The sequence below is a fragment of the Myodes glareolus genome, chromosome 7, assembly GCF_982192425.1.
Source record: "Myodes glareolus chromosome 7, mMyoGla1.1, whole genome shotgun sequence".
Taxonomy (NCBI): Eukaryota; Metazoa; Chordata; class Mammalia; order Rodentia; family Cricetidae; genus Myodes; species Myodes glareolus.
Window position 1 is genome coordinate 103,918,950 of NC_142032.1, and position 105,268 is coordinate 104,024,217.

At 41.4% G+C, this 105,268-nt stretch overlaps 3 protein-coding genes and 2 pseudogenes across 9 annotated transcripts; 2 read left to right on the forward strand and 3 right to left on the reverse strand.

Moving 5' to 3' along the window:
• Positions 1-19,033: 19,033 nt before the first annotated feature.
• On the forward strand, positions 19,034-40,550 carry Plekhb1 (pleckstrin homology domain containing B1). 5 transcript variants are annotated; one of them, XM_048429760.3, is made up of 9 exons: positions 19,034-19,228; positions 21,244-21,355; positions 25,295-25,370; positions 26,681-26,833; positions 30,254-30,356; positions 31,459-31,498; positions 34,513-34,617; positions 38,861-38,960; positions 39,506-40,550. In XM_048429760.3, exons 2-9 carry the CDS (start codon positions 21,338-21,340, stop codon positions 39,640-39,642), a joined length of 732 nt encoding a protein of 243 aa, XP_048285717.1. In that variant the 5' UTR covers positions 19,034-19,228; positions 21,244-21,337; the 3' UTR covers positions 39,643-40,550. The 5 variants fall into 5 exon arrangements, with proteins under 5 accessions (XP_048285717.1, XP_048285716.1, XP_048285721.1 ...); XM_048429759.3 differs by lacking the exon at positions 19,034-19,228 and adding an exon at positions 20,254-20,386; XM_048429764.3 differs by lacking the exons at positions 19,034-19,228; positions 34,513-34,617 and adding an exon at positions 20,262-20,386.
• On the reverse strand, positions 28,432-28,621 carry LOC148121574 (Nuclear RNase P; annotated as a pseudogene).
• Rab6a (RAB6A, member RAS oncogene family) lies at positions 29,973-86,481 on the reverse strand. Of its 3 annotated transcripts, none has more exons than XR_007231047.3 (8): positions 86,110-86,481; positions 62,046-62,104; positions 60,452-60,505; positions 58,992-59,097; positions 56,842-56,953; positions 51,498-51,591; positions 48,179-48,335; positions 29,973-30,402 (listed from the first exon to the last, which is right to left on the reverse strand). XR_007231047.3 is itself a non-coding variant. In XM_048429766.3 (8 exons), exons 1-8 carry the CDS (start codon positions 86,177-86,179, stop codon positions 46,320-46,322), a joined length of 627 nt encoding a protein of 208 aa, XP_048285723.1. In that variant the 5' UTR covers positions 86,180-86,388; the 3' UTR covers positions 44,221-46,319. The 3 variants fall into 3 exon arrangements, 2 of the variants coding, with proteins under 2 accessions (XP_048285723.1, XP_048285722.1); XM_048429766.3 differs by lacking the exons at positions 29,973-30,402; positions 58,992-59,097 and adding exons at positions 44,221-46,384; positions 59,163-59,268 and having other exon boundaries at positions 48,269-48,335; positions 86,110-86,388; XM_048429765.3 differs by lacking the exon at positions 29,973-30,402 and adding an exon at positions 44,221-46,384 and having other exon boundaries at positions 48,269-48,335; positions 86,110-86,385.
• Positions 71,722-72,422, reverse strand: LOC148121575 (cytochrome c oxidase subunit 4 isoform 1, mitochondrial pseudogene; annotated as a pseudogene).
• LOC125397277 (uncharacterized) lies at positions 86,181-103,048 on the forward strand. The gene is made up of 5 exons (XM_087908718.1): positions 86,181-86,240; positions 86,385-86,840; positions 96,314-96,683; positions 101,052-101,111; positions 102,486-103,048. Exons 1-3 carry the CDS (start codon positions 86,181-86,183, stop codon positions 96,458-96,460), a joined length of 663 nt encoding a protein of 220 aa, XP_087764844.1. The 3' UTR covers positions 96,461-96,683; positions 101,052-101,111; positions 102,486-103,048.
• The last annotated feature ends 2,220 nt before the right edge of the window (positions 103,049-105,268 follow it).

The following is a 105,268-nucleotide window of genomic DNA, read 5'->3' on the forward strand; positions in this document are numbered from 1 at the left end:
AAAATTAGCACAACTCTTTGCCAACATTGTCTTCCCATAATTTTTTGTTTGTTTTCTTTTGCTTTTTCAAAACAGACTTTCTCTGTGTTGCCCTGGCTATCCTGGAACTCACTCTGTACACTAGGCTGCCCTCAAACTAGAGATCCATTTGCTTCTGCCTCCCTAGTGTTGGGATCAAAGGTGTGTGCCACCACTGCCCAGCTAGACACTTCTTATATATCCTTCCAGGAATATAATTTTTTTTACATATTTCGACACACATATACACCTGGTTCCACATCAAGACAGAAACCTGAGAGTCCCTAATAGGAGCTTAATAAATATTCAGGAACCCAATTCAGAAGATTTAAGAGCACACACAGAGACACTATTCTGTGGCTAGTACAGGGAGGCCCTTGACTTTGGGACACTGGAGCAAATTCACAGTTCAGTCTATGGTTTTAGGGAGGACTCTCTTAGGGTGGCAGCTCTTAAACTGTGTGATACCTCTGAGCATATGTGTCGTGGGCAGTTAGGATGCCCAACAACTCAGAGGCCAGTTCAGGATCATTTTTTGTTTGTTTGTTTGTTTTTGGTACTCGTTCTGTAGAACAGGCTGACCTCAGACTCACAGAGATCTGCCTGCCACCACCTCCCAAGTGCTGGGATTAAAGGTGTGTGCCATCACCACCTGGCTAGCCCAGGGCCATTTTAACAAGTGGAACAGAGGCCATGGTCCTTAGTGGCACTAACACTAGAAAAGGATCTTCTGATCTGGGACCCACAAACCGTGTCATTTATGAGGGTAGGAGGGACATTAGACAGGAGATTGAAGGGTTGTTAACGAGAGGATGATCTGCAATGACTGCCTCATTTATTAGGTGGAGGTCTTGAACTAGGCGGTAAGCACCAGAGGACTTCCACAGGAAAAATTGGAGTGTTGCAAGGTGAGTTGATAGGTATTAAAAGTCTTGAGACAGGAGACTGGAGATGATAGGCTTAAGGCCTCGGTAGTGGGTTTCAGAAACAGGAAACTGGGGTCTGGAAGGGAAGGATGAAGGGTCCTTAAGGTGAACTAGCACTGGCTGGTGACGAGTAGCAATCACAGGAGTAGAAGTGTCCCATACTTGGGGACCTACTGGATAAGGGAGTGTAGGGACAGAACAGTCTGGGGCAGGAACCTGAGAGGCTATTAAGGTGAGAAGAAAGTGTAACTCAGGAGAGTGTGTGGGGCCTAAAGTGAATGTGCCCCTGAATCGGCTAAAGATATCTTGACCCAGTAAAGGTGCTGGGCAAACAGGTATCACTAAGAAAGAATGAGAGAAAAATTGTCCTGCAAGAATGCAGGACATTGGCAAAGTTTTAAGTGGGGAGGAACAGGTCCCATCTACCCCCATAACTGAAATTTGTGAGGGAAACATAAGGCCTAAGTAAGATGTTAGAACAGAGTTGGTAGCCCCAGTGTCCAAAATAAAAGTAATGGACTTACCCGCTACCTGCAGCTTTATCCTAGGCTCGGATAGGGTTATAGGGTAAACCAAGTCTGGGCAGTGTCAATCCTCTGCAAGGCTGAGAAGTTTGAAGGCTGGCACAGTTTCACTTGACAATGTGGTTGAGACTGGACCTCCATAGCATGGCATAGAGGACAAGCCTGCACAGGGTGATTGTGATTTCCAGTGTCCAGGTTGCTGGCAGATAGGGCATAACCTCGGAGGAGGCGTAGGCAACATCGTGCCACATGACCTTTTAGGCCACACTTGAAACAGCTTACTTGTGAGATTGACTTAGGCTGGGCTCTATCAGGGTAGAGCCTTGTGGTTGGCTTCCCTTGTTCTCTTCCTGAGACCTTAGGACAGCTGCTAAAGCTACCTGGGCTGTAGGTTAGCTGCCTGTTGTAGCCTTGTCTGTCGGGCATTAAAAACTTTAAAGGCCATTTTCACCAATTCCTGTATAGAGGTTAGGGGACCCTCCTCAGCTCTTCTTAACTTTTTCCTAATATCTGGTGCTGACTAAGAAATAAAATGAGTGACCAAGACCGTAGTTCCTGCTGGGGAGGATGGATCTAGCCTGGTATATTGGACCATGGTAACCGATTTTAAAAAATGGCTGGATTTTCATCTGCTAGCCGTGTCTCAGAGTTTGTCAAAATTAACTACTTTTTTCTGAGACCATTCCATACCTTAAAAGAGACAACGGACCATGATGTCCCACCTCTTTTTGCCACTTTGGCCAGGTTGGTAGTCCCAGTGTGGTTCTGTGGCCGGCACAGCCCCTTCTCCCCCGGGGATTGTACTGTCTATCAAATGAGTCTGGTCTGCATACTGCCTAGCTGCTACCTGAATTCTACTTCACTCCTCAGGAGAATAGAAGCTTGGATGACATAATAGTCATGCCAGGTAAGATCATAGGTCTAGGACAAATAACAAAACTCTTTGATATAAGCAGAAGGACTAGTAGAAAAGGAACCTAACTGCTTTTCTATCTGAGAGAAATCTGGAAGAGAAAAGAGAACATGAACTTTCATAATGCCATCAACTTCTGCCACCTCCCTAAGAGGACAGAGAAGGGTGGAGCTATGGTGGGATCTGGTATGGGAGGAGATTGGGAAGGATTGGGAGGGGCTAGCCCAGTGGCCGGGTGGGGGGGGGAGAGGGAGGGGGGGTCCAAGGGTGGGGAGGTGAGGTGGGGGGGGGGGAAAGATGAGTAATGAGGAAGTTGACCTTGAACCTGTGGATTGGAAAGGGAGGGGTAGGCAAGGATAGGGAAGGAGAGGAACGTGGAGAAAGTTGCTCTGCAGGAGGGGGTTGGGTAGTATGGACTTGACGGAGGGGGAAGGGGCCAGTGCCTCTGGCTGCATGGTCCAGCTGGAATTGTGAGGGTCCCAATTCCCAGATGACTGGGGATTTGGAGGCACTGCGGCCTTAGTGACCAAGACTAGTGCTGCGAGACACTGGCTACTAAGGGAAGGGTGAGAATGCAGAGCCCAAAAACCATGGACATATGTAAGCTCTGCCCATTTGTCTTTACAGCAACAAAAATTTTCAAGGTCCCGGAGGACAGTAAACTCAAGACAATGGCCAAAGTGTTCCATTGTCAAGATTGTATTGAGGCCAAATCTTGATGCATAGAGAAATTAGTCGTTTGTGACATAGTATCAGACAGGCCCAATTTATAAAGATTTTGTAAGAGGCAACCCAGGGGTAACAGTGGATCTGGCTTTGAACTGTAAGTGCCCATTTTAAAATCTATGTCCAACCACATGGCCTACGTCTATTACAGCACATCTGCTAAAATAGCTCTAAGGCCTAACGGGGTCATGGAAATTGCATGCTAGGTGTCCCTAAAACAAAGTCCACCTCAGCTAGACCCAGTCTTGCTGGTCTAGATGCTGCTGAGATCAAACTCTTTTTTTTAAAAGTAATTTTATTAAATTATAAAAGTTTCCATTTACGCCCCTCTTCTCAACACCCTCCCACTCCTCCCACTCCCTCTCCTCCTCCCTACTCGTCCCTAAGGGCAGTCAGGGTTTCCTGTCCTGTGGGAAGTTCAAGTTCCTCCCCCCTCCCTCCAGGTCCAGGAAGGTGAGTATCCAAACAGATTGGATCCCCAAAATCCAGTATATGCAGAGGAAACAAGTCCCAGTGTCATTGTCAATGGCTTTTCAGAAAGACTCCGGGCCAGCCACATTCAGAGAATCCGGCCACATTCAGAGAATCTGGTTGGATCACGTGCTCGTACAGTCGCAGTCCAACTGCCCTTGGTAAACTCTCATTAGATCCGTTCCCTTGTATCAGTGGGTGATAGCATCCCTCGCAGTCCTTATTTCCTTTTTCATTTTCTTCCTCCTTCTGCTCCTCATTTGGACCATGGGGGGCTCAGTCCGGTGCTCCAATGTGGGTCTCCGTCTGTATTGCCATCCATCGTCGGATGAAGGATCTATGGTGATAAACAAAATATTCATCAGTATGGTTATGGGCCAAGGCCGGTTCAGGCACCCTCTCCTCTGTCCAGAGAACCATCTGGGGATCTCTCCTTGGACCGGGGATCCCCTTTATAATCAAGTCTCTTGTAAACCCTAAAATGATTCCCTTAGTTGAGGTATATACTTGCCTGATCCCATATCCATCCTTCCTCCCTCCCCCCCATCCCAGTCCCCCGATCTTTCCCCAATCTTCCCCTACTCCCTTCTCTCTAACCCTCTCCTTTTCCGACAACCCTCCCACCCCCCATGCACCCGAGGTTACCTGGGACTCTTGTCTATTTCCTACCTCCTGGCGGATAGCTAAATAATCTTCATCAGGTTCATCTTCTTATTTAGCTTCTCTAGGATCACGAATAATAGGCTCAAAGACCTTTAATTATGGTTAGAATCCACTTATGAGTGAATACATACCGTGTTCCTCTTTTTGGGTCTGGCTTACCTCACTCAGTAAAGCGTTTTCTATTTCCATCCATTTGCATGCAAAATTCAAGATGTCATTGTTTTTAACCGCTGAGTAAAACTCTAATGTGTATATGTTCCACACCTTTTTTAACCATTCTTCTATTGAGGGGCACCTAGGCTGTTTCCAGGTTCTGGCTATTATAAATAGTGCTGCTATGAACATAGTAGAACAAATGCTTTTGTAGTATGTTAAGGAATCTCTAGGGTATATTCCCAAGAGTGGAATTGCTGGGTCCTGAGGGAGGTTGACTCCCAGTTTCCTGAGAAACCGCCACACTGATTTCCACAGTAGCTGCACAAGTTTGCATTCCCACCAACAATGGATGAGAGTTCCCCTCTCTCCACATCCTCTCCAGCATAGGCTATCATTGGTGTTTTTGACTTTAGCTATTCTGACAGGTGAAAGATGATATCTCAAAGTGGTTTTGATTTGCATTTCCCTGATCGCTAAAGAGGTTGAGCATGACCTTAAGTGTCTTTTGGCCATTCGAAGTTCATCTGTTGTGAATTCTCTGTTCAGTTCAGTACCCCATTTTTTAATTGGGTTAATTAGAGTTTTAGTGTCTAGTTTCTTGAATTCTTTGTATATTTTGGAGATCAGACCTTTGTCTGATGAGGGGTTGGTGAAGATCTTCTCCCAGTCAGAAGGCAGCCTTTTTGTCTTACTGACAGTGTCCTTTGCTTTACAGAAGCTTCTCAGTTTCAGTAGATCCCATTTATTTATTGTTTCTCTTATTGTCTGTGCTACTGGGGTCCTACTTAGGAAGAGGCCTCCTGTGCCTATATCTTGTAGATTACTTCCCACTTTCTCTTCTATCAGGTTCAAAGTGGATGGATTAATGTTGAGGTCTTTAATCCATTTGGACCTGAGTTTTGTGCATGGTGATAGATATGGATCTACTTTCATCCTTCTACAGGTTGACATCCAGTTATGCCAGCCCCATTTGTTAAAATGGAAGAAGCTTTCCTTCTTCCATTGTATACCTTTAGCTCCCTTGTCAAAAATTAGGTGCTCATAGGTTTGTGGGTTAATATCCGGGTCTTCTATTCGATTCCAAAGGTCGATTTCTCTGTTCTTTTACCAATACCAAGCTGTTTTCAAAACTGTAGCTCTGTAATAGAGTTTGAAGTCAGGGATGGTAATGCCTCCTGAGGTTCCTTTATTCTATAAGATTGTTTTGGCTATCCTGGGCTTTTTGTTTTGCCATATAAACTTGATTATTGTTTTCTCAAGGTCTGTGAAGAAGTTTGATGGGATTTTGATGGGGATTGCATTGAATCTATAGATTGCTTTTGGTAGAATTGCCATTTTTACTATGTTGATTCTCCCAATCCAAGAGCAGGGGAGGTCTTTCCATTTTCTGGTATCCTCCTCAGTTTCTTTCTTCAAAGACTTAAAGTTCTTGTCAAATAGGTCTTTCACTTCTTTGGTTAGAGTAACCCCAAGATATTTTATGCTATTTGTGGCTATCGTGAAAGGTGATGTTTCTCTGATTTCCCTCTCCGCTTCTTTATCCTTTGTGTATAGGAGGGCCACTGATTTTTTGGAGTTGATCTTGTATCCTGCCACGTTACTAAAGGTGTTTATCAGCTGTAGGAGTTCTTTGGTAGAGTTTTTGGGGTCGCTGATGTACACTATCATATCGTCTGCAAATAACGAAAGTTTAACTTCATCCTTTCCAATTCGAATCCCCTTGTTCTCCTTATGTTGTCTTATTGCTATTGCTAGAACTTCAAGCACTATATTGAAGATGTATGGAGAGAGTGGACAGCCTTGTCGTGTTCCTGATTTTAGTGGAAAGGCTTTGAGTTTCTCTCCATTCAATTTGATGTTAGCTGTCGGCTTGCTGTATATTGCTTTTATTATATTTAGGTATGACCCTTGTATCCCCAGTCTCTCCAACACCTTTATCATAAATGGGTGTTGAATTTTGTCAAATGCTTTTTCAGCATCCAATGAAATGATCATATGGTTTTTTCTTTCAGTTTATTTATATGATGGATTACATTGATCGATTTGCGTATGTTGAACCAGCCCTGCATCTCTGGGATGAAGCCTACTTGATCATAATGGATAATTTTTCTAATGTGTTCCTGGATTCGGTTTGCCAGGATTTTATTGAGAATTTTCGCATCGATGTTCATGAGTGAGATTGGCCTATAATTCTCTTTCTTGGTTGTGTCTTTGTGTGGTTTTGGTATTAGGGTAACTGTAGCTTCATAAAAGGAGCTTGGCAATGACTCTTCTGTTTCTATATTGTGAAATACATTAAGGAGTATAGGTATTAGCTCTTCCTGGAAGTTCTGGTAGAATTCTGCATTGAAACCATCTGGTTCTGGGCTTTTTTTGGTAGGGAGATTTCTGATAACAGCTTCTAATTCTTCACGACTAACAGGTCTATTTAGATTGTTCACCTGTTCTTGGTTCAACTTTGGTATATGGTACTTATCTAAAAAAAATGTCCATTTCTTTTACATTTTCCAACTTTGTGGCATATAAACTTTTGTAGTAAGATCTAATGATTCTCTGAATTTCCTCTGTGTCTGTGGTTATGTCCCCCTTTTCATTTCTGATCCTATTAATTTGCATGTTCTCTCTCTGCCGTTTGATTAATTTGGATAGGGGTTTGTCAATCTTGTTGATTTTCTCCAAGAACCAGCTTTTTGATTCATTGATTCTTTGGATTGTTTTCTGTGTTTCTATTTTGTTGATTTCAGCCCTCAGTTTGATTATTTCCAGTCTTCTACTCCTCCTGGGTGAATCAGCTTCTTTTTTTTCGAGAGCTTTCAAGAGTGCTGTTAAGTCTCCAATGTGTGCTTTCTCCATTTTCTTTAATTGGGCACATAGTGCTATGAACTTTCCTCTTAGCACTGCTTTCATAGTGTCCCATAGGTTTGAGTATGTTGTGTCTTTATTTTCATTAAATTCAAGGAAGACTTTAATTTCTTTCTTTATTTCTTCCTTTACCCAGGGGTGATTCAGTAGTTGACTGTTCAACTTCCATGAATTTGATGGCTTCCTGGGGGTAGCACTGTTCTTGAATTCTAATTTTAATCCATGGTGGTCTGACAAGACACAGGTGGTTACTAATATTTTTTTGTATCTGTGGAAGTTTGCTTTGTTGCCCAGTATGTGGTCAATTTTTGAGAAGGTTCCATGAGCTGCAGAGAAGAAGGTATATTCTTTCCTATTTGGGTGGAATGTTCTATAGATGTCTGTTAAGTCCATTTGATTCAATACCTCCAATAATTCTCTTATTTCTCTGTTAGGTTTCTGTCTGATTGACCTGTCCATTGGTGAGAGAGGAGTGTTGAAGTCTCCTACTATTAGTGTGTGTGGTTTGATGACTGCTTTGAGTTCTAGAAGTGTTTCTTTTACATAAGTAGGAGGCTTTATATTAGGGGCGTAGATATTCAGGATTGAGACTTCCTCCTGATGAATTGTTCCTGTTATGAGTATAAAATGTCCATCTCCATCTCTTCTGATTGATTTTAGTTTGAAGTCAATTTTGTTGGAGATTAGAATGGCCACACCTGCTTGTTTCTTAGGTCCGTTTGCTTGAAAAACCTTTTCCCAACCCTTTACTCTGAGTAGGTGTCTGTCTTTGTGGTTGAGGTGTGTTTCTTGTAAACAGCAGAATGTTGGATCCTGTTTTCGTATCCAGTCTCTTAGTCTGTGCCTTTTTATAGGTGAATTGAGTCCATTAATATTAAGTGATATTAATGACCAGTGGTTGTTGACTCCGGTTATTATGATTTTTTGTTTGCTTGATTAATAGAGTTTGTATGTGTCCCTTCTTTGAGTTAAGCTCGTGAAGGGTCCCTAGATGTCTGAGTTATTGTAAGCAGTGCTGGCAATGTTGGACTCCTTGGTTTGCGATTTTCCTTCTATTACTTTCTGTAAGGCTGGGTTTGTGGCTGCGAATTGTTTAAATTTGTTCTTATCCTGGAATATTTTGTTTTCTCCATTGATAGTGAATGATAGCTTGGCTGGGTATATTAGTCTGGGCTTGCATCCATGGTCTCTTAGTTTCTGCAGTACCTCTATCCAGGACCTTCTGGCTTTCATGGTTTCCATAGAGAAGTCCGGTGTAAGTCTGATAGGTTTACCTTTATAAGTTACTTGCCCTTTTTCCTTTGCAGCTCTTAATATTCTTTCTTTAATCTGTATGTTTTGTGTTTTGATTATTATATGGCGAGGGGATGTTTTTTTTTGATCAAGCCTATTCGGTGTTCTGTATGCTTCTTGAACCTTCATAGGGATATCATTCTTTAGATTGGGAAAGTTTTCTTCTATAATTTTGTTGAATATATTTTCTGGTCCTTTGAGCTGCAGTTCTTCTCCTTCTTCAATCCCTATTATTCTTAGATTTGGTTTTTTTATTGTGTCCCAGATTTCTTGAATGTTTTGTGATGAGAATTTGTTGGATTTGCTGTTTTCTTTGATCAGAGCATTTATTTTCTCTATGGTATCTTCAGACTCTGAGATTCGTTCTTCCATCTCTTGTATCCTGTTGGTTATGCTTGATTCTGTAGTCTCTGTTCGTTTACCTAGATTTTCCATATCCAGCCGGCCCTCGTTTTGTGTTTTCTTCATTGCCTCCATTTCAGTTTTCAATTCTTGAACTGTTTCCATTACCTGTTTGATTGTTTTTTCTTGGTTTCCCAGTATATCATTCATGGATTTACTCATTTCTTCGATTTTTTTTATATTTTTCATCCATTTCTTTACTCATTTCTTCCATCTTTTTGTTATACTTCTCATCCAGTTCTTTAAGGGAGTTATTCATACCCTGTTTAAGGGACTCTATTGCTTTCATAATGGCATTTTTTCCCGCTTCTTCTGAATTAAGAGGTTCAAGTCCTTTTATTGTAGGGTCATTGGGTTCTGGTGTTTTCATGTTGCTTTTTAGATTGTTGGAGGAGTTCTTGCCTTGGCATCTGCCCATCTCTTCCTTCAAATGTTCTCTACTTGATCTTCTAGTACCAGGTCAGGTTCCCTTGTTGGGCAGGGAATTCACTGACAGAAGGCCTACCTTTCCTCAGGCAGTCTATTGAAACACAGGCACTCCCTACTACCGGGTTGCACTCACAACCCAGGCCCAGCGAGCAAGGGGGTTGCTCTGGGGAGATCTTGTGGCCCCAGAGGGAAGGGGGGAAGAGAGGAAGGTGTACCTGGATAAAGGCTGGGACGGGATTCGGGAGAGCTCTGCAGGGAGGAGTCGCCTCTGCCCGGTGACCAGATTGTTGAGGGGGGCGGGGAAAGGCTGAATTCCTCCTAGAGGAAGCCCTCTGGCCAGGAGAAAACTTACCCCTCCTCCAATGGAAGTCTGCTAGAAGTTCACTCTCTCTTGCTGGCCAGGAATGTGATTGAGCTGAAACAGGGCTTGCCTGTCCTCAGGCAGACTCTCAAAGCACCGGAGCTGCCCCTGCTGGACTGAGCCCACAGTCCAGGCCCAGCGTGCAAGGGAGCAGCTCTGGGGAGATCTTGTGTCTCCAGCGGGGAGGGGGGGAAGAGAGGAAGGTGTACCTGGATAAAGGCTGGGACAGGATTCAGGAGAGTTCTGCAGGGAGGAGTCGCCTCTGCCTGGTGACCCGATTGCCGAGAGGGGCGGGGAAAGGCTGAATTCCTCCTAGCAGAAGCCCTCTGGCCAGGAGAAAACTCACCACTCCTCCAATGGAAGTCTGCTAGAAGTTCACTCTCTCTTGCTGGCCAGGAATGTGATTCCAGGGGTAATATTTCTGAGTTCAGTGCAGTCTTTTTAGCCATCTCATTGGCCATCCAGTTTCCCTTGGCAATGGGATCATCACCCTTCTGATGTCCTGGGCAATGAATAATGCTCACCTTCTTTGGTAGGAAGAGGGCCCTTAATAATGCCAGGATTTCAGTCTTATTTTTAATCTCTTTTCCAGCTGAGGTTAGCAATCCCTGCCTTTTATTAAATTTCCCCGTGGACGTGGGCTGTTGCAAATGCATAACGGCTGTCTGTATAGATGTTTACTTTTTGTCCTTTTGCTAGCTCTAGGGCCTTGGTAAGGGCTATTAACTCTGCCTTTTGAGTGGAGGTCCCTGGTGGCAGTACCTGGGCCCATATGGTGTTCTGTCCATCTACCACCGCTGCCCCGCCTTGCAGGCTCACCTTCTTTGAGGAAACTACTGCCATCTGTGAACCAGGTATGCTTTGCATCAGGAGGCCGGCAATCAGTCAAATCTCCCCTGGTCACATGGAATTCAGCCGATATTTGATGGCAGTCATGAGGTACCCAAACAGTGGGTTCTGGATTGGGGAGCAGGGTGCCATGTTTCAGCGACATTGTATTCCCGAAGGTGATACATTTGGGGTTGAGCAAAAGTGACTGGTAGTAGGTTATGCAGGCATTCGAGAACCATCTAACAGGTCTATAACTCTCTCTAAGGCATGGGGTGCTATTATAGTCAGTGGTTGGCCCAGGGTCAATTTATCTGCATCTTTGACCAGGGTGGCTACTGCAGCTACCATGTGGAGGCAAAGGGGCCATCCTGTCACCACATTGTCCATCTTTTTGCAGATGCAGGCCACTGGCTTCTTCCAGGGTCCCAGTCTCTGAGTCAGCACCCCTTTGCTATCCCCTTGCTCTCATCCACATATAAAGTGAATGGTTTGGTGACATCAGGGAGACTCAAGGCGGAGGCCGAAAGGAGGGCCCTCTTTATTTTGTCAAAAGCCTGTTGTTGGTCCTCTCCCCAAGAGAAAGGGATGTTGGCCTTGATAAGTGGATACAGTGGAGCGGCCAGCTCAGTGAAACCCAGTGTTCATAGCCTACAGAAACCGGCAGTCCCCAGGATCTCTCAGACTTCTTGTGCCCCCGTGGATGGGGGAATTTGCACCATGGCCTGTTTCCAACTGTCTGTTAACCATCTCTGTACACCTTCCAAGAGGTACCCCAGATTGGTTACTTGCGTCTTACAGATTTGTGCCTTTTTGGCAGATGCCCTGTAGCTTTGTTCACCTAATCGGGTAAGCAAGGCCTGAGTACCCTTGAGTCATTCTTGCTCAGTCTCTGAGGCCAGCAGGAGGTCATCCTACCTCTGGATTGGTGGTGTGAAAACTGGCCAAGTCCTGGTGCAGGGCCTGATCAAATAGGGTTGGTGAGTTCTTGAATCCCTGGGGTAGTGCCACGGACTGCCTCTTGCTGTGGGAGCTCCTTCCGCTCCTTCAGCCAATCGCTGCTGAGTTACCAGCCCATTGGGATGTGGTCTCTTTCTCTTTAAAAAAAGCAGCGGTTGTCCTCCTCTCCCTCTCTGGCTTCCGGCTCCGCTTCCGGCTCCTAGACTCCTTTCTTGTTCGTGCGGAGGGGCTGTTGTCTGGGACGGTAATCTGTAAGTTTTTTCCCCTTTGAATAAATAACCACTCTATTAATCATAATTCCAAACTGGTGTGGGATTGTCTGTGACTTATGCCTTCATCTGGCGCCCCACGTTTGGTTGTAGAACCCCCCCCCCCCTCAACTGCTTGCTGCCAGCTAGGCTAGTCACGAGACCTCCCTCAGCTGCACCTGTGCCCTGTGTGTGGAGCCAGCAGTTCAATTAAACCCCACGCCTCCCAAGCTCCAAGCTCCCAAGCTCGGGACAATCTCTGCAAGCCTGGTTTGCTCTTTTCTGAGTTGTTTTTAAATTCCCCTTGTAAGTACGGTGCTTTAGTGGCATGAATCAGAACTACTCGGTCACGTGGAAGCATACGCGGCTTCCAGGTTGCTCTTTTCTACCCCTAGATTCTGGATTTCTGGTTCCGTGTACGGAATTGATTTAATTACATTTTCTTTGTTGAGCAACTTATATTTCCTAGTTTTTAACAAATACTAAGGCAGACACTGAAACAGGACCCGTTTCCGTCACCTTTGCAGTGGTTCTAGTCGCGACTTGGCAACAGCGCCGCCAACTAGACAAGAGGTAATATGGCAGTTTTTGTTTCCAATGCCAATTTTACTGTTTTCTTTATTAATACAATGGATTATGTCATGCAAGGTTTATATGACTATGGGGATATATTAATTTACTTGTTACTAGGTTTCAGTTTTCTTTTCAATATTTTATCATTAAGAAAGATACGATTTTTACGGACTAATATTGAACAACTAGTTGAAAGGATTAAAATTATTGAAAATCAGGGGTTATCTGAACAAGTGGATACTATGATAGACAAAATTGACTCCATGTCCAAGGGTACTAGGAAGTTACCTGAAAGGGTTCAGGCTGTTGAATTTGATGTTCAGACGTTACCACAAAGTTTTGATAAGGTAACAGATAGAATGTACCTCCAGAATGGGAACCAAAAAACTGATACCTTAGTGAAATGCCTAGAAACACGGGTAGGTCAGGAGATTCAAGATTTAAGGGAGACAATGATAAAAAGATTAGAAATGATTGAAGAAATTATTGGAGCTGGTGAATAGAGTAAGAAGGCACAAGGACAGGATACAATGCCACCACCAGCTGTTAGAACTGACTTACCCAGGGTTCTAACAACATACCCTGTAATTTATTCTGACAAAGGGTCAACTTCTAAAGGCTCAAAGGGAATTAAAGAAGCTCGATGGACACCAATAGCAATGAATGATTTAAAAGAAATTAAGCAAGCTGTCGTTAATTATGGCTTGCACTCTGCATTTGTTAAGGAAATGATAAGGACTTGGGCTTCTAATGTCAGAGCTACCCCCCATGATTTCCCTCAGCTAGTGTCTGCAATTTTAGATGATGGACCTTCCTTGATGTTTGGAATTTATTTCAGAGAAGAATCCAAACATATGGAACAGCAAGGAAGAGCAAAAGGTGTGGAGGTTTCCCAAGATCAAATTCTTGGTGTAGGAGCTTATGCTGATCCACAGGTCCAAGCTCTTTATGACGAAGAAATGCTGTCCTTATGTCACAAAGCAGCTTTGAATGCTTTGAATAGAATACAAGATCCAGCACAAAGGGTCGAATCATATACCAGGGTTAGGCAGGGACAGAGAGAACCCTTTACTGACTTTGTGCAAAGATTAATTAAGGCTCTGGACATAGGGATAACAGACCCAGAAGCTAGACGAATACTTCTTGAATCTCTAGCTTTTGAAAATGCAAATACTGAAGGTAAAAAGATAATTGGGCCTTTAAGATCTAGATCAGCACCTATGGAAGAATGGATACAGCATACAATGAATGTTGAGATGTTTAGCTATAATGATGAAACCTGGGTAGGAGAAGCGATTTCCAAAGCTATGAGGAGACATCAAACTACCAGGTATTTTAATTGTGGTAAATTAGGACATCTGAAAAGGGATTGCAGGCAAAGAAATTCTAGGAATAATATGTCCTCTGGGAATGGCAAAAGTAGGAGACCTCAGCCTTCAGGTATATGCAGGAGATGCGGTAAAGGCTGACATTGGTCCAACGAATGCAGGTCAACAACAGACAGACAAGGCAACCCGATACCATCTGGAAACTCCTTGAGGGGCCTCTCGCAGGCCCCCAAGCCAAAAGTGGCCCAGTCATCCCCAGTTACAGTCGAAAATGTGTCTCACCAAGAAAATTAAAAACTCCAATGTCTGCCGTAAAAAGTAATCCTGGTCTAAATGATGAATTACATGTGGAGAATGAGTCAAAAAATTTAGTAAGACAGAGAAACGTGTATTTTGGCAAACGTATATTAACGACCAAAGACCAAAGCTAAGAGTCTGTATAAATGGCATTTTTATTGAAGGCTCATTAGACACAGGTGCAGATGTAAGTATAATTACTCCAGAATCTTGGCATCTGAATTGGCCTCTTCAAGAGGTAGATGTTCAGTTCCTGGGAATTGGAACCCTATCTCATGTAAAACAAAGCACAAGATGGGTGGAATGCATAGGGCCTGAAGGGCAAATAGGAAGACTAAGGCCATATATAGCCAACATTGCAATAAATTTATGGGGCCATGACCTGCTACAGCAATGGAATATCCAGATTAACATTCCTGTAGTTCCAGGAACTCATAATTCTGGGAAGGATATAATGAGGTATTGTGGAAAAAGGTCACCAACCATTCAGGCTGTATAAGAACATACAGCCAGTAGCAAACCTTTAGAGGTACCAACAGCCCTACCTTTAAAATGGCTAACTGAGAAGCCAATATGGATCAAGCAGTGGCCTCTAGCTGAAGATAAATTACAGGCTTTGGAATAGCTGGTACAAGAGCAACTAGATGCTAACCATATTGAAGGATCAACCAGCCCTTGAAATTCTCCTGTGTTTGTTGTAAAAAAGAAATCTGGTAAATGGAGAATGGTGACAGATCTAAGAGCTGTCAACAAGGTAATTCAGCCTATGGGTCCACTCCAGTCTGGAATTCCTTTGCCTTCTCTATTACCAAGAGGAAGGCCTCTTATAGTTATTGATTTGAAAGATTGTTTTTTCACTATACCTTTGCAAGAAAAGGATAGAGAAAAATTTGCCTTTACAGTGCCTACTTATAATAATTCTCAGCCTACTAGGAGATATCAATGGACTATCCTCCCACAGGGGATGCTCAATAGTCCCACATTGTGTCACTATTTTGTTAATAAGGCACTGGAAATAATTCGTAAGCAATTTCCCAAGTCCATAATTTATCATTACATGGATGACATTTTATTATCTGTTTCAAATAAAAATATTTTGGAAAGTATGTTTGAAGAAGTAAAGAAAGTCTTGCCTAGGTGGGGATTGCAAATGGCCCCTGAAAAGATTCAAAGAGGAGATTCTATTAATTACCTAGGTTACAGAATAGGGTTAGAGAAAATTCGAACGCAAAAGGCACAAATTAGGAGAGACCGGTTACGGACTCTTAATGACTTCCAAAGATTTTTAGGTGACATTTCCAGTCTATGACCAGCTGTTGGGATAACACCTGATCTAATAGTTCATTTAAACAAAATCTTAGATGGTGATAAAGATTTGAATAGTCCCAGAAAATTGACAGTTGAAGCAGAAAAGGAACTGACAATGATTGAGGAAAAATTACAGGAGGCACATGTGGATAGGGTCAACCCGAATCTTAGTTCCATCCTAGTCATACTGCCTTGCAGAATTTCTCCTACTGGGATTTTAATGCAGAGGGAAGATATTATTTTAGAGTGGATATTTATACCTCATAAACCAAGTAAAAAATTAAAAACTTATGTAGAAAAGGTCTCTGAATTAATTATAAAAGGTAAACTGAGACTTCGTCAACTAGCAGGAATAGACCCAGCAGAAATTATAGTACCTTTTACTACTGAGGAAATAAGAAAATTATGGGAAGACAATGAACCATGGCAAAGAGCTTGTACTAATTTTTTGGAAGAAATTAACAGCAATTATCCCAAAAGTGATAGACTTAACCTCATAAAGAGAACTTCTTGGATTCTTCCTAGAATTGTACATGATGCTCCAATAACTGGAGCCCGGACATTTTATACCGATGCAAATAATTCAGGGAAAACAGGTTATAAATTTGAAGAATTGAGTAAGGTGGAACAAAGCCCTTATAATTCTGTCCAGAAGACAGAATTATTTGCCATTCTTATGGTGCTAAGGGATTTTAAAGAACCTCTTAATATAGTTACTGATTCACAATATGCAGAAAGAGTTATCTTGCATATTGAAACTGTTGAATTTATACCAGATTATATTTATACTAATTTATACCAGAATTGACTTCATTGCTTATCCAGGTACAAGACATAATCAGGAATAGACTTTGTCCGATGTACATAACACAGATCCGATCCCATAGGGGTCTGCTAGGTCCTCTAGCACAAGGTAATACAGAAATTGATCAATTATTGATTGAAAGCATGTTGCAGGCCTCAGAATTTCATAAAAATTACATCAATAGCAAAGGTTTAAATGTAGCAACAAGCTAAGGATATTATAAAGAGATGCCCTACTTGTTCTTTATATAACCAAACACTGCTACCTGCTGGGACTAACTCGAAGGGTAATCAAAGGAATGAAATCTAGCAGATGGATATGTTCCACTTTGCAGAATTTGGAAAATTAAAATATGTACATCACACCATTGACACTTATTCAGGCTTTCAGTTGGCAACAGCTTTAAGCTGAGAAAAAACTGATTCAGTAATCACACATTTATTAGAAGTTATGGCCATCATGGGTATACCTGCACAAATAAAAACAGATAATGGTCCAGCTTAAGTCTCTAGAAAAATGAAACTTTTTTGCTTATTATAATATTAGACATGTTACAGGTATACCATACAATTCTACATGTCAAGCAGTCATAGAAAGATCAAATTGAACTATACAGGATATGTTAAATAAACAGAAAGGGGTGGAAAGTGCCCCTAAAAATAGATTACATAATGCTTTATTAACCTTGAATTTTCTGAACGCTAATGAGAAAGGGATGACGGCCGCAGAAAGACACTGGATAATGGAAAAGTCTGTTGAACTAAATCAACTGGTTTATTTCAAAGATGTGTTGACCTCGCAGTGGAAGTCAGGAGAAGTGCTGCGTTGGGGATGGGGTTTTGCTCTTGTTTCCACAGGAGAAGAAAAATTGTGGATACCATCAAAATTAATAAAGGTTCGGTTTGAAGAGGAGAAACCTCTTGGAAAGGAGTCATGACAGCTCATCCACAATGATGATAATCATACAGGTGGTAAGAAAAACATATAGGGTGGGGCAGGGTTCTGCTCTTGTCTTTGCAGGAAAACACTCATCTTCAAAAAATAGTAATGGAAAAAATTACTACCCAATATGGATCACTAAGATAATCGAATAGGTTCTGTAAGATATGCATATATATACATATATATATGTATATATAACGGTTTAATATAACAGTTATAATAGTTTATATAAATTATATATATAATTTATTTATATCCACAAATATATACAGCTGGTTTTGGAGTTGGAGTCAGGCTCAGTCCCTCTCTAATTCCAAGTCTGTTGTTAAGAGAACAACCCAGAGTTTCTGTCTCATGTCAAGAGCCATGATATGGGACAGAAGGAAAAAAGGACTTTAGAAAACATCTTTGCTTTTCTTCATATCTATCATACCTTTCGTTGAATATATATGTCTTTATATGTCTATATAATTAATGTTTAAGTTTTCCACAATGAACAATAAATTTTCCTGCAGTAACCTTTGAAATTTCCAGGACGTTGTTCCATAACAACTCCACCTGGTTGATATGATGTCATGATATTGATAGCGCTACTACAAGACCTATTTTGGGTACCAGCTTCATAAGATGGCTCCAACTTGGTTAGCTGAAATGGTGCACATCTTTTACAACACTCTGGCCAGACCTCGGAGACTATTTTCAATCTCACCAGACATTTTGAAATTTAACCATCATTTTACTTTCACAGAATCCCCTAGAAAGAATGTCACCCCAATGACAGCTGGAAGTAATTTTAGAGAACGACGTCCCCTCTCCCAGCTAAGTTTGTCCTTGGGTTTAGGGACATCATTTAGGGGTTGATTATAATTAGTATACGGTTGAGGGTTGGGGGAGGAATTTTATAAGCTCAGGGATCTTTTTGGAAAAAAAAGAAAGAGGGAAAATTGGATGATGGGATAATAGATTGGAATTTGTGAGTTATTGTTTATAGACAATTACATTGGCATAGATTCTTGTATATGGATACAAAGTTAAATTATATTGACCATTGCATGCATGCATGCTTCTACCTCTGTTTAAAACATTTTTTATGTATTGATATATATATATACTTACCATATTGCAATATACATTTCTACCTCTGATTAAGATACTTATATATTGTTTATGTATTGATAAATATATTTACCATATTGCAGTATATACTTGTATGTTGTTTACATTTGGAGGTCATTGTCCTCATTTATTGCATAGTTGTTTATTGTCTTTAAGTTAGATAGGTATTAAGAATTATAGATTAATAGTCATCTATGTTTGTCATATTTATAGTTAGACTAATCGGGTTTTTTAGATGCATAAAGATTATATTCTTTATAAATAGATAATCTTCAACCTCTTCAAAGAGCTGTAGAAAATGGCATTTAATTTAATCTTAGAGTTCTGTGGTAGTGAGACACAATCGCTCCTGGCACCACCGATCTATTCCCGAGAGATTGTTGAGCACCAAAGACATTTCACTTGGAGCTTGTCTTCTTCTTGGCAAAACCGGCCTCTGGGCAAGGAACTGCCCATACCTCAACTACTGACAAAATACATAGTATCCGGAAATGGATAAGCATAACTGTCAAATCTTGCCAAGGCAGGGTAAAATGGTTTTGAAACATTTCTTGCCTTTAAAAATAATCTGTCAGTTATTCTAGGCCTTGACCAAAGTAGGTTGCTTCAACGCTGCAAATGTGACTTTGGGTGATTGCCCAGGTAGCCAGTTGTCTCTGTGATTTGTTGCATGTTTTGGAAGTTGTTTGATTGCACTTCCTAATTACTCAGGTAAAATTATTTCCTTTCTTCGATGGGGTTGAAGACTAGATAAATATAGTTACTTTCCTCTCATGACTTGGCCAAGTTATTTATTATACAAGACTTAAGCTAGTTAGAATAGGAGATTTGTTCTTATTGTATATAATTTTGTAGTAGGTTTAGAACTCTCTTACTTAAACAAAAGGGGGAGGTGCTGCAGGAGCTCCTTCCGTTCCTTCAACCAATAGCCTTTAAGATATCAGCCCACTAGGGCGTGGTCTCCCTGACTTGAAAAAGCAGTGGTAGCCGCATGCTCCCTCTCTTGCTTTGGACTCTGCTTCTGGCTACCAGACACTTTTCCTGGTCGTGCAGGAGGCTGTTGTCTAGGACGGTGATCTGTAAGTTTTTCCCTTTAAATAAATAACCCTTTTACTAATCATAATTCCAAACTGGTGTGGTATTGTTTTGTGACTTACTCCTTTAAGGGTCATTCTTTCCCCTCCTGACTCTCCCTGGCTTTTTTTGTTTCTTCCCCAATCAACTTACAGGGTCCTTTTGTTCCACTAAGATAGAAATCATAGGGTAGACAAGGAGACACCTTCAAATGTTGATGTCTGGCAGCTCTGTATTTCCCTAAAGTTTGCCTGGAGGTAGGTAGGTGGGGGCAGCAGCAGGTGGCACCCTGTAGTGTCACAGTCTTCCTGAATGCCTCTGGTACTGGGACATGTAGCCCCACAAGTCTTACAGATTTTGTGAAGACTTAGGAAGCTGGGATTCCTCAGTCTCTGGCTGTGGCTGGCATTTCAGCTTTGAGGCAGGCCTATTCACTAGGAATCCTCAGCCCTTGAAAGCAGTCAGTGTTACAGCTGACCTGAGGTGTCTTAGATCCTCAGCCCTGAAGACTTCACAGCTCTCTGGAACTCCTCCATGAACAGGGCCATTCACAGCCTTTGCTCCTGCCCAGTCTCAGCTCTCCTTGCCATCTCTCTGTTTCTGTCACCCTTCTTCCTACCCTGGCCACTCTAGAAATGTTCAGCTGCTCTTCTTCAGCTGCCAAATAGCTGACTGCCTTGTCACTTTCGTGGCCTGGCAGTTTCTTCCTTTATGTTATTAGCTGACATGTACTGCTGACAGTAGCTAAGAAACTGGGAGAAGATTTCTATCAGGCTTCATGTGCAACACCAGAGAAGGGATGGGCCTTTAGGTAACTAGAGGAGCCTGAGTGACCCCCTTATACAGCCAGAGTCCTCATGTTTGGATCCATCATCACCTGGTCTGCTTAGTACCAGTCACTGCCATGGAGGTTTACTTTTGGACCAATCACACCTTTGCCTCTGGAGGACAGTCACAGCAGTCCCTCCATATGGCCACCAGGTGGCGCGTTTCCTTCTTGCATGGGTGGACACAGACAGTCGCAGCCGGTTCAAGTCTTGTAATCCAAACCACTGGAAGCAGTCTGAGCTGAATCCGCTTTCTGGACTTGGCGTCATCAGCTGTTATCCTGCACACTTTTTTTCAAGCCAACTATGGAGATTTCAAGACCAGCTTGCAGTGGCGTAAGGGTTCTCCTCCTGGTTGTTGACTCGGTTTTTGTTTGTTTGTTTATTTTATTTTGTTTTCTCCTGGCAGCCAGAGCAGCAAGGGAGCTACTAATGGGGGAGTCAGATCACCCTACTCCCAAACCTTTGTTTATGTCCAGGAAAGCGAACTTCAAAAGGAGCATCTAAATGAGAACAAAATTCATTATCAAAAACAGTACTAGCAATTATCACAGTGTTTTAGCAATTTAACCAGCCAAAGCTTCGAGATAGCTCTTTGTCTCCCTTCCTCCCCATATCTGTCTATTCTTTCCTCCTTCCCTCCACCTCCTGTCTCCCCTTTTTTTCCATTCCTCTCTTTCCCTCCCTCTTTCCATCCTGGCTATAGGGAACAGAAAAGTTAGAACTGGGTAGGGTGGGACTTTCCAGAGACTAGAGAATGAGTTGAAGGCATTAGATGAAAAGCAGGGAGGTTTGGAAGGTGTGGTTCCTAGGACTGCCAAGGGGGATAAGCAGCTGGCTAAGAGGATCTATTGTGGTAAATCCCCCAGAGAGGCACACACTGCACGGAAGGGCTGGAGCTCTGGGGTGGAAAGAAGGCTTACAGAGCCTGGCTGTACAGTCAAGGCTGGGGTGATGGGCACAGTCTTCTAGGCCTCAGAAAGCTCGCCCTGACCCTCATTCCCCGTCGTCTCCCTCCCACTCTCCTCCCAAGTCTATTTTGGAGACCTAGGTCAACACCACCTTGGAATCACCAGGTGACTTACCCAGGAACTGAAGGGCAGAGGAGATCCCAGTCAGGAAAGTCGGGGAGTGAACTGGACCCGAGGGCTAGTCTTTAGGGCTAGTGTGGCCCTCCCTGCCTCTCCCTTCAGGTAGCTCTTTCCTGATCTCCTTATCGCTGAGGCTGAAGACCAGAGCCCTACTGTTGGAACCTTCTTGGGAATGCTGCTCTGACCAACAGAAACTATGAGCCCTGCAACTCCGGTAAGGAGGAGTTCTCTGGGACAGAAGGGAGTTGGGGTGGTGGCCTTTTCCAAACAGGTGAAACTCTGGTCTCTGGCATTCTCTGTCTAATTCCACATAGGTGGGGATTTTGGACTGAGCTAGTCAAAGTAGTGACCCTAGAAGGGCAGATCCAGGCGATAAAATATTTCTCTTCCTCAAATCCAACCCCTGATCCAAAACCACTGTGCCCTGGGACCTTACAACCATGTGATATAGCATCCTGTCTTGAATGTATCTCACCCAGGTAGTCACAATACCACAATGTTTAGGCTGCCACCCAATCCTTGTTATATCCTGGCAACTCTGTAGCTTTGTCCCTTCCAATTCACATTTCCCCATCCCCCATTCATCTTCTAAACATACTGAAGACCCCTGAATTTTCTACCAGCACTTATGTAGGGTTCTTAGATCCACACAGGGGAAATGCTACTGGCCTTCAAGACTCCTCAGCCTCCTCTGGGAAGCCTTTATGAACATCTAGGGCCAAGAGGGAAACTTTCTCCTGGTTAAGACACCCTTTGCATTGATTCCTTTTCCTCCAGTCTCTTCCAGTAGACTGGGAATCAGGGATAGACTGAGAAGGTAGGCTCCTGCTGCCCAAGAACCCTCCAAAAAACCAACCAGGACAAAGCCTGACTTCTTTCTGCTAAATACATGTGTGTGTGTGTGTGTGTGTGTGTGTGTGTGTGTGTGTGTGTGTGTGTGTATAATTTGTTCACAGATTTTGTGAGGTGGTGGTGAGAAATCTAATTTGTAGCCCAGGGTAGCTTTACTATGTAGTTTACTGTGTAGTCAAAGCTAGTCTGGGATTCCCAATCCTACTATGTCAGCCTCCCAAATGTCGACCATGACACACAGACTTTGTTTGATTTAAGTATAATTTCCAATTAATTTTGTTCCAGAGGGTATTGTTTTCTTCAGTCTGTAAAGGAGTTGGAGTCTTTCCATGGGACACACGGCCAAGGGTCTAAACTGGGACAAGGGTGTTCAATCTTCAGGTTTCAGGAGGGTGTTTGTTTTCTAGAACAACACAGTTCTCTCACTGAGAAAGTTGCCCAGACTGGTCTTGAACTCATTCTGTAGCTCAGGCTGGCCTCGAACTTGTGATCCTCCTGCTTCTCAGCCTCCCAGGTATCTGGGGATTATAGATCTGTACAATCAGGCCCAGCTTCTGCTGAACTTAATGTCTTGTCCTTGAGTATCATGGAGGCAGTTTGTCCAGCAGCAATCATACTTGGCTGGAGCCCTTTGAGACATGTCTCTCTCTCTTTTTTTTTAAAAGATTTATTTATTTATTTATTATGTATACAGTATCCTCAGTGCTCTGCCTGCAGGTCAGAAGAGGGCACCAGATCTCATTACAGATGGTTGTGAGCCACCATGTGGGTGCTGGGAATTGAACTCAGGACCTTTGGAATAGCAGGTGGTGCTCTTAACCACTGAGCCATCTCTCCAACCCCCGAGACATATCTCTTCATCCTCTCTATCTTTCTGACTCTCTTCTCAAAATGAGACTTTAAGCTGAACATTCTTTTCGTTTTCATTTAAAATTTCTTGGTTTTGAGACAAGGTCTTATTATGTAGTCCGGGAACTCTCTCTTAGATCAGACTGGTCTTGACCTTTGAAAATCCTCCTGCCTCTAGCACTTGCCTCTTCCTCTTAAAGATTACAGGCCAGACTTCAAGCTACACATTTCTCTCTCCCTCTTTTTTAATGATCTTATTATTTTTACGTGGAGGTGGGGTGAATGAGTATACATGTGCGTGTGGAGGTAGTCACCCACCTTTCTTGAGACAACGTGGCTTAATATTTATGATCAGGTGAGGCTGGAAGGTTAGTAAGTCCAGGGATCCACCCATCCCTTTCTCATTGGGACTGCCATACCAACTTTTAAAATGTGGTTCTGGGGATCTGAACTCAGTTCCGTGTCATGTTTGCAAGTGCTTTACTAACAACAGGGTTTCTCTGTGTATATCCGTGGTTGTCCTGGAACTTGCTCTGTAGACCAGGCAGGCTGGCCTCAAAGATCCACATGCCTCTGCCTCCTGAGTGCTGGATTAAAGGCTGCGCCACCACTGCTCGGCCACCCACACATTTTTAAGAGAAAGTACTTTATGTCAAGGACGGAGTGTAGATCAGTACTTAGCAGGTCCTGGAATCTAGTACCAAATGAGAAAAAGAATTTTATGAAAAGTAAGCAAACAAATAAATGTGTTAATAGAAAATTAAGTTGGGTGTGGTGGTACACACTTGTAGTCCCAGCTGCCCAGGCAGACCATTTGAAGGGCAGGCCTAGAAATACAAGCAGATCCTTGTTTCAAAACAAAAAAGAAAAACAGAAAGGAAGAAAATAAAAGTATATGTGTAGCCTCTTACCCCTTCTGGGGTTAGCACAGGACTGATACTCTAGACTGTTCTGCTCTGCGGACTACAAATAAGTAGTCTGCTCTGCAGACTACAAATCCCAGCTTGTCTCGGTCATTGACTTTTTCCATGCCACGCCCCCTCCCTGGGATTGAGTTGGAACTAGAGGGCGGGGCCTGAGGGTAGCTGGGTCCCAGGCATAGCCTGGGGAGTGCAAAGCCTCACGCCCTCTGAGGTACGCAAAGCATAGGTGCAACTGGCTAGGGGAGCAGCTTCCTCCAGTAGCGGGCTTTTGTGGCAGCAGTTTCGGCAACAGGTGTGCACAGGTGGGTGCATCCAGGGGAATTTGAGAGGGAGTGTGCTTCTGACTGTAAGATCTGTGTCAGACCTTGGAGAGGAGAATGAGCTAGAGGAGAAACACAAGACGCTAAGGCTTCCACTCTCGGTGTGCCAGCCCTAGTTGAGCAGGTGGGGGAAGGGCAGAGGCGCCTTCTCGTAGTAAATAAGTCGTCCTCTATAAAAGGCACCTGGACTCCATCTAATCTAAGCTCCACCACATACAAGGGTGTGCCACTTGCCCCTCTCACCTCTGTTCGACCACCTGTAAAGTAAAATAAAGGTCTCCATTTAACAGGGCTGGTCTGGGGAGGTTTGCAGTGGCTGGCAAACGCTGCCTTTTGGAGCGAGGGCGGGGTTTGTCTTTAAAGACTAGACGTGCTTGTCCCACACATACACTTATGATTCTGCGTAGGCCTGATCCTGCATACCGTGTGGTGGTTTTTTTTATTTGGTTGGTTTTGGCTTTTTGAGACAGAGTAACTCTGGCTGGCCTGGAACTCATTATGTAGACCAAGTTAGCCTATAATTCACAGAACTCTGCCTCCCTTTGTCTCCCAATTGATAGGATTAAAGGCTATGCCACTACACCTTATTGGCACTGCATCTTTTAAAAGCTCTTGAAGAGAAGCTGAAATGACTGGGTGTGGATACTGGCTCCATTGCTTCGTAATCAAGGAGGTCTATGTAGGTTGGACCTCTGCAAGCCCCAGTTTCTCTGTTTTTAAAATAGGAATGAAGGCACGAATAATTGGGAAGCTGAAGTAAGATAATGGGTGAAGGCAGAGAAGTGTATCAAGCACACAGCCCCTGTGGGGTTCCAATGTGAAGGAGGCTCTTCTATCATGGAAATTCATTGCCCTAACTCTGACACTTTGTGCTGGTCCCATTTTCTAACACTTGATGAGCTTTAAGAATTCCTCACTCAATCCTTACCTGTGCCATTCATAGAGCAGGGACTTAGCAAGGTCTGGAACTGAGCCTAGTCTGGCTCTCATCCCCACCCTGTCCTATTGGATGGCTGCCTGCTGACCCCAGTGGGACAGTGTGCCCATTCTCTGCAGGAGCAGAGCCTTGTGGGGTGGGGAGGAAGGTGCCTGGCCTATGTTTGTTGACTAAGGCAACTTTGCATGGTTCTAGGGAGGGTAGGGCTGGGAGCTTCATTCTCAGGAGCTGCATTGAATTGTGAGGTTTGTGTGTTCTGGCTTTTCTGACAGGTCCCACCGGACTCCACCCTGGAAAGTCCTCTTGAAGAAATGGCCCTGGTGAGGGGTGGCTGGCTGTGGAGACAGAGTGAGTGTTGCTGGGTCAAGTCCTTGTATGCCTTGTGCCTGATTCTGGGGCGGGATGGGAAGGAGGGACACTAGTTTACACATCATGGCAGACCTTTCTCCCTACACCAGAACCTTCTGGTCTACTCTTTGTTCACGCTCTTCCCATTTCTGGCTGTTTAGCAAAACTGTACTCTTCTAGGCAGACTAGATTTCCTTCGTTTGAGGAACCCCCTCTGCCCCTGCAGCATTAAGCTGAGTCAGAGGCTCCCTGCTCAGTGCCCACACTAACTGATAATACCGCTGTTTTCACCTGTCATTATTCCCACCTCCCTTCCCCATCCCAGGCTGGCCCTAGACTCTGAACTGTGCATTCCTTGGGGTACAAACTAAGCCTTGTGTGTCCATAGCATCCCAACCCAGGTGGGACACAGATCAAGGCCCAGACAAAGTTAGACACACCTCGTTTTCAGAGCCATAGCTCTAAGAAGCCCTCTTTTGGGGGTGTTGTGAGGCACTGAGGGAATATAAAGTTTCATATAGCCCTAGTTGACCTCAAACTCACTATGTGGTCAAATATAACCTTGAACTCCTGTCTCCACTACCTGAGTGCTGGGATTACAGGCATGTACCACCATGCCTAATTCTATTTATTTTCTCTGAGATGGGTCTTACTCAGTAGTTCAGACTAGCCTTGAATTCCCTTCAGTTATCGAGTGCTGGAACTATAGGTGTGAGCCTCCACACCTGGCTAAGAAGCCCTCTAATGTTTTGTACATCCTATTACCATTTCCATCGTAAAATGTCACAGTAGTCCCTCCCAGTCACCCCCAATGCTGTAAACTGAAGAATTGTCTTGGAGATCTTTGGGATAGGAACCCCCATGGTCCTTTTTCTTGTCCATTTTTAGTTCATTTGGTTTGACAGACACCAGTCCTTTTGGGTTTTAGAACCTGTGGGGAGATGTAGGTCCCCCATGTGGTCCAAGAGGCAGAGACAAATGACTAACTCAAACCAGAGATAAGAAACAAAATAGAGGCTTCCAGTAGGGAGAGAATTTTCCTTTGAAGAGACTTGGGCTTTTCTTGGAAGCTTTCACAAGTTGGTATGAGTGGCCCGTCACAGTTGAGCCTCTACTGTGTGTCAGGGCAGTGGCTGGCAGGGATGAGAAATACAGAAGAGGCCTTGTCCTCAATTTTAGAGGGTAGACAGACAAGAAAGAAGTGATGGTGATGGAAGCAGAACTGAGGGGATTTGGGAAGCCTATCTGGGAATCTTGCCCCTAGCAAGGTCAGAGTTCAGCTTCCCCAGTGGGCCTGGAATATCCTGCAGGCTCCATCCTCCGCCGCTGGAAGTGGAATTGGTTTGCTCTGTGGTTGGACGGCACGCTGGGTTACTACCATGATGAGACGGCACAGGACGAGGAGGACCGTGTGCTTATCCACTTCAATGTCCGAGACATAAAGGTCGGCCAAGAGTGTCATGGTGAGCAGAAACACTTCTCTGGTGGAACTCTGTCCATGGTCATGGTTTTTCCTGTATCTGAGGTCTACAATTGGGAGGTTTTTGGTTGCTTCTGGACAGCTCCCACAAGCACTACTTCTGGGCCTTTGCCAACTGCAGGTCAGTTAGCTATGAGTTAAGAAACTGGTCCTTGGTTGAGTTCCTACCTGTGCTGTACTCCAGAGGTTAGTCCAGATAAAATACCTGCAGGTACTTGCGGGGCGCCATCCTGTCCAGCAGGAATGAACCCCACCAAAAACGAGAATTCCTTCTCTGGTCACATCTTTATTTGGAGCATTCCCTTGAGGAAAATTGGGGGAAGGGACGATAGAACAGGGACGAGAGAAAGCTTAGAGAGAGAGCGTTGGGCCCCGAGGCAGCTGCTTTTAAACGGTGGAGCGGCTTGAACGCTGTCCTGATTGGTTAATGCCATTCTGCTGGTCTGAGCATGTGCAGGCAAGGGTGCAGGCAGGGGTGCTCAGCCCCACATGGCTACCTCCAAACTGCAGGACCACCTGTGCCTCCAGGTGGCTCCCAACATCTCCCCCTAATTATTGTCTTTAAGAGCAATAAGGCAAAACTATTTTCCAATCTGGTCCCCACCTAGACGCAGCATGCCAAGGATATCTCTGCTCCCACCCATCTCCAAGGAGGGAGAAAGGCAGAATAGAGTCAGTCAGAAAATTGTTAAGAGATGCACAGGGTGTTGCTCAAGGCGATAACGTGAAACAGCTGCTCTTGACACCGCCCAGAAGGTCATCTCTGCTGTCTCCGCATGAATCTTCCACAGCAGGACACTCAGCATCCACTGGGTCATCTTCTTTATCTCTCTGGTCGGTCTCGCTGGCATCCAGATGTATGTCAGCATTCCTAGAAAAACATAAACAAAACTCTCCTCCCAAATTAACATTTAAGAGTATTAAAAACTCTCAGTGTAAAAATTCAGCACAATCAGTACTGGAAGTAGGCTGGTTTTGAACTTAGAGATCTGCAGGTCTCTGTTTCAAAAAGCAAATCTTGTTTGCCTGTACCAGCAAAATTTTGAATTAAAAATTAAGTGTATAGAATGCAAGAGAAATCCTTTCTCTGGGGGAAGCTGTCACTGGTAGTGTAGTCCCCCTCTATTGTTTAAAAACCAAAGCAGTTGTCATTGGGAATTGAACTCATAACCTTTGGAAGAGCAGGCAATGCCCTTAACCGCTGAGCCATCTCTCCAGCTCCCCTATTTAGATGGAAAAACCTCTAGGTAACATTGTTTATTTCATCCGTTGCCAGGGGCAATAGGTAATGATAACCAGGTTGACGCGCCTTTATTATGATAATTAGGACCAGTTCTTTGAGGGAGAATGGACGTCGATCATCTGGCTACTTCCTGCTGACAAAGGGGCGATGTTTGGGGGGATAAATGTTTTTATCTGACTGAATTTTTGGCGACAAATGTTTTTATCTGACTAAATTCTTGGCGACCTTGGCTGAGGGCGGCGGCAGCAGCGGACAGCGGCGGCTGCCACAGCTCCGCCTCTGAAGCCCATTATGGCGCGCTCCGCATGGCCCCGCCCCGGGCCGTGCGCGGGCTCGCCGTTTCACCTCAGGCAATGAACTCGCACCGCCGGCTGTGAGTCTTTTTCAAGCTCCGGCGAGGGGGGGCATCCGCCCACCCGTGGAGGGGCTTCTCCTGCCCGGTCCGCCCGCGCGCAGAGCCCCGTTCTCTGGGAACTCACCTCCCCGCTCGCCCATGTTGCTATGGAAACACAGTTTTTCCGCAGAGCCGATTCAGCTCCTCTTTGCCTTCTATGGCGCCGCTGCTCACCACGCAGCTTCCGCCTCAGTCAGGCGAGTCCGCTCAGGTGCTGAAAAAGTCCTCCAAAAACCATAGCCCCGCCAGAAGGCCTCTGATGTCACACGGACTTTAGCCCGCCCGCGACCTGGCTATTCGCAGGCCTCTGCGGACTCCAGCAAATTTCCCGCCAGCAACTGGTTAGCATGGCCACGCCTCCCGAACGAGCTAGCACTGGAGAGTGCAATTTTGCGTCTCCCTCCTGAGTAGCTGGGATTACAGGTGTGCACCACCGTGCCTGGCCCACTTCCGTGTTTCTAATCAGGCATTACCGCTCAAAGGCGGGCCGGCTGCCGCCAGCACTCTCAGCATGATCAAGCAGCTTGTCTTTCTCAGTCAAAAATTAAAGTTTTTTGTACGTGAGAGCCAGAGACTGAGCTCTCTTATCAAAATTAGGCGAAAATCACCTCCAAAAGCTCTGTGGCTCTTTAAGAACAGGGAAGGCAGTGATCAAGTTCGCCTCCCTACGAGACTGTTGCCTCCAAGTCTCTTATCAGCGAGTACGCAGGTGGACGGAGAGGGAGCGGAAGCCGCGGTCTCCCGTACCCCATCGTCCTCAAAGTCCCGCCTTAGTTACCTCGCCTTTTTTGCTGCTGTTTACATTCCTCCTGCACTGAACTTAAGGGATTTTTCTTCCCCGTTGCTTTCTGTACCTTCTTTCAGATACCTTAACTTTGATTTTTTTTTGTATTTTCTTTTCTATTTTAGGCCTATCCTTTGAAATTCCTTTTTACATTTCTTTTCCTCCCCTTTCTGGGGATTTCAACCGACGTCACTCACCGCTCCATGTTCTCAGAGTTCTGAAATTCAAGGCTCTCTGTGCTGGTGTCTGATCTTGGCTTTTTCTCCCGGGCTTTCTCAGGGTCCCCCGGCGTAGTTGTCAGGGTCCCTCAGCGTCCGGGGTTTCGAGCACCAGTTGCGGGGCGCCATCCTGTCCAGCAGGAATGAACCCCACCAAAAACGAGAATTCCTTCTCTGGTCACATCTTTATTTGGAGCATTCCCTTGAGGAAAATTGGGGGAAGGGACGATAGAACAGGGACGAGAGAAAGCTTAGAGAGAGAGCGTTGGGCCCCGAGGCAGCTGCTTTTAAACGGTGGAGCGGCTTGAACGCTGTCCTGATTGGTTAATGCCATTCTGCTGGTCTGAGCATGTGCAGGCAAGGGTGCAGGCAGGGGTGCTCAGCCCCACATGGCTACCTCCAAACTGCAGGACCACCTGTGCCTCCAGGTGGCTCCCAACAGGTACTAGAGAGTGGACGAAGATGAATTAAGAAAGCTCAGAGAAGTGATGTAACTGACCTAGAGTTACACAGTGAATTTAATGCTTTAACCAAGACTGAAGCCATAGCATAATACAGTAACTGAGAGACGCTATAGGAAGCCAGTAATATGAAAAGGTTGGAAGTGTTTGGAGGGTATAGCAGACTCACAAAAAAGTATGCGGGATCAGAAGTTAGCAAATAGGACCCCAAGAAGTAAGCCCCTATCATTGGGTGTGGTTTCCTGGAGTAGGAATAGCTAGGACCTATTTCTGGAATCTTCATGTATATGTGTCTTCTTTCAGATGTGCAGCCCCCAGAGGGCAGGAGCCGAGACGGTCTGCTGACAGTGAACCTACGGGAGGGTTCACGCCTACACCTGTGTGCAGAGACCCGGGATGATGCCATGTGAGTGGATTCACGGGATATGTGGAGTGGGATCTTTGGATGCAACCTGAAAGGGAATTAAGACCAGTTAGCAAGGTTTTATCATATGGGCTGAGCAGAGGACAGCGATATAACTCCTGGTAATTGGCACATACACAGAGAACTCAGAAATTGAGGCACGCCTGCTTCGAGTGCTGGGCCCCTGACATTAGGCAGTCTGTGAAGTGATCCCTTACCTGGGCTAACTGAAAGGAGCAGGCATACCCAGTGGCATCTCAAAAGAGCCTCTTCGAAGAGATGCCATGGTCCTGCTGTCAGAAAGCAACTGGCAGTGTGCAAGCAAGGCAGCCCATCTTGGGAGTCTGAGGGCGATCTCCTCAGTGCCATCTATCCCCTTACATTCTTTCTCTTCCCACCCTCAGCCTGAACAGCGGGGCCTCTGCCTAGAGAAGAAGGAAAGAGATGGGTGTGTGTTTGTGGGGACAATCAAGATCTGGGCAGATAGCATAGAGCTGCCTTGTCCACCCTAGCCAGATGCCATGACAATCAACAAAGGCCCAATTGTCCTGTATTCACTGGGCATTCTGGAGGCTTGGGTCATGGTTTGGGAAACTGTGCAAGTTGAAATGTGGAGATGGGCTGCAGGCAGAGCATTACTCAGACATGCAAGACTCAGAAGGCCCCTAAGATGCCCCCACAACTCAACTGGGATAAATGAGGGGAAGAGGCTGGACTAAGAGTTATTAGCTCGCCAGGTAGTTATGGCATACACCTGTAATCCTAACCACTCGGGAAGCAGAGGCAGGCAGATCTATGCATTTGAGTTCAGCATGGTCTACAGAGAGAGTTCCAGGATAGTCAAAGCTACACAGAGAAACCCTGTCTCATAAAAACAAAAACAACAAAAAACAAACCAAAAACCAAACTCAACCAATAACAGTTATTAGCTTACCTCAGGGCCCATCCATGTGACTAGAGCAGTAGAGCAATTGCTTTTGTCTACCTGAGAGTTGGGAGAGGTGGGGGTTAGGGGCCGGGTTGGGGATGAACATCTACAAGGTGGGAGCCCCATATGTCTACCCTGCAAATCTTTCCTCATGATTCGGTGGGTTTTGCTTTGCAGAGCATGGAAGACAGCATTGTTGGAAGCGAATTCTACCCCGGTGAGCCCCTACTCTCTTCTCTCTGTCTTACATGCCATGGAATCATGGGTCACTCAGACTCGGTCTCTGCCTATTAGTTCAGTCTAGAACAGAGAGATTCATGCAGACTCAGCCCCCTGGAGTCCCCTGTGGAGAAGGGAGGAGTCAGCAGGTACTCCCAGGAGGGAGGAAGAGAAGCCTCCAGGAGGACTCACTGGAGGGTTGCATAGAAGATAGAAAAGAGGGATGCATGTGTTATCATGATGCTTCTCAGAACAGTCCTGTGAAGAGAGAGGAGTTAGTGTTCCCTCTCTGCAGATGGTTAAGGTTGAGGCTCATTCATTCACACAACAGATATACATCTTACTGTGTATTGGGCACCATGCCAGGGGTCAGGGACCGGAAGTAAACCAAGGGATGTAGGCTCTACCCTCCTGCACTCAGTCTAGAAGGAGCCAGATATAAAACAACTAATTAATTAATGATTCCATTTTGATATTAGCCACCACTGAATGAATGAATACTGAATGAATACTGAATGCAGAGGCATTCAGTATGTGATCCTTTTGGTTGTCTGATCCAGATGTGAGTTCATTTGAAGATGAAACTTGAAGGATAAACATAAATCGGGTGAAAGGTGGGACTATGGTGAAGGAGACAGCTTTCCAAGTAAGAGGGACCAGTATGAGCAAAGGCCTGAAAGAGTTCATTGTCAGATTGGCTGAAGTCCAGGTAATGGTGTGAGGGGTGGTGGAGAAGGACAGCTGGGGATTCAGGTCTGTGCCTTGTGTTAAGAATATTGGTTATTTATTTATTTATTTATTTTACTTAGAGTATCACTTTGAGTCTCAGTAAGCCATTGACAGTCTTTAAGCAAAAGGAAAGAATGGGCTGACCAGACCACATCTGTCTTTTAAAGCCTTTGTGCTAATCTACTTATATGTGTGGCGTGCCCATGTATTTGTGGGTGTGTGCACAGATGTGTAGAGGTCAGAGGGCAACCTTCCTCAACGCCATCACTTTATTTTTTTGGTTTTTCATTTTTGGAGACGGGGTTTCTTTGTGTAACAGTCCTAGCTGTCCTGAGACTCCCTCTGTAGACCAGACTGGCCTTGAACTACAGAGATTCGCCTGCCTCTGCCTCCCTCAGCCATCACCTTATTTTGTGACAGGGCTTGCTGGGACCTGGGGTTCACCAGTTTGCTTAGGCTGGCTAGTCAACAAGCCCCAGGGATCCTCCTGTGTTTGCTATCACATGCCACCATGCCTGCTTTTTACATGGATTCTAGAGGTGAAAGTCAGGTTCTTATGCTTAAGCACTTTACTAACTTAGCCTTCTCTGCAGTGTCAGATTTGTATTTTCAAAAAGCCACCCTGGAGCTGGTGGAACAGTGTGTGCTTGTGATCCCAGCACTTGGGAGGCAGAGACAAGACAACTCCAAACTTGGGGTCAGCCTGGACCAGAGAGCCAGACTGTCTCAAAAACAAGCAGAAAAAGGCAGGGAGTGGACAGTAGGAGGTGAGAGTGAATACCCAGGGACCAGTTAGCTGGAGCCAGTCTCCCTGCAACAGGCTGAAGATCTGGGTTAAGTCTTGCAGGCTGACAGGCTGAGGAGCACAGATATTTAGGAGATGCAGGTGAGAGTGCTTAGTGATTGGTGGAAGTGAGAGTTTGAAGCATTGCCCGAGGCTCACTGTGGGCTCTCTCACCTGCCAGACTCTACAATCTATGTTTGCTGTTTTTGCCTGACACAGCTGAGACTTCTCTCACCTGGAGAGTGTCCACTGGGAAGTAGCAGAGGAGACAGATAGTTAGAAACCCTCTTGAGTATATCCACCTGCTGAAGCCCAGACACTATGCTAATTACCTGGCAGGGCTATGTCATTTCATCCTCCAACAAGGACTGAGGTTGGTAGCAGTTGGTATATTAACCCACTTTACAGACAGGGAAGCCAAGGTTTAGAAAGGGGAAAAGGACTCTTTCAGAGTCTCACAATCTTAAGTCATTGGAGGAGCCTTCACTGGAGACTTGGTTAGTAAACTTAGTGAGGAAGCTGACATTGGTAGGAGATGTGTGAACAAAGGCAGGGAAGACGGATGCACGTGTGCATGTTTGCACACTCTAAGGGCTGGAGTCTAGCCTGGTTGGAAGGTTTACCATGGAGGGAGTGGCATTGGTGAGATGACCTCTGAGCCCATCAGGGTCAGGTCGTGAAGGGTTTCAAAGTCTAGTTAGAGGAATAGCCTTTTCCTGAGGCTGCGGTCAGACATTGGGGGCTGCCTTGGGTTTTCAGGTGGGAGGTGGTTGTGAGAAGCTAGAAGGAAGACCAAGAATCATCAGAGGGAAGGAGCCAGGTTGTCTAACCACCCTCTGAGCTCCAAAGTTCCCCTCCCTCCGGCAGGGCCAGTCAGTGATACTGAAAAGACAGCAGGAGGGAGATGAGGGCTGACCGTTCTGCACTTTGTGATTCTATGACGCTGTCTTGCTCCTCCTCTGCCTGTCCACCTGCTTGCTGTACTGACCCCTCACCTCACGTCTGCCTGGTCTTCCATGTCCCCTCTCTTTGCTTCCCAGATACACATCCCTCTGGGCTCTGGCTTTATTAGAGTTGGTGCTTGTGTTTGTTTTTGTATTTGTGTCTGTCTGTATGTTCACATCTGTGTCTGTGGGCTTCTCTGTCCCTGAGCCTATGCAGGAGTAGCCTGTGTTTTGTGCCTCCATGTGCCCCCCAATTCTGGGAAGAGGCTTATGAGGATATAGTCACAGATGAAGCTGGAATTGTGGGGTAAAGAGACTTGGATCCCATGTGCTTGAAACCAGGTGGCGGGGGAGGGGAGAGCTAGAAGGAGGCCATTGTTCCTTTTTTCCTGAGTAATTGACACCCCTTACTCCATCTCTGACCTACTCCCAGCACATGAACAGCTGGCTCAGGACTCCCGTAGGGGCCTGGTAACACCTCCTAGTCTCTTAAGATGTAAAGGGCATCTGACATCTCCCTCCCTCTCCCTTCTTGGGTTTTTGTGACTGGAGCAGGCCCCAACTGGAGCCACCGTCCCACCCAGGAGCCGTCGAGTTTGCCCTAAGGTCAGGTGTACGACCCTCTCTTGGAACCCCTGTAAGGTTGAGAGGCGGATCTGGGTAAGTGCAAGCTCAGCCATTCTGCCTCCTTTCTGGCCATCAGGATGAGCCTCCAAAGTCACCTGTCCCATCCCTTTCCTGTTCATGGACATCAATGGCTCCCCTTTCGAGGCCCAGGGTATCCTCCCAGCTTTGCTTGCCACACTTCCTCTCCACTGTGCTTGCTCTGCCCTCTGCTGCAGCTGCTGTAATTCTCACCTCCTACTGATACTCTGTCCTCTGTTGCCCAAACCCTTAGCTTCTGTTCACATGACCAGCTGACTCTCATCCTTAAAGAACTACCTCAAAGGCTGCCACCTACTCAGTGAGGACTTCCCAGAGCTCCAGGCACTCAGGGCATAGTCCACTGTCACTGGTTCTTAGCACTGGCTTCATTTTACCTGGCCTCAGAGTCATTTTATTCCTGTTTGCTTCGACTCTCTGAAATGGGAACTTCCTCCAAGGAAAGGACTCAATGGTTCTGCCCAGTGAAACTCAGCACAGGGCTGGGTGTACAGTCAGTGGTCAGTGATGGGGGCAGTCTTACGAAGGGAGTGGATCTGTTCTTGGCCTGGATGTTTCTTGGAATCAGGACATAGTAGTTTTCTTCTTCCTCCTGCTCCTCTTCCCTCTCTCCCCCTCCTCAAGATTTTATTATGTATGCAGTGTTCTACCTGCATGTCTGCCTGCAGGCCAAAAGAGGGCACTAGATCTCATTACAGATGGTTGTGAGCCACCATGTGGTTGCTGGGAATTGAACTCAAGACCTTTGGAAGAGCAGCCAGTGGTCTTAACAGCTGAGCCATCTCTCCAGTCTGTAATTCTAACTGCTGAGTCATCTCTCCAGCCTATATTTACTTTTCTTATCATGACCAAACATCTCCCAAGAAGCAATTTAAGGAGCGAGAGATTTATGCTGGTTCATAGTTTGAGATTACACTCCTCCACATGTGAATATGAGGCTGCTTGCTCACATTCAGCCAGAGAAAGGGAAATACTAGTGTCCAGCTGGCTCTTTCATTTCCCTTCTGTTTAGCCTGGAATTCAAACCCATCTCTAATGGGGGTGGGGGTCCTCTCCTCCTTAGTTAAGTCTCTGGAAATAGCACAGATATGCCCAGAGGTGTGTCTCCCGAGTTCAGTCAGGCCAGCAATGAAGAACAGCTCACAGGTTCTGGGCCTCAACTCTTTCTCTGTCCCCAGGGCTTAGCAGAGCACCTGGTCTAGTGCTATGTGACATGGGAGCTTGTGGCAGTATATGGTCAGTTGCACTCTCTTTTCTTGCTCATTGATGCTGTGTTTTAGAATTGCTTAGGGACTTATATGACAGCAACGAATGTTGGTATCCTGTATGTGCTGGAGCCTCCTAAGTCTGGGGTGGGGCCTAGGAACTGTAATATAAATATAAATGCATATAAATATTCTGTGGTGCCAGGAATTGAACTTGGAGCTTCACATATGCTAGGCAAACACTGCTTTTTTTTGTTTTTTGTTTTTCAAGACAGTTTCTCTGTAGCTTTGGAGCCTGTCCTAGAACTTGCTCTTTAGACCAGGCTGGTCTCGAACTCACAGAGATCCACCTGTCTCTGCCTCCCAAGTGCTGGAATTAAAGGTGTGCGCCACCACCATTCAGTGTAAACACTGTTTGTAACACTGAACTATATATACTCCTAACCCAGAAATCTGCATGTTTAAGACTAACTTCTGGGGTCAGGTTTGTGTCTCAATGGCAGAGTACATGCTTAGCATGTGTGAGGCACTGGGTTCATCCCCAATTCTGGGGACTGGGTGAGGCTTCTGGTGATTGTGGTGTACAGAACAACTGAGCCCTGGAGTACTTGACCAATAGATGTAGTTTTTCTGGAGTTTCCCAGGATTAATGAGAAACATGCTCTGAGAGGTTACTTAGATTGATCAATGTTGCTCAGTTTAACAGAGAGGCCTGGGACTGCAAGTACAAGGCCTAAAAATTGGATTCAAAGACCATAAACCTAAGAATACAACAGTTTTAGATGAGGCCAGGAGGTTATTTACATGTAGCTCACTGATTGGGCAGCACTGTCTCTGCCCACAAGAGGGGCTGAGTCACAGGAGAAGTCCTTAGGCTTCTTTCTGTTCAGGTTGTTTCTGGGGTGACCTGCCTGTTGCCAGGTGCTCTGAGTTTTCTTTTGGGCATCCCAAGAGCTGGAGGGTAGGGACAGGGGCCCTGGAGAGGCATGAGGTTGTATTTTCCACCCACTCTAGATCCTCAGAGGCCAGCTTACTGAAGCTTCAGGGCAGGCACATGTAATAATGATTTCCCGTCCGCCTTAAGAATTCTTCAGTCTTCTTGAGTCTGACTTTTCTTCCCAACAATTCCTTTGAAAAATACCCCTCCCCACCAAGATCATCTAGTGTACAAGTTGTTAAAGTCAATGGCTTACTCTCTCGGCATTGGCCAGTAGGTTGTCAAAGAGCATATTGAGAAGGTAAAACTCTGAGACCTGGTGTGAAAGGCTAGTATGAAACATCCCAAGAAAGAAAATCCTGTGTTTGGTGGTATACGCCTATAATCCCAACACCCAGGAACCAAAGCAGGAAGATTGTGAGTTCAAAGGTAGCTTGGGCTGTGTATCAAACACCCATTCTCCCCAAAGAGCAAAGGTTCTAGAGACAGGCTTAGTGGTGTCTTCCTGTAACCCGAGTACTTGGGAAGTAGAAGCAGGAAGATCAGAAGGTCATTGTCATCCTCATCTATACGGTGAGTTCAAGGCCAAGCTAGGTTGCATTCAAAATCCTGTTTCAAAAATGGAGTGACGGCTCAGGCAGGAAAGTTGTTGCCATGAAAACATGAGAACCTGAGTTAGATCCCAGCACCCATGTGGAAATAGCAACAGCAATGCTATCTACAATCTCAGTGCCAGGGAGGTTGAGATAGAATGTTGGCCTGGCAGTTCGGGTTAACCACCAAGTTCCAAGTTCCTATCTCAACAATAAAGTGGAAAGTAATTAAGAAAGGCATCTTGCATCAACCTCTGACTTATACAAGCATACATGCATTCCCATACATAAAAGGGTAAAAATGAGAAGGAACCCCTTAATCAAGGTGCCCACATGATTTCTTGGCTTGAGTGCACAGTGTTGGCATTTAGACAAGAACATTTCCACCAAGAACAGGGCTGTGAGATGGGGAAATAGCACAGTCCGTATGTGTTAGTAAAGTTGGACACATACAAACCTTTTTTTCTGTTTTTGTTTGTTGAGAGAGAGTTTCTTTGGGTAGCCTTGGCTATCCTCTGGCCTCAACTCACCTGTTTCTACCTCCTGTGTGCTGGAATTAAAGGCGTGCACCACCACCACAGGCTAGAACTTCTAAAGAGAGTTGCCATTCTGATGTAAAGCCTTCTTGTGTAACACAAGAAGGGGGCTAAAAGGGAAGGTCCCAGGAGACAAGGTGGCTGTGATCCCCTTCAGGTCTGCTACCCCATGAGTAAAGGGGCAGGTTTGGCTTGGCAGTTACTGTTAATCATGCATTTATTTACTGACTCCTGTCATGCACTATTCCCTGCTGGTGACACAAACTGAGGGCTTTGTCCTTAAGTGGTACACATCTGGGGAGCAGGCTGGAAAGATGAAGACAAAGGATAAGGAGGGAACTATCTAAGACATAGAGAACCCAGGAAGAAATACTTCTGAGACCAGGAGGGCTTCCTGGAGAGGGTGACTTTTGAGCTAGGCTATGGAAGATTGGTAGAAACCTGAAGGAGCAGACAGCACTCCCAGCTTCTCTGTGCCTCAGCCCACAGCGTTGGGTACTATGCAGACAGCAATGCAGGACAACATCTCCCTTGGGACCCACTCTGTAGTAGGAACTGGATGATAGTTACTTCAATTCCTTCTTTTCCCTACTCTTCCTTTCCTTTGCCCCAGTCCTCTTTTAATTCATGCCTATGGCTTGGCCATAGTTCTCTCTTCCTGTGACTAAGAGAGTAATCAGGTTTCTCCAAGTGAGAGGAACTGTTGAGTTGTTAGACCTATAAAGGGGATCTGGGAGCCATGGAAAATTTGAGCAATGTAGGAAGCCAAGGTAGGTGAAAAGGCATCACTGGGAGCTAGATGTGAAGGCTGAAGTTTTAGAGAAGGGTTATGGATTTTATGGGGGAGGTAGTGCCTTTTCCCTTAGCTTCCTGGTGCCTGGGAGAAGGGTGGCTACAGGAGAATGAAGGGGTCAGGACCAAACCCAGACCAGGAAGTTCCTGGGCATTTGACCTGATTGGACTTCCCAGGTACGTGTCTACAGCCCGTATCAGGACTACTATGAGGTGGTGCCCCCCAACGCGCATGAGGCAACATATGTCCGCAGCTACTATGGGCCTTCTTATGCAGGTAAGTGCCCCTGACAAGCCTACCCATCTGCCCATCACAATCCTGCACCAAACCTTGTCCATGACGTACCAGTGAAGACTAAGCTTCACTAAGCTCTTTTAGGGCACACGTATGTTCCAAATCCCACCACCAGCACTCTCCGGATCTTGAGATTCAAAACAGCCATCCCTATTTCCTCTCTGATCTCCCAGCCTCCTAGGGCCTGCCCCACTCAGCCAGACTGCTCAGCAATGACATTCCTGTGCTGCTGGCGACCTCAGGTGGCCATTGCAGGAACAGCAATAACCTCCTTCCTATTCCCAAGGTCTTAGTTACTAGTGTCCATCCCCAGATATTGCATATAACCCCAAGCGCCTAGGGATCCTGAGGTTTCCTACAGCATAGTCCCCAGTCCCATGGTCTTTAAACATCAGTGGCAAGTGCACTCAAAGTCTCAGTTCCTCTGACTGGAGAGCAGAATGAGTTCAAAGTTTCATACCTTAATGAGGGATTGGATTAGGGTAACAGGGGTTAAATCTAACTAACCCCCTTGGCTCTTCTTATAGGCCCTGGTGTGACACACGTGATAGTGAGAGAGGATCCTTGCTACAGCGCGGGCGCCCCTTTGGCCATGGGCATGCTTGCTGGGGCTGCCACAGGTGCTGCTCTTGGTTCTCTCATGTGGTCGCCTTGCTGGTTCTGAGCCCTGGGGATCCAACTTCTGGACCTGAACATAGAACACAAGACCCTTTTCTTCGTGGACTACCTGTTCAAACCCTGTCTCATTTTGATCTTTCCCTCTCTACTAAGCTCTCTATGCCTAGCCCTACCACTCATCCTCCTTCCCTCTCAGAGGAAGCTAACATCTCAGGCAGACTTGGCCAAAATCCTCTCCCCTATTGCCAGACACCCCCATAAATCACAAACAGATCTATTTCTTCTAGATACAGCAAACATGATTTCATTTAGCTGTAAGTGTCTGAGGGATGGCTATCATAAGAAAAAACAACAAAGCTACAGTTATCAGTCTGACTAGGACACATGCAAGGAGCAAGGCTGGGTGCTGTTCACAGGAAGAAAGGGCAGAGAACATCCTTACATGCCCAAAGAATCAACACAGTTGTCTTGGTACTGAGGCAGAGTTTGGACTGTAGTGTCCTCCAGGCTAAGGAGCTTGCTTGATAAAGATGATGGGAGCTCTTTATGGAGGAAAGTTTTATGATTTCAACTATAATGAATATCTTGTCTGTTTTGTTAGTACTAGCACATATCCTTACTCCATACACAGGTTGTTTCCATTAGAAAATGTCTTTCTGATCCCATGAGCTCAGTTCTATTGCTGTGACTGTTACCATCTGCAGCTTTTTCTCTTCCTTTACTGACCCACCTTGGCACCTACCTGGGGAACTCATGTGCCTACCTGTAGGTGGCAAGCAATCTCTCCATTTGCTCCTGGTTCCAGACTCTTCCACTACCCTGTCCCAGTTGCCAATAGAAAAGCTAAAATCCCTGGCCCCAGTGGCCAGAGTATCCACTAAAGTTCTCTGTAGATGAGATAGGGCTCCATTGGCGCTGCTGCATATACTAATAAAGACATGACTGGTCCTAGAACTGGCTCTGCTTGTTTTGTTTCTTCAGGGGAGGTTTCATCAGGACATCTCTGTGACCACCCATTTACTGATAGAATTACGAAGTTCTAGATGGAATTGGTAACAACATGTGAGCTGAACAATTTCGGATAACTCATTTCTAGACCTTGCTTTCCCTACTCATAACATGGCAGATGGAAGTTGGCCTTATCTGAAGACTCAAAAGGAGAGGCTATGCCAGGGTCTCTGTTCTATGCTCTGAGCTGATGGATAATCCAGAGATGGCACTGAGACCACTGGTGTTAGAATATTTGTGTGTGTGCACACACCAGGTCAGAGGTCAACAGCCAGAGTGTCTCTATCAATCTTCATCTTATTTTTGAGATTTCTCATGGGTTTGGCTAAACTGACTGGCCCATAATCCCCAGGGATCCTCTTGCCTCTGCCTTCCCATGGCTGAGAGTAAAGGTTCATGCTGTGGCACTCAACTTTTTACTTGAGTGCTGGATCCTGATGTTTGTGTGACAAGGACTCTGCTGACTGGGATATCTCCTTAGTTATCAAGCTATCAAGTTATCAAGTTCTAATGAACTGTTTCTACAGTAGCTTCCCCTGTAAGAATTAAGAAGATTAATTCTTCTCATAGAAACCTGGTGGCCACAGACAAATAGAACCTCCATCAGGCTTCTGGAAGCTGACAAATAGCAGAAATAGTTGCAAGAACTGATTTAAGCCACAGAAAGGAAAACACAGGGCAGCCAGGGCTGGATGCTAGATTAAAGAATTGAGAATGAGACACCTCTACACTGAGGAAGCTGTCACCTGTCTCAAGCATAGGCACTGAGAATGAGTGTATGTTGTTGGATATTTGTATACTGTGTGAAAGTGTATTGCTGTGACCATTGTAAGAAAAACCTGAATGGCTAAAAGCTAGGCTTCAGGGCAGAGAGAGAACTCTGGAAAAAAGGCAGAGTTGTCAGTCAAGGACTAAGAGGAGACACGGAAGCAGGATGGGTGGTATAAGACAGAACTAGGTTAACAGAAGTGGGTTAATTTAAGTTGTAAGAGCTAGTGGGACAAGCCTAAGCCAAGGCCAAGCTTTCATAAGTCTTTGTGTTGTTATCTGGGAGCTGGTGGCCCAAAGAAAAATCCAACTACAACTATATATCAAGCTGAGCAGAGGGGGCAAATCTTACACTGAAGAGTTCCATAAACCCACAGAACCAGTCCTCTAAGCCACTTTTCATTGCAGTATCTTACCTGTTTTCATCAACTCCTCTTTTTCATGGCAACTGTAGTGTACTAATGCTAGCTTTGAAGACAGCTGCACTAAGTTCTCTGGCCCGTGGCTTCTATATTTTTGTAATGGGGCAGGAGAGTTAGATGTGGCTGGCCATCGGCAAGAATTTCCTTTGTTCTGTAAATGGCCAGAGAGTAAATACTTCAGACTTTGAGGTCCTAAGAACTGTTTTAGTGTTGTCTGCCAGGCAGTGGTGGAGTTGGGAGGTAGAGGCAGGCAGATTCTCTGTGATTTAAAGGCCAGCCTGGTCTACAGAGTGAGTTCCAGGACTGGTTTCATAGCTACGGGGAAACCATGTCTTGGAAAAAAAAAAAAAGAATTATTTTAAGTGTTCAATAGTATCTGAATGGTTTGAAAGTATTCCTGAGTTCCAGGAAAGCTTATTTATTTTTGGCCTTTTGAGACAGGGTTTCTATGTGTGACTCTAGCTGTGCTGAACTCTGTAGACCAGGCTGTCCCTTGAACTCAGGATCAATTTGCTTCTGCCTCCTGAATGCTGAGATTAAAGGCATGTGCCACCACACCTGACTAAAGTTTAAGTTTAAAACTAGCAGTGAGCAGGACAGTGGTGGTACATGCCTTTAATCCCAGCACTTGGGAAGCAGAGACAGGAGAATCTGTGAATTCAAGGCCAGGTTGGTCTAGAGAGCAAGTTCCAGGAAAGGCTCCAAAGCTACGGAGAAACCCTGTCTTAAACAAAACAAAAGAACAACAACAACAACAAAAAACAATGGGCTAGACGCAGTTAGAAGTCCTGCTTGCAAGGTCGTGTGCCACCCCTGCCCCCAACTTAAGACAAAAGTTTTGCTTTGTAGCCCATGCCAAACTGGAATTCACAATTCTACTGCCTCAGGCTCTCGAGTACTACATTTTAGATGTATGCATTTTGTCAGCTAAAACTACCTTAAAAAAAAAAAGTTATTCCTTGCCTAGCAGCAATAATAATCTCTTCACCACCTCAACATTATAAAGTATAAATGACATCACACAAAGCAAAGCTATAAAGTCTGTGTGTGATACAGTATTCTCCTTGCTGGTAACAGAACACCACAAGCTTAAACACAAAAGAATATTATGGACATAGTAACCACATGTATAAGGGTCTGGCTGGTGTAATATTTTGTAAACTTTTTTTAAAAAATTTATTTATTTATTTATTATGTATACAGTGTTCAGCCTCCATGTATGCCTGCAGGCCAGCAGAGGGCACCAGATCTCATTACAGATGGTTGTGAGCCACCATGTGGTTGCTGGGATTGAACTCAGGACCTCCAGAAAAGCAGTCAGTGCTCTTAACCACTGAGCCATCTCTCCAGCCCTGTAAACCTTTTTGGTAAGTAGAACTACACTTAAAAATAACAGTTAAGTAAAACAGCAATATAGGCATTTATTACTGCCATCATGAGTTATACACAATTGTATGTACTCTACTTTTATGAACTGAAAATACAACATATTATACTAACATTACCACAGAAAAGAGATGTTTTCTGCTATCACCTGACATTTTTTTGCTCAGTTGTAACTGTATCAGACCTTGTTTGATATATGGTCCATCAGTAAGGGCTGTCTCTCAAATTGCAACCCCTCTTTTACACTTTTGAAAAGATTTCCAACTCCCTGTTTCCAACCAACCCATCTGTTCTTGCTCTTCACTTACATACTTATTTTACTTCAAGTGCATTTTTGTAGCTCTAGGAGGGAAGAAGCATATGAATATTCATCACACTGGCAGGAATGGGAAACCAAGTCAATAACTGTTTTCTTTTGTGTTTTATTTATATATATTTTGCAGCAAAATTGCATTTAAAAAAAATCTAGAGGATAAACACACTTGACTGCTTCAGCTCAAGAACCCCAAGCCAAATAAAAAACAGCAATATGAAAAACATTATACTGGTTACTTTCAAAGATAACATAAAAAAAAAATCAAATGTAACAGTGTAGGAAGACAATCACACCCTGTTGGGCCAAAATTATCTCAGGGCCTGTATCTTAAGGCCTATAGGACAGAAAAACGTCTGGCTCAAGTTTGAGTGAGGATGAGACAGCAAAATTTAGGTAGATGCCCCTCCAGTCAGAGGGAGGGTTTAGCTGTCTCTCATTGGCTGGAGATACCCCCAACATCACACGATGTCACTTGAGCTATATAAACTGATGCTCACAGTAATAAACTGAGTTTCTGCTTGACTCCCTATCACGTCTGATTGTCTTGCATCATGGGGCTGTAGAAGGGGAGGTTAGCGCACTCACCTTTCCCTGGGGAATAAGGAGGCCTAGCAACTCCTAGGAGAATATGGAGGCTCAAGAAGCCTGGCAACTGGAGGCTCAAGAAGCCAGCACCCTCCTTTTCAGGAATCACAATTCCTTCAAATAAAGAATGTGAACCATCTGTCATATTGAATTGATATTTATTTCAGGACATGCCATGTCAAAATAAAACAAAAGAGTCAATCCTTGCTTTTAACAATAACATGTATTATAAAAGCACTTTACAACTCCATCCCATATTTGAGTATATGTTACAGGGTATGTGGGCTAATGATTATCTCAAAGTATTTCTCTATTCAGATCCATAATCCAAGTGCTCTCCAAGTATTACAAGGTGGCAGTAATTGAGAGAAAGAGGAGGAAAAGGAAGAGAGGGAGTCAGGTTTTCCCAGTTAAGGATTTTGTTGCAATGAGGAGGTGAGGAAGTGTGAAGTTATTTTTGTTGTCTTTCATCTTTATACTGTGTTAAGTAATGCTTACAACATAAACTCAGTAAGCTTCTTCTGAGCTAGAACTCAAAATGTTTTCCCTGCAAACAATGTATTTACAATGTGTTTTATTAACTTACACAGCAATCTCACAATAACTAGTAAAGATTAAAAGGGTGCACTCCTAGTAGTATTTGTTTGCAACATTTCAAGGGAAATACATATTGGCCATGGTGATGAAGCTCTAAATACTCAACACCTACAAATTCAAAGTTTAAAAAAAGGCAAAGAAATAAATATCACCAAAGAAAAAAAAGATTAATTGTAGCTTAAATACAAAACTAAACTGCTAGTTAACTTATTTATAAAGATCTAACAAAAAGCAAAACAGCTCTAAAGACTCAACATTTTAAAAATCCTAAAAAATAAGGCATAAATTTGCATTATAGTGACTTTTATTTTCAGTCTCTCCTTTACCTCTCAATGCATGCTTTCTCTGATCTGCCTCTAGAGGCTTGCAAGAAAACTACTTTATATTCAAATTTGACCTCAAAATGTCCAGAGCAGAGGGGTATTTGCTATTCTGTGAAGGTTCTTTTATTGGTAAACTTTCTACTAGATACAGCAATTTTCCTCATGTTGTCAATTTATATTTTTCTGCAGGTTCTTAAAGGAAACTGGTTTTTACAATGGCTTGTCTTCATAGCATTTTTATGAAAAGAAACCCAAGTGCTTTAAAAGTTTACCAACAAAAGAACCCTCACAGAATAGCAAATACCCCTCTGCTCTGGATATTTGAGATCAAATTTGAATATGGAAGTAGTTTTGCAAACCTCTACAGACAGATCAGAGAAAGCATGCATTGACAGGGAAAGGAGAGACTGAAAATAAGTCACTATAATGCAAATTTATGCCCCCCCCCTTTAAGCATTTTTAAAATGTTGGGTTTTTAGAGCTGTTATTGCTTTAAAAGGTGTTGATTTTTTAAGACAATATTTTGACAATTAAAAAATCTGGGGAGAACTGTTCAAACTTTCTCCATGATGAAATAAATATTGAAAAACAGTTCTAAAGTACTTGGCTACTTTTCTCTCCCAGAGTCTAGTAAAGTTCACGGGAAAGGGTCACCTGCTCTGGTCAGAAATATGTTTTATGCTCCTTTACCTGTAAACACTCAGTAAATTCATTAGGACTCATTTTGAAGACACAACAGAACTCTTCCCTCACTCAAGCACTTCTCATCGTGATAGCAATAGCTGAGTTCTGACCTCAGTGCTCAAGAATAATTTTGTACATTGTGGCTCATGGCCTGGAGCTAATGGTATCTGTAAAACTAAGGGTAATTCCAAAGGACTTGGTTGGACTGCTGTTTGCCACCTCTCTTGTTTGTTTGGGGAGGGTATGAACAGGGGGTAGGCGAAGGAAGAGACAAATTCTGCTGTGAACACACTGTTTCTTCACAAGCCTCACTCACACTGCTGAGTCTCATCATTTTAAAGTACATTATCATAACATTAAAAAGGGAAAAAAAGTTAAGAAAATGTATCTAACCCTCAAAGTTATCACGAATATGCTGAATTGTTTGGCTTTTAAAAAATATAAATAATGAAGACACTTTTTTTGTGCTTGTGAAGCTAATAGATCATCTCCATGAAACAGGCAGCAATGATGAATTGCAATGTTATTACTGAAGGGAAAAGGTTCAAGCCAATATTCACACTGCAGTCAATGAAAGAATATGGGGGCCAAAGCAGTGAACTTCTGCAGAAGGGTTGAAGATGCCAGGGGAAGATTAGCAGGAACAGCCTCCTTCACTAACTGGTTGCTCCTGAGGCTTTTCCAGTTTAATGTCAATCACTAAAGCAAAAGTTAAGGAGTCATATACAGGAAAGTACAATTCTAACTCTGCTGAACACTGACATCCCTGGCAAGCCCCTCATACATCTATTTAACTTCAAAACCTAGTCAATCATTTTCTAGATATATGCATCTCTTCTACATAGCAAGACTTAATGAAACATGAGCCTTATTCAGGGGAATCTACTCTAAGAAAATTATTCTATATGAATGAGAAAACTATTATAGTAAGTGTCTGACCATATCCTACAAAATAACTCAAATAAGGAGAAAATATGTTATTCCAACTCGGTAGAATTTATTAATTACTAAAAGTAAATAAAGACTTAAAAAATAGTAAACATTTAGAAATGAGAATCACTGAATACAAAGTCATGAAGTCTTCAGCTTAATAAACTTATCTTCATGTAAAGACAATCAAAACTCTTAGAAATAACTGATCATTAGATGTATTTTGTTATGTCCTGTACCTAAAATAAGAGGGTACAATACAGTTCCACTCTGAGTTATTTCTTGTGCCAACTCTGGAAAAACCCAAAGTCAGAAGACTGGGAGTGTTCAGGTTTTTTGCTTATAAAAAGCAAGTGAGGAAGTCTGAAGATATGTTTTAGCAGTTAGGGGTGCTTGATACTCTGAGTTCAATTCTGAGCACTCACATAACTATATGTAACTCCAGCTCCAGGGGAATCTGTAGACTTCTTTCGGTTTTTATGGTCATGCAAGCAATCTTTAAAAAAAAAAAAAATAGAGCAGGAGGGATGGAGCTGCAGCTCAGTTTGGCAGAGTGCCTGCTCTCTGAGGCAAGAAGCCCTGGTAAAACCCCCAGGACCACATAAAGATATACTTAGCCAGTGCATGCCTATAAACTTTATACTCAAGGGGCTGGAGAGATGGCTCAGAGGTTAAGAATACTGACTATTCTTCCAGAGGTCCTGCTTTCAATTCCCAGCAAGCACAGCTCATAACCTGTGCCGTCTCCTGGCAAATGTATATATAATAAATAAATAAATTTTAAAAAATATTACCTCCCTCCCCCAAACTTTATACTCAAAGGTGAAGGGTCAGATGTTTAGGGCTGGCCTGAAATCAAGACTGTCTTAAGACAAAACAAACAAACAAAACCCAAAAACCAAACTAACAAAAAAACCATAAACAAACAACACTAAACCCACTCCATCCCATCCCCACAGACCAGAAAAAAAGAGCAAGTGAGCAAGCAACAAAATCTGAATTACAGTAAGAAGCCAGGCCCATTTGGATAACCAGGCCTAATTTGCAAAAGAAATCCTCTGAGTTTCTGTGCACCTAAGAAACCAATATCTAAAACTCAAGGTAATAGCCAACTGTGACAGTTAATCTTGATTGGCAACCTGACCAAATCCAGAAGATAAACGTCTGAGTGTCTGAGAGAGGTCTGAGGTAGAAGGATCCTATTGGCTATGGATGATATCATTTCACAGGCTGAGGTCCTGGACTAAATAAAAAGGAGAAAGAACAGAATACCAGCTCTCCCCTCTGCTTCCTGACTGCCTCCCAATCTTGAGGGACTCTGCTGCTGTATCTTCCCCACAACAATGGGCTGTATCCTAACAGCGAGGAAAACAAGCCCTCTATTACCCTTCCTACTTTTGTCAGGTGGCTTGTCCCAGCAACAAGTAAATAATAAACCACCCAAGTGTGGCTCCAAAGAGTACAGTAGAATTTGTTTTTTGAGAAAGAGTATCTCTATATAAACCTGGTTGTCTTGGAATTCACTGTACAGACCAGGCTGACCTCAAACTCACAGAGACCTACCTGCCTCTGCTTCCCAAGTGCTGGGGTTAAAGGCATGAGGCACCATGCTTGGTTAGACAGTAGACTTTCCTTAAGAAACAAAAAGGATACTGTCTTCTCTGCTTCTGTCCTGTGTGCTTTCCATTCCAGGCAAAGCTGCAGCAACGCGTCGGAAAAGCTGTAGAAGAGAAGCAAGATGGCAAGTAGAGCACACAGCTTTGGGTTACTCCTTAGATGACAGCATTAAGAAGGCAAATTAAGACCTTGAGGATAATTACTGTCATATTACAGCCACTATACAGTGATAAAAAGTCAATTCATCAAAAAAAAAAAGATTTATAAATACATACACACTCAACATGTTAAACGTTGAATAGATCTGAAACAATGTATACTAACACAGTAATAGAACAAGGGAAACCATGCTCTTGAGACACACCAGATTTGTAGGACCAGAAGAGGTCATAGTTAATGCAAGGATGTGAGGGAACTATTTTATTCCCACCTCATTTTTTTTTTGTTTGTTTGTTTTGCTTTTTCAAGATAGGGTTTCTTTGTGTAACAGCTCTGGCTATCCTTGAACTCACAAAGACCCGTCTGCCTCTGCCTCCCAGGTGCTGGGATTAAAGGCATGAGCCACTACGGACCTGGCCCATCTCAATTTTTACCCCCAACCCCAAATTGATCTAATATGTAATCCTTATCATTACCTACCCCATGTCTCTCCCAATCTTACTAACTAATCTCCCAATCTTACTAACTAAAATCAAAGTCTACTCCATACTACTGTTAATCCTCAATGGTTATTGAAATCAATAATATAAACCATGAACTGGATAGTGAGACTTCTGCAGAATGCTGTAATCAAACAGCTACAGTTTCTTTCTAAGTCAAACTCCTACTCAGGGAACAATAGAGTTTTTACACCAGGCACCCCGAGCTTCTGAATTACACACTCAATTCTAGCATATCCAAGTCCATAGGAATAGGGGACTTTAACTGAAAGGATATAGAAAACAAAGCCAAGAAACAAAATAACACTATTTGTAAAACCCCTAATGAGGTTAAGACTACAAAACCCTGACAATAGAACTCCTCCAAAAATTATTAACCCTATAAAAATGGCATCTAGTGAAATTAGATGGAATCCCAGTGAACTCAGTGTAAGACATACGTTCAACATGAAAACAGTCAAACAAAATAGGTAAGGCGATGAATGATATAAAGGAGGGTTTCAACAGAAAGAAACACTGAAGAAAAATCAATCTGAAATGTTAGAAAAATATAGTAAAAGTCAAATAAAAAGCTTTGTGGAAAGTTTCAGTAACAGAATGGATTAAGAAGGGGACAGAATACCCGAGCTTGAAGAAAAGAGCAACAGAAACCATAGAATACACATAAACTCATGGAGATCAAACAACACAACTGAACAATGAAGAATTCAAACAATAAATAAAAAACATTCCAAGAATCAAATGAAAATGAAAACACAATATACCAAACCCTTGAGATACAATAAACGAAGTTCTAAGAAGAAAGTTTATAGCTCTAAGTGCCTACATTAAGAAATCAGAGAGATTCAAATAACTTAATGATGCACCCTATGGCTCCAGAAAAAGAACAAGAAAGCCAAACTCTAAATCAGTAGAGGAAAAGAAATCATTAAGATCAGGGAAGAAATTAATGAAATGGGACCAACAACAAACAATATAAAGAATCAACAAAACAAAAAGTTGGTTTTTTGAAAAGACACAACAAATGTGTAAGCAACTCTGAATCGACTCAGCAAACTTTATTTATATATTTAGTTGTTTATATGGTGATGGTTTGAATGAGAATGCCCCCATAGGCTCATATATTTGGATGCTTGGTCTGCAGTTGGCAGAACAGTTTGGGAAGGATTAAGGATTATGGCCTTATCCCTTGGGGTGGGCTGTGAGGTTTCAAAAGTCCAGCCATTCCCAATTAGCTATCTCTTTCTCTGCCTCCTGCTCAAGGATCAGATATAAGTAAACTCTCAGCTTCTGCTCCGGCACCATACCTGCGTGGCTGCTGCCATCGTGATGGTTATGTGGTGTGGGAGAATTGTCTGTATTCTGTCAATCATATTTTAATAAAACGCTGATTGGCCAGGCAGGCAGTATAGGCGGGAAAGCCAGACAAGAAGTAGAGGTGGAGAAAAGAGACTGGGAGTATTCTGGAAAGCAGGAAGCTCCCTCCGCAGTTCTGCCCAGACCACTGGAGAGGAAAGATGTAAGCTGCCCTGCTGGAAAAGGTACTGAGCCATGTGCTAACGTAGATAAGGATAATGGGGTAACATAAGTTATAAGAGCTAATAAGTAGCCTGACCTAATGGGCTAATCAGCTTTATAATCTTATGGAGTCCTGTGTGTGATTTTCATTGGGAGTTGCCAGCTGTGGGGTACCGGGCAGGACAGAAACCCCAACAAGCCGGCCCTCATGTTACAGTTATGGGATTAAGGGTGTGTACCACCATGCCCAGCCTAAATAGTTATATTTAGGTTTATATCCATAGGTTATTTATGCTGCTCTGAGTTTGATTCACAAAATCTTTTCTGCAATGGCTGATAATACAGAGACTAATAACTGGTCAAACTGCTGAGAATAACTGTGTGAGTGCTCACTAACTCACCTCCAGCCTGAAGGCCTGGTGAACACCTCAGAAAAGGAACTGAAGGAATGGAGTGCTGGAAAATGGGAGGAGTGCTGTGAAATGCTGTCTTCTTGGTGTGGTATAGCCTTTGCATTCATGAACTAGCACCAGCTGTGTTACCTAGACTTGCATAATCTCAGCTCCCACTGAGAGTTGTAGGAACAGAGAACCCCCAGTTCCCCTGCACCCCGTGCTTTGGGGATGTCACCACTGATACATTGTTAGGCCTCTGCCTCCAGAGTGCTTGGATTAAAGGCATGCACCACCACTACCCAGTTTCCTTTTGTAACATATAAATACCAGAAATTTATAAAGAATAAAGTAATCAGAATGTACTTTTATAGCAAGTAAATACTAGTTTTCAAATTCTTAAATAAGGAAAGTTTGTATTTAAGACAATGACACAGGGATGTACTGAGACTATGGGAAGTTCAAAACTTTATATTCAGAAATATTGCAATCACAATGAATTATCCTGTGTATAATCTCAACAGTTTGGTATTTTCTCATTTTACAAAAACTATGTCAGTTATTTTTTTCTTACTTTCTGAATTCTAGTTGCTGTTGCTAAGTGAAATAAAACCTTATTTTAAAGATTAACATAATCACAATTATTTCACACTTTCTTGATTTAGGAACAAATATTCATACTCAGAGAAAACTTACCTGTTTCACATTGTATCCTGCTTTTGCACTGGTTTCAATAAACATAACGTTCAACTCTTTGGCTTTCCTCTCTCCCTCCTCAATTGACACTTGCCTATAGAAAAAAAATTAAAAGACAAATTATTTATTTGTTTTTTTGAGATAGGGCTTCTCTTTGTAGTCCTGGAACTCCCTCAACTCGAACACAAACTCACAGAGATTTGCCTGCCTCTGCCTCCCAAGTGCTAGGATCAAAGGTGTGCATCACCACACACGGCAACAAATTCTTATTTTTGAAAGACGAAATCATAAGATTATAAACAAAGTTCTATTGATGTTGGGTCATTAGTTTGAAAACTTAACTGTCTGTAGCACTTAAGAGCTGTATGCGTTTGTGTTTGTATATCTCACCCTGATGTAGGATTCCCCCCTCTGTATGCTGTGAATACCATTGGTTAATAAAGAAACTGGCTTGGCCTGATAATGTAGAACAGCTATGGGGTGGGTGTGTGTGTGTGGGAAAGAACTAAACTGAATGCTGGGAGAAAGAAGGACGGAGTCAGGGAGAAATCATGTAGCCCTGCTGGAGACAGATGCCAGAACTTATCAGGTAAGCCACAGCCTTGTGGAGATACACGGATTACTAGAAATGAGTTAAATTAAGATGTAAGAGTTAGCCAATAACAAGCTAGAGCTAATGGGCCAAGCAGTGATTTAAATAATATAGTTTCTGTGTGGTTATTTTGGGGCTAGGCAGCAGAAACAAACAAGCGGCCTTCTACAACATCACTCCCATACTGGGAACCGAGTATTAAACATGTTAGGCAAGAGCCCTACCAATGAGTATATACAGCTTAATGAATTTTTTTTAAATTGTGTTTCATGTGTTTAGGTGTTCTGCCTGTATGTCTATCTATTTACCACATGCACGATCAGTACCTATGAAGGTGTTCAGAGGAGAGCAATGGAGCCCTTGGTACTATAGCTAAAGATGTCATGGGAGTCCTGGGAATTGAACCCAGGTCATCTGGAAAGAACAGCCAGTACTCTCAACCTCAGCCATCTCTTCAGCCTCTTAATGACTTAAACAAAACAAAACAAAAAATAAAAACAAAAACAAAACCAAAGACAGAGTTACAGACCAGGTGTGGTGGCATATGCCTTTAATTCCAGAACTTTTTGTTTTTTTGGCTTTTTGAGACAGGGTTTCTCTGTAGCTTTGGAGCCTGTCCTGGAACTAGCTCTTGTAGCCCAGGCTGGCCTTGAACTCACTGAGATCCACTCTGCCTCCTGAGTGCTGGGATCAAAGGTGTGCGGCACCACCACCAGGCTTCTTCTTCTTCTTCTTCTTCTTTTTTTTAAAGTACAGCACTTAGGAAGGAATCAAAAGTAGGCGGTTATCTGAGATTTGGACCAGCCTGGTCTACAGAGTGAGTTCCAGGACACCCAAGGCTACAAGGAGAAACCCTGTCTCAAAAACAAACAAACAAAAAACCAAAACAAGACATGGGCTCCTGCAGCCCAGGATGACCTTGGGCTTCTGATCCTGTTGCCTCAATCCCCCAGATACTGGAAAAAAGACATTATATGGACATGCTGCCATGACATTCATTATACACTGCCTTTGACAGAATCCAGAGTTTTGTGCATGTTCTAGGTAAGTCTCCAATTTAACCCCAATTTAACAATCTGTGTGTGCAGGTGCTGGTGACTACGTAGGTGAACGTGTGACAAGATGAGAAAAGAACAAGGTATGCATCCCTATAGTTCTCTGCCATAGTCCCTTAAACAGGTTCTCTCACTATGAGGCTGGCAATCCCAGAAATCCTTTTGTCTTTGTGTGCCCAGCTCTGGAATTAATGAGAAGGTATGGCCACATACGACTTTTTAAGAGCTAGGAACTGAATTCAGGTCTTCATGCTTGCATAGCATGTGTTCTTTTAAAAAATATTAATTTTATATCCTGACTACAGTCTCCCCTCCTCTGTATTTGCTCAGAAAGGGGCAAGACTCCCATGGCATATCAAGCTGCCATAAGACAAAGCACCTCCTCTGATGTAGAAAGTCCTTCTGTATATGTGTTGCCTTTATTGGTTAACGAATAAAAAATCTGCATTGGCCTGTGATAGGGCATAGTAGAGCTAGGCAGGGAAAACTAAACTGAATGCTGGGAGAAAGAAGGCAGAGTGAGATGTCATGTAGCTGCTAGAGGGGAAAGATGCGAGCTGTCAGGTGGAACCTTGCCAGTAGGCCACAAACCTCATGGTAAAATATAAACTAAGAGAAATGGGTTAATGGTGCGGGAAAATTGTCTGTATTCTGTCAATCATATTTTAATAAAACGCTGATTGGCCAGGCAGGCAATATAGGCGGGAAAGCCAGACAAAAAGTAAAAGTGGAGTAAAGAGACTGGGAGTATTCTGGGACACAGGAAGCCCTCAGCCATTCCTGGGCAGACCACCAAAGAGACAACATGTAAGCTGTCACACTGAGAAAGGTACTGAGCCCATATGGCTAACATAGATAAGGATAATGGGGTAACATAAGTTATAAGAGTTAACAAAAAGCCTGACCTAATGAGCCATTCAGTTTATAACCTTATGGAGTCCTGTGTGTAATTTCTCTTTGGGATTTGCCGGCTGTTGGGGTACCGGGCGGGACGGAAACCCCAACAAGCTGGCCCTCATGTTACATATGGCGCCCCATGTTACAGGTTAATTTAAGATATGTTAGCCATAAATACACTTAAGCTATTGGTCAAACAGTATTGCAAATAATACAGTTTCTGTGTGGTTATTTCAGTTCTGGGCAAGTGGGAATGAACAAGTGGCCTAATACAACACCCCCCTTGTATTGAGGGTGGGCAAGGTAATCCAGCATGAGGAAGATGTTTCTAAGAGCCAAAGCACCAGGGGCAGCCCCTGCTCCCATGGTTAGGAATCCCACAAATAGACCAAGCTACACAACTGTCACATATATGCAGAGGGCCCAAGTTGGTCCCATGTAGGTTCCCTGGTTGATGGTTCAGACACTTCAGTTCCTGTGAACCAGGCTAGCCGTTTCTATGGGTCTTCCTCTGATGTTCCTGATCCTCTCTGGCTCCTACAATCCTTCTTCCCCCTCTTCAGCAGGACTCCCCGAGCTTGGGCCAATGTTCGACTGTGGGTCTCTGAACCTGACTCCATCAGTCAATGAATGAAGGCTCTCTGCTGACAACCAGGGTAGTCACCAATCCAATCATAGCCCGTTCAGGCTATGCATCCACTGCTGCCAGGAGACTTAGATGGGGCCATCAGTGTAGGCTAGTGGAAGTTTCCCTATAACAAGTGCTACAGAATCATCTCCCTAGCTCTATAAAACTAAGATTTATTTTACTAATTTGTTTTTATATGGCTGAACTCATTGGATGCTTTTGTTTGGAGGTAGAATCTCATGTATCCTTCCTTGGCTGGCCTAGAATTTTAATGGCCCAAGATATTTTAAATTTCTGATATTCCTGACTTCACCTTCCAAATTCTGGGATTATAGACATACTTCATCACACCTGGCTATAAACAGTGTTGGGGACTCACACGCAGGGCCTTGCGCATGTTAGACAAGTACTCTATCAACTGATACCTTCAGCCCCAATCTTTTCATTTAAAAAATATTTGTCTGTGTACACGTGTGGGCACACATGTGGAAGTCAGTTTTCTTCTTTCCCCACATGGACCACAGGGACCAAACTCAGGTCATCCAGTTTCACGCCAAGTACCTTTATCTACTAAGCCATCACTAGCCTGCCCTTCTTTTTACTTTTAAAAAGTTAGCGATTGGGCTGCACGTGGTGGCTTAAACCTATAACCCCAATTCTCAGGAAGGAGGCAGGAGGATCCTGAGTTCAAGGTCAGCCTGGTCTATGTAGTTCTAGGTCTGAGCTTAAGAGTAAGACCCTATCACAAATACACACCCAAAACAAAGCAAATCTTAAGAAGCTGGGATATGGCTCAGTGGTAGAATACTTGTTTAGCATGTGCACTGTCCTATATTCAGTACTGCCAACAACAAAAACCACCTACAAAACAAAACCTAAAAATGGCCTGCTTTCCCCCCTTAATACCAAATCACAAGGGGAATGGAGAGATGCTCGGTGGTTAAAAGAATTTGATGCTCTTGCCAATGACCCAGGTTTGGTTCCCAATACCCATATCTGGCAGCTGACAACTGTCTCTAACTCCAATGAATTAGTCTGATGCCATCTTTTGGTCTGAGTGGGCACCTGAACACATGCAGTGCATATACAGACAAGCAGGCACACACATGATACATATATACACATAAATAAAAATAAAAAACACTAAAAATATTAAACCATATGCATTTAGCCTCGTGACTCTAAATTTTATGTAAAAACTTTCATGCTAATTTGCTACTATAATTTTTGTAATGATTTACCAATTGTTAAAAATGTAAACCAACCAGGTGGTAGTGGCTCATGTCTTTAATCACAGCACTCAGGAGGCAGAAGCAAGCAGATATTTCTAAGTTTGAAGCTAGCCTGGTGGTCTACAAGAGTAAGTTCTAAGATAGCCAAAGCTACACAGAGAAACCCTATCTCAAAAACAATTTTTTTTTCCAATTATACTACCAATTCTATTTCTGCTACTGGATAGGAGTAGGCTTAACATCAAAATTCTCTATACATAGATTACACTGCAATGTTTTAGTTTAATAGCACAAGTTCATCACCTGAATTTCAATATCCAACTCATGAATGAATAAGTAATAAATAGTAAAAGTTCCACTAATTAAAAAGTGTGGTTAAGACTAAAGCAGAAAGAAAATACAATGGAGTACTTAACAATGCTGAAAGCCATTCACATGTATTCTATAGCCAATGTTAATACACTTGGCATCTTGTGACTTGAATGAGCTTTGTTCATTTGGCTAAGGTGTTACAATCAAGCTATTCATACTCAGTTAGCTAAGCCTGGTACAACCATACAATGAGAACCCCACAAACACATACAGACTACAACACTGAATTATAATAAAATTATATGAATGTTTATAAGAAGACAAGTATATGTGTGTCTAATTATTATGAATACTTTTTAAAGATAAGAAGTTACTTTTTAACAAATCACTGCTCCACTTATTAAACCTTAAAAAATAGAAAATATTTGCTGTCTTCACGTTTAACAATTCTGTAAAAGTGTTGTTTATGGGTTTAGACAAAACAAATGTAATTTAATCTTTAGACTTATACTTCAGATTATCTCCCTAAAAGGGAGTACAAAGTGAAATGTCTCCTTTTCTGAAAACAATTTTTTAGTAAGCAAACATGGTGATTAACATAGAAACCAAGCATTCAGTTATTTCATACCTTTTATCAGCAAGATCTGTCTTATTTCCTACTAGCATGATGATGACATCACTTCCTCTTTCTGTTCTGACATCATCAATCCATTTTGTTGTTTGCTGGAATGAGTTAACATCTAGCATTGAGAGTAGACAGAAGGATTAGTGTTACTGAAAATGCCACCCCCAGTGAAGGACAACACTTCCCACAAACACCCTGAAAGAGGGAAGAGGGATAGCACATTAAGACCCCATCTTTAATGTGCCTACAATGTAACTCCATTTTATCTGATTACAACTGTCAGTGATGTAAATGAGTCGAAGAATAAAGCATAAAGATTCATTTTAGAGAAAAGCTCTTTTGACAATAACCAAACTCCTGTAAAGCACTATATAATTATAAAAACCAATGTTTTCTGACATCTAAAGACAGCTGCAGCAGATGATGGTATGGTGTTACACTGCCACAATGCTTTTTTGGATCACTTATTCTAATACATACCAAACATGACAAAGAAAGCATTTCAAAAGTATGTGAGTCAAAAGTCCCAACACATCCCAGAAAACTCATAAAGGCTTTCAATACCACTGTGCTTGCATTGCTTACTCAGTTTGTGATCACTTTAACCATATTTTTTAAAAAAAAATCATTTCCTTTGCCTCTATCTCCCTCTTCCTGTAATTAAAAGTGTGAGACATGGAGCCTGGCTCTTGCATTTGTTTTGTATTAGAGTCTATGTGAAGTGACCTTAAGTTAATTAGTTTGATGTATCAGGCTCACTTCTAAATGAATTCATTCTTTAAGTATTGGATTCTAGCCAGAATACTGCAATATGTTTTTTAGCAGCTAAAGTAACAAATTTACTACTATTTTAAACACATTCGTGGAATTTTAGAAGAAAAGTATGACAAGCTTTGGTTAAAGTAAACACAAATACTTTAAAGCTACAAAACCGGCAAATGCATTATGATGAACATTAACGGCTTTTTAAAAAAACAAGTTGCAATCTAAAGTAAAACTATATACAGCACATATCCAAAAGTTAAAAAAAAAGAAGAAAGAAAAATACATTGTGGAATATAGTCTTTTTAACTTTGCCACTGTAGTTACTGTTTAGTAACTATGACTTCTGAGTGAATACACAGAAATTTCTAGTAATATGTATGACTAGCTCAAATCAGCTCTTAGACATATTTTTACCTAAGTCCAAGATGCTGTAAATAATCTTTTTTTCCCTATAAATTATGGACGAGTCTATGGAATGATGTAAATATTGCCTTACATGTATAATAAAACACTTTACAAAGATAATTTCAACCAGACAGCTGTCACCAATGCTCCATGGAAAATTTATAGTCACTTAAAGACCAAAACACTTCAGGTTTTGAAGAAAAAAAAATACTAAGGGGCTGGAGAGATGGTTCAGCAGTTAAGAACAGTGGCTTCTCTTCTAGAGGTCCTGAGTTCAATTCCCAGAACCCACATGGTGGCTCACAACCGCCTATAATGAGATCTGGTGCCCTCTTCTGGAGTGCAGAATGTTGTATTCATAATAAATAAATAGATCTTTAAAAAATACTGTTTCATTTCCTATTTAATTTTTTCTTGGAGAGAAACGAAAGTGTAATTTGTTAGCAACCAAGAAAACCAGTCACAGAATCCACATATTCAAACAAAAATGACTAACAGAAAAATATACATTATGCTTCTCTGTTTTTCACTATGTAAGAGACTGACTGCAAGGGGGAAGCAGAGAAAGCACTAGCAGGCAGACTCTTTTAAAAGCCTCAAAAGAAGCCATATAGAATCTAGAATATTTGGCAAGAGGCTTAAATATAGATTATCTTTGAAATCTGAGATAAATTAATGAGTAATATCTTTAAACTACAATTATGGGATAGTTTATGGATAGGAGGATACTACAGAAACCTTGAAGAAGATTTATAAATAGAGTCAAAAGACAATTTCTAAAGGTGGAAATGCTGGCACAGAGACATAAAGCATATTGGTACAAACATGGAGGCAAGTATTTCTGACTTCGCTAGTCTGTGATACAGTTTGCTATGATAAAACACTTTACATGCCAGTAAGGAAAACAAGCACAAGACAAAACATGCATGCAGCTAAGCTAAAGGTTGAAAGAAGATTAGAAATGCGTAATTCCCCCCACTCACTTGTGATATCATAAACAACAACTGCCACAGTGGAGTCACGAATGTAGCTAGGAATCAAGCTCCTGAACCGCTCTTGACCTGCTGTGTCCCATAATTGCAATCGCACCTAACAACAAAATCAGTCAAACAAGCAAGAAAAGTAAGAAAGGTCAACCACTGCAGTATACCTACTTGTGATATCGTAAACTACTACGGCTGCAGCAGAGTCACGGATGTAACTGGGAATGAGGCTACGGAAACGTTCCTGACCCGCAGTATCCCACAGCTGCAGCCTGATCTGTGGGATGGGGAAAAAACAAAAACAAAAACAAAACAAAACAAAACTAAAAAACTGATACTTAAAAAAAAAAAGGAATGATTTTTGAAACACGAGTGGTAGACAACTCATGTAGAGGTTTAATGCAGAGGAATGAAAACAACATAAAACTCATTTCTGAAAAGTGAGCAGTTGCTAGTTCTGAAGGTACAAATACTGAAAATACTTTGTGAAAGATTTTACAGAATCAGAAATAGGGCTCCTACTCCATAAAGTTTTGAATCCCAGTATCTTCTAAATGATAAAAAGTAAACTATTGATGTTCGAATACTGAGAATAAAAGAGAGACTGAAGGAACCTCAAGCTACCAGATGACAGAGTAAAGAAAGCAATGCTTCTCTGATAGCTTCTCCAAAGCTATGAAATGTTTCCTGGGTCTGTGACTACTATGTGTGTTTCTTCTATACATTTCTGCCCAGAACATCGTGGATAATATGGGAAGAAAAAAAAAAAGAATACATTTCTGCAATCTACATAAAAAATAGGTTTTCTTACCCATACAAAGCAGTTTAAGCTCTCAAGTTTTAAGAAAAGTTATATTATATATGAAAACATCCAAAAGAAAAAAACCATAAACTTCAGAAATAAGAAAAAATATCAGAGATAATGTAACATTTTGGGAACATTAAGTTATTCAATGTTTAAATGATGATAAGAATCTCTTCAAGGAGTAGGTCAAAACAAAAATTTTTAAAAGAACATTCAACAATAAGGAAGATAAAAAAATCTTACAGATAAATACATATTTTCCTCTATTTAACCACTGTTACATGTTCTAGTCTGACAGTCTTTAAGTTCACAAATTATGAAACCTTCCTGAATGACCTGAGGGGTGCTCAGAGTCTTTAGTAGCTCTAATTTCTCATGAAAATTCTTTTAATTCTCATAAATCAATGTGTTGTTCTTTTTTTCTAAATCAAGATAGCAAAGTAAGTCTAAGGACACCAGAATTTTACAAACAAATTTTGGCTTTGGATGTGAAATGGAAATAAGAAATCAGAGTGCCAAAAACAACTTTGTAATAAATTTTTCTCAAGATCCAATTTTGATGATTTTGTTAAACACTTCTGATGGTGACCACAGCTGTGATCCTGGTTTCCAGCCTGCAATGTGCAGAAAATTGCACACTGAAAATATTACTTACTGTTCGATCCTCCAAGTACATTGTTTTTGATAAGAAGTCAATGCCAATTGTTGCCTATAAAACAAAACAAAAGAGTAAGGAATAGTAGTTTAGTGGTAGTCAACAGTTTAGGATACAAACAGGATTTATGAATTTAAAAGAATAATGAATATATACATAACCACACTTTATTCAAGTGGTTAACAAACATGTCCAATGTTAACTTGCTTCCATGTACTAAGCACGTGCTCTGTGTTGGAGACTAATTCAGGCCCTTTATGTGAACAACTCTCATCCTCATTCATGAAAGATAACTCATTCTCATACTAATTTTTCTCATTTTAGAGAATAAGGCAATAGGGATTTTTTTCTATGTATATTTTTACCAGAATATTCAAATATCCAAAATACAAAGTTTTGTCTGAATATCTTAATGTTCCCAATCAGGATGACTATTATCTGTCCCAAAGACAATTTTATGAAATACTGCTGATGTAAAGATAACCATGCCTGAACTTCTTATATAATGGCTTGTTCTTATGCCACAGAGACTCAGAAGTATGATTTTCAAAGGGACAAGACTCTTCCAATATGTAAGTAATGTATTTAAGTAAGGGAAATAAAATTTTCTCTTTATCATTCAATGCTAAGTATCTCATGTGATTCAAATACAGTACATTGTGTGCCTGGTTAAATAATAAAGAATTTTAAAAGGCGAAAACTAGAAAAAAGTGAACAAGAAGTCTAAAATTAAATAGGAAGATAAATTAAAAATAATTGGGACATGGGGTTGAAGTGACAGCTCAGCAGTTAAGCAGCTTGCAGGAAAGCAAGCTCAATTCCCAGCACTCACATAGTGGTTCACGACCATCCATAATGCCAGTTCCAGGGGATCCAGTGCTCTCTTCTGATCCCACGGGCACAAAGTATGCACATGGTATGCATACATACATGCAGGCAAAACATTCACACATAAAATAAAATGAGTAAATCTAATTAAAAAAAAAACAAGAGGAAAAAGGCATCTGTATGCTGGCATGTCCCTCCCTGCTTCTGACCACCGACAAGTGAACTGATTAATCCACTGTAACTTTCCTATCATGATGGCCTGAATCCTCTGACATCATAAACTGAATTCAATTCCTAAAAAGGAAATCTCAGACTTTGATGATTTCTCTAAAAAAAAAAAAAAAAAAAGTATCACTTCTAATTCCCTCCAAGATGATAGTAAAGATAATTTTTCAATAGACTGTGAAAGAAGTAAACTGAGTAAGACTAGGACTATGAACAAGATCATTAATACTTTGTGTTGTTTATATAATAATTTACACATTGTGTTGTTTATATAATTTACATATTATTCAAAGCATTTTTTCCTTTTTTTTATTTTTCAAGACAGGGTTTCTCTGTGTAGCCTTTGGCTGTGCTGTAATGGAACTCGAGATCCACCTGCCTCTGCCTCTTAACTGCTGTGATTAAAGTCGTGAACCACCACTGCCCATGGAAAGCACTTTTATATCTATGACTGCATGTAAATAAAATAACTTTAAAAAAATACCACAACCATTCCTCTTAATATTGAGATAAATTTAATAATTTGGAAAAACCAAAATACCTGATAGGTGTTGTCAAAACTGTCATACATGAATCTGGTGATTAAGGATGTCTTTCCAACTGAAATAAAAAAAGATAGAGATTTCCTTAGTAAGTAATATATTAAATACACTAGGTTCCCAGGCATTGCTCAAAGAATTGTAATCAAATTAAATGAAAAATATATTCAAAGGTTTTATCAAAAGTTTGCTGACAGGGCTTTCTCAATAAAGATTCCATGACAAAACCAGATTTAAACAATGCCTATCTACAAATCCAGCCCTACAGACAGTATTAGAAGCAAAATCCTAACCCAAGGAAGTTAACTGCACCCACAGGAACACAGGCAACAGATAACCTCACACCAACAAAACCCCAAGAGAAGCATACTCACTACCACTGAAAAAATAACAGGAATTAACAATCACTAGCCATTAATATCTCTTAATATCAATGGACTCAATTCACCCATAAAAAGACATAGGTTAAAAGAATGGATATGAAAGCAGGATCCAGCCTTCTGCTGTATACAAGAATACACCTCAACCTCAAAGACATTACCTCAGATTAAAGTGTCGGGAAAAGATTTTCCAATCAAATGGATGAAGTAAGAAACAAGCGGGTGTAGCTGTCTCAATATCTAAAATAGACTTCAAACTAAAATCAATCAAAAGAGATGGAGAAAAACACTTTACACTCACAGCAGGAACAATCAGGATGCAGTCTCAATCCTGAACATCTATGCCTCAAATACAAGAGCACCCACATATGTAAAAGAAACATTACTAAAGCTTAAATCATACATCAAACCCTACACACTAATAGCAGGAGACTTCAACACCCCACTTTCCTCAATGGACAGGTCAACCAGACAGAAAACTAACAGAGAAATAAGAGAACTGACAGATATAAGGACTCAAATGGAATTAACAGACATCTACAGAACATTCCACCCAAACACAAAAGAATATACCTTCTTCTCAGTACCTCATGGAACCTTCTCTAAAATTGACCACATACTCGGTAACAAAACAAACTTCAACAAATACAAAAAAGAATTGAAGTAATCCCCTGTATTTCATCGGATTACCATGGTTTAAAATTAGAATTCAACAGCAACACTAATTTCAGAAAACCCACGAACACATGGAAATTAAACAGTGCTCTATTGAACCACCCCTTGGTCAAAGAAGAAATAAAGAAATAAAAAAAGCAAAAAAAAAAAAAAGAATTAAAAAAAAAAAAGAAATAAAAAAGCACACCTGAAAGCTCTAGAACAAAAAGAAGCAGAATCACCCAGGAGGAGTAGAAGATAGGAAATAATCAAATTGAGGGCAGAAACCAACAAAATAGAAATAAAGAAAACAATATAAAGAATCAATGAAACAGAGCTGGTTCTTTGAGAAAAAAAAAATCAACAAGACAGACAAACCCTTATCCAAACTAATCAAAAGACACAGAGAGAAAATATTTAAATTAACAAAATAAGAAATAAAAAGGGGGACATAACAACAGATACTGAGGAAATCCAGAGAATCATTAGGTCATACTACAAAAACCTGTACTCCATAAAATTGGAAAATTGAAAATAAATGGACAATTTTCTGGATAGGCACCACATACCAAAATTAAATGAAGACCAGGTGAGCAATTTAAATAGACCATAACCTGCAGGGAAATAGAAGCTATCATCAAAAGCATCCCAAACAAAAAACAAAGCCCAGGGCCAGATGGTTTTAGTGGCGAATTCTACCAGAACTTCAAAGAGCTAATACCTATACTCAAAGTGTTCCACAAACTAGAAAGAGAAGGAACATTGCCAAACTCTTTTTATAAGGCTACAGTTACCGTGATACCAAAACCACACAAAGACTTAACCAAGAAAGAGAATTACAGACCAATCTCACTCATGAACAAGGAAGCAAAAATAATAAGATACTGGCAAACCAAATCCAAGAACACATTAAAAAAAATCATCCACCATGATCAAGTCGGCTTCTTCCCAGAGATGCAGGGATAGTTCAACATCTGAAAATCTATCAATGTAATTCATCATATAAATAAACCGAAACAAACAATAAAAACAAACCCATAAGATCATCTCATTAGATGCTGAAAAGCATTTGACAAAAATCCAACAACCCTTTATGATAAAGGCCTTGAAGAAATCAGGGACACAAGGAACGTATCATCTACACATAATAAAAGCAATAAACAGCAAGCCAACAGCCAACATTCAAATTAAATGGCGAGAAACCCAAAGTGCTCCCACTAAAATCAGGAACAAGAGAAGGCTGTCCACTTTCTCCACATCTATTCAACGTAGTTCTTGAATTTCTGGCTAGAGCAATAAGAGAACAAAAGGAGGTCAAGGGGCTTCAAATTGGAAAGGAAGAAGTCAAACTTTCGTTATTTGCAGATGATATGATAATATATATAAGTGACCCCAAAACCTCTACTAGGGAACTCCTACAGATGGTAAATACATTCAGTAATGTGGCAGGATACAAGAGCAACTAAGAAAAAAAAAATCAGCAGCACTCCTATATACAAAGGAAAAGAAGCTGAGAAGGAAATTGGAGAAATATCACCCTTCACAATAGCCACAAATAACATAAAATATCTTGGGGTAACCCTAACCAAAGAAGTGAAAGACCTGTTCAACAAAAACTTTAAAGTTTTTGAAGAAAAAAATTGAAGATACCAGAAAATGAAAAGATCTCTTATGCTCTTGGATAGATAGGATCAACATAATGAAAATGGCAATCCTACGAAAAACAATCTATAGATCCAATGCAATCCCCAGCAAAATCCCAACACAATTCTTCACAAACCTTGAAAGAACAATACTCAACTTCACATGGAAAAACAAAAAACCCAGGACAGTCAAAACATTCCTGTACAATGAAGGAACTTCCGGAGGCATCACCATTCCTGACTGAGTTCTATTATAGAGCTACAGTAATGAAAACAGCTTGGTATTGGCATAAAAACAGAGAGGTCAACCAATCGAATTGAATTGAAAACCCGGATATTAATCCACACATCTATAAACACCTGATTTTTGATAAAGAAGCTAAAATTATACAATAAAAAGAAAGCATCTTCAACAAATGGTGCTGGCATAACTGGAAGTCAACATGTAGAAGAATGAAAATAAATCCTTATCTATCCCCATGCACAAATCTCAAGTCTAAATGGATTAAAGACCTCCATATAAATCCGATCACACTGAACCTGATAGAAGAGAAAGTGGGAAGGAGTCTTCAATGCATGGGCACAGGAGACCACTTCCTAAATATAACAACAGTAGCACAGACACTGAAAGCAACAATAAATAAATGGGACCTCCTGAAACGGAGAAGCTTCTGTAAAGCAAAGGACACAGTCAGTAAGACAAAGGCAGCCTACTGAATGGGAAAAGATCTTCACCAAACCCACATCAGACAGAGGACTGATCTCCAAAATATATAAAGAACTCAAGAAATTAGACATCAAATAGCCCAATTAAAAAATGGGGAACAGAACTAAACAGAATTTTCAACAGAAATCTCAAATGACACTTCAGGAAATGTTCAACATCCTTAGCCATCAGGGAAATGCAAATCAAAACAACTCTGAGATACCATCTTACACCAGACAGAATGGCTAAGATCAAAACCACCAAAGACAGCTTATGCTGGAGGGGATGTGGAATAAGGGGAAGACTCCTCCATTGCTGGTGGGAATGTAAACTTGTACAACCACTTCAGAAATCAGTAAGGCAGTTTTTCAGAAAATTGAGAATCAACCTACCTCAGGACCCAGCAGTATCACTCTTGGGCATATACCCAAAAGATGCTCAAACATACTACAAGGGCACTTGTTGAACTATGTACATAGCAGCATTATTTGTAATAGTCAAAACCTGGAAACAACCTAGATGCCCCTCAACCCAAGAACGGATAAAGAAAATGTGGCACATTTACACATTAGTACTACTCAGCAGTAAAAAACAATGACATATTGAACTGTGCATGCAAATGAATGGAACTAGAAAACACCATCCTGAGTAAGGTAACCCAGACCCAGAAAGATGAACATGGTATGTACTCACTCATAAATGAATACTAGCTGTAAAGCAAAGGATATTGAGCCTATAGTTCAAGACCCTAGAAAAGCTAAGTAACAATGTGAACCCTAAGAAAAACATACACAGATCCACCTGTAAAGGGGAAACGGACAACATCGCCTGGCAAAATTGGGAGCGTGGGGGAAGGAGGGAGGACGGAAGGGGAAGACAAGGGGAGGAGGGGAAAAGGGGAGAACTTGAGGGAATGGGATAGTTGAGACGGAGGAAGGACAGAGATGAGAGCAAGGAAAGAGGTATTTTGATTGAGGGAGCCATTATGGGGTTAGCAAGTGGCACACGAGAAATTCCCAAGGATTCACAAGAATGACCCTAGCTAACACCCTAAGCAATAGAGGAAAGGGTGCCCAAACTGGCCTTGCCCTGACATCAGACTGATGAATATCTTAAATATCACCAAAGAACTTTCATCCAGCAACTGATGAAAACAGAGGCAGAGACCTGCATCACAGCACTGGACTGAGCTCCCAAAGTCCAGCTGAAGAGTTGGAGGAGTGAGAATATGAGCAAAGAGGTCAGGACCATGATGGGTACACCCGCTGAAACAGTTTACCTGAGCTAACAGGAGCTCATCAACTCCAGCTACACAGGGAAGGAAACAGCATAGGAACAAACTAGTCCCTCTGAATGTGGGTGACAGTTGTATGGCTGGGGCAGACTGAGGGGTTACTGGCAGTGGCACCAAGATTTATTCCTATTGCTTGTACTAGATTTTTTGGGAACCCATTCTCTTTGGTTGGATAACCTGCTCAGCCTAGATACAGTAGAGAGGACCTTGGACCTTCCCCAAAGAAATGTGCCTTACCCTCTCTGAGGAGTGGATGGGGGTTGGGGTGTGTCTGTGGGTTAGGTGGAGGGAATGGGTCCTGGAGAGGAGGGAGTGCGAACTGGGAGTGGTGTGTAAAATGAAAAAGATTGTTTTCTTTTTAGAACAAATAAACTAAAAAAATTGGATTCTTTTCACATTAAGGGCACATGCAAAAAGTATTTTGCTAAAAGTTGAGGAAAATGAGAAGACGATGAGAAAAAAACAATCATTGATATTCTAAATTTACAAAAGCAAAATCAAGTATTACTTAGACACAATGGGAGGAAGAAATAAAACAAAAACTCATAGCAGCCCATGCTCAAGTTTTGTGAATAAAATGTGATCCATAGGAGTGAAAGTGAAAAGCACTGAAGGACAAAGAGTCCTGAGATGGGTCATCAGGGCCCTAAGAATTTAAGATTGTTAAAACGGCATGTGAAGCTGTTTTGAAACTCATCTCAAGCTCAGTTCAGGTATGGTCTGGCATATCCTGTTTCACTGGTACGGAAATTACAAAGATGTATAATTTTAAATTTTGCTATTAGCCCAGGCTGACCTTAAACTCACAATGTAGCCTGTACTGGCCTCAAATTTGTGGTTATTCTCTTGCCTCAGTCTGTGGAGCACTCGGATTACAAGCATGTGCCACTGTGTCTGACTTAAAACTCTGCATTAGAATTTTTAGGAAAAAGTGTCACTAAGACTGAAATAGCGAAGTACTGGGATTTTCTTTACTAATGAGTGTGTGCTCCAAGAACAAGAATCTCATCTAGTTACTTTCTATTTCTTCAGTCAATTCATAGACTCTAACATAAAACAAATAAATACAAAAGTCAGGCTCAGTGGCACACACCTTTAATCCCAGGAAGAGGCAGGTAGATCTGTGGGTTCAAGGCCAGCTTAGTCTACAATGTGAATTCCAGACTAGTAAGGGCTACTAGGCTAAGACCCTGTCTCAAAAAAAAAAAAATCTCAAAATAATAAAACAAATGTAATAAATTCTGTAAGTTAGAAAGGAACCAGGTAAATAAACTACACAGATGCTCCCCAAAATGTAAATATTTAATTTACAACTATGATAATATTGCACATATTAGATGTTTTTAGTATTATAAACTTTTATTCTTATTCTCACTCTACAGAATTGGTGAGGAAAAATTATTTTTTGCCAATTTCTATTTAGGGAAAACCTTTGGTCTGTGTGGGTGGTGCACATCCGTAATCCTAGAACTCAGAAGGCAGAGGATTATTGCAAATTCAAAGCCACTATGGTCTTCATAGAAAGTTCTAGGGCTATAGCAAGACCCTGTCTCCATGCATATCCTCCCTCCTCCATCTTTCTTTGTCCTCAAAGGAAATTAACAAATGGGCTAGAGAGATAGTTTAGCAGTTAGAACACTTTTGCTCTCACAGAAGATCTAGGTTTAGTTCCCACCACTCACATTGTGGTTCACAACTATTCCTAACTCCAATTCTATGGAGTTAATAATAATGAATGCCCTCTTCTAACTACTGCAGGCAGCAGGCATACATGTGATATACATATATACATAACACATGCAGGCAGAAACATTCATATACATAAATATTTTTAAACTTAAGAAATTAGCAAGTAATTTTACAAGTAAAAAACTACACAATCTCAAATGTTGAGAAATAAGGTAATATACATCTTTGCCCAAGCTTAGCTTGCACTTCTTATTCACGTGTATATTGGGTATGGGTTCATGTGGGTCCATGGAAAGAAGGCACTCATAGCCTTTCCAGTTGCAGGGGTATCAGGACAAAGAACTTTTTTTTTTAAATTGTTACCCAATTTACACCTTTAGCAAGTTAATTTTTGTATTTCAAACTCTTTTATCTAAGCTCCCCAAAGGGACAATGACAAATTGAAATGCTCAGTTAAAGGGCACCCCAGTTTGCCCCAACCAAGTTCTGCATAGGCTTTGAACCCCTAGGAAACTCTGAGACAAGACTTCAAACAGAAGGTACTGGAGACAAAGGGTAGCAATCAGAAACACAGATCAAAGCTAGGTGCTGTCACTTCAGAATCAAACCAGTTGCAGAAATCTGCAGAAAGTCCCCCAACAAATATGAATACGGAACACAGGTGGTGTCTTCCTCAATCACTTTCCACCTTATTTTCATTTGTTTAATTTAAAGATTATTTATAAGTATATGTGTGTTCTAGAGCAAGCAAGAGGAAGGGAGGAAAAGAAAGAAGTCAAGTGACTTTTCAGGAGCCAGTTCTTTCCTGTCATTTTGTGTTTGAGGCTGGGTCTCTCTTGCTATTTCTGCTGCTGTATTATTTAGGTCAGTTTCCTACTGTTCCTCTTTTCTCCATGTCCCACCTGACTGCAGGAACAGGGTGTATGTGTGTGGGAGATACCTACAGCTTCATGCCATCCAACTTGTATATACATTCTGGCACAATTTTGGGCCAAATTTTCATGGCTACTGCTTTTATCTGCTAAGAAACCTCTCAAGCCCTATCACCTTATTTTTTGAGGTAGGATCTACTTTTCACTGACCCTGAACTTGCCTTTTCGGTTATGTTGGCTAGCCATTAAGGTCCCGGGATCCTCCCATCTCTTCCTCTACCTCCTCAGTGCTGGGATTACATGAGTGCATCACATCCAGATTTTTTTAAATTAAAAAATTAGATTTATTTTATTGTATGAATATGGGTGTTTGAATGCCTGGTGACAACAAAGGTCAGAACGGATGTTGGTTCCTCTGGAACTGGAGTTACAGATGGCTGTGAATCTTCATGTGGGTTCTGGAAACTGAACCCACATCTTCTGCAAGAGTAGCAAATGCTCTTAACTACTGCACTATTTTAGCTTGTCCCCAACCCCCAGTCCAGTTTTTCTTTTTAAATTTACTTATTTATTTATAAAAATTTCCACTTTCTCTCCTCCTCCCAATACCCTCCCATTTCCCCCACTCCCTCTCCTCCTCCCTCTCCAGTCCTAAGAGCAGTCAGGGTTTCCCCAGTCTAGTTTTTATGTGCATGCTAGAAACTGAACTCAAATTCTCATATTTGAGCACTTTAATAGCCGAGCCATCTATCTAGCTTCAGAAAAAAATCTGACAAAGTTAAACATGCTTCCATGATGAAATCCTGAAGAAATTAGGAATAGAGAAAATTACAAAACAATACTGCATTACAAACCTACAGTCAATATTATATTGAATGAAAAAAAAAACAGCAATTCTTCTGAAAATCTCAGGCCAGTCAGGGCTACACAGTAAGACTGTCTCAAAAACAGACCGTGGGCAGGAGAAATGGCTCATCAATTAAGAGCAAATACTGCTCCTCCATAGGATCTGAGTTTAATTCCTAGTAACCATATCAGATGGCTCATAACTGCTTGTAAGTCTAGCTCCAGGGAGATCCAATTCCTGAGACCTGTACTCATATACAACCCTTACATACACAATTAAAAAGAATAATAAAAAAAAAAACTTTAAAAACTAGACAGCTGGGTGGTGATGACTCACACCTTTAATCCCAGCACTGGGTGGCAGAGGTGGATCTCTTTGAGTTCGAGGCCAGACAGACTCATATAGAGAAATCCTGTCTTGAAAAACAAACAAACAAACAAACAAACACCCAAAACAACTCAAACAAACCCACCCTAGAGCAGTAAGAAAAAGATTATATAAAAGGGATAAAAATAGGAAAGGTAGAAGTTCTCTAACCGATGACAGAATTCTATACTTAAAAGACTCTGGACTTTTTTTTGGGGGGGGGGCACAGGGTTTTCCTGTGGAGCTCTGGTTGTTCTTCTGGAACTCACTATGTAGTCTAGGCTAGCCTCAAACTCAAGAGATTTGTCTGCCTCTGTCTCTTGAGTGCTGGGATTGAAGGCCTGTGACACCACCACTTGACATGACTCCATGGACTCTTACCAGAAAACTCTTAGACCTGATACTTCCTGTAAAAGTGTAAGATACTAATTAACACAGAGATGTGTAGCTTTTCTTCATATCAATAACAAATTTACTGAGAAAGAAACTAGGAAAAATATCTTATATAAATTCTTATTTTTAATTTCTTTAGACTTATTTTAAAAAAAATTAAAAGAACAAACTTTATGTACACACACATATATGTACTTATGTACATACGTATGTATATTTGGGTGTTTTAACTGAATATATGAATGTATAACACTTGCTTGCCTGGTACCCAGGGAGGCAAGAAGAGGGTGTTGGACCACCTGTGCTACACCACCATTGGGTAGGTGCTGGGCTGAACCCAGGTTCTCTGGAAGAGCAGTGAATAATCTTAACTGCTGAACCAGCTTTTCATTACCACCCCACCCAAAATTTCAAGTGCCTAGTAATAAACCTAAGGAAGAAAAGTGAGAGACCATCACTGAAAAAAAGAGACATGACACTGAATAAAGAATTTCAAGGCACCAAAGACTTCTACAGTCCTAGATTAGCAGAATACTGTGAAAATGGATAAATTATCAAAAGCAACCTATAGAACTCAATGCAACCCCAATTAAAATTTAAATAACATTCTTTACAGAACTAGAAAAGACAAACTATCCACATGGTAACACAAAAGACCATGAATAGTCAGGCAATTCACTATCTCAGATTTTTAAAAATAATTATTTATTTTGAGACAGTGTTTTTTGGCACATAGCCCTGGCTGTCCTGGAACTCTATATATACTAAGCTTGTCTAGAAGTCACAGAGATTCTCCTGCCCCTGCCTCCCTAGTACTGGGATTAAAGGCACACACTACCACACCTGCCACAAAATATTGACCGACTGATTGGTTTTTTGAGGCAGGGCTTCTCTATGTAACAGTTTCTTTTCTCCCCACACAAACTGGTCATTTATTAACATGAACCATTGGACACAGCAGTTTCCAGCATACCAACTGAGGGGAGGGAGCTGGCAAACAGCAGGGTCTGACTTCTTCCAGTTGTTCTTGTTGTAGTCCTACTTGGCAGAGAAGTCCTGAATGGAGTTGATCTTCATGTCCATCATCTGCTTGGTCTACATGGTCATCCAGTCTCCATCAAAGGTAGGAGGGATGGGGTCTTAGACAGTGTTTCTTCCACATCAGAATAAGAGCAATGAAACTGATGAAGAACATGGCCGAAACCACAACTGTCTTCTACTTGTTTATACTTCTGTTCATCTCAGCAAAGCTCTAGTTAAAACTGGACTAGACTTTGTCATCCCTGGACAGGCTGTTCCAGTCAGTCTTCTCCTTCAGGGTTTCCTGACTGGCAGACAGCAGCCTAACACAAGCCATATCAGGCAAGGGGCAGTCACACTGATCAACAAAAATAGGGAGAGCATAGTCTTCACTCTTCACAATACCCTCATGTGCTCAAACACACACTAAGGTGGAAATGGTTTTCTTGCCAATTAGGCTAAGTGCCCTGGTAGCCGCCAACATTCTGCCACTGCTAGTCTGGCGACCATCCTCTACACACTGGCTGCTTGTGACTCAGAGATCTTAGATTTAAAAAAAAAAATTATTTACTTTATTTGCATTGGTGTTTTGCCTGTATGTATTTCTGTGTGAGGGTGTAAGATCTTGGAATTACAGATAGTTGTTAGCTGCCAGTTCTTAAGAGTTACGGACAGTTAACTCAACTTCCTCTGGAAGAACAGTTAGTGCTCTTAATAACCAAACCATCTCTCCAGCCTGGAGACCTCAGACGTTTAAAATCCCCTATTTGACGTTATGTGGGTGTTTTGCCTGTTGAGAACAGAGAATCTGGAAGAGCAGCCAATGCTCTTAACTGTTGAGCTATCCAGTCCTAGCATTTATGTTCTAAAAACACTCTGTATAGGAATCTAATGCAGTCATCTCCATAAATGGTATTTGAGAATCATTGTCTTTCATAATAAATTCCAAGTGACTGATCAATTACCTTTAGCTTAAACACTTCTTCCTATGTAAACAAGCTTCACAACATGAAATTCTGTAGTATTTTTCTTCCTATCCCACCCCCTACCAATATCATTATAGTAGCTATTATACCACTGAATTAAGTAAAAATGTGTACTTAAGATATTCTAATAAAAAGTTATACTGAGGCAAAGAATATCAACTAAAATATTTAATTATCAATAATTATTCTACAGAGCATTATCTGTTTAATTCTTCGTCTACAAAGGGATATTCCTGAATCTGTAGAATCAGCTTTTGAAAAAAGAATTTGTCAAGCTGTGTGATGGTGGTACATGCCTTTAATCCTAACACTCAGAAGGTAGAAGCAGGTAGAGTTTGAGTGACTTCCAAGACAGCTAAGGCCACACAGGGAAACTCTGTCTTGAAAAATCCCCTCCCCCAAATAACTTGTCAACATGGAAAAATAAAGCATCCTTTAGATGCTCTCAAACTCACTCTAGTATCTCTACAACTTCAGTCATGAAAGTCTTTCATATATGATTTAACGCAGTGGTTAAATTTACGTAAATATTCTGTTCTCAAACTTCTGTCCACTAATTTTAACTTTCACCAAACAAACATTTTCTATAGCCATTACTACTGCAGTGTTCCAATGGAAATTCTTCTATTTACTGTATTTTTAACTCTACTTATTAATTAAAATTCTTTTTAAATTTTTGTTTACTTTTATGTGTATGGATGTTTTACCTGCAAGTATGCCAGTATACAATATGCATGCAACAACCTCAGAGACCAGAAGAAGGTATTTAATCTCTGGGACTGGAATTACAGATTGTTGAACCACAGTGTAGGTACTGGGAATCAAACCTTGGTCCTTTGGAAGGGAAGTGAGTGCTTTTGACTCGAGTCATCTTGCCAGCCCTTAATTAGAAGTCTTTTACAGGAATAAAACTTTCCTTTTCCTGGTGCGGGAGAACTGTCTGTATTCTGTCAATCATGTATTTTAATAAAACGCTGATTGGCCAGGCAGGAAGTATAGGCGGGTCAACCAGACAGGAAGTAGAGGCGGGGCAATGAGAATAGGAGAAGGCTAGAGAGGAGGAAGCTCCCTCTGCCATTCCTGTCCAGATCACCGAAGAGATAGCATGTAACCTGCCCAGCTGAGAAAGGTAATGAGCCATGTGCTAATGTAGATAAGGATAATGGGGTAACATAAGTTATAAGAGCTAATAAGTAGCCTGACCTAATGGGCCAATCAGTTTATAATCTTATGGAGTCCTGTGTGTGATTTTTCCTTGGAAATTGCTGGCTGTGGGGTACTGGGTGGGAACAGATACCCCAACAAGCCGGCCCTCACTCTACAAATGGCGCCCAACATGCAGGGCCCCTCATACTACATTTTCCCTTTACTTAAAAATCTGCAATAATATGGACTCAAATGTTTAATTCTGTAGGTTCAGACCAATACTGTGTCAATATTTTGTTGCCAAAAGCTTTTTCTATTGAGAACTTTTTCAGAATGGCTCTAGTTTTGCTTTGTGATGCTAAGATCAAACCCAAAGCCTTGCACATATTCAGTAAATACTCTGTCACTACTCTTTAGCCCTCTCAACAGGCTCCCTTCCTCTTTTAACCATCTCCTTACATTTTGCCATCACCAGAAACTACAGGAACATCTTACAATTTCCTTGCTCCGGTCCAAAATCCAATCACTCGGAAAAGCTCTTAGAATTCATCTTAAGGATTAAATGAATTAAAACCATTTGGCATTCATGATAGAACACAATATGAAGTAAATACTCAAATGTTAATAGTATTACATATGAAAACAAATACTGATACCTGCAAATAAGAACAAAATTGAATTTAATTTTTAAAAAAGGGGGAGTACTTTTGACTACTCAAAAAAAAATGTTAGTAGTGAAGCTGGAGAGATGGCTTAGTGGCTAAGAGCACTGGTTGCTCTTCTAAAGGACCCTGGTTTAATTAGAAGCATCCACAAGGTGGCTCAGAATTGACTCTAGCTTGATTTCATGACAACTCATGACTGTAATAACTGCAACCCTACACCTTCTTTCGGTTTCCACAAGCACCAGAGACATATATGGCGCAAGACATACATGTAGGCAAAACATCCATACACATATTTTTTTAAATGTTAGTAGTTTTATAGTAAATGAAGACAAATATTTACTGTTAGAGTTGTCAGGAAGAGATAGATGAATTTTAGGTTTGTTGCAAAATATTACACACTGTAATTTGCTAGAGATGCCATAATGAAGTACAAGTAGCTTAAACAGAAATTCGCAAGTTCTGGAGACTGAAAACCTGAGGTTAAAGTATTAGTAGTGTTGATTCCTTCTGAGGGTGAACCTGCTCTAATCCTTTTTCAGACCTTCTGCTGGTTTTTTTGCCAATCCTTGGCGTATAGAAGCTTCAACATGATCGCGATCAGCAATTTTTCCCCTCAGAACAAATGTGGTTAAATTTCCCCAATATTATCTTAGCTTAACCATTTCTCCAAAACTCCTTACATGTTAAGATACTGCAAATTATAACCTTAACATGAATTTAGGGATGCAAAATAATTTTTTTTTTAAAAAAAGTGTGTTTTTGTCCACTTAGGAGTTCAAGGTATATAGCTTGTAAATCCCTTGTATTTTCCTTGTGATAGAAGTAATAAAACTGAATGGATCATCTTTTATCATTTGTAATAAACCCTTAAGCCCTAACTTAATGCTAATAAGGTAACGTCTGAAAATCCCAAAGGATGGGAAACTAGTAGCCAGAACTAATTCGCATGATCAGAGTTAGCGCTTTTAGCCCCATCTCTAGGAAGGGAACAGAATCAGAGGTTGAATTATACAGCAATAGCCAAAATATAGGATCTGCCTTATAAAAATTAAAAAAGACATCAACTGGAGAGGCTCTTGATTGCTAAACACAAAAAGGTGTGCGGGAATTGGAAAGAGCACGGTAGCCTCACTCTTAACCCTCTTCTCCACATACTATCCTATGCATCTTTTTCACATAATCTGGGACTATGGGTATAGAATTCAGTAGTATGCTATGTGTTTAGCATGAGCCAGGCCCTAGGGTTCACTCCAAAGCACTAAAGTTCAAAGGGGTAGCAAACATACACATACATTAATCTATATGCTGGCAGAGCTAAGATTTAGCTTCCTTTTTTTTTTTTCCTTTCCTTTTTCTTTTTGAGACAAGGTCTCTTTATGTAGTTCTGGCTGGCCCACCTCTACCTCCCTAGTGCTGAGATTAAAGACATGAGCTATTATGCCTGGCAGAGTTTAGTTTTGTTAAATACAATGATGATGCTCTGTCGTCTTTGTTTTCTTGTTGCTTTTTGTGGTACTAGAAAACAAAAACAGATCAAGAATTCTATTCTGGGGGCTGGAGAGATGACTCAGAGGTTAAGAGCACCTGTTGTTCTTCAAGGGGACCTGGGCTTAATTCATGGCAGCTCATGACTGTCTGTAACTCTAGTTTCAGGGGATCTGACACCTTTACACAGATGTATATGCAGGTAAAACACCAATGCACATAAGATAAAAATAACTTATTTATTTTATTTTTTTAAAAAAGGATTCTATTCTGAACTACATTCTTAGCTTCCATCTGTCAGGGTCTGACTGTACATATATCCCAGGCTGACCAGAAATTTGGGGTTTACTCAGGTAATATTTTTGACTTAGTCTCTGAAATGTTGGGATCACATGGGTGTGACACCACTCTCTGCACTTCTGTTATTAAAAAAAAAGGGAGACAAAGACCAATTTCTCCAATTTCTTAATGATTCGATAGAGTCAATAGTTTATGTATATTTGTTTGCATGGTCATTACACTAGACACCAAGAATTATTTTTATTTTGTGATTGTTGTTATAGACTTAGCTGCTATAGGTCAAACTGACTTTAAAGAGGAGGTGGCTTAAAAGCCTATCTGAATTTAAATATTCCCCTTTCTTAACTTTGTTCAATTAATTCATCTTGAGTATGAGTTTTCTGTTACTGTTAACGTTTTTGGAAAAGCTTACTATGTAGCCAAAGCTGGCACTGAACTTGAAATTCTCATGCCTTAGCCAGAAATGCCGGAATTACAAGTGTTATATATACTGCAAACATTTTAAATATCTATTTATTTACTTATTATTTTATGTGTCTGTACTTGTGTGCATGCCTGGTGCCCTCAGAGGCCAGAAGAGGTGTAATATCTCATGGAACTGGAATTAAACATGGTTGTGAACCACTGTGTGGGCAATGAGAATGAAGCCCAGGCCCTCTGGAAGAGCAACCAATGCTTGTAACCACTGAGCCATCTCTCAGGCCCCAGAGGAAAATATCTTAAGAATGCAAAAACATGGCTAAACCACAAATTAACTTTAAAAAAAAACCACAGATCTCATACTGTAGACCAGGCTGGCCTCAAGCTTGTGAATGCAGAAATTAGAGGTATAGGCAGCCAAACCTGCCATAACTTTTCGTTTTTAAAGAAGAAAATATTATTTTATGTGTATAGGTGTGTTGCCTACATATATGTCTGTATACCCGGTGTCAGAAGAATCCAGAGGAGGATGCTGAATCCCCTGGAAACTGGAAATGATGTTAGAGGTGGTTGTGAGCTAGTGTGGGTGCTGGGACTAAAACTAGGGTATTCTGGAAGAACAGCCTCTTAACCATGGACCATCTGTCCAACCTCTAGCTTTAACTTTTCAAATACACTATACACTGAGTAGGTCTTCATTTTCTGTTTTACACTACTTAAAAAAAAGTAATTTGCTTATTAAAAATTTGAGTGCTATTCTCTACACAGTAAGCTAAAAAGTATGATTATGAACAAGAAATTCATAACCCAGGTACGGTAGCTCACACTTGGAGTCTAAGGCAAAAATATCCCAAGTTAAGATCAGCCTGTGCTATATAGAAATATTATATATTTATATATAAGAGAAAGGGGGATGTGTACACGGGGAGACAGATAAAAACACAGAGACAGAAATCCATTACTGGACCAAGAATATAGCACAGAAAGGTGTTTGCTTAGCTATTATGTATAAAATTCATGGTTCAATGCTCAGCACTGCACAATAGTGAGACACTGTCTCCTCTAGCTGACCTCCCCAAACTGACAAAACAAATAATAATAGTGGACTGGGGAGAGAGCTCAGCCAATAAAATGCTTGCACAGGCAAGCAAGAAGATCTGAGTTTAATCCCCCAAAACAAGGTTTAAAGGGAAAGAGGGGCTAGCCATGTAAGCATCTTCTTATAATCTCAGCACTGGGGAGAAGAGGCAGGTGGTTTCCTGGGGCTCCCTGGCCTGTCAGCCAGCCAGCCAGCCAGTCAGCCAGCCAGCCACACACACACACACACACACACACACACACACACACAGAGAGAGAGAGAGAGAGAGAGAGAGAGAGAGAGAGAGAGAGAGACAACCAGGAGAGAGAGTCAACCAGGACAGAGAGAGAGAGAGAGAGAGAGAGAGAGAGAGACAGAGACAGAGACAGAGACAGACAACCAGGAGAGAGAGTCAACCAGGAGAGAGCGAGAGCGAGATAGAAAGTCAACCAGGATTATTCTGTCCAGAAAGGTAGCAAGTAATTCTAAAGGAAATATGGCCCAAAAGAACTAAATACCTAACATTAGAATCTGTATTGCAAAAATTTAACTTAAATGGACCTAGTAGTGAAATCCAATATTAAGGTAAAAAATTAAAATTTTAGTGCATATTTCTTAAACAGAAGCAGATAGCCAAATATCAGTAATTATTTTTGTTGGTTTTGAGGACTTCAGACAGGACATAGACAAAGTAAAAGAGAAATGAATTCACAAAAACTTAAAATGGCTAGACAGATGGCTCAGTGTGGTTAAGAGCACTTGCTGCTTTTCTAGAGGATGAAGGTTTGGTTCCTACTACCCACTGGCAGTTCCCAACTTAGTGCGAGGAGAGCCATCACCCTCTTCTGGATTCAGAGGGCACCATGTGTGCCCATGGTTTACAGATATACATGCACACAAAATATTCATACACATAAAAATAAAAGCATGCCTTAAATCCCAGCATTGAAAATGCAGAGGTAGGCAGATCTCTGTAAATTTAAGGACAGCCCAGCATACATAGTAAGTTCCAGCTCAAAGAGTGCTATGCAGTCTCAATACTATAGAGGTAACTGCTGCAACGTAGACAAGGCTGGCCTGGTCCACCGGCCTCAACCTCTTAGATTCTGGGATTATAACAGCATATGCATGCCTGGTTTCTCTGTTCCTGCTTATTTTTTCAAAGAAAATTAGGGACTGAAAAGAACAGCAAGTGTGCTTAATTGTTGAGTTACCTTTTCAGCCTCTAATTTTTTTTTTTTTTAAGGTCATCCAGGCCTACTTGAGTCCTTGGAGAGAGAGAGAGAGACAGGGGTTGTAAACTAGGGAGATAGTTCGATTAATAAGGTGCTTGGTATATAAGTTTAAGGATCTGAATTCAGTTTCCAGCACTAAAGGAAAAGGGTAGGTATAGTTTGTTATCCCAGCGCCGGGAAGGAAGAGACCAGTGAATCCCCATAGTTCACTGGCTGGCCGGCCTAGCATAATCGACAAATTCTAGGTCCCAGTGAGAAATTGTCTCAAAAAATTAAGGTGGATGGCTCATGGAGGGTAACTACACCTGAGGTTGACCTCTTGCCTTTACATATACAAATGCATACACACAAGGTTTGGAGAGATGGTTCAGCAGTTAAAAGCACTTGCTGCTCTTCTATAGGACCTAGATTCAGGTACCACTCACATGGTAGCTCAGAATTGTCTCTTAACTTCAGTTCCAAGGGGGACCCAATGCCCTCTTTGACCTCGGTGGGCCATGCACACACGTGGTACATAAAAGGATGCATACACACATAAATACATACCCTTAATAAAAAAGAAGAAAAACAAGTAGAAAGCAACTTTTTTTTAAAAAATATTTATTTATTTATTTATTTATTATGTATACAATATTCTGTCTGTGTGTATGTCTGCAGGCCAGAAGAGGGCACCAGACCCCATTACAGATGGTTGTGAGCCACCATGTGGTTGCTGGGAATTGAACTCAGGACCTTTGGAAGAGCAGGCAATGCTCTTAACCTCTGAGCCATCTCTCCAGCCCCAGAAAGCAACTTTTAAAAACTGTTTTTTTTTTCTTTTCTTTGGTCATTCCCTTAAGGGTGCTTGGGGAAAAGTTTAAGTCCCAAGTCCTCCCAAGTCCACATGCTAGGCAAGAGCTCTATCAATGAAATGTATCCACCCCCCCCCCTTTTAAAAATTTTTTGAGACAGGGTTTTTCTGTAGCTTTGGAGCCCGTCCTGGAACTAGCTCTTGTAGACCAGGCTGGCCTTGAATGCACAGAGAGAGATCTGCTTGCCTCTGCCTCCTGAGTGCTGGGATTAAAGGAGTGCCCCACCACCACCCGGCTTGTTTTGTTTTTTGGAGATAGAGTTTTAATATGTAGCCCTGGTTGACAATACTGGTCTCAAATTCACCAAAATCCACTTGCCTCTGCCTCTTCAAGTGACAGGATTAAAGGAACACACCATCACATCTAGTCCTTTTGGTACCATTTTTAAAAGTAATAATTTTTTAGATATATTTTATGTGTGTTTCACCATGTGCATGCCTAGTGCCCAGGGAGGTCAGAGGCACTGGTTCCCCTGAAACTTCAGTTATGGATGGTTGTGACCCAGGATAGGAATCAAACCCAGATCCTTTGCAAGACAAATGCTCTTAAGTGATATCTCTCTAGCTTCCACCCCCTTTTTGAGACAGTCTCACTATATAGTCCACAGCAGCCCTGAATTCATTATATAATCCATGTTTTCCTCAAACTTGCAGCAATCTTGTCTCAGTCTCCCATGCTGGAATTACAGGCATTCATCATTGTTCCTAACTCCAGGAAGTAGCAATCTAGGGACGAGGAAAATGGCTTAGTAAAGCACTAGTGCATTAAGTACCTGAGCTGGACACTAAAAAAATAAGGCAGATACACTGGTGTATGCCTGTAATACCAGCACTGTAAATGCATAGATAGCAAGATGCCTGGACTTTGCTGGCCATCTAGTCTAGAGGAATTGGGAAACTTTAGGTTCAGTGGGAAACCTTGACATAAATAAGGTAGGGGCAGCAGGATGGCACTGTTGATAAGACCTATATTGAGGAGAACCTGGAATTTTTGATCCTCTTGCCTCTACCTCCTAAATACTGAGATTACAGGCAAGTACCACAATTTGTGGTTGGATTGGTAGTTCTTAAAAATTGTCGAGGACGCTAAAGAATTCTGTTTATGCAGATTACATCAGTATTTACTGAAATCTAACTATGAAAAATTAAAAGTACTTAGTATATCTAAAAATAGTAATAAATCTTATTGCATGTCAACATAATCTTTATGAAAACAATCATTTTACAAACAAAAATTTAGTGAGGGTGGCACTGTTTTACACTATTTGCAAAACTCCTTAATGTTTTACTGAATAGAAGACGGTTATATTCTTACAGTTGCTTCTGACACATATCAGGTAGGCTCTCAGAAACTACACTAAACACTTATAAGCTAATAAGAGTAGAAAAGCACATAATATCTTAATATTCTGGACCTCTATGGGGCTTATAGATTCTCCCTTTGCAGACTCTTGTGAGATCTCAGGGGGGCAGTAGATCAGTTTGAGAGATACTGGATTAGATACTATCAGGTCATTTTGTTCTTCTTGCAGCTCCATTTTGCAAATTAAGAGTCCTAATGGAAATATTTTCTGTATCTTATTTTTAAACCTTAAAACTTGATAGTAGTAATTGCGAGCACAAAGTACAAGTTTCCTGTGTTAGTACTGGCCACTGATCTTTGGCAAATTACTCAACATCTTTTTATGTTTCAGTTTCCTTATCCATAAAATAAAAAGACAGGACTTATTGTATATAGTGCTATTATAAAGATTAATTAAATGTTAACATTTTTCTGAAAGTCTGGAAGATAAAGTGCTTAGTAAACAACACTTATGTACTTTACTGAAAAACTTTAAGTGGTTTAACAGATCTTATCCATAAGGAATTTTCAGAGAAGAATACATAATACCCAATACAACAGGGTGACCTCTACTGTACTATTACAGTGTTCAATAATACTAGTCTCTCACACTTTTTCCCTATCTAATACATTGTAGTTCAAGAAGATGATGGAAAAATGGTGATATGAAGTGAAAAAAGTAGTATTAGGTATACAAGTCTCCTTGTCATCATTTCCTAATAATCAATAACAATTACGTTTGCAGTAAAATCCATCATAAACCACTTAATGAGAATTCTAAAAGTCCCTCTGAACTTACAGACAATAGCCTGATAATAACAAAAGAGTCTCCTGAAGGAAACTTTAGGAATTCTGTAGTTTAACATTTCTTTATCATATACTAAGATAAAGAGAAAATTGCCAAGACTCATGCCATTAACTAGATCTGTCAAGTACTGAAACAATTCATCTTCATTATAGAGCAGAGTATCGTTCATTTGAAAAGCTAAATAAAAATTACATGACTATAGCATCTACATATTTGACATACTCTATATATTATACAAACAACAAATAAATTAATAGCTTTAACAAAAAACCCTTTTAACTCAAAAAGAAAAAAAGGTGTAATATGTAGATAAGTGCTTTTTTTAGGGAAATGGTTAAGCCTTTAAATTATTAGTTCCTCTATCCAAACTCCAGCATCTGTAGTATATTCTTGTAAATAATCAAATAATGTAAGTATGCAATGTAATTACTAAACTATTAATTTTATGAGGGGAAAATGTAGATTTTTTTTACCATAACAAAAAAATATAGGCAATTAGCTTTGGCTGCTATTACATTCAATTATTATTCTGTCATCAAATGTTTCTGAGCAGCTACTATGAGACTGGTTCTATATTAGGCAACAGGAGTTCAATGAGCATAAAAAGATAATAATTTGTATCTTATGGAACTTGCATTCTTTTCTGCTTTGGAAAACAGGCAAAACAAACATAAAATAGTCTAAATGTGGTGAACACTATTAAGGAAACAAAGAAGGCTATGCCACAGAGTATAATCTTTAAAAGCTGAATTGTGAATTCTAACAGACTGAAAAATAAATAATTCATAGCAAGTTACATCAATGTAACATAAATTCTACAGATCTTTGTAATGCAAAAAAAACTACAGGCACTGACTGTAAAGAAAGAACTCAATGTTTCAGTGTCCGAACTATTGGATGGCATTACTTAGCAATATGATGACCTCAAAAGATAATTAATCTCACAGTTCTAAACAGAAAAAAGCATGCAAACGTAATCCTAAAGTAAGCAAGTTAAATCTAAGGAGATATAACAATTGAATGTAATGTGGTATCTTGAAAGTTGAAGCAGAAAAATATTGAGTTTTTTAAAACTAAGGAAACCCAAGTAAGCAATGAATTTTAGATAATAATAAAAATCAATATTGAGCCACTAATTTTCACAAATGTACCTTGTGTATTACTAATATATTAGCTGGACATGATGTAGGACGCACAGGTATCTTCTGTACTATCTTATCAATTTCCTGTAAATCTAAAACTGTAAATCTATATAGTTATACAGAAACACACATAGCTAAATCTAAAAAGGCATTATTTAGTAGTCACCTGGGAAGGCTGGGAATGCATAAAACAGAATAGTTGATAAGTTATCTAAAGTAAAAAAATGACAGAACCTGAGAGGCTAATTCATACCTTCAATGCCAGCTTGGGCTACAAAGTAAGACTTATCTCTCTCTCTCTCTCTCTCTCCACACACACACACACACACACACACACACACTAGACTTATCTCTCTCTGTACATACACACACACGAATATGAAAAAGCTGTATTGAAACACATTACTTTTCTTGCCAATTTAAAAAAAATTAATTTACTAACAGCTGAGGATACAGCTCAGTATGTATAGTGCTCATCTAACATCACATAAAACCAAATTTTGTGGCAAACACCTACAATCCCAGCCTTTGGGTGGAGGCTGGAGCATCAGATATTCAAGGCAAATCTTGTCTACACAGAGTTTATAGCTAGTGTTATTACATGAGACCGCCTGAAAAAGAAATTAATTTCAAAATAGGAAAAAAGAAATGAAAATAAAAATGAGTGCAGTAGTTCACCACTGAAATCCCAGCACTCAGAAGCTGAGGCAGGAGGATTCCAAGTTTGAAGCCAGTCTGGGCTGCCAGAATATAACTCTATCTTAAAAAGAAAAAGTAATGAAAAAGAAACTAGAAGTCATAAAACTAATATTTACAACATAAACACTCAAGAAATTCAAAGGAAACCTATATATAGTTATAAGGTAAACTCTTTCCTCATGCTAAAAACTTCAATAGAAAGATTAATAGATTTCGTGAAAACTAAGTAGTCCTATACACAATATGAGGCAGTCAACATCTCCCTAGACTGCCTAATAAATACATTCAAACCTATTTATTAATAATAACCAATGAACTTTTTATGTATTTTATGTATGACAGTCCTTAAACTGCCATGTAACACTAGCTGATCAGGATCAACTTCACAGACTTCATCAAGTTACTCATCTAAGGAAATGCGTATTTTATTTTAAATGTTTCATTTTTATATTTATGTATTTTTTATTATAGGTGGATGCTAATGGAGATCAGAGGACAACTTTTGGGAGTTGGTTCTTCTTTGATTTTAGGTTGTTAAGTGTGGTGAGAACCTGTTTTACTCACTGAGGCATTTTGCTGGCCTGGAAATGTCTACACTTAAATATCCATAAGCAAACAGAAGGGAGACATGACCATTTCACCCTACAAGGTTGTAAGAAAGATAAATCTAAACATGCAACAAGAAAAATTATTTCCCAAGTTCAACTGAAGACAAAATTACAACCAGTGTTAACTTGCAATAAACTTCCCAATAGGAATAAATAGTTCATGCTAATAATAAAATCTAAGAATATTTTATCAGTTTCCACTCGAAATAATGTTTTCCATAACCTCATCTAAGATGCCTAGCAGGTATTCAATGTTTGATAACTTGGAACTAATCCCCCCCAGTGTCTGAATTTTAATGATTGTCATGAAAAAATGTGGAGGGAAAAAAGATTATACTCTCTGAATTATTGTCCAGGTAATCTTAATGACAATCATCACAAAATTAGGACCTTGAATCTAGTAGGAAGTACAGTGACCGCAGACCCTCGACCAGGTAAATGACATTACAATTTCACTCACAAGATTCTATGAAATAATTGGTATAAAATAATCAGTTAGCTCAAATGGTATTCCAATCTTAGAGAGCTAGATGATGGATCTTTACTAGTACCCTATTACCCAAAGGCATCCCTACAAAACAAAGATGTTCATGATTTTAAGTCTTTCTCATATGCATCATAAATATGTATTTGGAAAATACTGAAGAAAAATGAATAATTAACATTTCACCCATTAATTCTTGCTTGCATCATATGAAGATACTCAAATGTTTCATGTTGAAACGAGGAAAAAAAATGGAAGTGAAGTGAGAAAAATTCGAAGTAAACTGATCATGACATAGCATCTGGCAGAGATCGGAAAGGCATCAACAGTGCGAAAAGAATTGTCAATGACGAAAACCAAAAGAAAATTTAGGCTTTCCAACTAGTCCCAACCAAGGGACAAAACCCGTCACTGACAACGCCACCTCTTTTCAAGTCGCCTCGAGTTGAATATATTAACCCTCTAACCCTAACAAATTCCTCATTTAGGTGAAAACTGGGAGAAAATTGCTTATTTTGTACTGCCAGCACTTCCCACCTTCCGAAAGACCCGTACAAGCCTCAAGGGAAAACAACGCCCAGATTCCACCCTCTTTCAGCCAAGGTTGAAGAGGGGCCTATTCCCCAGAGTGGGGGGGGGGCTTCCCGGTGTGGCACCAGACTCGCAGTTCCAGTGGGAACCGGAAAAAGAGCAAGGAATAAGGGTGGGGCACCAGAAAGCCGGCAAGGGTGAAGGAGACCACGCAGAGCCGAGGAAGAAAAGGACGTCGGACAGGAGGCTGGGCGGGGTGAGGGCTGGGAGGACACGGCGGCCCGAGTGGGCCCGGCGGCGGTGCCGGGACGCCGACGGAGCTGGGAGCGAGCAGCAGCCGGAGCGCCGGGGTAGGCCGGCGGGGAGCCTCCGAGGCCAGAAGGGCCGCACTGGGGCGGTGCGGGGGAGCCGCGCACTCACCGCTCTGCTCTCCCAGGAACACCAGCTTGAATTTCCTCAGCGGATTCCCGAAGTCTCCGCCCGCGGACATAATGGAGCCGGATGAGGAGCCGCCGCCGCCTCAGCGCACAGACCTCTTCCAGAGCGCTGCAGCTCTAACCGGCTGACGAAGAGGGTCGAGCGGAAGGGCAGCCGCCGAGTCCTCTTGGCCCCCACAGGGCCAGGCGGAGGGGCGAGGCTGAAAGGAGTGCGACTCTCGCCGACCGGCAGCCGCCGCCGCCCGCAGAGTGGCCTAGCACCGTGCGAGGCCCGCGGCCGCGGAGGGACGCAGGGCGGTGTCGGAGGCTGTCGGGGTGCGCTCGGGCTTCGCTAGTCGAGCGCCGTTCCTTCCCTCAGGACGCGGCGCCGAGACTGAGGTTAGAGAGAAGGAAGGGTGGCGGGGCGGGCGCCGCGGACTCGGCTGGGAGCTAGCACGCGCAGCGCACGGACCCCCACGGCAGCCGCCGCCACCGCAGCCGAACCCGCTGAGTGTGCGAGCCTCTGGCGCGGCGCGGCGCGGGGCGAGTCCGGGCGCGAGCCTGCCGTCCGCCGGCCTCGGGCTGACGTGCGTACGTGCGTGCGCGCGCGCGTCGCCGCCAGTACCTTCCTGGTTTCCCCAGCTCTCCCGACTCCTCCTGTGCGGTGGAGAAAGGGACCACTTAGGTTTCCTCGAGCGTCTGAAGAAGCCAGGAGGAGGCGGTACCGAGTTCCGGGTAAGTGACGGGGGGTGGGGGTGGGGAGAAATACGTAAGGAAGGCTCACGTCACTGACAAGCTGAGCCAATCAGAAAAAGCGGCGAGCAGGCGGACGCCGAGTGAGGTGGCAGCGCGAGTGCGCGCCCGACCTTCGCGCAGGCGGTGGGTGAAGTGGGGTGAGGGTGGGGACTTAGGCCCGGGCGGCCACATAGGAAGCGTGGCGCGCTATTGGAGGAGGGAAGAGGGGAAAGAAGGTGGGACGGAGGTGGAGCCGAAACCAAGGTGGAAAGACCGCAGCAATGCGTGGGTGGGGTTGGGTTGTGCAAAGGTTTAGCTAGGTACACATTTGTATCCCTTAACGTTACTTCGCCTTCCTTAGTTCTGCCTTTCACCCTCTTGCTCTGTCTTTTGAATGTAATTCCTTGCTCGGCATCTTCCTATATACATTCCACTCCATTGCTCCGTGGAGTTTCATAACTACCAGAAACAGGTCTTCTCCATTTTGTGGGTGAGGAAAATGGAGCCCAGCCGGAGGAAATGACTTGCAAAATCCACATAGCATGAAATGAAATCCTGGCTTTTTATTTGAACCTCTGTTATCTCCCTTATTGTTAAGCCTTCTAATCCCCTGGTGTCTATTTTGAGTGGCCCGTGTTCTTAGGTGTCCAAACGTCAGATGATGACCATTTTCTATGTGATAGAAATGGATTTAGATGTTATATAAACCAAACCCCTCATATTACAGATAAGTAATGACTGCTCACATTGGGATGCCCCTTTGGAAGAGATCACACACTAGAGTGGAGCCTCAACAAGATTTTAAATCTGGGGAAGGAATCTTTAAAAGATCCATTCGCTTTTAAAAAGCAGGACCTCTGGGTATGCTTGAGTGAACCTTCCTTAAACTAGCCATTCCAAGCATTTCCATTTTTCTGCAAATTGCCAACCTGATTCATGATCCAATAAGAATGTGAATGCCACAAGAAAACATGAACTAAGCATAATGTGGACACAAATGTAAGTTTTCATCTAAATGGGATTTCTGGAAACAAAGATTATCAGACAAAAACATAATAAATTGAGTAAAGCATGAAATTTAGTTAATAATAATATTTTGATACGGATTCATTTATTTTAACAAGTATATCCTATTAATGTTAGCTGCTAATAGAGTATCCTGCATCTCTAGTAAATCCAGTTATTCTACTCTAGTGCCTCACATCTGTAATCCCAGTCCTCAGGGAGTTAAGGCAGGAGACTTCTGGCAGGTCCTAGCATGAGCTACAGAGTGAATTCCAGCTAAGTTTAAGATACAGAGTGAGATCCTGCCTCAAAACAAAGCAAGAGGTAGGGATATGGGTTGATAGTAGAAAGATTGTTCTAGCATACATGATTCCCTAAATTTTCTCTTTAGGTTCCCTAAAAACTCGTAGAGCCATGCACAGTGGTGCATTCCCATTATCATAGCACTTGGAAGGTAGAGGTAGGAGGATCTAAGTTAAAGGCCAGCCAGAGCTACGTATCAAAGTTAGACTGCATGAAACCTTGCATCAAAGGAGGGAAGAGAGTTCTAAATAAAGTCTACTCAGATGATGAAAGAGTTAAGAACCATTGACTTAGAGAATTTGGCGTCTGCATGAATTCAGCCATTCTTCAACATCCTGTTGGAGAAGATCTAAAAAAGATATCTCTGTTCTGCAATAAAGGCATCAAAACCCACATTTGTAATTCCATCAAGTGGAAAGCAGAAGCAGGAGTTTAAGATCATAGTCAGCAACATAGGTGAGTTTGAGGCCAGCCTGAGCTACATAAATTCTTATTCAAAACACTTTGAAAAGAATTAAGTAAAAACATATCAAAATCTTCTCAGGTTAATAAAAAAGGTCTAGGGCTGGAGAGATGGCTCAGAGGTTAAGAGCATTGGCTGCCCTTCCCAAGGTCCTGAGTTCAATTCCCAGCAACCATATGGTGGCTCACAGCCATCTGTAATGAGGTCTGGTGCCCTCTTCTGGCCTGCAGTCATACATGGTAGGAATGCTGTATACATAATTAATAAATAAATAAATTAAAAAAATAAATCAAAAAAGGTCTATGTATAGTATCTTATACACGTTTAATGACAAGGCCAAACAAGAAGTTTTTCAAATACAGGATGACCAAAAATAAATTTGGAGAGAAAAGAAAGTTTTGAAAGTATCATCTATTCTGACCTACCTGTATCTTAGAACCTTCTCTACCAAAATGTACTCTTTGGAGTCAGGAATAGCTCAGGGCTACAGAAAGCACTTTTTTAAAAAGCATGCTTAAAGCCTTGGGTTCAACCCTAGCACCAAATCAATAAATCAATAATAAAGAAATAAAAAAAAGGGCTGGAGAGATGGCTCAGTGGTTAAGAGCATTGCCTGCTCTTCCAAAGGTCCTGAGTTCAATTCCCAGCAACCACATGGTGGCTCACAACCATCTGAAATAAGATCTGGTGCCCTCTTCTGGCGCACGGGCATACATGGAGGCAGAATGCTGTATACATAATAAAAATAAATAAATCTTTAAAAAAAAAGAAATAAAAAAATAAGAAGAATTACTTCCCTGAAGATCCTCTCAACCTAGTAACAGGATTTTTTTTGTTTTGTTTTTGTTTTTGCTTTTTAGAGACAGGGTTTTTCTTTGTAGCTCTGACTGTCTTGGAACTCACTCTGTAGACCAGGCTGACCTCCAACTCACAGAGATCTGCCTGCCTCTGCCTCCTGAATGCCGGGATTAAAGGCATATGCCACACCACGAGGCAAGTGGTAGGATTTTTAATGTATATCTAAAATGAAAAGGTAAATACTGAGTCATAACATAGATATTTGAGTTTTAAAAATATTTTGAAATCACATGAATGGCCCACATCTCTAATCCTACCACTCTAGGGGTTGATACTGGATGATGGAGAGTTCGAGATTATCCTGGACTACCTGGCAAATCCTTATACCAAAAACAAAGCCAGCCAAGTCTGATGGTTCTTGCTATAATCCCAGAAGGAGGTTAAGCCTAGGTTACACAATTAATTTCAGGTGAGGTTAAATTTCATCAGAAGACACTGTCTCAAAAGAAGAGGAGGAAGAGGAACAAGAAGAGGAGGAGGAGTAGGAAGAAGAAAAGGGAGAAATTGAAGTTGTTTTGAAGGAGCTTGTCAGGTTAGATAGAATTCCCCTAAAGTAACCCAGAGTTCTAGCATACAAAAACAATAACAAGAAACTATTTCTCCAATGCTTCTGCAAACAAAAGTGAGAGTGGCTCTTTTTTTCTGACAAATACCAGGTTTTCTTTGTTTCCTGAAATAACCTTCAGAGTAACATCTGAGGATTCTAACTACTTTATACTTCCTCCAGAACTTTATGAATAAATTTCTCTCTGCTGCTTTACCTAGACAGCTGGACTATTAGGAAGAGGGCTAGTATAATATAATTCTGACTTGCAGTCATATGTTTTGCCTTCAGAGATTCCACTCCCCCAGACATGGGGAATTGAACCTACAGTCAAAAGTATCCTCAACTCATTTGCAGAAATCTTTCTTTAAATTTAATTTTCCTTCCCTCCTTTCTTTTTTTTTTGAGACAGGGTATATTTATAGAGCCCTGGCTGCGCTGGTACTCAAAGAGATCTACCTACCTCTGCCTCCTGAGTACTGAAATTAAGGTATGTGTTGCCATGCCCAGCTAAATAATTTTCATGAAAGAGGACTGTGATTTCTCTTTTTGAGACAGGGTCCTTCTGTATAGTCCAGGCAAGTCTGGAATTTATGATCCCCCTGTCTCAGCCTACTAAATGCTAGGATTCTCTAATTTACTTCCACACCCAGTGATCTTGTATTATTCTTTGTGGTAGACACTATTAATTGCCCACCTAAGAATAAACAAAACTTGCACACTTTTCCTCAACTAAGGTACAGGCACATGATACAATCTGAAGCAATCAGAAATGAAGGAGGTAACCTAGAGGGTTTTAAGGAAAAATTTATTCCTTAATGAGAAGGTGTAGTTGAAGAAAACCTGCTGTTTTTCTGCCTTTGGATGTGACTGTTCAAGAACACAATAGTTTTATAGTTAATACAGTTGTTGTGAACATTCACATGTAACTCTGAATGTAAAATATCAACCCGTTGATGACAGCTAATCAGGAAGGCCAGAGGCATCATGAGCCTATACATCAACTATGGAACTTGCCTTTATCTGGATTCATTTTTAGTAAAATAATAAATGTCCTTATATTTAACAGTGTCTTTATGATATATAAATACTTTACATTTCTTTGCATTATGAGAGATGAAATTGCCAACTTTAGATTCTCAAAGTCCTAACACAGTTTCTTCAATATTATGCCCATGATATTGTATATGTATCTATACCATAGTAGTATCAAGATGGAACTGCCTTTTCCTGTTTACTACTCCCTAAAAAGATTTATTGCTCTTATAGAGGCAGGAAGTCAATAGAAAGGAAAAACATGGCCTGGTAAAAGGACTGAAACCATATTGCTCATATTTGAAGCAAATAATAGCTCTCACAGGAATTCAAATTCCGTCAAATGTGATGGCCTTTCAACCCACTCTGCAGGTTATTATAATCATTCCTGAAAATTGGTGCGGGAGAATTGTCTGTATTCTGTGAATCATGTTTTAAATAAATGCTGATTGGCCAGGCAGAAAGTATAGGTGGGTCAACCAGATAGGAAGTAGAGGCGGGGTGATGAGAACAGGAATATTCTGGGAAGCAGGAAGCTCCCTTCGCAGTCCAGCTCAGACCACCGAAGAAGCAACATGTGACCGCCCCACTGTGAAAGATACTGAGCCATGTGGCTAACATAGATAAAAATGATGGATTAATATAAGCTACGAGAGCTAATAAGCAGCCTGAGCTAATGGACCAATCAATTTATAAGTAATGGAAGACCTCTGTGTGATTTTCTTTGGGGCTTACTGGCTGTGGGAACTGGGCAGGACAGAAACCCCAACAAGCCGGCCCTTCATGTTACAGAAAATAGTAGTGATTCAATAAACAGCATATAAATGAAGGATGCTCAAGGAGGCCAATTAAAAGAGTACAATTAATATATAAAGTGTGTTTAAGTTATCTCATTTCAAAAGGATCACACACACACACATACACAAACCCAAAGTACATCATATTAAAACCTTTTGTCAGTAATTAGCATGCATGAGTTCCTGGGTTCAACTCCAGCATCAAAACAAACAAACAGAGGCCCCATGGAGGGAAAATAAACAAACTCTTTTTCAAATATATTGACCTTTAGAGTAGCCTATAATTATGTTCCATGAGAGAAGAATAAAACTTATTTAGTGGGATTTGGAGAGCTGGGCTCAGCAGTTAACTCTGACTGTTCTTCCACAGGACCTGGGATCAATTACTGTTGCTTATAGAAAGAACACAGCATCTTAGGACAGGAAAGTAAGAACAGCACTGTTGCATAAGTACCAGTGGCCAAACTACAGCTTGCTAAGAAGCTGAAAGAACCTGTCTTCTCTGTGCACACCTGAACAGCACAAATTAACTGGGATATTATTATGTTACATAAAAATCAAAAGATAGGCCATGAATGATGAAAGATAGGCCAGCCCAGACATAAACTATTTCTCATACCAGAGTGGAGGTGTGAAAATGAAAACACAACTCACAGGACTTTATTGAGAGGGAGTTTTCAAGGGTCCTTCATGAAATCCTGAATTCACAACCTGAAAAATCACCCACGTTTATTCTCCAAACAGCTTTTATATCAAAACGTAAACTGAGGGGGAAGTTCAATAGCGTTGTTTCCTAGGTAGTAGGGGAATCTTAGGTCATGTCCATGCCCATGCTCATTTTGTCACATAGACTAAAAAACACCTCTTCCCCAGGCAACCGCCTAAATTGCAATAGAAGAAGCAGACCGGCGTTAGCATATCTTGACTACTTGATTAGGATTACATCAGGTTGTTTGACTATCAAAGGCCAGGTGACTACCTTCTGTGTGGCAGGTGCAAATTGTGCCTTGCAGGTCTTAGAATTCTGACTGCCATACAATGTAAGAATATGGGCTTGTATAATCCAGCCCTTAAAGAATGATGGTCAGACTTTTACAGATCTCTATGAATTAAAGACCATCCTGGTATTTATGTAGAGAGATCTAAGTCAGCTAAGGCTAGACAATGAGACCCTATCTTGAAACTAACTAACCAAATAAGGCATCATAATCATTATAGAAATCATATCTCAAACTATCCAACGAGGTAATAAGCAACATCATCTTGAAGAAAAATCTGAACAAAGTTCTAAGTTCTAAGATGAATTAAAAATATTTCCACCTCATTTCTTTTCTGAAACTATTCCATTTTTTTAAAAATAATTCAATTGCAAACTTAGACTCTGACATTTCTATTAGGAGCCATACTATCTTACATTGAGAAAAAAAGACTATTCAGAAGAAACCAACTAGATAGAGTGTAGAAAGTGTTTACTGAAGGGAAAAATAACAAGAATCAGGACAGTTGGATAAGAGAGCCCCAGAAAGGATCAGGAGTGTGAAACACCAAGTACCACATTAGAGAATTCTCACTTCAGGCTGAAAATGCAGTCAAAATAAAGTATTTTCATACTCCCCGTCTTACTGGTTTCACTTGAAATACTAGCTGCTATTTCTATTGTCCTAATTTGAGACTATCAAAGTCAGTATGTAGGCTGGATGTGGTGGCACACACCTTTAATCACAGCATCCAGGAAGCAGAGGTAGGTGTATCTCTGTGAGTTTGAGGCCAACCTAATCTAAATAGCAAGTTCTGAGGACAGCCTGGTCTATATAGGAAGATATTTTCTCTATTAATAAAATAATAGTAATTAATAATAGGTAGTATAAAAATGGAGTTTGAGAAATCAAAAGAGAAAACAATTGCTAAGTAAATTTACACAGTGTGGTTATTTGCTTTGCATGCAGCACTGTCTGAGTTCCCCTCATGTTCTGGGTGTGTTTTGTTGTCACTTTTGTCCTGTCAGAAAGCAGAGAGCTCCTTGTATGGGCTTTTCCATAAACAGAAAGAGGCCTTCTTCTCTTTACACATCAGACAGCTTTTTCTCTTCCTTCCTCCCTCCCTCCCTTCCTTCCTTTCTTTTTTGAGACAGGGTCTCATTACATAGCTCTGGCTGGCATGGAACTTGCTATTTAGACCAGGTTGGTTTCAAACTTAAAAGAGATTCGCCTACCTCTGCCTCCTGAGAGCTGGAATTAAGGGTGTGTGTACTATGCCTAACATCCACAGGCTTTTCATGAAGGAAAAAGAACACAGTTCCCCCATACACACATATAATCCACTCATGAATCTCCTAATAGGAGCTTTTCATCTTGAAGAATCAAAACATTTTAACTCTAAATGGTCAATCACAAGTCCCTGGCCAGGACAACTCCGGGGGTAGTTAATGACCTGTTAGCCATGTTGATAAGGATCAAGATCTTCTATCTTTCTGTTTTTCTGCTTGCCTTCCTCAGAATTCTGACTTTGATGTTAGGTTCTAGGTAAGATGACTGGCATAGCTCAAGTTGAAACAATAAAGTATTATACAGTCCAGAGAAAGGAAAAGCCTCTATATTTGTAAGTAAAAACATTCCCCTCCTAGGAAACTCCCTGTTACATCTGGCTAGATTAGGTCATGTATCTATCCTACAAATGTCACTTCAAGAGAAATGTGTGGAGACTGGAGAAAGATGGGCTGTTGCCACTAACCTGTGACTATGTCATGATAAAAAGAGAAAAAGAAAAGGCCTCTTGCAAGCCCAGAACCACTGTTCACTCTGCTAAATGTATCAGCCTGGTTTCCAACATGATGCTGAGCCCTAAAATATGAAGTCATTTACTTACTTATTCTACAAACACTTTGATCACTGTCTACTAATGTAATTGGAGGCCATTAATCATTCCCGGCTGCCCAGACCATGAAATAGTCACATAGAAACTATATTATTTGCAATACTGTTTGGCCAATAGCTTAAGCGTATTTCTGGCTTACTCTTATATCTTAAACTAATCCATCTCCATTAATCTGAGCATCACCATGAGGTCATTGCCTACCTGCAAAATTTCTGCGGGCTCCAGTGCAGGCGTTTGTCCCCAGCAGTGGCTACATGGCTTCTCTCTGACTCTGCTAAATCTCTCTCTATATATCTCTTTCAGCTTGGCTATACCATTGGCCAAAGTAGCTTCTTTATTAACCAATGCTATTCACAGCATACAGAAGGAAATTCCACATCACCTTCACTTTTCTCTTCCAACAAATGGTGCTCCAACATGTGCCAGCTAAAATCTACATAAAACCTGAGAGAACTTGGAAAGGAATTCTAGACACAAAAAAAGTTTAGTTGAATTTTTTGGGGGGTGGGGTCTGTTTGCTGACAGTGAGCGGGGGGGGGGGGGAGGAGGAGAGGGGGCGGGCAGGGGTAGTCATGGCTCTTTTAAGAAAGGTCTTCCTGATTCAGCATTAGCAGCAAAACAACCCATGCGGTTAAGAAACACTGGCTTCCTGGTTTGTGCTGCTAGCCTGAACTCTGGCTTTTTCAGGAGGTTGAGCACTTGAATGGGGTTTGTAAGCAATGTGTTACCTGCTTAATGGTGCAACATAGATTTTGGAAGAAACCTTTAAACAAGCATGCTTGGGTCTAGAGGAGGGGGAGCCATATCCTAACTCTAGAACCAGGTTTTAATTCAAATAGGACAGCATAAAACAACAGTCTAATACAACTCATACCTAAAAGATACCCAAATACCAGTAAAGCTTAAGCTGAGGAAAAAAGAAAGCTTAGAGATTGGAAAATTTTGAGTCCTGGCACAAAGAGTGCTACAGGAGGGAGCTGAGAGAAGCATCAGCCAATGGAGAGTGTGGGTAGAGTGTGTGCTTGTTGTTGCTGCCTACTCCTTTGCTTTGTTCCTTCCAGTTAGGTCTCCTTCTTAACTCCCATGTTGCAACAAACTTACAAATCTGTCTATGGTAAGTTAAAAGGCACAGTGTGTGTGTGTGTGTGTGTGTGTGTGTGTGTGTGTGTGGGGTTGGGGGAGATGAGACAGAAACAAAGTGCTGTGGGAACTTCTTCAGCCAATAGCCTTTAAGATTCCAGTCCACTTAGGCATGGTCTCTTGTACTATAAATGTATATGTAAAGCTTGCATAGGCTCTCTCTTTATCTCTCTCTCTCTCTTGGCTGCTGGATTCAGTTACTGTTCCCTGCTGGTGCAGATGACTGTGATCTATGAGTCTACCCCTAAATAAAGAACCTTTTATTATACTCAGTTCTGATCTAGTGTGGTACTACTTCATAGTGTACATCTGGAACTTAGATGAATCCCAATTCCATGCCTACTGGGACCAGCTCAAAAGGTCTATGACCCAAAGGCCTGTGGCCCAGAAGTTCTACCACCCTCATCTGTCTGACTTGATTTTACCTACTGAGTGGTTTTTTTTTTCTTCCCAGAACCTCACCACAGCGGAGCTACCACACTTTGGCAATTTCCCAGTCTCATGCATACTCCCCCCCCCCAAAAGGTTGTTTTCCCTGCAGCAAGACACCTTGTGCAGCTTCCAGTTTGTGTTCCCTGCTTGCACGCTGTGGGTGTCTTGATATCCTGGCCACCAAAAAGCTCTCTCAGTGTACAGAATCAATTTAATTGCTCTTAATTTGGCAAACAAAGTATATATGTCAGTATTTAAGCAGGTGCCAATGTTGAACCAAGCGGGACTGTTCATGCTGCCACATCTCTCTGCTATGCGGCTGCAACAGTGACACCTTCTGGCCAATAAAGATTATTACACCTACAACAATTTACTGAAATTTCATAACGAAGGTAAGTTTATTTGAATAATAAATAAATCAATAAATTTGAAAGTTAAATAATAGCACACAATATCACCATCCAGGAATTTAATAACCTTTCTGCTTATACTATGGAAGGTATTCTGCAAGGCTTATATGGTTTTCTGATCCATCCATTTATTTGATATTATCTTAAAATGGATTTTTTTTAAACCACAAAAACCAAGAAAAAAATTAAAAACTTATATGGAAAAGGTTTCTGATTTATTTTTATAAAAGGAAAATTGAAACTTTGTCAACTAGTAGAAATAGACCCAGCAGAGATTATAGTGCCAAGTAGAAAATTTCCTATTGTGAATATCTCTAAGGCCTTGTGTTTCTCAGACTAGAGACAAAATTCTAAGGAGAGAGAATACTCACCACAAAAATTACAAGCAGCACGTCCATAGAGTGTAGCCAGTATAATCAAATGCTCTTGACATGGATGCCAGTGTAAACTGCAGTACAAGTTTGAAGACCTTGATAATATCTTGATTGGGAGCTTATTACCAACAAATACTGACATGAAAGTTTTCAGAGGATACATATCTTAGGAGAGGAAAATATGTTAACAGAGATTGCACTTTTGTTTCCCGGTTACTCAGATCAGAATAATCACACAGAAACTATATTAATTACAAGACTGTTTGGCTTATGGCTCAGGCATATTTCTAGCTAGCTGTTACCTTAAACTACCCAATTTCTAATACTCTGTGTATTGCCACATGACTGTGGCATTGCCTCATTTTCTACAAGTCTTGTATGCTTGTTGGCTTGCTGGTATCTACTTGACACAGCCTACTCTCTCTATGTGTCTCTGTTCAGATTTCCCACCTGGCTTTACTCTGCTAAGTCATTTGATGAAACAGCTTTATTCATCAACCAACAAAAGCAACACATTTACAGAAGGATATCCACATCAAAAATCTGCGAGAAAATCTTGCCTCTGCAGCTACCTGTATGTTGGGACACATACTACCCTGAATATTCTCACTTGTGTTTCCTTGCAACAACATCATCTCACAGTCTGTCAGAGCCTAATAAAACTCTCCATGCCACACCCAACCCAATGACTCATGACCTCCTCAATACATACTTATACACTTTCTCAAAAATACACAATTCTTTTTTTAATTTTTATTTATTTTTTCCATTCAAAAATTTATACTTCCTCCCCTGCTCCCATTCCCCTCCTGTTCCCCCACCAACCCTCCTCCCTCCCTCCTTAAGAGAGGGCAGGAAACCCTGCCCTGTGGGAAGTCCAAGGTCCTCCTCCCTATATCCAGGCCTAGGAAGCTTTGCATCCAAATAGACTAGGGTCCTAAAAAGCCAGTACATGCAGTAGAAACAAGTCCCAGTGCCTTTATCAATGGCTTCACAGTCAGCCCCCAGTGTCAGCCCATTCAGAGAGTCCAGTTTGATCATATGCTCGTTCAGTCCTAGTCAAGCTGGATTTGGTGAGCTCCCATTAGAACAGGCACACTGTCTTAGTGGGTGGACCAACCCCTCGCGGTCCTAACTTCCTTGCTCATCTTCTCCCTCCTTCTGCTCAGTCCGTTGCTCTGATGAGGGTCTTTGTCTCTATCTCCATACATCACCGGATGAAGATTCTATGGTGATATCGAGATATTCATCAGTGTGATAGTGGGACAAGGCCAGTTCAGGCACCCTCTCCTCTGCTGTCCAAGGACCTAGCTGAGGACATCCCCGTGGACACCTGGGATCCCCTCTAGAGCCAAGTCTCTTGCCAACCCTAAAATGGCTCCCCTAATGTAGATATCTTCTTCCCTGCTCCTATATCTGCCCTTCCTCCATCTCGACCCTCCCACTCCCCCAAGCTCTCTCCAGTCTTTCCTTTCTCCCTTCTCTTTCCCCCTCTCCTTCCCCCATGCCCACCCCACCCCCATACTCCCAACTTTTGCCTGGCGATCTTGTTTGCTTCCAATTTCCAGGAGGATCTGTATATGTTTTTCTTTGGGTTCACCTTGTTATTTGGCTTCTATAGGCTTGCGAACTATAGGCTTAATGTCCTTTGTTTATGGCTAGAGTTCACTAATGAGTGAGTACATACCATATTCATCTTTTAGGGTCTGAGTTATCTCACTCAGGATAGTGTTTTTTATTTCCATCCATTTGCATGCAAAATTCAAAATGTCATTATTTTTTACTGCTGAGTAGTACTCTAATGTGTACATATTCCACACTTTCTTTATCCATTCTTCCATTGAGGGGCATCTAGGTTGTTTGAAGGTTCTGACTATTACAAATAATGCTGCTATGAACATAGTTGAACAAATGCTTTTGTACTATGATTGGGCATCTCTTGGGTATATTCCCAAGAATGGTATTGCTGGATCCTGAGGTAGATTGATTCCCAATTTCCTGAGAAACCACCACACTGATTTCCAAAGTGGTTGTACAAGTTTGCATTCCCACCAGCAATGGATGAGTGTTCCCCTTATTCCACATCATCTCCAGCATAGGTTATCATTGGTGTTTTTGATTTTAGCCATTCTGACGGGTGTAAGACCTGTCTCAAAATCCCAGCAAAATCCCTCAAAGAATTCGAAAGAACGGTACCCAACTTCATATGGAAAAGCAGAAACCCCAGGATAGCCAAAACAATCCGATGCAATAAAAGAACTTCTGGAGGCATCACAATCCCTGACTTCAAACTCTACTACAGAGCTACAGTACTGAAAACAGCCTGGTATTGGCATAAGAACAGACAGGAGGACCGATAGAACCGAATAGAAGACCCAGATATCAATCCATGTCTTTGAACACCTGATCTTTAAAGAAGCAAAAAATATCAAATGGAAAAAAGAAAGCATATTTAACAAGTGGTGCATGGATATCAACATGTAGAAGAATGAAAATAGACCCATATCTATCACCATGCACAAAACTCAAGTCCAAATGGATCAAAGACCTCAATATAAAGCCAGCCACACTGAACCTTATAGAAGAGAAAGTGGGAAGTACACTTGAACGCATTGGCACAGGAGACCACTTCCTAAATATAACCCCAGCAGCACAGACATGGAGAGAAACAATTAATAAATGGGACCTCCTGAAACTGAAAAGCTTCTGTAAAGCAAAGGACACTATCAACAAGACAAAACATCAGCCTATAGAATGGGAAAAGATCTTCACTAACCCCACATCAGACAGAGGTCTGATCTCCAAACTATACAAAGAACTCAAGAAATTGGACACCAAAAGAACACATAATCCAATAAAAAATTGGAGTACAGACCTAAACAGAGAACTCTCAACAGAGAAATCTAAAATGGCTGAAAGACACTTAAAGAAATGTTCAACATCCTAGTCATCAGACAAATGCAAATCAAAACAACTCTGAGATTCTATCTTATACCTATAAAAATGGCCAAGATCAAAAACACTGACGACAACTTATGCTGGAGAGGCTGTGGGGAAAAGGGAACACTTCGGCATTGCTGGTGGGAATGCAAGCTGGTACAACCTCTTTGGATGTCAGTGTGGCACTTTCTCAGAAAATTAGGAAACAACCTTCCTCAAGACCCAGTAATACCACTTTTGGGTATATATCCAAAGGATGCTCAATCGTGCCACAAGGACATGTGCTCAACTATGTTCATAGCAGCATTGTTTGTCATAGCCAGAACCTGGAGACAACCTAAATGCCCCTTGACCCAAGAATGGATAAGGAAAATGTGGTACATTTACACAATGGAGTATTACACAGTAGAAAAAAATAACGACAGCTTGAATTTTGCAGGAAAATGGATGCAACTAGAAAACATTATTTTCAGTGAGGTAACCCAGAGAGAGAAAGACAATTATCACATGTACTCACTCATAGGTGGTTTTTAAACATAAAGCAAAGAAAGCCAGCCTACAAACCACAATCCCAGAGAATTTAGACTACAATGAGCACACTAAGAGAGACTCACACAGATCTAATCAACATGGGAAGTAGAAAGTAAAAAAAGACAAGATCTCCTTAGTAAATTGGGAGCATGGGGACCTTGGGGGAGGATTGAAGAGGGGAGGGGAGAGACAGGGAGGGGAGCAGAGAAAAATGTAGAGCTCAATAAATATCAATGAAAAAAGAAGCTATTTTGGGCCTAGGGCAGGGTAGAATATAGCCAGGCTGAAAGAGATACATTGACAGAATAGGTGGAGTCAAGAAGAAGCCATGTAGCTGCCAAAGGAGATAGATATCCAAAGTTTACCCTGTAAGCCATAGTCACATGGCAGTACACAGAAATTAAGAGAAATGGGTTAATTTAAGATATAAGAGTTAGCCAGGAATATGCCTACGGTATTGGCCAAGCAGTGGTGTAATTAATACAGTTTCTATGTAATTATTCAGGTCTCAACAGCCAGGAAATGAATGAGCAGCCTCAACCTACAAAATGGCAGCCAGAATGGGGTAAGAATTTTCATGTGAAGTCTAAGAAAGATTTTTTTTTTTAAAAAAAGGTTTTTAGACTCACAAAAACAGGAGCCAAGCTAAGCTTCTTCGTAACAACATTTTTTTTCAGATAAGTTCTGTTTGTTGCTGGCGAGCAGGGGCACCACAGTTCCATTAACAGAAGGATTACTGACTTAGTATAAGAAATGATTGTTTCCTAGTTCATGCTGGCATCATGAACACTGACTATTTAAGGAGGCCAAGCACTTAAATGGGGTTTGTGGGAAGCATGCTACTAGTTGCTTAATGGTGAAATAGACCAACTGCAACCCTGGACGTAGGGTGGCGAGCATGGCTCTCAGAGGCAGTGAACAGGCCTCCACCATATTAAATTGGGCAGAGACAAAAGGCAAAGCAACCTTAGTCCTAGCCACACCTACTTAGCATATAAAAAAAGTGCTCCTGGTCAAAAAATAATTATAGATATGCACAAAATAAGGACAAATTTAGATGAAAAGACCTCTAAATGGGTCACAATGTTAGATAAATGTATGCAGGCTTAGCAGAGAGAAGAAAAACAATATAGACAGTTATAAAGGAAGTGGTTTAAAAAACAGTCTTTAAAGAGACAGAGTACAGTCACAGATTAAAGGAGTAAAGGAAAAAAGCCACGTAAAAATGGAAAATATACAGAGAATCTGGATTACGTATATTATTGTGTTTTCTTTGAATTTTTTGACTGTGAAGGAGCTAAGTACACAGAGACATTTCATTGTACAGGCTGCTAAGTTAAACCAACAGTTATTTTAAAGGTATCTTTACTTCAAAATTTGGGTCTAAGGATATGTTGTTTTGGAAAAGAAGTTCTGCTTTTGTTTCCACAGAGGATGAGAATCTGTGGATTCCTTCCAGCCTAAATAGTTTGATGGAACAAGACCCCCTGAAATGTCTCCATGAACCCCAAAATTATTTTACTCAACAAAAATCAGGAAGCAGTTTGGAGAGAACTACATCCAAATTCTAAAATACTGTTTATAAATGTTTGTTTTCATTTTAAGGGGATATAATATAGAGATTAATACTTTGCATTGTTATGGATCTTGGTTTATTGATACAAATTTTAGGTCAATTTTGCTATATGTATATTTCTGCTCTTGATTAAGGTATTGCGTTTGTACAGCTCATTTAAAAATGTGATATATAATTAAGAAATATAAGCTAATACACATCTATAATAATTAAACTTGTAGTCATGTTAGGTTTTCTAGATGTATAGAGATATATTTCAGATGAATAGGTATTTTTCAAACCTTTCAAAAATTAACAGAATATGGCATTTAAAATGTTTAAGAAATTAGGACTTTTCATGACAATGAGACACATCTGTTACAGGCAGCACCAATCTACTTCAAGAGGGTAATGGGCATTCAAAAGGCTCCTTATTTTGAAGAATTTGCTAGCCATTTGGGAAAGAAAACAGCTCTTGCCTGGACTGCTTGATGGTATGCTATATAAACTGGACATGCAGGACCCACAGAAAAATGACTGCTGAAGTTGTCTAAAGAAGATGAGACAGTCCTTCAGGTTTCCTCCTTCATGAAAGAGTCTGCCAGACATTCTGCAGGACACAGATGAAAGTGACTGATAAACTGCCAATATAGGCAGAACTGTCTTTAAAATTTCCTGCTTCATAGAAACATCTGCCCAAATTCTATGGGCCTGTAGGCTGAAGATGGATGCCCCAATGGTACAGAAGAACTTTGGGTAAACTTGTTCAGGCAGCAAGATGTCTTTGTCAATTCTAGAATTTTGGAAGTTGCTTACAATACACTTCCTGTTAACTTAGGTAATATATCCTTCTGGGGTCTTTGATAGAGCTGAAGAATAGAGAGTTATAATTAAAGTTTTCCTTAATTATGATTAAAATAAAGCAGATATAAATATTGTAACTGTAATTCTTGGTTGGTACCTATTTTGTTTTATGTAATTTTACTATGTTAAAGTTAAAACCTTCCTTTTTATTTAGACAGAAAGGGGAGATGATGTAGGATTCCCCTCAGTATGCAGTGAATACCATTGATTAAAAGAAAGAAGCTGCTCTGGGCCTAGAACAGGGCAGAATATAGCCAGGCTGGAAGAGAGAGAGAGAGAGAGAGAGAGAGAGAGAGAGAGAGAGAGAGAGAAGAGAGAGAGAGAGAGAGAGAGAGAGAGAGAGAGAGAGAGAGAGAGAGAGATATTAGGCTGAGTCAAGGAGACGCCATGTGGCTGCCAAAGGAGATACATGCCAGAACTTTACCTGGTAAGTCATAGTCACATGGTGATACACAGATGAAGAGAAATGGATTAATTGAAGATATAAGAATTAGCCAGGAATATGCCTAAGCTATTGGCCAAGCAGTGTTACAATTAATACAGTTTTAGTGTGATTGATTATTCCAGTCTGAGTGGCTGAGAAATGAACAGGCAGCTCTGTCTATAGAGTCTGAAAAGATAAAAACCATGCAGGGTTCCAGCACTAAGAGGAGAAGTGGACATGAGCCCCCAACCCTAACCCAGAAGTTATCTTCAAGTGTGGAGTCTCAGTGGGTATACAAACCACACTTAAAGGAGGCCCCATACCCAGTATTAGATGGATAATATGTAACAAATGACTTTTTGCCTCATAATGCTTTATTTTGGGCACTTTTTAACCTTACTGGTCTTTGCTTGTATATCAGAGTTTTTGATTTTGTGTTTCTATGGAGGGTGGGTGTGTTTGTATAGGGGTGGGCATGTTTCTCATGCATCTTTATTTCCATTTGTTTTATTTTACTCTGGCTTGTCTGTTTATTTTTTAGAGAGAAAAAGAGAGAGGTTATGGAGTTGAATGGATGGGCAGGTGGGTAATGATCTAGAAGAAGATGAGGGAGGGGAACTTTTATCAGAATATATTTTATGGAAAAAAATTACAATTAAAATATTGGGGAAAATCACATGCAATATTTGCCTTAATATTTTCCTAATATACCATATAAAAAGTTCAATATAATGAAATATACTAAGATTAGAGCTCTTTAACATGTACATCACTGTTAGTTACGAATCAGGTTCTCACAATGCAAAGGTTTGCTAGCGTTCTATCTTACCTTAGATGCCATTCTCATGAAGAGTCTGTTTTGGTCAATATCTCTTCCCATCTTCTCATTTTTGACTAAATCTTTGAGACTCAGATGATGATCATCAGGAAAGTATCGGATCCTTTCTTTATCCTCATGAGTTGAAACCTAAAGCAAAGGGAACATAATAAAGTCTCGGCAGATGTTTTGAATGAGTTATCCATAAATCTGGTAATAAGTGTTAAAAAAATCCCATCACATATCACAACTGTCCTGTCTACATGAAAGAAAGTCCAACAGAATTATACTTTGTACTTCTTCCCTTTCTTGTCTTTTTCCCAGGAAGGAGCAATCATTAGCTGACTGCCAAGTGTGGCCAAAGATTACAACTGTCCTGTCCCTCTCTCCTGCTCTCCATAACAACTGTCCTATCCCTATCTCTTCTGCTCTCCCTTACACCTAAAACTCCTTACACGGTGGAACAAAGACTGCCATTATTCAAGCAGGAAATAAGAGTTAAATAAGAATTAAACAACAACAACAACAACAACAACAAAACAGAGGTAAACATCTACTACTCTGGGTCTAATGTTTGTAGCCCTCCCCTAACTCATGTGTTACAAGGAGTCAGGACTTTAGAGAGGTAATCAGGTAATATGATGTAGTCCTCATGAGTAAGATTAGTATCCTATAAGGATATGACAGCACTTGCTCTGTGTCTGCTCTCTACTACGTTAGAATAAAATGAAAAGCATCACTGTAAACTCAAATGTTTAACCTACCAGTCATTTGGAGTTCTCACTCTCCAGTACTAGAAGATACATTTCTGTTAGCTGGGCCACCAACCTGACAGATTGTTCTGATTGTGAGACCGATAAATTATGCATTTCTAACCACTAATTTGCTCTATAAACAGCTTTATCAAAAACAAAACTGATATTCTGAGGCCACATAATTCAGCCCTGGGTTTTCCTCAGTTCGTTTCTTATCCACACGTGAATCACAAGGTGCTATTTACTTTCTCCCTAGTCCAACCACTCATTGTAGTAGTTAAATAGAACCCATCCCCTAACTTCTTTG

Bases quoted from the DNA above. Each gene is read 5' to 3' on its own strand.
- LOC125397277 (XM_087908718.1), top strand. From the start codon at position 86,181: ATGGAGCCGGATGAGGAGCCGCCGCCGCCTCAGCGCACAGACCTCTTC. The intron at 86,241-86,384 runs GCTCTAACCGGC...AGAGTGGCCTAG, and splicing joins ACCTCTTCCAGAGCGCTGCA to CACCGTGCGAGGCCCGCGGC. The intron at 86,841-96,313 runs GTAAGTGACGGG...TTTTCTTCCCAG, and splicing joins GAGGCGGTACCGAGTTCCGG to AACCTCACCACAGCGGAGCT.
- Rab6a (XM_048429766.3), bottom strand. From the start codon at position 86,179: ATGTCCGCGGGCGGAGACTTCGGGAATCCGCTGAGGAAATTCAAGCTG. The intron at 62,105-86,109 runs GTGAGTGCGCGG...TTTTTATTTCAG, and splicing joins GTTCCTGGGAGAGCAGAGCG to TTGGAAAGACATCCTTAATC. The intron at 51,592-56,841 runs GTATGAAATAAC...TTTTTTCTATAG, and splicing joins ACAGATCTTGCTGATAAAAG to GCAAGTGTCAATTGAGGAGG.
- Plekhb1 (XM_048429760.3), top strand. The intron at 26,834-30,253 runs GTGAGCAGAAAC...GTCTTCTTTCAG, and splicing joins GGTCGGCCAAGAGTGTCATG to ATGTGCAGCCCCCAGAGGGC. The intron at 30,357-31,458 runs GTGAGTGGATTC...TTTGCTTTGCAG, and splicing joins GAGACCCGGGATGATGCCAT to AGCATGGAAGACAGCATTGT.